The sequence below is a fragment of the Martes martes genome (assembly GCF_963455335.1).
Source record: "Martes martes genome assembly, chromosome: 13".
NCBI classification, from domain to species: domain Eukaryota; kingdom Metazoa; phylum Chordata; class Mammalia; order Carnivora; family Mustelidae; genus Martes; species Martes martes.
Window position 1 is genome coordinate 4533976 of NC_137901.1, and position 144179 is coordinate 4678154.

Consider the following 144179-nt stretch of genomic DNA (forward strand, 5'->3'; position numbering starts at 1 on the left):
CTTCCTTCTCTCCTTGTCCTTTCCTTCACAAAGTTACCAAGTGCCCACGAGTCAGCAGCCAGCCTCGAGTGAAGTCTGGAGCCCCTTTAGGGCCTCTCATTGGACCCCAACTTGCCTTCACACCTTCCCTCCCACAGCGTCTCCTCACCAGCCCCACTTGGGTCCTCCAGGCGCTGTCTGTGCCCAAACAGCCCTGTAAGCTTCCGACACCCTTCCTCAGCCTGTGCCTCAGGTCTCCCCCAACCAGCCCGGGAGGGACACTCGTCCCCAACCCTCCTTGAGCACCACTGTCCGCACCCGCTCACGGGGCACTGCTACGTGTGCTGTGAGGCAAAGCTGTTTTCCCCATGTACACACTCCCTGCAGAAGAGGCCGCGTTTTCCTGGGACTGGGTTACAGGAAACCTGACTCTCGCAGCACTGTCGCCCCAGGAGCGGATGGCCAGGAAGCCCCCGGCTCAGGGTCTCTCCCCTCAACACCACCAGCATCTGGGTGGATGCCTCTGCTGTCAGGGGCTGAGGGAACCGCCTCCACGTCATGCCTCTCCAGGAATTTCCACCACTGCTTTCTTAAAAACACATTCTTTCCTGAATTTCTTCTATATAATCATCTTAGAAGAAATTGTGCAGGCTCCCACGTCTTACCTTGTGCCAATGCAAACTGCCGGATCCACCCAGGGAACAGGTCTGGGCTGCTCAACAGGCCAGTAGAAGCCTCTGGGCTACAAACGCAGACTACAATGAAGAAGTCTGCACTGTGATGTGTGGACAGGGACATTCAGAGCACGACCTTATTGTAGAAGTCCCCTGTGATGATGGATGAGGCCCTGACGACTGTAGACAGTTGCCAACTGCTCTGTCCTAATGTGACAGGAGCAGGGCCAGTGGCCTAAGGACAGACAGTCACTCATGGAGAAGCTGAGCTGTCGCCCTGGCTTGGCAGCCTCATGGGTCATGGAGGTTCCCAATACTCCTTAGGGACACTTGAGAATGTATGACATCTTCTCTCATTAGGGCTGCGGTTGAGTCAGGACTTCTGGAATCCAAAACCAGAGCCTGATGGAGAAGTGAAATAAAATGTGAGGGTTCGAACAGAGCTTTTCAAGATGTCCACAGAAGCACATGTGATCTTCTCAGATGTGGGACGGATGTGGCTAGAAATTTCCAGTTAAGGGATGTGGGTAGACTTCATGGATTTTAAGACCCCCAAGAAGAAATAACCTTCAACAGAGAATAAAAAGTGCCCTCAAGCTGGTCTCCATTAAAGTTGCTGCAGGCAACCGCATGACTTCTTCTTCTTCTTCTTCTTTTTTTTTTTTTTTAAAGATTTTATTTATTTATTTGACAGAGAGAGAGAGATCACAAGTAGGCAGAGAGGCAGGCAGAGAGAGAGGAGGAAGCAGGCTCCCTGCTGAGCAGAGAGCCCGATGCGGGGCTTGATCCCAAGACCCTGAGACCATGACCTGAGCCGAAGGCAGAGGCTTAACCCTCTGAGCCACCCAGGCGCCCCATACCGCATGACTTCTTAAAAGATTTTATTTTATTTATTTGACAGAGAGAGAGATCACAAGTAGGCAGAGAGACAGGCAGAGAGACAGGCAGAGAGAGGGGGAAGCAGGCTCCCCACTGAGCAGAGAGCCCGATGCGGGGCTTGATCCCAGGACCCTGGATCATGACCTGAGCTGAAGGCAGAGGCTTAACCCACTGAGCCACCCAGGCGCCCCTACCGCATGACTTCTTAACCCACTTTATGGCCCCTGTTCTACCCCACTTCCGCTTTCCAAGGACAACATTCTGGATGACAGGAAAACAAAAACCAAACAGCTCCTTTTCTTCCCTTTAAACACTACTACATTGCCTAGGATTGGTGACTTTAAGGACTTAGAGAGAATTTAAACTACCAACTCCATAATTTCTTCACTTAGTTCTATCAATTGCTCCTTTGTTAGGTCACAAGGCAGGGACCTGTACAGTGTCCCCTGAAGACGACTTTGATGTGATCAAAGAGGAACCCATCTCGGCCATGAGTTCTCTATGGAGACCAGTGTCTCAAAACTTAACAGAATTACAGTGTTGTGAGAACTAAGTTGAATAAGCACTTTCCAGGGGCCATTGTGGTTAGAGAAGAGCAGAAGATAGAGGCGTTAGGAGCCTCAGACATCAGTAGGCACCCCGTGCATTCAGAGGATGAATTTGCATTCTAGTTCCTCAGGGCAGGTGAAGCAGAACCCACAATTCCCAGCTCATGTTCCAGCCCAACACCTGACTCTCTTCTTCACTGAACAATAGTAATAAAGGTGATGCCCCTGGGGGAGACCAGCTATCAGGTTATATGTATATACCTTTACTGAAGAGAGAATTGTAATTAAAATTCTAAAGTTCCTGCAACATCTTAAGAGATAGGAGTTGGAACTGGTCTTTAAAGCCGAATGTCTCTTTCTTCTGGGAAGCCACTCCTTATGGGTAGAGACCATCTTCTGGGAAAGAGATGTTTGCAACCCTATGGCTCTGGCTCCAGGGAGGCTAAACTCTGCATAATAATGCAAAGGTTGTAATTATTGTGGTCAGTGTCTCATTTCTGCAGACTGTGATTCTTTAGGGTAATTTTCTTTTCCAAATACGGATTTAGACTACAGTGTGCCAATATTTTCTTGCTTGTTTTTGTGGAATTGGCGCATAGCTCTTCACAGGCATTGTCGAGAAAAAATCCACAGGCTAGAAGACATGCATGCTGGCCTGATCTTCTCTTCACTCCAATGTACTGGAGAGAAATCGCTGAAAAGGAAAAAGACAATGAAGTCAGGCAGGGCAAGATGAGGTCAGATAAAAAAGGGAAGGGAATCAACTGGGCTTGGGGTGGCACAGTACACAGACTATATCCTGGGCTATAAAACAAGCCTCAGAAAATAAATTAAAAATGAATGACCACAGTAACATTAAACTAGAAAACAATGACAGAAAGAGATCTTCAAAAGCCACAAATATTTGGAAATTAAACAATGAGTTTCTAAATAGAATTTGTAAGTATTTTAAGCTGAATGAAGATGAAAACACAATAAGCCAAAATTGTGGGACGCAGCTAAAGCAGGGCTTAGAGGGACTTGCATAGCCCTGAAGGCTTCCACGAGAAGGAGCTGACACCCGTGATCTCAGCTTCCATTATAGCGGTTAACCGCTAAGTCCTGGCAGCTCTACTTTGGGGAGATTTCTTAACCACTTTGTTTCTCCGCATCATGCGACTTCAGTCCCCTACGGGGTCCCCCATCTCCAGTCTCGCCTTCCTCCAGCCTCCAGTCTCTCCTGTCCAGCTGCTCTCACTGCCGTCTGTCTCGTGTTCCAGCCCTGCTGGTCTTCTCTGGCTCCCTGGAGTTCTCGTGCCTTCCTCCGGGCCTTCTCACACAGCTGTTTCTCCACCCCTACCACCGGTACCTCCAGTTTACCCCACTAATTCCCACCCACGGAAATACCCCAACTTGAACTTCCTTTCTTTCGGGAAGCCATGCTCCTGCTTTCGCTCCCGTGATGGCCATAGAGCTTCCTTCGTGGTAGCATTCAATGCATCCTCGAAATGGGTTGCCCTGTCTCTCTTCCCCGTGGATGGGGGGCGGGCAACCAGCCCTTTTATATTTGATATTGCATATCTGGCTTCCAGCATAATGTCTGTGCCTTGTAGGTGCTAAAGAAATATTTGAAAATGAATGAAAGCCTACTTTACTGGAAATACGACCACTATGTTTGTGGTTATAGGTCGAGGAGGTCCAGATTTTGGGGTCACAGCTTGCGGTCCACATCAGGGGTTTCCAGGCATCCACTGGCTCTTCCAGCTTGACCACAGCCCTGAATTCTACTTGGGAATCTGCGTGGTTCCTGGGACCCAGATACTCACCCTGGCTCCAGTAATTCCTTAAATACCATTAAGAAAGCTGATCTGTTTGTGGCTTCGACTGCTTGAAGCCGCAATTTCTCAATTAAATGAGTTATTGGGATTCCCTAAAAGGCTCCAGGGCCCTCCCGTTCCGTCATCTTCCCATCATGAGGTAACCGGGTGATTGCCCAGTGCACTAGAAAGAGCAAAAGCAACAACTTGGCACATGTCGGAATGAAACATGCCTAACACCGTGAGGAGATGCAACAGATAAGAATAAAAAGGGAAAACTAATGTGGAATTCATCTAAATTTAAACAATATCACTCCTTCAATATTTTTGCATGTATCAAGCAAAAGGCAATGGCTGTCTGGCCAAAAGAGAAAATGCTGTGTCCTGCCACATCTATTTTTCAAAGTAACGCGACTTATCTTCTTCCTGATGACACAGATAGTTCATGCTCGTCATAACACTTGGGACATTTTAAAAAGGTATAGAAAAAAGAGAGATCACCCACAACAGGACACAGAGTAACCACCACCAGTAACTCCTTTCAGGAGTTTTTATACATATGATACAGATGTATATTTTCCTTTTCAACATTCAAATGTAGGTTTTTGTATCTCCATGTGTCTGCGTACATGACTCCAAGAAGCAGCCTGTGCAGCCCTCCGTTTTACAGACGTGCTATCACTTATAAGAAACACTTTTCCTATCGTTGAACATGCGGGTGTTCAAGTTTCTGCTGTTGGAAATGACTCGGCGGTGAGCACGCTCAACACTCATCTTCAGGAGCGCGTCTGCTCAAAGCACAGGTTGGCTGGGGCACCTGGGGGGCTCAGTGGGTTAAGCCTCTGCCTTCGGCTCAGGTCATGGTCTCAGGGTCCTAGGATCGAGCCCCGCATCGGGCTCTCTGCTCAGTGGGGAGCCTGCTTCCCCCTCTCTCTCTGCCTGCCTCTCTGCCTACTTGTGATCTCTGTCAAATAAATAAATAAAATATTTTTTAAAAAATCACAGGTTGGCTTTTCCTGGGTTGGATCCTCTCTTCCTTCCCCAAGCAAGGACACTCCTGCCACCTCAGCGTTCCCTGCTTGTGAACGCGTGCCCTCGGCGTGCGAACACTGTCTGGGGACTTCCGTCTTGCATGGAGTCTCTCTCGCCGCACGCGCTCCCCGGCTGCCCGCCCCGGCCCGCTGCAGCCGCTGACCGCTCCGCCTGAATCCGATGCTGGGTTCACCCCCCGCCCTGGGCCTCGCCTCAGTCACCTGCATCTGCTCTGGGCGGCGAGAGCTCCAGCCCTCAGGGAAAACAGCTTTTCCATCTCCGCTTGTCTATGCGTTTCTCTGTCCTCCCTGTCCCTACCTGCGGGCACCTTTCCGCAGCGCGGGCCTTCCCTCCAGAGATGGTCCCGGCTCGCACCACACCAGTGTGTCGGTCCCCTGACTTCCACACCCGTTGCTGGTCTTCTCCTTTGGCTTGTCCAAAACTGCTGGGGGTATCTTAGGGTCAGATCTCCAGCCTCTTCCCTTCTACACCTCGCCTGGGTAATCTTATTCTCTCCCAGGACCTTAACTACCAGTGATACGCTGATGACTGCAAACATGTCTCTCCGGACCAGAACGTTCTCCGGATGCACAGATTAACTGCCCACGTGATACGTGCCCTGGATGTCCGTTAGGCGTCTCAAGCCTAACGCTGCTGAAACAAAAACATGTATTTCCTCCATCTCTCCAAAATACCTCCATCCTTGCCCTCATCTTCTGTGACTCAGGAACTCCCACAATGGGTCACTGGTTTCTCAAAGCAAAAATGTAGGAGTCACGCTGATTTCTCTCTTTTTCTCACCTTCACCTCCAACCCACTGTGAGGTTCCTTGGTCTACCTCCGTAATGTTGTTGAGTTCGGTCTGCCTCTCCACCTCTGCGCGTTCTCTGCTCATCTGGAGCCTTCACTGTGCCTCGCCTGGATGACCTGGCAGGCGCTTCACTGCGCGGAGGCTTTACGTCTGGTCCGCGTGTGACCCGCTCTCCACACGCCTCGCAGCGCGGCCTCCCGACCGGCCTCCCACTGCACCTGCCATCTGGCCTCTGCTCTCTGCTCCGTGTCACCCCCTCCGGCTCTCCCACGGGCTCTCGAGCCACCTGGGCAGTCTTGCTCCTCCTCTCCCATGTGCCCTTTCTCACCCCAGGGCCTTTGTGCTTGTTGTTCCTCCTCCTTGGAACATTCTGCTCCCAACCTCCACATGACTGCTTCCTTCTTATCACTGGGACTCACCTCACATGTCACTTTACAATTGAAAGTTGGCTCTCCTTTCACATACCAATTCCAGAGTCTGAGAAACTTGCCCACATGCAAATCACACACAAAACAAGCGGAAAACAAAGAAAAATGCCAACTGGAAATAATCCAAAGTCCATCAACGGTGGGATGGATAAACTGTGGTATATCCCCACAATGGGATCGTACAGAAGGGAAAGGAATGAACAAGACAAGGGCGCCAGCGTGGTTGGACCTCAAATTGTGACGGTGAACGAGAGAACGAAGTCACGGAAGAATGCACACGTGGTGTGGCGTTCACCAACACGACCTTCAAATACATTGTGTGGGGATATAGCCACGTATGTGGTAAAACTATGAAGAAAAGCAAGAGATTAACAAAGTAGTCCAGCGAAAGTGACTTTCCTCCCATGGGGACAGCAAGGGGCACAGAGGGGAGCCTCTGAAGTTCAGTAAGGTTGTCCCTTAACGTGGAGAGTAGGATAAGATATTTCATTTTTTATCTTTAATTTGCACGTGCATACTTTCTAAGTGCTTTTGAATCCATGACATTTTTTACAATAAAAAGTTTTTTTTTTTTTTAAAGATGGGACTGTAAAGCAACAGAATTACTTTTTCCTTAGCATTATGATCATAATGCAAACAATGCTTACTCTGTGTATCTTGGTTCCCTCACTGCTGAGTTGAAAGAACTGCGCTCCTCAGCCAACATCTCGTTCTGTTCTTACATTCTCTGTGTCGTTCAGCACAGAGCAGGCCGGTTGAAGAGACCTTGAGAGGACATCTGGTGTATCTCCATACTTTCCAGAAGAATTGCCAGTTAATTAAAACCAGTCCAGACAAAAGTGAACAAGTTTGATTCGGAAATCCCACTCTGTCTTCCCGGGAAGAAATTACACAGCCTTGTTATATAATTAAATGTCTGAAAATTCTTTCTTCTGACTTACATAGCTGGTTTACACTTGGAGGCCTCGTTTCAAACAATGGGACAATATATCCAAAGTTGGAAAGTTTGGGGAGACTAAGTCCAGAAGGGGAGCCCATCAGATATGTCATGGCTCCCCACACCCAGAGGGAGCTCTACCCCTGCTCCTAGAGCACGACCTGATGGGCGCACGTGAGGAGACGAGCTCTGGGCACATGTGCTCTCGGGCCAGATAAAATCTCCGTCAAGTGGACGGCACGAACACAATGTTCAGTGACCCCTCCAGGGAGAACCTGCCTGCGTGTGTCAGTGTTCCTATAGGGCAGGGACCGCAGAGCCGTGTGTTCCCACGAACGACTCTCTGACACCGTGAAGAAGCCTGTTTCTCGGAGCCCCCGAGATCGACCCGCACTGGAAACCAGGCTCGCCAGGGCTCAGTTTCATCATCGAGTGACCTGACGGGGTATTTGCCACCTGGCGTATTGAATATCCCACTTTATGTTGTTTTTATTCTCAATTTCATCCATCCGTTTCCTTAGGGGCTGCAGAGCGAGAGCGGGCGGCGAAGTCATGAAATGTGGTAAATGTGGTAAAAGAGAAATGGGGCTAAAAATATACATGCGGCCACTTAAAGAGCGCGGCTGACCGTGGTCTGCGAAGTCCCCAGACCAGAGCCCGCGCGGGGAGGGGCGAGCGGAGGTCGCTGCTGCGGGAGGCGCGGAGCCCGCTGCGTTTCGTGGCCGGAAGTTCCGGTTTGCGGATATGCGGCGACGTGGGGGGCGCGGCCGGGGTGAGGTTGGCGCGGAAACGCGGGGTCGCCGGGGGGACTCTGGAAGCGTCGGTCGTGGCGTCCGAGGGGACAGGCCTTTGCCGGCCACGGAGAGGAGCCCAGGCCGGCTCGTCCCGCGGGGCTCAGCGCCGCGCTGGGCGGCCGTCTGGGTCCTGGACGAGCGTGAGGCCCGGGGAGGCGGGGGAGGGAGGGGGGACTGGCCTCCCGCGCGCCCGGCTCTCTCGAAGCGCTGCTCCTGGCGCCCGAGCTGCACGCGCCGCTCGAGACCCCCGAGTGCGGCGACAAGGGTCTGCGCGCGGGGCTCGCTCGGGAGCGTGAGGCGGAGGGAAGGCGAGAGCTGCTTACCCGAGGAGAGGCGCGGGGGTCGCCGGCACCCACGGCGACGACCGAGACCGTGTCTCCTAAACCCTGCACGCGCCGCGCCCGGACGCCCTTGACGGTCGTGACCGCGCGGCGTAGCAGGACGCGATGGCGCCCTGAGGGCTCCGTTCGCCCCGGCCAGCTGCTCGGGCCCCTGTGCCTCGCGCGGCCCCACGTGGTTCCAAGTCGGGGGCAGGGTGGTCCTCGCGGACGCAGGGAGGGAAGGAGAAGGGACACGACGACGCTCACGGGTCCCCTGAGAGGGAAACGCCGGGAGCCGGGGGGTCCGCAGGCTTCCGCGGGATCCAGGTCCGTGGCAAACACGCGTGGGCGCCAGCCAGGGACAAAGACCTGGCGCTGCCCCCCCCGGCCGGGAGGTCAGGGGTTCCCGAGCCGCAGACGGGGAAACTGGCGTCCCCACGTCCGGGGCACCGGCCCGCCAGCCCCGCGCGAAGGGCCTCCTGCGCAGCCGAGACACGCAGCCAGCCCGACGCGGCCCCGCGCCTGTCCTCCGTCCTCCTGTCCCCGGGGCCCGCCGGGCGCAGCCCCGTCCTTCGCGCCCGATCCCGCACCGGGCCGCGGTACTGGTCGCCCATGGCCGTGTAACACGCCGACCCCGAAGCTCCGCCGCGTGGAGCGACCCTGAGCGTGTCTGTCTGCCTGTCTCTCGTGCTGAGGGCCCGGGCCGCGAGCGGCTTGGCCGCGGAAGAGGCCGCCTGGGCCCGAAGAAGCCGGACCGGAGCGCGGGGAGGCGTCTCGCAGGTTCCGAAGGCCGCTCCCGCAACTCTGCAAGCTGGGCACCCCCCGCCGACTCGCAAGAGTGACAGCAACTCTAAGTCCTGTCCCAAATAATTAGGTTTTTTTGGTTTGGGGTTTTTTGGGGGGCAGGGGTGGGGGCATTTCCCTCCTCTCTTTAAAGTTTCCGTGATGCCTTTGGACTTGGCTGTTCCTTAAGTAACACTTCCTGGGTTCCACAGTACGGTGACTTATACTCGCCTTTCAAGTTAATAAAGGAATGGTTTTCTAATGCACTGTTGTTCTTTGCGTCGAACCCTGAAGCAAATCCATGAAATAAAAAAAATACTACCTTAGACTCATATTGGTCACACGTAGCGGCCACAGGACTTCCCTCCCCGTTTTCCTCAGGACAAGTCCTCAGCAACCTCATTATGTGAATAAGGATTGAATAAAACTAAGCTGGAAGCAGAGATTATAGGGTTTTTTTCCCCCCCAGAACACAGATGAATTGATCTTAAAACTGGGGTCCACAAAGTAAAAACCATGCGATACGACGGTAGACCGAAGGTCAATTCACTCTTTCACACTCACCATTTCTAGTTAAAATTCCTCAAAGCATCTGGCCTGATTCGACCACTTAGTTGCATGCTATAGGGCCGCAGTTCTGTTGCCCTCTGCCCTTAGCACTCAACCCACATGCCTCTGCTGGGACTTTGTTTTGAGCCTAGGGTCCTCCTCCTCTGCTGCTCTCTTGCAACCTGCCGTCCCTCTATCTCCGAAAGTAGCTCACTCTGAGAGTGCGGGGCACACACCAGCCTTCGGAGAATGGTCAGAACGCAGTCCTTACGATCTACAGCCCCACTTGGCTATCTTACGGTCCCAAAGGAAAGCCCCTTCAGTATTCTACACTACGTGAAGATAGTTTTCCATTTTTTTCTTTAAAAAACAAAAAACCCTGTGTAATGTAACACACACATTGAAAAGTACATAAATATATAGCTACAGTTTAATGAATAAGTCAATGTCTGTATAACTACCACCGAGGACAAGAAATAGAACAGATATTGCTAGCATCCCAGAAAAACTGCCCTACCATCTACCTGCCCCAGCCATACTCCCTTCTCTCCCTCATGACGTTACCATTATGCTGGATTTTAAAATAACAATTCCCTTGATTTTCTTTATAATTTTTACATGGTTCTTTGCTTGATCTGACTTGAGTTCACTGCTTTGATGATAGGTTCATTTACTATAAAGTTTGGTAAGAAAACCATATTTTTAAAGCTCCAGTTAAATTGTCAATACATTGCTTTTTCTTTTTTCCCCAAAAGGCATATGTAGAGGCATATGTAGGTCGCAGAAACTTTTATCTTGCTTATGTGATTTTTAAGAATTATACAGTTGTCTGCAGGGAATTAACACTTATATTAGCAAAGATTTCTTTGTCTAATATATTGCAGCCTTTAAACACTGAGAGGAAGAGTAAGATATTAATTATAGCAAAAATCCTTAAACAACATGGATGAATTTTTTCTGTTTTTGAACTTCACATCTCACTTATCATGTAAGATTCATAATGGTCATTTAGATTGCCTTTGAGCCATTATGAACAATAGTAGTATAAAATATTATCTATATATTGGTGTACTGGTATATATACCAGTAGGATGTGTGTGTGTGTGTGTGTGTGTGTGTGTGTGTGTGTGTGTGTGTGTATTTATATATTGGTCTACTGGTCTCTTCTGTTTCAGTGGTTTGTCAATCTGAACACCAGTATCATGTTGTTTTACTTATCATAGCTTTTTATAAATCTTGCTATATGGAGAGCAAGTTCTCTCTCTTCTTGTTTTCTGTTAATAGTCTTTGTTTATTTGTGACTTCTGCATGCCCATATCAATTTTAGAGTAAGCTTATCAAGTTCTAAAAATAAACATGTTGAAGTGTGGCCCAAAATCACAACTGAAGCTTTCCATTATCCAGTTTCCAGTCTATAAACATGGCACAGCCCTCCATTTACTTTGATATTAATACCATTCAAAACCATTTAGTTTTCTCCCTAAAGTTTTTGATATTTCTGGCACTTTTATAGTTCTGATATTATTTTAAATTCTTGGTTTGAGTTTTCTTGGATCACCTTGGTGAATCTGGGGAGAAATCCACTGGGGCCCATGTTTTTCTCCTATTCTTCTCACACTAAGGCAGTGCACCCCCACAGTCTCTGGGGGGTGACAGCTGACAGTACCTTCACCTTGGACAGGGTCTTCAGGGTCCCAGCAAAACATGTCTACTGCGGAGTGAGGTGGGCATCTCCAGCAGGCTCCCCACCTTTGGCAGGCACTCAGCGTTTACATTTCTGTTCCTTCACTCTTCGACATCATCAAAACGCAGCTCCATTTCCAGTCCAGGTTACCAAAAATCTTAAGAGCAGAAGTGATTTTGAATTCTCTGTTTACCTTTCTGGTTTTCTCTTAGCATTTATAGTGGTAATTCCTCCTGTTATTTTGGTTCTTGAATGTTTCTATGAACTTTAAAAAATGTATCCAGTGTTATTGGTTGTTTTCTGTGACAGGTTTAGTTTAAATAATCTAGCATCTAACCTGCCATTATCGAAAACAGGAACTCATCGAGGAAGCTAGTTTTCAAATTCTGACTCAGATGAAAACATGTTCACCATGTCCAAAGCTGAAAGGAGAAAAGAGGGTAGGGGAGGCTCTCTGCTTGATACAAGTCCCATGTTTATTTATCTCAGTATGGCAACACTGGTACGGAGCAAAACTAGGAATGGATTTGGGGAAAAAATTTTTTTTTAATAAAATTTTTAATGGCTTTAACAGTATGTTTATAAAATCCCACTGTGTTACTCATTTTAGTTAAATGATTATGTTAATGATGTTTCCTCGAAGTGTAGATCCAGGATTTTAAGGTAACTTAACTCATCTTTTTTTTTTTTTAAAAGATTTTATTTATTTATTTGACAGACAGAGATCATAAGTAGGCAGAGAGGCAGGCAGAGGGAGAGGAAGGGAAGCAGGCTCCCTGCTGAGCAGAGAGCCCGACGCGGGGCTCGATCCCAGGATCCTGGGATCATGACCTGAGCCGAAGGCAGAGGCTTTAACCCACTGAGCCACCCAGGCGCCCCTAACTTAACTCATCTTTCAGAAATTTAAATATTTTATTCCTACATTTTTTTATTGGTGAGATAAGTAGATATATAATAAACCAATAATGTTTTGCCAAGTTTCTCCTTAATTATAACTGCAGATTTCTACTACTTTTATATAGGAATACAGGCTACCAACTAGAAATAATCCCCATAGATTCTCTGGGAAAAAGCTACTAGAACAAAATTTTTAAATATTATGCACACACTACATGTAATTTCTTTTATGGAAAAACATCAATATCAAAACATTCTTTGAATATTTAAAATCAGAAACTTAATATAATGAATATCTAACAGCAGCCAGGAAGATCTTTGTAGAATACAATAAAATACTGATGCTTTTTAGGTGTGTGTGTGTGACTATGAAAATTTTCTCTGGCAGAAAACAGAATAAAAGATACATGCAATATTAAGAAAATCAATCACGAACATTCCTCTTAAACACAAAGCTAATAAGCAAGATGATCAACTGTTTTTGAACTTCTCTATTATTATTGGCAGCAGGTTCTAAAATTTAAAAAATCATAGAGGAAAAGCTTAAGAGGGAAAAATCCCATCCGATACATTCTCGACAAGTATTTGTTCCTGAAGTGTTTCATCCTCTCGTTCCAGTTCACGAATGTCCCTTCGATCTTGCCGTCCCTTCAAACCACAGTGCACGGTCCTTCCTCCACAGCCAGACCTCCTGCAGGGACCCCAGCACTTGCTTCCCGTGCACCTGACCATCACCCCTTTGAACTGGAGACCACAGCCTGCTCTCTCTCAAGTCTCCTCCTGGCCAGTGCGCTGGTGCTGATCTTACCATCTCCATGCTCTCCGTTCCTTAGCTCTGGGATACCTCACCTCTCTTTCTGACCTTATCTTGACTGCTCTTCTCTGCACCATCTCCCTTTCCCCATTCCTTACACACCAACACTGCGTACTCGAAATGGTCATTCATCTTCTTCTCTTCACTCCCTATGCTCACATGCATCTGCAATAGTTCTATGTGGATGATATCCCAAACTCGATTTCCCTGAGCTTTAATATAGTCGATCTATTCTGTCTTTATGGTGGGTCTTTATCTTCTGCCACTAACTTAGTTTACGATGGACTGAATCCACCATCTTCTGTTAGATGTCCCCCACTATGACTCCATTTTCTGTATTTTTGAAAGGTGACCTTACAGTGGTTCAAGATTGAAAATCCAGCTTCATCTTTGGCCCTACCTCCCCACCCAGTTTCCCTGATGGCCACTTCTGGGTCTGTCAGTATTTCTTATTTTCTATTCTCTGCTGCCTGGACTAGGTTTCTGGAAAAGCCTCCCCATGATTTTACTATCCAGCCTAAAACTCTTCTTTACTGTGGTCTGGTCTGAAGTCATTCTGGTCCCCATGTGAAGTTCACACTAACCACATGAGAACCCATATTCACTGTTTCTAAACATGGGTACCTCTTTGTGCCTTTTCTCATTTGATTTCTCTTTGGATTGCCCTTCCTCCCATTCCTCCTGTGTCCCAAATGTGTCTGGCACAACTATTGTTCAGCCTTCAAAGTCCTTGGGTACCCAGCGCCAGTTGGCAAGAGAAACAGAAAATTTGTGTCCAGAGTTGCAAGATTACGGACACTGTAGGAAAATATGGTTTCAAGAAGGGGAAAATCAAAGGATAATATTGTTAAGGGTGATTAACAACGATTCAGAGAAGTCCACTTATGACATTTCTCGAAAGAGCTGCCTACACTCGTGATTTCCAATTCTCCCTCCTCCTTTCACCCAGTCAGGCTTTTGCCTCCATCACTCCATAGATCTGCTCGTCATCAATGGCCCCCATGTTGTGAAATGCAACAATCAATCCCCAGTCCTGCTCCTTTTCATCTTAAGTGAGATATGATCAAGCCAAACACGCTGGAGTCATCCTCAGCCCCTCTCTTTCTCTCAATCCCTAAGCCAGCATACGGTCCTTCACAACCTGCACAGAATCGACCACTGCTCATCTCTTCCGCAGCTGCCATGGCGGCACACCACTTCCATCTTCACCTGGATGACTGCACAGCCTCTGGGCTGGTCGCCCTTTTTCTTCTCTCATGCTCTCCTCTAGCCTCAGTCTATTCTCAATGCACCAGTCAGAATGAAGCTGTTGATAATCAAGTCAGACCATGTCACCCCTCTGATCCCAACCCATCTCACTCAGTGTGAAAGTAACTGTCTTTGCCTTGGCTAACAGGCCCAACATCATCAGATCTGATCTTCTGGTCTCCCCGCTCTGGCTCTTTTCCTCTAGCCACTCCTTAACATACATAGCCTGTTCCTTATGCCTGGAGAGCTCACCTCCTTCACGTCTTTCTCAAGGAAGCCTACCTTAACCATCTCCTTTTCTTTTCTCTATTTTTCCTTTTCATATACTTGTCATTTTCTAATACATTATATTGTCATGTTCATCATCTGTGTCTCTCAGTGTTCACTGATGTATCCAAGGCTAGTGTTCACTGAGATATCTCAAGCACCTACAATGGTGCTCGGCATGTAGTAGTACTAAATAAATACCTGTTGAGCAAAATGAAGAAACTTTTGAGAACAGAAGTTCTGTGAAGCGGTGATAACCTAACTAGTTTACATGGACCCAGAAGCAAATGCATGTGAAGAAATGGAACCATAAATGTAAAACAGTTTGGAATTTGTCCAAGTCTTTCTATTCCTATATGTAGTCACTCCAGAACATGAAAATACACCTATCTGAATACCTTTATTTTCATATTTAAAATAAGACACTATGTAGGATACAACATGGACATTTTAAACATCAATACATAATGACCACATCTTTAAACAGTTATAAGTACTGACCACTCTTAAATATCAGTAAATATATTGTCAATTCCAGCATAACACCAGATGATGTGCAATTTGAAAAAAAGCAAAAACTGGTGAGTGAACTCATTAGTAATTGACAAACCCATATATTTCACCTATTTGATATGGTAAACAAATACAAAGAAAATAATATATAATAGTGTATAATTTTAGTAAATATAGTAAACAAAAAATACTGTGAAATTGAAAATATAAATAGTACACAAAAAGCATTTTTCTATTTCTATGAAGATGATTCTTAGAGCATTAATTATGACATACTGCCATAGGTTTTTATTTTTATTTATTTATTTATTTATTTATTTTAGATTTTATTTATTTGACTGAGAGATCACAAGTAGGCAGAGAGGCAGGCAGAGAGAGAGGAGGAAGCAGGCTCCCTGCTGAGCAGAGAGCCCGATGCGGGGCTCCATCCTAAGACCCTGAGATCATGACCAAGGCTGAAGGCAGAGGCTTAACCCACTGAGCCATCCAAGGGCCCCTGCCATAGGTTTTTAAATGAAATGGCTAATCTTTTAAGGTTCTGTATATAAGCAAACATAAAATTATTTATGGTTTAAAACTGTAATGGTTCCAAAACTAGCATACAATTGGAATATGTAGAATGATTTTGAGGGCAGGGTGGGGGTGGTGTCCATTTTGTATATAAATCAACAAAAATTTAAAGAAGTGCAATTCCGTTTTCCTTAATTAGATCTGGAATTACCCTGGCTCTCAAAATTATAATCTTTAAGATGAACCAAAATCGTCATTAATATTTTCAGTGAGTCTGAGCATAGCAATTTGGCCTGGAACCTCTTATCTGAACATGAAATAGTAAATAATCAATCTATATGTTCATGTATCTCTATAGAAAATCATATATATACACACACACACATATGTGTGTATATATATATCACATATACATATATATCAAATATACACGTGTTACATATATTTTGTGTTAAGTTTTCCTTAAGATAAATATTATAAGATGAAAAATAAACCGACTTTACACCAGAAAATAGACTGATCCTAATAACATAAGCAGACTTTGCCATGTAGATTAACGTTTATCTAAATGAAATACTATCTTGTAAATTAGTTGTAGACACTAATGGAGTAGAGGAGGAGCTAGTGAGATTATTTATATAAAGAGTTGGAAGATGCTACACACTAAGCAGTAGATTTATCTTTTTAATTATTTTGCTTAGTCTTATAATAAAGTTAAATCTTTTATTACCTAAGGCATGATGACTGCTCAGTAGCAGGAAGGCAGCTAGGAATGCATGGGGCAGAGGGAAAGACTGGTTTCAAGGACATACATACTGTGACGACTGAGTAACCAAATATATCCTTATTCACAGTATTTTCACTGACAAATGTTGTCACCACAGCCTCACAAACAAAATGACATACATTTTTTTTTTTAACCGCAGTCTACTAGTTCTCTACCATACCAGTTTTAGTATGAGCAAGGCCCACTCAAAATGGGCTTTAAACCAGCTGTGTTCCCTCTGAAAATGACAATATCTCAAAATAGAAATAGTCTGGGAAAAAGAAATGCTTACAGTAAAAGACATACAGTAAATTAACCAGGCACAACTTCAAGAGCAAGAATTATATTTACAGGTTTGAAGTAGAGTTTGTATTCACTTTTGCCTTTAATTGCAGTGATTTAGTGAAGTAGCAAAAACAGTGAATCACATTTAAAAAAATCAAAGTTCAACTTACACTCAGCTCTCTGCTGGGTTTTTTAAAAATTTAATGAAGAATTCTTTCAGTAGAATATTAATGAGGATTTTGTATTTCTTTTAAATATCTTTCAAAAATTATATCACATTTTGTAAATTAAACATATAAAATGTTTTTTAAAAGCCAGAATTAGGTGGGAAACTCGATTTCTGTTTCTCCCTTTTTAAAAGCTCAATAATAGGAGCACCTGGGTGGCTCAGTGGGTTAAGCCTCTGCCTTCAGCTCAGGTCATGATCTCAGGGTCGTAGGATGGAGTCCCACATTGGGCTCTCTGCTCGGAAGGGAGCCTGCTTCCTCCTCTCTCTCCCTCTCTGCCTGCCTCTCTGCCTACTTGTGATCTCTCTGTCAAATAAATAAAATCTTAAAAAAAAAAAAAAAAAAGCTCAGTAATTTATTTGTAATATAGACCAAAACGTCATTGTTGGCATTTGCTTCACTGCACATACGCCCCTATGTCCTTGCTAGGAGCCCAGAGTGGGTTGGCTGAAAACTAGACTACACAGCCAATGGCAGTTTTGTTATTTCAGCAGCACAGAGCACATACGTATGGCTGAACAAATAAATCTTCGCGCCACTATTTTTGTTGTATGACTGAAGGCTCTAGCTGTCCTGTGAAACAGGTTTTATGTTTACTGTGGGCTTTCTGTCAGTTTGCATGCTAGACTAAAGTAAAATTTAGTGAGTTAGTAAAGATACTATAAACAGGCCAAAAATGTAATGTATATACATACACATATTCTTTTTTTCTTTAAAATTATGCTATCCCTTGTTTGGTAGAGAGCTATACTGAAGTGTTCATGGGTGAGCTGTCTGATGTACTGAATTTGCTTTCAAATAGTATAGTAAAAAAAAAGTGCATCTGTGAGAAATAGAGGTGAAATGGAGTGGCAAAATATTAATAATTGTTAAAGCTGGGTGATGGCTCCTTAGAGAATCTTTATACTATTGTCTATATCTTCTAAAGCTTGAAATCTTCAATAATAAAAATAATACATTCAAATAAATCTCCATAAAAATAGTAAGGGCAAAATAAAGGTATTTTCAACTAACAAAACTACTATATACTTGGATATTTTTTAAAATGTCTGTTCAAAACCATTTTTTTGTTTTATTTTTAAAATTTTTTCATTTACTTATTTGACACAGACAGAGGGAGAGCACAAGCACAAGCAGGGGGATTGGCAGGCAGCAGAGAATCAGACTCCCAGCTGAGTAAGAAGCACAACATGGGGCTCGATCTAAGCTCCATGTTGTGGGGGATCATGGGGATCATGACCTAAGCTGAAGGCAGCCGCTTAACTGAGCCACCCAAATACCCTGTTCAAAACCGTATGTACAATATTGTTGCCACAGTGAAAAACTGGAAACAACTTAAGTGTCAATCAGTAGTGGCAGTGCATATAATATACCCACAAGCCACGGAATAAATACTAGGCATCCATGAAAACAACAACTGTGAAGGGATAAAGGAGGTTCCACAGCAGGGATGGAGCCTGATTCCATGCTCACAGGTGTGTCTGAATGCCCATCCCTGTTCAGAGTGGTTAACTCTGCAAAGAGAAATTACAGATTTTTTATTTTATTTTATTTTTTTACTTTTCTCCTGAAAGTGTTTTGTATTACTCAATTTTTTTAACAAGGGTATATACTAACATTATATATGACAGAAATTGTTTTCTAAAACAACATCCATAAATTTTCTCATTACGCTATTCTTTCTAGGTGATGGAATGATATAAAAATTATCCTAAGTCTTAAATAAATCAAAATGGGAAAGGGCTGTATTTCTCAAAAAACAAAACAAAATTATGAAATCTGGAATCAATTTTTAAAAATGAAAATGAGAAATTTTAAAGCATTCTAGCACACACTTTTTTCCTTAGCCACCTACTGAGTGCATTAAAATGTAAGTCAAAGACTACATAAAACACAAGATGCTTAAAAAAATAGGAACAGAATTAAGTACCTTTTAGTTAACTGAAATCAGGCTGAAATTCTATTACAGAAAGAAACAGCATTTATAAGAAAAAAGAAAATGTTTTCTAGTTTGTTCACAGGAATTTGAATTGAAAATAATTCAGTAATTCCACACACAAAAAAGTATTTGTTGATATTTTAGTCTCAGAATAAAACAGATGGCAGAATGGAATAAAATGCAATTTCCAGATGCATGGTTTGTGAATTCAGTGCCTTCAACTCAGCATTATCAGCTAAATCTCAAGTTTCACTTTAGCCAGCACTGCAATTTTGTGGAGTAAATTTTAACTTAATGATTAACCTTTGAAACATCTTGGGGAGAAGTCCCAAAGGTACATGTTCTGATGGTTGTGGAATCTTACATCTTTAGGCGGTCTGCTACTGCTATGCCCTCTTTTTAGTCTGTTTAGACCACAGAGCAGTGTGGGAACCAGCCAGCAGTGGGACCTCTCTCCACCTCATCCCTCTGTGGGGGCCTTTACTATATATGCAATTGATTTTGTGTACAGCCCTTATTCAACTGCTGCACTGTTCCCAAGATTTCCTATTTCCTTGCTGATGATAAGGCTTCAAGGAATTTAAAAGTATCTCCTTCTTGCCAAGAGGTCAGAGATCCCTAAACATGGCAATACCAATTCAGATAATGTAACAGAAAATAAATAAAAATGTATCACCTAACTTACCTGGTTGACATTTCTTCCCTTCACATCCATGTTCTAAGCTTTAGGGATGATGACAGATTTCTGAGTTTTTGATTTGTCCACATCAGGTATCTGTATTCAGAATGAAGAATCACACTTGGTTAAACTTAATACTTGCACTTGTGTTAGGGCAGACCCTCTGGGTCTCATTGATTCTAGATGATCTGGGGCAAATCATTTAAATCTTTATTTAGGTGTCTGAAAGGCTACAATATGATAAATACCCCAGATTTTTTTTACCTTGTTCCCAGAGAAACTGGACTGTCCATAATGCAGAGTATTGGAATAAAGTCTTTTTGCAGTTTTTGAAGATTCTTGACACAATTTTCTTTTAGACCTATGGGCTGTTTTGCTTATCAGTTTGTGATCATTTACATTAACTTTTATACTTTGATTTACTGATTGTTGCTGTAGTAGTTGGAGATCTTCCATTTCTGTGTCTGATTCAAAAATGTGTGGTTGTTTCTTCATTTTTTGTGACTTGTGTCCTTCCCCTAAAATTTGTGTTATATATTTGCTTGTTAAATGTTCTTTTCCATTCACTTGGAACTCAACAGCACTGTTTATTACACCTGAACTGTTATCTGACATCTGAAATGCTGAACTATCAGACAGGTATTTACTTTCATTTAAACTCACAGTTGATAATTCTTCATTAAAAGGGGGATATTTTACCATATTTTCACAGGACCCAGTGTTTTTTTCTTGTAGTCTACAAGTATTCTGATTTAAATTTCTAGCATTCATCTGAATATGATGATTAGGTCTTTTTCTAACAGCTGGATCTAAGTTCAGTTTGTCATTTTGCATCATGCTACTTTTAAGTGAAAACAATTTAGATTCTGTAACAACATGCTGTTTTCTTTTCAGGTTGCCAGGTTCTAAGATATTTTTGTTCATTTGTAATGACTGATTTTTGAAAACTGGTGTAAATTTTGGGGCAATATTATTCTGAGAGCTAAAATTTGTGCCTTGAACTCGAATCTTTTCTCCGTTGGGCTTTGGTACTTCCAAGTGTATTCGGGGTGCTTTGTCAGACCGGGATTTCTTTCTGTTCTGGACAGCTTCTTGCTGGAGGTGCGGAGCTGAGGACACCCCTGGCTTCTTCAGACGGCTGCCTGAAAGCTCCACCTTGTGGTGCATGACTACTGAACACGGTAGAAGACGCTCAGCCACAGCAGGTCTTGGGGAAGGGGCCTGAGTCAGAGAGAACCTGAACATCTGTTTAGTGGTCAGATTAGGTGCCTTGACTTTATTTTCCTGAAGGAACAGAGATTAGGAAATTTTTAAAATGTCAAAATGTTCTTAATGGAAAAGAAAAAATATATAAAATATCAAAATAAAAATATAAAGTAACACTACAATATATAATACAGAAAAAGAACACACAAAAACCAATGAGCCTTCCTGAGGAAACATGTACACTTCTAATGGTTTGCGTCCTTGTTGAGATGCAAACCTTTCAAAATATTTTAGATGAAGATATGTTCTACGTTCTATATAAATCCTATGAAAACTACAATTAGCTATCCATTGTCCTTCAAATAGGTCCGTGCTGCTCTCACTCAGAATGTCTGTCCCTTTTCTTTATATTCTTTCCCTCAACTTCCTAAGAATATGCTATCAGGTATTTGTCACCAAAAAAATAGTAGTAAAAGGTGGTGTTCTTACCAGCATGTGTGTTCTACCACCTTATGGAGATACTAGATTCTTTGAGGGTAGGAACTATGATGTATTTATTCTTATATACTTCACATTTTTTAAAAGATTTTATTTATTATAGAGAGAGCTCATGAGTGCACAAGTGGGGGGAGGGGAAGAGGGAGAGGCTTCCAAGCAGACTCCCCGCTGCCCAAGGCAGGGCTCCATCTCATGACCCTGAGATCATGACCTCAGCTGAAACCAAGAGTTGGCTGGTCAACAACTAAGCCACCCAGGCACCCTTATACTTCACATTCTTAAATCGCTCACAATTACTACAAAATGCTTGCTCCAAGAAATTAAATGAATGGAAGAGGTGGTTGCATCTATACCAGGCCTTTAAGAGTAAGTAGGAGTTTGACTATAGGGCACTGGCTGGCTGTGTCTTGATCATCTTGTGTTCTCATAGTCTAAAAAAGTGTTGGTACTTGGTAGCAATTCAAGAAGAATCTGTCAGACTGACTCAAAGAGTCAGACAACTCAAAGACAGCCAAGTGTTTAGTCTTTTTTTTTTTAATTGTGGTAATATAAATAAAACAAAGTTCCAATTTTGACCATTTTTCAGTATACAGTTCAGTGGCATTGAGTAAATTCCTTATTGTACTCCTGTTGTGTAACCATCACCATTATCATTTCTACCACTTTTTTTTTTCATCCCAAACAGAAACTCTATAGTCTTCAACAATTCCAGTTTTCTCTCCTTGCAGAGCCCGGGAACCTCTATTCTACTCTCTAGGTCTATGAATTTGCCCTATCTAGGGCAAGTGGAATTATACAATATTTGTCTTTTTGTGTCTGGCTTATTTCACTCAGCATGTTTTCAAGGTTCATCCATACTGTAGCAAGGGACAAAATTTCCTTTCTATGCCTTAATAATATTTCACTGTATAGAAATCCCACATTTTGTTGATCCATTCACCCACTGATGGAAGTGTTTATAGTCTTGTAAAATACGTATCTATTGAGTCCTAGAGTCTGTAAAAAAGTGACATGGGACAAGTATGTGAAACATGGGATGGAGAGTTCTTTTCTCATCCTCCGACATCAAAAACAGTCACAACTTGAAATACATTTTTAAAATTCCTAGGAATATTGTGCAAACCAGAACAATTGGCTTGTCTCTCTCCACTACGGGAGGTTCAGTTACTGAGCAGAGCTGAGAGGTGCAGTGTGTTCGGAGATATGAGTTGGAAATAGGCAAAGAAACAGTGAGTGAGTGATCCAGTTATTACGCAGAAAAAATCACACTAAAACTTCGTGATTCAAAACAATAATTAGGTCCTCTCTCTCACAATTCTGGGAGATGACTTGGTTTAGTTCAGAGTCTCTCATGGAGCTGTAGTGAGAAGACCCTGGGGCTGACGTCATTTCCTCACTCATGTGTGATGCTAGATGCTGGTTGTAAAGTGGACTAATTTTAGGCAGCCCCTCATGTGGTCTGGGATCCCACAGCATGTGTCCCGAAAAGACAGCTTCCACCTGACCTAGCCATGGAAGTCATGTAGCACCACCACTGTCACAGTCCTGTCCAGACCCAGGAGGAGGCAACACAGACCGTCTACCTCGAAACAGCATGAGTGTCGTCACTGGTCAAAAGGGCATGTAGATGGACAATCTTGAAAAATGGGAGTACATGTCCGAAAGCAGGCTGCCTCTAGCCAGAACTCCCATCATCTCTTACAGTCCTCAAGCCTCCAATGTCACAGTACAGGTGACCTACCAAAGCATTAGTGCACTATGCAATGAAGCTGCACAAAAATCTGATACAGGTTTTAGAGAGACTTGAAGAGAATATATAGTAGGAGATGAAGGAACCACAGTCCAGTTCCTACTCCACACCAGCTAACAAGGTGCCGTAGCAAATCCCCAGGGGTTTGAGTTGTCGTTCAGTCCTCACATAGGCTTCCCAAATGTAAACAAGGCTCTTGCTTCACTTCCACCTTTTCTGATCACGTGCCACTCTAAGCCTGAACTATGCAGAGAAAAGATTTCAGAAAAATAGTCACCATGCAGAACAGTATTCTTTCTCTCACCCTGACCTTTCTCAGGAGACATGGGAAGACTCCAAGAAAAATCCTGGGTGAGTTTTGAGTTGATACTGAAAACAGATGAGAAGGGCTCAATTCTTGTCTGTAGATTTCTTAAGTTGGAGTCTTAGCCATGGCAATAGAGCAAGAAGTCACCTTTCTTTGCTTCCCCATAATTTTCAGAGGGCACAGAAGACCCAGCCAGATTTTATGACCCTGAGTGAAGGAATACAGAGGTTGACTAATGAACAAGAGCTGGCTTCTAACCCCTGGAGATTTGCTAGCCTGAATGAAAAAGTATTCATCGAAAAGGGGTTTGTATTAGTTTAATAGGGCTACTGCAACAAGTATCATAACTGAGGGGCTTAAGCAACAAAAATGTATTGCCTCAAAGTTCTGGAGGCTAAAAGTCCAAAATCAAGATGTTGTTAGGACTGCGGCCATGAAGACAGTATCTGTTTTAAGCATCTCCTCTTGTCCTGTAGATATATGGCCATCTTCATAGTCACATGATGGTATCCTTGCACATGTGTCTGTCTCCAAATTTCCCTTTTATATAACAATACTAGTCATATTGGATTAGAAGCTCACTCTATTCCAGTATGACCTAATCTTAATTAATTATATATGCAATGATCTTATTTCAAACAAGGTAAAATCCTGAGATATTGGGAGTTAAGTCTTCAACACATGGATATGGGGCAAGGAGGACACAATTCAAACCAAAACAGAGATTGACATGTGCTTCTGCAGACAATGAAGAGGGGACGTAGCTGTTCTTCTGAAGACTGTCTGAACAAGGGAGCTTAGAAGAAAACCTTATACATCATCTTCATCAAGATACCACATGAGCAGAGACCACCACCATCAGACCAATCCAGGTCAAGAAATGAATGTCTCTCTCTCTCCCCTGCATTACCCAGCTGTGACAGTGTGATGGATACTGGTGGACTGAAGTTCAACATCCATTCTTTCTCCACCTAGTGTTCCTTCCTAAACTCGTGCCTGGAAATCTAAAATGGACACTTTTCACTTTGCCGTTAGCGTGCAGAATACAGTTTAGGATCAACTAATAAGACACATACATTATTTGGAAGGAAGAAGTAAGGTAAAGCCACACTTCTGCAGTTTCTGCTCAAAAGTTCAATTATGAATGCTTTTGGTTTTTCAGTTGCAGAGTTAGCAGAAGCCAAGTATCCAACTCACTGTCTTTGTACGTGTCCAGAAACAGCTTAAGGCACTCATTCTCCTGGACCAAATTAGGTAAATATACCAAACGCCCTCCCCCGACACAGCCTTTCCCTGCCCACAGATGCAACCATGGGGAGAAGAACAATTCTTAAATTTGAAAGAAATTCTATCTCAAAGAGATGTTTTATCAGAAGTAACTAGGTCATCTTAAAATATTTAGATAGATTTTTTTTTCCATTTGATGAAAAAAGCGTTCAAGAACTAAGCCATTTTTTTTTTACTCCTGCATTTTACAAACTGTAGTAACTTTTAAATAATGTATCTACTACTTGAGATTCCAAAAGGAAAAACTCATTCTAGGTAGATTCACATGAGACTAGAATCACTTGCATTCTGACATAAAACTTATGTAGAATATTGTCTGAAATATGTTTATATTCATACCCTGTTTCATCTTCATCTGTCTCAGAAACATACCTGATGAAAATAACTTCCAAGGGCTTGTTTGGCTCCATAGCCTGTTGATGTATTATTTACTCATTCTTTCAACTGCTAAAATATAGTAAATAGCCTAAAGGGTGACACCTCTAGGTTTATATTCAAAATTTATAAAAAGACTACAAAAAGGACAATGTAAACAGCAGATGAGATCATAAATAATTCATGGAACTTAAAATACTTAAATGGTCAACAAAGCAGAGCTTTATGGAGTCATAACTCAACAAAAATCTTATTTTTTACTGTATTATTACCATTATTCTGCCAGGCCACTGGCAAGAGTGGCTAAGTTGACTTTTACTTTGTAGAACTTTACAAACATCTTACATAACTTGGTACATTAACATAAATTGTAGAGGAAAACTAAAAGTCTTAACATATATTTAGATATGAATGGATGTCATTTAATGGAGTCCTTGAATTAAGGTAATGATTAAATAAAACTTGATGACTGATCAAAATGACTGATCAAATGTGTTTTATCTATTAAAGTCTGGTCCTGTGTATTGCACCACCTGAGTGTTTCTTGATTAAAGTTGAGCCAGAATTCAGTTAAACTTAGATCTAACCACAGGCTTGCAGGAAGTAGGAGGTTTAGAATATGTTAACTGCAAATGACACAACACAGGAAAGCAACAGTCAGACCCAAAATATGGGACATTCTCTAGGGAAAATTGTCTAGTTTTTCCAGCAAATAACAGACATAAATAAAAAAGGGAGGGGGTTGGAATTTTATACAGTAAAAGGGACCTAAAACGTATAACAACTGAATGAAAATATGTGAACCTTGCTTGGATTAGGATTTAAACAAATCCTCTAAAATAAATCTTTGAGATAAACAGGGAATTGGAATATGGACTGGTATTAGATGATACTAAGGAATTATGGTAAATAATTTTTAAAAGTGACTATCAGACATGTATACTAAAGTCTTTACAGATGAAAGAACATTGTATCTTGGGTTTCTTTTAAAAAACTCCAGTTTACTTCCCCCCCAAAAACTGTATCAAAGAAGAGCTAGATGATAGGCATATGAGAGTTCGTTATATGAATTTCTTTTATTTATCTTTGAGAACTTCCAAAAATTAAAAAAGAAAACTACTTTGGTTAAACACTCCTGCTAATTTAATTTTTTTTAAAGTTGGTTAAGCTTTATTAAATAGTCTGATCAATTTGTTTTTCACTTTTTAAACTTATGCTTTTTAGACTGCATGAATCTTAGAGCTAACATGTGGTGTAGCAGTAATAGGAACTAACATTTACTGAGAGCTTAGTACTAGGAACCATTCTGGGTATTATCGAACGCTAAAACAAAAAATAAAACACCCTGTGAAGCACTGTGAAGGACATGGTGACATGCTGCTCAGATCCCCTGCACAAAAAGGTTGCTGTCCCTACTTTTGGGAACTGGCCCTTGCAGAGACACCCTAGTTCCAGAAACTTATCTTACCTAAGGACATGCCTATCCCTGGGTGGCCCAAATCCAATGACAGATGAAGGAGGGGGTATAACGGCCTGGCTATTTGGACAATGCAAAACCACCAGGGTGGGCTGTTTTAGCCTTAGAGCTCCTGGGAAGCTTGGCCAAAGCTACCTAGTACCTGCTTTGCTAATGGCTTCTCCTTTTACCCCATCTTCTTTCATGCTCGCCTTCCGCAGGTATTCCAGATTCAGTTCCCAATAAACATCATGCGAGCTAGACTCCAGAGTCAGCTTCCTACAGAGCCCAATTTGTGACAAATGTTATTACCACCACTACCATACCCTGTTGTACAAGGAAACTGAGGCATAAGGGGATCAAATAACTTGCCTAAGACTATGAACATAGTATGGGTTCCTAGAATCGGAGCTCTTACACACAGATCTAAACTTTTCCTAATTTCATGACTAAGAATCTTCCTCTGGGTTTCAGTTCTAATTTTGCAATGTATTTAACTGTGTGGCTATGGTTAAATTACTTGGCTGCTCTGAGCTTCAATTTCTTCTGCAAAAAGTGGGGAAAAATTCCTTATTCCAAGATGATGAAGATGAAATAATACACATAAAAGAAGCTGGCACCCAGCGGCACTCAGGAAAACTGAGTAAGATAACTTCTTATTGTCAGGAGAAATACAAAGACCAGAACTTCCAATTAAGTGTGATTTTACTTTTTTAAAGATTTTATTAGAGAGAGAGAGAGAGACAGCGAGAGAGGGAACACAAGCAGGAGGAGTGGGAAAGGGAGGCTTCCTGTTGAGCAGGGAGCCTGACATGGGACTCAGTCCCACGACCCTGGGATCATGACCTGAGCCAAAAGCAGATGTTTAGCGACTGAGCTACCCAGGTGCCCCAAGTATTATTTTACTTTTAAGAAGGAAATTTGCGCAAGTGTATTATCCAGATTCACTATTTCTAAAACAGACATGGGCTATAAATAATAAGTATTTGATAAGTATATCCAATAAAAATGCATTATGCAATGATGTATTTACTTCTAAATTCCTCAGATTTGGACTTGGCCAGTAACTACTAAAAATGTTATGTCTGGGCAAAATTTTAGGTTCATTATCATAAGGATATCTATTGGAATTTGTCCACTCACATTTTTTTTTTTTTTTAAGATTCATTTATTCCAGAGAGAGAAAGAGAGAGCTAGCAAGCAAGCAAGGGGGAGTGGCAGAGGGAGAGAGAACCTCAAGCAGGCTCCTTGATGAGTGCCAAGCCTGATGTGGGGCTCAATCTCACAACTCTGAGATCATGACCTGAGCCGAAATCAAGAATCAGATGCTTAGCCAACTGAGCCACCCAGGCACCCCTTGCATTCTCTTCTTAGGAAATGGCCTTGCCTATTGGCCTTGATGTCTATCTAGGCTGCCATGTTTTTATACCATTTAGATGAGGTATCCTTGACTCAAGGATACCAAATCCACATACCAGCTGGTGAGAGACGATAGATAGAGCCTGGCCTGAAAAGATGAATGGGGCCTATCAGATCCTGGCTCTCGTGAATTTTAGTTGAGGATCATAAAGAGAATAAAACAATTAGCATAGAAGCAAATGCTGAAAAAATGCCATGATTCATAGCAAGTCAACACCATGTGAAAGCTGAAATCATTGGAGCAGTGGAAACTACAATAAACAGAGGACCCAGTCAAGAAAAAAGGTTAAGCAGACATAGAAATATTAATATAATTCATATTACAATTCAAACTGCTCAAATTGCTCAAACTTTTGTCTTTCTCTTTTACGAAAACACACAATTGTCATTTATAAGAAAGGTCACTGTTGAAATTTTTAAATTAAATTCCTTATATTTGTTTCTTAAAAACTTCATGTCCAGTTTTATTATCCGTTCACAAAGAAATCTTATTCTAGTGAGTGTGAAGATACGTCAGCATATTTTCCTTGTCAGTATTGCTTAATTGCTCCTACTCCTTTTTTTAGTAAGATTTTACTTAGCATAACATCTTACAAGGAATAATGCTATTGAATTAATTCAGTTTCTATAAATGGAACTATACAAAGGTTTTTTGATCAAGCAGACTCAAATGAAGTGGCAGTTCCAAGTTAACTTGGATTTGTATGAAACAAATGTTCCCAAACTACCCTATAAGATCATTTATTCATTGAAAAAATATAATGAACACCTATTTTGTACCAGGCACTTAGCATAAGAAAATGAATATGATCTGTGCCCTCCAGGAGCTCACGCTAAATTAGAAGAGACTAGTAAACAGCTATAACTATAACTCCATGATAAATACAAAAAAGACAACAAATGGCAATGATAAATGGTCAAGTACAATAACAATTAGCATTAGGGAAACACTGAGCTGAGAGAAAAGAATTCTAGTACAATGGGTTAGATAATCCCTCACAGAAAATAAGAGATCCAAGATAAGTTCATACTATGTCTTAGAGAGCTAAGTAGGGAATGAAATCTCTTACCTGTACATGAGGTTTCATTAGTTCTTGTGTGTAGTAGCATGGTTTAGTTGTCATCTTTATGGGGAAGCCACAGATACGAGGCAGTTTAGATTTTAAGTCTGAAATGAAACTTTTCAACACACCTTCCAAATCTACCCTTGGAAAGAACTGTATGGGTTGACTTCTGATGCAGCTCAGAGGGTATCTGAGAAATGTTAAAGAACAGTAGGACAGTTTTTGTACTCGAGATAGCAATTTCTTTTTTTCTTTTCAAGATTGATTGATTGATTTGAGAGAGAGCATGCGCATACACACACACACACACACGCACACATGAGAGGGAGGAGCATAGGGAGAGAGAATCTCAAGCAGACTCTGAGCTGAGTGTAGAGCCTGACTCTGGGCTTGATCTCATGACTCAGATCATGACCTGAGCTGAAACCAAGAGTCAGATGCTTAACCAACTGCACCATCCAGGTGCCCCCAAGAGATAGCAATTCCTCTGGAATTAAAAAAGTATTGCAATATTAACTGTTAAAAAAGCACACACAAATAAATCCTAACTATTTCATATATTGGTTAATTCATATTTTCCAAAACTTAAAGTGTTTTATCACAGGGATCTTGATTCATTCTATTTTAACACTCAAAATCAAGACTTCTCATTGTGTCCTTATTATAGAGCTTTCTATATAGACTGGCAGACTAAGATATTCCAAAAATGATTTATTTATTTATTTTTAAAGATTTTATTTATTTATTTGACAGACAGAGATCACAAGTAGGCAGAGAGGCAGGCGGAGAGAGAGGAGGAAGCAGGCTCCCCACTGAGCAGAGAGCCTGATGTGGGGCTTGATCCCAGGATCCTGGGATCATGACCTGAGCCGAAGGCAGAGGCTTTAACCCACTGAGCCACCCAGGTGCCCCCCAAAAATGATTTATAAGAAGGACACTACAACCTTTGGAGATTACAAAAATAAGTGTTGATACTAAACAATAAAGAGGTTGCATCTCCAAAAGCTGTAAAAAAAATTAATACAAATAAATAACATATATAGAGTGTATTCAAGCTCCAAAAGCAATTCTTTGAAGAGAACAGTAAATTTTCTGACAAAAAATATTCTGAGAACTTGGAATAATGTCTTTGTATTTAATGAAAAGGGAGTAGTTGATCCCTGTCAGCCTCAATTTTATATTAAGATTTGGGTTAGGAAGTGTAGAATGAAGAAAGAGAACACTATGACTCTTCCTTCTTCCAATCTGAATGAGTTCAGAATACAGAGACAGGAATATAATATCAGTACCAGTTACAATCTAAGGGTTTCAACTGAACACTTTCAATTATCATTAACTTATTTAAAATAATGGTAAGACAGATATTTTCTTAAATCATTGGGGGGCATTAAGTGCAAGTCAGATCCTCTAAATTTTGCCTGTAAAATTAAATAATCTTGCATAGACAAAAATCTTTGTTAAGATTTTTTATATTTTGCCCTTTCAATAATATCCAAAATACCACTGGAGGGAGCCCTTGGCTAAGGAGAATCCTAAGATTTTCTTACTGTCTACTAACAATGATGTGAACATGTTTTTAAAAATATTTTATTTATTTATATGACAGAGAGAGAGAGACAGTGAGAGAAGGAACACAAGCAGGGGGAGTGGGAGAGGGAAAAGCAGGCTTCCCGCTGAGCACAGAGAGGAACAGGGAGCTTGACCCCAGGATCATGGGATCAACAGAACCCTGGGATCAGGATCTGAGCTGAAGGCAGATGATTAAGGACTGAGCCACTCAGGGACCCCAACATTTTTCTGTCTACTCTAAAGTTCCTTTTGTTGCCTAAATTGTTGCAATGATGCTTAAGAGAAAAAAAATAATTATTAAGCTCATTCTCAAAAACAGGAAACGTCTAAGGAAAACAAACATTCAAGCGGAGAAAAAAGAAGTAGGGGGAATGCAGTTTCATTTAGACATTTAGAATGCAGTTCATTTAGACATTAGACATGTTGAAAATGATGACAACATCAAAGCCAGGAGTAAGACTGGAACATGAGGTTGGCAATGGGCTTCTCTTATAAGTGGCATGTAAAAGGATATGTGAAGATCCTTCCTCCTATCATTTTGAAGTAGATGCTGCAGTATATTTTAGTATTTCCACAATCTTCTGGAAGTTTATAGCCATACTAAAAATTAAGAACAAAGCTGAAATTTTCTTAAGAGAAATCTAAACTTAGGTTAAATTATAAAGAGCAAAAATCAAATAGCTTCTAACATAACACACACTTCTTTTCCTTACCAGGTCATCCCAGTGCATCTGGAAATCTTCATATGAGTGAAAAGGACAGTCAGGGGGTGTGGTGTGAAGAATACTTATTATTTGTCCCCTTTTCATACTATAAAAAGTAAGAGTTGATAAAACATTATGATAAAGCCAGCGCTTGGATATAATTTTATTTAACTATGTAATTTAATTTAGAAAATACTCAAAAAGATTAAGCCACGATCAATACATAAGTAATAAACTAATCATTTGCTCCTAGCTCCAAGTACACCATCATATTAAATCTTAACAGCCAGAATTATTAAGAAAAACTAAACTGAATTAATACAATGTGCCAGTAATAAACACAAAATAATGTTTAGTAAATGCTGCCATGTAGAAGCATGCCTAGTAACTCTTAGACTTTAAGGAAAAGTCTGTTAAGAGTTAAATGAATCAGAGTCAAATCTTTGTTCCCTACCTTCCTCTTCCCTGCTTTGATGATTAAATTATTGTGCATATTCTGTTAGTTAATTAAAGCTCTTTTTCCTAAGCAGGTTAAAGTTTCATCCCAATAGTCCTATTTATATTAATAACAAGCCATTTTTCTCCTAAAGACAGTACAATCTTAAAACAGTTCCTAAAAAATGATAATGAATCATTAATTATATGCACAAGTTATAAGGTTTTACTGATACTATTATAATAGTTGTAATTTCATAATGAGATATCTGGAAATTTTACTTTTGTAAAGACTATATTTAACAAAAACGTAAGTGTATAATAAAATTGTTCTAGTAATTTGACACAGGAAATTGATGGCTTTGTATGACATCTTTTTTAAGTTACAAACCACTTTCAAAAATTCAATTTCAAAAATACTTTTATACTTTTCTACACATCATTGCTGAAGCAAAATGAGACAGAATGAACTCTAACTTTGACCCATCTCAGATGACACAAATTGAAATCTCACCTCGGCAAAACATAGCACCAGTTGCTTAAAATGGAATGTCCTTCAATGACAGCATTCTTGTTATTATCAAAATCCTTAATAATACTCTGAGAAATACCAAATTCTCTCAGCTTTCAATAGAAATAAGATGTAATATATAAGTAAGACATCAAAAGAATTTGTCAAACAAAAAGAAACGCATACACAGTCAATTACAAAGTAGTTTTAAAGGCTTAGTTTAAGTTGGAGGTGCATAACACTTTACATTATGTAATCAATGTTTCAGCTTTTCCTATTTCTCTCTGTACAATATAACAAGTATTTCATGCTTTCTTTCATTTTCCAAACCTGAACCGCTCTCATACTTTTCAACTGGTTTTCAACTTTTGGTTATGTTTATAGGAAGCTGAATTCCTATTAAAGGAAGGTATTTACATTTTGTAACAATAGTGCCTTAATTTTTTTTTTTTTTTTTTTTTTACTGGACAATGACTCTGGGAATTGTTCCTCTATTTGCTCTTTGGAAGGGAGAGCACAGAGCCAATATTCCCCTTCTGTATCCCTTTTCCTTCTCATCAAACGCTTTTCCTCTGGTCCTCAGGTGCCCTATCTGCAGGGTACTTAAGCTTATATTTAACAATCCTTTTTCACTTACTGTTTCCTTACCCTGTGGGGCATTTTAATACAGTGAATCAAAGATAAAGAGAGACTTCAAGTGAAGTATTAATGTCCTCCTAAGAAGACACTATGTTATGATCAGAAAGAATGCTTCATAATCCCTCAACCCCTTTTTAACCTATCATCATATGGCTTTTGGGAAATAATGTTCTAACTTCATTCTCTAGTACTGCTTTTCAACAAAACTCCAACTAAGCTGACCATTTTTTTTTTATTGCCTAGACAAGTCATAAATAACAAAACATTTGCTTTAAGCACTACTCTTACTGTGATTTATCTGAGTTCTATCAATAAGGGCCCTACAGGCGTAGAGTTAGACCCATCTCCTCTATGTTCAGTGACTGATGCTTCCCTGAATTCTTACAGCATTTATTGAAACTAATGGAAATGAGGGAGCAAGGCAGAGCAGAAAAACACAAATGCAGAAATAAGAAGATAAGAAATGCTGGCTATGTTGTGAGGTAAGAAAGCTAAGACAGTAAGCGTGAGTAAGGATGCATAACTCCTGTGCACATGAGATAAATCTTGCCCCGTGATATACTGTGCTTAACAGCGAAGTTGTCTAATGTGTGACCTAAGAAAAGGATGGTCATGAAGTGTTGGGTGGCTCAGTCAGTTAAGGGTCTGACTTTGGCTGCAGTCATGATCCCAGGGTCTTGGGATACAGCCCTATCCACGCTGGGCTCTTTGCTCAGTGGGGAGCCTGCTTCTCTCTCTCCCTCTGCCTACAACGCTCCCTGCTTGTGTGCATATGAGCTCTCTCCTCTCTGTCAAATAAAAAAATAAAACCTAAAAAAAGAAAAGGATGGTCAGTGCTGGGATGGCTGTGAATGTCAGGAAAGACTGACTGCAGGTGAATGAATAGACTGAGGGAAAACAGAACCTAAAATTGAATTCAGAGAGGGTAGGTATCATGTCCAAATATTCAGTTTATGGGTTCTCATATACACCCACTTACATAGCTTGAGTTTATATCCTTCTGGCTATTTTCAACACTATTCAGAGGTTCAAAAAAATTGCTGCAGAGATCTTCATCTTAAGTACTAGCACTTAATGTCTATATTGGCTTTTCTCAACATAGATTTTTCTGAAGACTGGCTAACTACCCATATGCCTCAAAAGAAAGTTAACCTCTTACATATATTTACTTAATAAATATTTATAATGTGCCCTTTCTGAACAGACATGCACTAACAAATTACTGAGTAAATATCCCTTCTTCCTTATAATATCAAGCTAAAGAATTTGGACTTTATTTGCTCTAGGCAATTTTGAGATTAACTAGAGATATTTAGGTTGGGTTCATCTGTTTTAGAAAGAGAACTCTGTTGGTACTATGAGGAAGAATTAGAGAAAAAATAAGAGAAAAAAAGAAGACCAATATGAAAACCATTTTAATAGTTCAGGCAACAGAAGAGACTTTAATTAGAGCAGCAGAAATGGAGGGGAGGAAGATATTTCAGAGACAAAGATAGGCTATTAATGGCTGATTGGATAGAGGAGGTGAGATCCAAGGATAACTCTGATATTTGTAGCTAGTTAACTTATTGGTTATTGATGCCAGTAACCAAGAGCAAATACAAAGAAGAACCTAGCTGGTACTACTGAGGGTGACAAACAATTCAGTTTCAGGCATAACCGAGACTGAGCATCATTAGTACATTCATGTGAAAATATCTGAGAAAAGACAAATTGCAACTATATGAGAATATTTGGGAGATAAGTGTATAGGGTTACCACTGGAAGAATTGAACCTGCTAAGGAAAAGAAAGGTGGGCTGAAAATGGGACTCTAGCGAACAGCAACATTTAAAGTACAGTAAGAGAAGAGAGAATCATTACTAAGTGGTAGGAAATTCTTGATAAAGCAGTTTCAGAGAAATCAAAAAAGGATATGATTTCACGAAGGAAAGGGTAGAAAATAATGCCACAGTTTCAAATATGAATTCCCTCAAATATCTCCTTTTTTCCTGAACTCCTAAAGTCATGTAATTCTTATGATACTTAGTTTGGTACTATATTGCCAAACACTGTTATCTGAGTTTTTAAAAATATGTAATAAATATCCTCTCCTGTCAGGCTCTATGGGACATATGAATTTGAGTCAAGACACCTAAGACTAGGTGAAGGAAGTATAATGTAACAGAAAGAACAGAGTCAAAAGAAAAACTCTTAAATCCTAAATCACTTTCTTAATACCTTTATGACCTAGAGCAAGTTACTTAGCCTCTGTCCCAGCTCAGTTACTTAAGGGGAATGAAAGTGTAAAAGATAAACTGGAAGAAGAGGAATGGTGAACATACTCCTCCTCACCTTTATTCCCCTCACCAGACCTATACCCAATACTGGATTTTGATAAAAGAAGACTCAATCCCAATACCTTTTAGTCCATATGGGGAACAAGGATAAATAAGGCAAAACCTAGACTCTCAAAGAGATCACAGCTTAGTAGGAACATAGACATGTATGGAATTAATTTTTACAACTAATTTTAATGGGTCAGAACATGAAAAATGCAATATCAAAAATTTAGGTAAAGTGAGATTTGAAGGAGCTGACAGTCAATTATAATTTAGGCAATCAATTTAAATGAATAGAGTAAGTGTATACTGAGTATATGATGTTGAGTAAAAGAGAGGATTACATCTTTTCCATTTCGGGTGTTTACTTCCATGTTGAGAAAGCTTTAACACATATTCCTGATGTCTCTCTGTCCATTCATTTTTCCCCAGGGCAGATCAGGTGACTTATCTGGTTGATAAAACCGGGACAATTCCTCCTTCTTCCTCTTGGGAACTGGCCTGTTAGCAGAAAGTAGTGTACTGCATTCTGTCATATGGGGAATGGTACCTGATCTCCCAAGGGAGCCTGGGGGTCTCCATTACTCCCACAAGTAGGAGGGGAATCTGCCTAATTCTAGGGTTCAGATAGGACACATTCTCTAATAACTGTTTTTTTTTTCCAATAATAAACAGCGTGACCATATATCTATTAAAATAAATAAAATGGAGACCAAACTTGAAAATTCCTTAAGCAGACAAAACCAGTTAAGCCACATAAAACCTAATCTAGTTCATTCTATAACACAACTGAAATTTAACTTCAATTATTTCTTGTAAATGCCTCTAAAAATCATAAATAAAACTTAAATTGTTTTCCAAAACAGAGTAAGATAATCACTTTTAACCAATCCCCTGTCATTTGGAAAACACCATTACTATAACCAATCATTATGAAGATAAAATAACTTCTACATTTTCATTGTAGAAGCTATCCTGCAACAACACCCTTCTGAGTCTCATTACACTGTTAGTTTGAAGACTCTTGGTTCACAAACTATTATGTATTATTAACTCCATAAATTTAATTTTAGTTGCTTTGATTTTATTTTTAACATACCCCAATTCATATATGTTGGACCAGTATCTCCTTAGGTTAGTGTCCCTTTCACTCTCAAAAGTATCCATTTGGGACCATAAATTACATTCTCATCCTAGTAATAAAGACAGTATTCTGATCTCTATATGTTTTATTCTTCTTTTCAATCTCTAATTGATTCAAAACTCAGATATACAAAGCACAAGTCTCATCTGTAGAAAACTCAAAGGGCAGTAAGACATGATATTAGTCTTTAAGAAGCTTATTATGAAGTAAATTGGGGATATAAAATGAGTATAATTCTAAACATACAATGTTTTATGTTGTATGTGAGCATGGTGCAGAATAGAAGGAAGGTTCAGAAGAGGCTGGGAGGTCACAGTGGGTCCAAGCCTTGGAAAGGTTCCTCATCAGTACAAGATATTCATGTCATGTGGCCCATTCCACTTATTTTTATGCAGGTCATTTTCCCTACTGGCTTACACAATTCCTGAGGGCCAGACAGTAGATCCTATTTATTTTTGACTTGTCTCTTGCCTCAACATAGCAGGTAATCAAAGAATTAAAGCTAAAGAGAAATATGAATGGAATAGCATTGGAGCTGGCCCTTAAAGGATGGGCAGGATGAATAGCTAATAAAAGGGTCATCTGCCTCATATGGACACTACTGAAATGTGGGGCTGGAAACTCTTTGCTGGGGTGGAGATGGGGTTGCTGTCCTGTGCACTGTAGGATTTTAGCAACATCCCTAGCCTCAAACCATTAAATGCCCCTCTCCCTTTGTCAAACCAAATTTTTCTTCAGACATTACCAAATGGCTCATGGGGAACAAAGTCATTCATTTCCTTCTCTACCCCTCTCCACTGAGAACCATGTCACAGAAGAAGGAAAACAATATTTATTGAGTTACTATTGATGTGTAAGTTTCTATGCTGGTGCTATGGGAATTAGTAAAATAAAAGACATATCCTTCTAAGAAGGCAAAGAGTGTTACATATATTTTTTTTACAAGTATAAAGAATGCTAGCAGAATGCTAATGAGGGGATATTACATTTAGTATGAACTGAAACAGTGTTTTTAATATTTGGAGATGAGAAAAGAGGCAAGAAGTGAGTGCTAAGGCAGCACAGGGTTGTGGAGAGTCTCCACCGCCATCTAAAAAGATTTTTGAGCAAGAGAATGATATGATTAAATCTGTGTCAGGGGCCCTGGGTAGCTCAGTTGGCTAAGTATCTGCCTTCGGCTCAGGTCATGATCTTGGGGTCCTGCGATGGAGCTCAGAGTCAGGCTCCCTGCTCAGTGGGGAGTCTGCTTCTCCCTCTCCCTCTGCCCCTCCCCTCTGTTCATGCTCTGTCTCTTTCAAATAAATACAATCTTTTAAAAAAATTTTTTAAAAATCTATGTTAAACTGACAGAATGATGTTTTCTTTGAGTAAACAGATTTAGAACAATTTCAACATATCAAGCATTTAATAATATGGATTTTGATAATAAAAAACTCTTATCACTCATTAAAAATTAAAACCTACTAGTATGTTGGTAATAAAGCATATAGTAAATATAGCAAAGTTAATTCTAGAAATAAAAATACATGGTACCTCAGGTAATGGCAGTCTGATTGTGTAAGCTTCTATACTTAGACAAACTTGAGTTTCGGTTACATTGATGTCTAATACTGAAAATAAAATATTTAACTGTGAATTTTCTGGAATTATTACTCCATTTTATTAAGTTAAATATTTCAATAAAAAGTAACTTTAAGTTAACTTATTCACATTAGAAACTCAATTAAGAATATGTAATTTTTCCTCACATGGTAAAATCCAAAAAAAATCACCAAGTAATGTTTGAGAGTCTGCAGATGAGGAAGAGGACTAAAACAAAATGGAAATATGGGCATGTATGTGTTGGGGAGGTCACAGGGCAGGGTTACGATAAGAACAATGAGACATCCCACAGTTAGAAAAATTCAGCAAGTAATTTTACAAGCCTGATTTCTATTACATGTGAAAAATGGACATTGTCTTCTTAAATTGGGAGAGCTGCCATGCCCAGCTCCTAACTTTATAGTCTTTTCCTAACATGCCCATCAATAAACCAGTAGATACAATACAGATCTCATAGAGCGCCAAGGCTCCTACCTTGCTTTCTCATAATTAGAATTACTTATATAAGTCAGATAGTGGTCATCTTGGGAAAAGGTAGTACCTGAAAGAAAGTATGAGGGGATTCCTGGGGTACTAGTAATGTTCTTCTTGATTTGAGAACTGGTTATGAGGATATGTTTAGTCTGTGAAAATCCAATGAACTATATACACTTATAGTTTATCAATTCTGCTATAGAATATTCTATTTGGTAAAACTAAAAGAAAAATTCTAACACAAGAGTGAAGAATTTTGCTCTTCTCAACTTTTATCTTTAACCTCTGACATCTATAGTCTCTTGACAGTGTCTGAGGATGAAACTGAATTTCTGTAATGAGCCCACTTGCCGAGAGCAAGAGCACAGTGACTGTCATGTCCAGTTTAAACATAAAACTAGAGGAACGAGGGCAAATAAGCTTCAGCCTGAAAGTCAACTCAAATTAAATAGTTGTGGATTATAGGTGGTAGCTCAGGATTTAAGGCTATGCCCAAATTGTGGTGAAAGCTAGCATGATTGATTAATGTCTACTGGGGCTTAGGATTTTTACCTGTCTGCTATCCGTGGACTATTGTTTAGGAACAGGTCTACTTGAACAGCCATGCTTATCAATGAAAGAATTAGACCATACTATAAAGTGTGTATTTTAGATCATCTTTGTCTCTTTAGACAATCTTTTTTTCTCTTTTTAAGGAAAAGAAAAACTATGTTCTCATAAGAAATACATCTTTTACTTACAACAGTACTAAAGAATTTTCAATGATATGACTCTGGAACCTATACATTACAAATGCTTGCAGAATTTAACTTCTTCAGAGTAATAATTTGAATTAAGTAGAGATAATAAAAATATAGATTTTATTCCAATTAAGAGAAGTGATTTTTTTCTTTTATAAATAAGAACATATACTGTGGCCCAGAGAGGATGTCCTGGATAAAATTGTGATTATAATAATACATGATTATATTCTGATAATCATCAGAATTGGAACAACCCACCAATCTGTAACATTGTTTTCTTTAACGACTGTTAACCATATTAATGTTTTATCTATTTACTTACGCATTTTTACTTACCAACAGCACTTTGCTTTCCCATCTGAGAAAGAAATTCTCTTCCTTAAAAAATTCATAAGGTATTCCATATTATTATAACTTATAAATCATGCTTAATAAATACAACCTTTTATGTTTAATTATCAAAGCCAACGAAAATACCTTAAAATGCAGTTTTACACAAAGGAATAACCTAAAGACAGTTCAGAGAAAAAATATAACCACTCAAAAATTATCTTTTCAATTAAAAGGACAAATACCCAATTCTTCCTTCTAACATTTATTTCCTGGCATCAAATTCTTAGAAAATGGTCAGACCTCAACACAAAATCCAGAATAGCCTTTTGGTTCCAACAGTTTTTGGTAATCTGTATTCGTTGTATTATAATGCACCTTAAGTTATATTTATTCCTTTCTAAATACCAAGTATTACATAATGTTAAAAAATTCTTTGAAAAAACATCAGCAGGCCTCTCGATATCATCCTAGGTAAGCAGATGACATTTATGTTGTTGTGGACTTGCCTGAGAAGGCTTAGCAGTGGCTATGCTTTAAAAACTATTCCCTAAAAATAATATATCCTGAAATTTAAAGCAGATGCACAGAATAGAAGTAAACTCATTCAGAAACCCCCAATGACTGAAAGAAACAAAGTCACCTTGCACCAAGAGATGGCCAGTTTTATTCCAGGCTGGAGCAAGTCTAGCTGTGAGTGAATATGAAAGGCAGTTTTGAAGAATTACAGGAATTACTCTTTGTGGAGCCTCTACCTAAACATATTAAAGAACAAAACATAGGCAAATTTATAGCAGTTGGTATGTCCTATAAACTCAAGGAAAATGTGTATTTAGATCACCATCCAAAAATATGGGTTTTTTTAGATATGAGTTATAGTCATCACTACAGCTAATCTTTTCTGGTTCTAAAGTTAATTAGCGTTAAAACATAGTCGCTTTGAAACCATGAAGGCTATCATGCTACAATGGCAGTATTCTTCCTCCTTATTCTGGCCCAATAAGCCTAAAGTTTCAGAGCTCCTGTGCTAGGACCCTACACTATACTTCGTATTCAGCTCTGCAAAGAACTGTATTACAGCTTTCATTGTTGTTCACTCTAGTTCAACATCAGAAAACAATTACTTACATGAGCACACGTGAAACCAGCAGACTATCTCTACCTGTAGAGTATTTTTTAAAATCAAGACTTTAACTTCTGACTAATAAAAAGTAATAGGATCCAGATTTATCCTCCCACTTAGGTAACTAAGCAATAACTGAGCAAGTTACATGAAACAGTGGTTCACAAGACACTGGACATCTAGCAAGAAGTAAGAGCAATCCTTAAGAGATGGAGAACCTATAATTAGACCCCAATATATCAATTAAAGAGGGTTTTTAGGCTGTGGTGCAGGGAGGCAGAACCCTGGAAAACCCAGTGGGCTTCCTTAGTTGACAGGATAGTTGAGAGTCCAGGAGGACTAGGGAGCTAGTTTTGGGGGCAAAACATTATAGAGGGGAGAGAGCTGCACAGAGAGCAAACTCTGAGATCAGTAGAGTCCCTCTTGAGTCATCAGCTGAGTACGGATTAGCTGCACACATATAAAAAAATATACAGAACTAGGAAAAGAACCAAGGTTTTCTTCTTTTTTTTTTTTATTAAGATTTTATTTATTTATTTGACAGATCACAAGTAGGCAGAGAGGCAGGCAGAGAGAGAAGGGAGGAAGCAGGCTCCCTGCTGAGCAGAGCGTCCTGGGATCATGACCTGAGCCGAAGGCAGCGGCTTTAACCCACTGAGCCACCCAGGCGCCCCCCAAGGTTTTCTTCTATACAAATATCCTTGTAAATACAGTCCAAAAGAAAATGCAGCCATTGCCACTCTTAGTAATATGTGGAGAAAAAATGAGAGAGCCAAGGAGAACTGTTTCCCAATATCATTCACCCCTCATTTTTGTACTATTTTAGTTTCTGGTGAATTTTCCCAGGATAACTACTTTGTTGGCAGTGAAGAAGACAAATCTGTTCAATCTGTTTCATAGATATTTTAATTAAGGATGCTATCTATCAATAGGATTTCAGGCAGCAGGATGAAGCCAACCTGTAACACTAACCTCAAACATGAACCCAAGGTCTCAGGCCTAAATGGCTGAACAAACCCCATAAACTATCAGGATCTTTCTTAGAAAGCCAAATAGCTTTCTTCTTGATTCTGTACTGACCTTTCTGCTTGGACGGAGGTATTAACCCAGATACAGTAGAATATATCAACATGCATTCAGCCTTGGTGTACAAGGAAGAAATGTAGGGCAATTCCATCATCAATAACTCCTGATTCATGACCTGGAGGCCTTTCAGGACAAAGATGGCGTCATTGACCACTGCAGCTAAAGTCAGTGCCAAATTTTGTACCATGTTTTCTCAATAATTTATACAACAGGCAGAAAATAAGAAAAATATAGTAGCTTAATAACACTATCAACCGCTGTGATCCAATTAACATTTCCAGACTACCTGACACAGCAGCAGAATACACATTGTTTTTAAGTAGACAAGGAATATTTACTAAGGAAGACCATATTCTGGGCCATAAAACAAGTCTCATAAATCTTAACAAGTTCAAGCTATATAAAACATGTTCTCTAGTCACAATCAAATTAGAAAACAATAGAAGGCTCCTTGGAAAATCCCTGGACATGTGGAAAGTACATAATACACTCCTAACTAACCCACAGTTCAAAGAGGAAATCAAAGGGGAATTAGAAAGCATTTTGAACTGAAGAAAATCAAAACAAAACACATACGTAGGAGGAAATTCAGAGCACTAAATGTCTCTGTATTAGAAAGGAATATTCTCTAATCAATGACCTCAGTTTCTACCTTAAGAAACTAAAAAAAGAAGAGCAAAATAAACCCAAAGTAAGCATAAGTAAATAATAAAAATGAAAATGAAAATAGTAAGACAACAGAGAAAATCTACCAAACCAAAATCTTGTTTTTTGCAATCAGTAAGCTTGCTAAGCCTCTAGTAAGACTGATTAGGGAGGAAAAAAAAAGACAAGATATATTACCAATATCAGGAATGAGACAGGTGACATAACTACAGACTCTACAGCAAAGGAAATTAAGGGGGTATTATAAGCAATACATTTATGTCAATAAATATAACAAGTTAGGTGAAATGGACACATTCCTTGAAAGATAATTTTAATAGTACTATAATCTATTAAAGACATTGAAATTGTAGTCAAAAACCTTCCCACAAGGAAAATGCCAGGCCCAGATAATTTGACTAGTGAATTTTACTAAGTTTTTATGGAAGAAATAAAAATTCTATACAAACTCTAAAAACTAAAAAGGTGGTTCTTTCACAGAAAGCAATATCATATGAGAAAGACATTTTAATTTTTGTTTGCCGACAAAAAATTGAATACATAATCAATATAAATAGTATTTAGAATTATTAAACTTCTAAAAACTTACTTTAGCTCCATATTTTTCAATATAGGCATTAAGTTTCCCAGCTTTATAAAATGGTATCTATAACAACAAAACAACAAAAAATCGCCATTTATAAAAATTACTTAACACAAATACATTGTTAAATAATGCAATACATAAAGAATTTAAACATTTTACAGCAGCTGACCCATCATCAGGCTATCATCCTAACAGCTTGTATGCCTTGGAGAAGCAAGTAATAATTGTTCTCTCCCTAAAAAAGAACATGTGGGTACATTCTCGAAATGAGGAAAAGCCTATCTGAAAGTGACATGAACCTAGAAAAAGGAAAAGGCTAATAAATTTCATATAATATCTAACACCTTTCTTAATAAGTTTCTAGGCATGGATAAGGAAAATGGACACAAATGTGAACTCAAAAGAGAGTTCAAAAGGCCAAAGTGTTTCAACTAACCAATGAAAGAAATAGAAATCAAAGAAGGTATTATTTTTAACCTAACAGATTGGCAGATGTGTAAAGGTTGTTAATATCTAGTGTTTATGAGAATGTGGAAATACTGTCTCTCTCAATATACTATTAAGATGCCATCTGGTACAAGCTTTTCAGAGAATAGCATTACTTAGATTTTAGTTTAAAATGTACTGCAATTGCACTTCTAGAAATTTAACCCACAGAAACTACCAAATAAAAACTATATAACTTCAATGATGTTTTCTGAAGTGTTGTAGAAGTACCACTAGAAACTCAGATGTGCATTAGAAAATATTAACTAAATTATTATACACCCATACAATGAAATATTAGACAGCTTTAACAATGGATAAGATGTATGTTCTGAAACAGAACAACATCCACAAGAGGACGTTCAAGGAGAAATGAAAGGCAAGTTTCAAAATAGTATGTATAAAAATCTAATTTTCTACTTTAAATATTTTCAAAAAACTTATGGTATGTAATATCTTTTTAAGACAGCAAAACACATTTTTAGATGGCTACTTTTCATTTAATATTCTTGCTAAGATTAGGATGCTTGAATTTACAAGAACTCTGAAAGAATGTTCCCCCTGTTCCATAAAGATTTGCAGGTAGAGAAGAACACAAGTAAGAGGTAGTAGTGTTTACTTGTCCATCAACAACTAATCTTTCTTAAAAATGATATCAAAAATGAGAAAATAAAAGATGAATATGTAATGATGTAACTTAGAAGAAAAATAAAGGAACTGAAGATTTTTTGATGGCTTGTTAGTATTAATAAATGTTCATTTCCCTGGATTCTGAAGAACTAAAATCTCAGAATATAAGGATTTTCAGAAAGATTTTTCATAAAAATCTGAGGATAATATAATTTTTATAAAGATTTTTGGCTTTTCATTATCATTTCCCATGACATACAGCACTGGTAAATAGGTTTCTTACTGTAGTTTTATTATGTGTAAATTTTAAAATTTTTTTAAAGACTATTTATTTGTCAGAAACAGAAAGCACATGCAGGGGCAGGAAGAGCAGCGGGCAACTGGAGAAGCAGGTTCCCTGCTGAGCAAGGAGCCCAGTGTGGGACTGGGATTCCAGGACCCTAGAATCATGACCTGGACCCAAAGGTAGAGGCTTAACTGACTGAGCCAGCCATCCCTAAAAATTTTGTTTTAAATAAAATTTCCAAATTAAAAATAAAAACTGTTGGGGAGTCTGGGTGGTTCAGTCAGTTAAGCATTGCCTTCAGTTCAGATCATGATCCCAGAGTTCCAGAATCAAGCTCCATGTTGGGCTGTTTGCTTGGTAAGGAGTCTGCTTCACCTTTTCCCTCTGTATGTGCGTGCAAGCATGAGCACAATCTCTCTCTCTTAAATAGATAAACAAATATTGGGGGGAAAAAAGAAGAAATATCAAGTTTAATGTAAATAAATAAATAAACTGTTCATCTAAGTTCTTTAAAACAATTGGAGATGTACTGGAATAGGAAATTTCTTCCTTTATATTAAGTAGAATTCTAAAGAATAAAATTTTAAAAAAAGATTAAGGCCATGCTCTTAAAATTATGTTATATTTTATCCATTAATAGTTTTTATCTTAGCACTTGTGACAAACTAAATATTAAATTAGAACCACAAAAATGAATTTTAAACATCAGGTATACCAAAGTTAAAGTCTATAAATGGTTCAATCAAACTGTAACACGGTAATTTGGTTTCATAAACCAACTTCAATTTGAGCTAAAATTAATACCTGAATTATTGCTTATCAATATTGCTCCCAGTAATTAGTAATAAGACTTCATAAAATTTTAAAATACTAACCGCCATCACTACCCAAATTTGGTTTAATGTTCCAGGCACGGGTGATGTAAGAATATCTTGATGCAAAAACAGCAATTGCCTGTAGAGATGAAACATACAATTTTAAGTGGACTTGCCTTCTGTCTGATTTTACTTTATCAGAACATTTTGAAAATTGCTTAGTTCAAAAGTTTACATTTTTCCTAGGGAAGGATTGTGTTATAAAGACTTCTGTATCTCTCCCCACACTTAACAAGGTAACTTGGACATTTAACCACTCAGCCAAGATTTAAGAATGTTACAAGCTTTCAGATATTGATATGAATATTGTACTTGCATCTGATTTTCCCAATCTCTTTCATCTGTGAACCTAGATTTCTCATTTAAAACTCCATTTGTGTCCAAAGAGAGACTTGAAGATATCTTAATGTTGTTAAGAATTCAGCTCTTCTAACTCCTGTTTTCCTTTTTTAAAGTGGTAGTCAGGAGGCAAGAGTCTAAGGATTTATTTATCAGTGAAATTATCAACTACTTCAATGTTAGAACTACTAACTAGATGCTTTTCCTTCAAAAAAGAAATTTTTTTCAAGCCTAAATGAGGTAGGTAGTAGTTTCATTTTAGTATTCAACAGCCAAATGAACCCACAACAAAAATCACAATTCAAATTATCATCAAGAATTTTGTTTCAAAGATCAAGGAAAAGGTGGATAAAATACACGAAAAATTTCAAAATTAGTATCAAGGAAACAAACTTTAAAAAAATAAGAGTGTGTAGTGGAGAGGGGTTACCTCAAAAAGTTAGATGGGCACGTCTGTTTCTGTTAAGACCCCTGGTGCAGAACCAGATGCAGCAGATACTTGGTTTTGCAAGGCCTGCCTTTGTTTGACATAGCTAAGCCTACAATGCCTACAATGAATCAAGACACCTCACTCTGTGGGCATGGCCACCTTCAATTTGAGGGTAAACAGGAGAAAATCTCAGGTTTCCCACCCATTTGTTTCCCAAAGGAGTCACAGGTAAATGTCCAGTAAGTATCAGATTATACCTTAGCACAAAGGGTACAGGTTCCTGGATGTACTTTACTGGGAAACTATACAATGGGGAGAAGAAAACTTTTGTAAATGAGAGCAAAATGGGAGGACACCCCCAAGAGCATCTTCTTTATTTCTGACTCCTAGCAATCTTGTGTTTGTTCCTCTCCAAGAAATTCAGTTACAGATATTATCTGTATTCTAAGAGTCCTTCTTTGACTGACTCAAACAATTTAAGGGACTAATAAATGGTGGGTTCTTAGCAATCATGGAGTTACACTCCAGGCTTCAATCAATCTTGGGTCAGTCATTTCAAAATAGTTCTTGGAGAAATACTCTACAGAAATTATTTTATGTTGACCTGCAAATTAAGAAACTGCATTAATCTAAAATGCTTATAGTATCTCCTAAAGTGTTCATAAACACCAGGCACTCTGTAAATATTTATTTATTAATTTCTACCTCTAAGTTTTTGAGAATCTAATTTATCAACATCCATTAAAAATTCAAAAAGATCACAGGAGAAGTCACAAATATAAAAATTCATTAATGTGACACTTAATCACAGATATTTTAAGCCCTTCCCTAAATGTAATCCAATATATCCGGTCAGAACAAAACTGAATTCCTTTATTTAAAGTTATGTACACAGATTAAATAAAAGAGTATTTTGTTTTAAAGGAGATACTTCTGAAACAGCTCTAATAGGTCTCAAAAAATTTAGAAAGCCTTACTTATAAAATGGATTTTTTTACCTGCACATCTTCATTTGTGTACTTCTAATCTCAGTATCAACCATTTCATTACTCAATATTATCCTGACAGCACAGAGTTTCTGTAAATCTGGAGATGTGATGAAGAACAGTGATTGCTGCCTAGAATCATTCATATTTTCCTGTTGACTGAATGTCTCAGCTCTGTCAGGCCTTTGAAAATAAACAAACAGCAATAAAATAGCAGTGAACTATCTTATCAAAGGGTTTTAATATGAACCCATTACAGAATATTTGATGTATTGGAATAAGGCAATAAAAACAAATTAACAGATTTTAGCATTTAAATATCATTACCATTTTACCCTTAAGAATTGTTTATCCTGGGTGGCTCAGCTGGTTGAGCAACTGCCTCTTAATTTTGGCTCAGATCATGATCTCAGGGTTGTGAGACTGAGCTCAAGCCTGGCTCCACTCAGTGGGGCATCTGCTTGAGGTGCTCTCTCCCTCTGCCCCTCTCCCCCACGCACGCACACACTCTCTTTCTCAATAAATAAAATCTTTAACCTGCTAGAACTTGTTACAAACATCATTAAGATGTAATACAAATAACCTCCAATTCACCTTTTTATATTATCAATTTCAATGGTTTTTAGTACCACAGTTATGCAACCATCACAGTACATACTGGAAATTTTTCATCATTCCAAAATGATAATGTAGAATTATAAGGCTGAAGTTCTACACCATAAGTAAAATAATTTAAGTATAATAACACAAAAATGAGCTACTGTTTATTAAATGCCTACTCTGATCTAGATACCAGATATATTTCTATCCCATTGTCTTCATTTAAGAAACTTAAAGTTCCTGGCTATTCTTAAGTTTCATTTTGTTTTCAGAAAAAAAAAGTGTCTCCTACGACAGTAATAATTTTTTAAAAATCTAAATGTATAGTAAAGTCTTCTGTTGCTTCAGGTTATCTCTAAAGCATTTCAAGTTTGAATATATTTTTCATCTTTTTGCATGAAAAGAAGTATTTACTAAGATGTCTAATTTTTGTTATCTAGTCTCCTTTTCCACAATTACTTAGCTTTAAAACTTCTATTTGGGACAAGTTTCACAGTTGGTAATGCACAGAGCATACCTTCGAAGTCTGTCGTGGGCATTAGAGAAAACTGGCGTGTGCAAGTGGCGGAGTTAAGCTCGGCTTCTCTCACATGCACACACACAGCAGGGGAAGGTAACTGCGATTCTAACAGTTCCGATTTTTAAACAGCAACACATTTTCTCCCTTTAAGAAGAGACGTAATCACGTATCAGCCCAGGAATCGGGAATACCACCGGTCGTACGCGTGATCTCAGGAACCACCTGTGTTGCGGTCTAAGGCGATGGCGGACAGTGCCCTCCTGGCTGGCTCCCATGCAGCTTCCTCATTCAAGAAGGAGTGTTTCAGGGAACCTGGGTGGCTCAGTGGGTTAAAGCCTCTGCTTTCGGCTCAGGTCATGATCCCAGCATCCTGGGATCGAGTCCCGCATCGGGCTCTCTGCTAAGCAGGGAGCCTGCTTCCTCCTCTCTCTCTGCCTGCCTCTCTGCCTACTTGTGATCTCTGTCTGTCAAATAAAGAAATAAAAAAATCTTTAAAAAAAAAAAAAAAAGGAGTGTTTCAGAGTTTCGTCTCTAGAGGGGCACGTGGTTCTTTTACGGGAACTACTCGTAGAAAGGTTAACACAAATTCCCACACGTCGTTAATGACCTCATCAATGGGATTTCTGATAGCCTTAAAAGTAAAAACAGTCCTTCCTTCTGCCTTCCTGCTCTATTTTAATGTTTACTGTTATGAAAAGGTTTTTTTAAAAGTACAAGTTCCAAGGCAAAGACAACCTCCTTCGCAGTTTCGCCTAAAACCCACTTTCTCTGAAGCGCTGTGATGAAGGGCATCGAAGCGCGCCGGGCAGAGCATAAAGCGAACAGCTCACGACGGCGCGGCCGGGCCCACGCTGCGCGCGCCTGGAAGAACCCAGGTCAGAGCCGCAGGCCCGCGTCCGCGGCCCAGTTTCACGTCTGACCCACTTCCCCCTAAGATGACTCTCGCGGATTTGAACACCTTTCCGCGTTGGAGGCACCGCGAAGTTGCCGCCGGCCTTCGGCGGCCGGTCAGAGAGCCGCGCGGGAGCACCAGGGCCCCGCTGAGGAGCACTCCGGCAGCGGTTCCCGTTCTTCGGCGCTACCGCGGGCGCGTTCTGAGTTCTGGAGCGGTAAACCGGCCGCGCTCAGAGCACGTCCCCCTTCCCCGGGTTGCCCCGGAAGCCGCGCAGAGCGCTGCACGCCTCAGCCTCAGCCCCGGGTGACCGCACGTGTCAGCGAGCCGCAGGGGCCCGCAGGGGCCACGTAACCTGCCCCGCCCCCCGCGGGCCTCGTGTTCTCCGGGCAGGGACGGGCCGCGCAGGAAGCCCCTTCCAGGTCTTTCTTCAGCTTGACGACGCTGTCTGAGCGCGGCCTCCAGGAGCGAGCCCGGCGCACTGGAGTCCGCGCTGCTTCCCACCCTACGCGCCGGCAGCACCGCCCCCAGAGATGCGCTGCGCTTCTCGGGGCGCTGGGACGGGACCCCCCGCCGACGCTCCCTGACGGTCAGAGAGAGCCAGCAGCGCCTTCAGAGCCGTCGCCTCGTGAGGCGAACCCACAGGCCTTCACACCGGCGTGAGGATGGGGTGCGGCGGACGGCAGGGCCCGCAAGGGCCTCCGTTCTGCCTCTCTGCATCCTTCACCCTGACACCTCCCCAGGGACGTTCGCCCTTTGCTCTGAGGGGTCGCACTCCTCCTCACCTGCCGCCTCCGTGATCTCCTCGTGGCTCTTGGCGGTCCTCCCAGCACGCCCCGCGCGCCCTCCCGGCAGGCCATGCGCCCCAGCACGCCCCGCGCGCCCCGTGCTCCCATCATGCTACGCGCTCCTCAGGCGCCCTCCGGCACACCCATGTTCCTCAGCCGCCTCCTTTGCGCTCTCCCGGCAGCTCTTGGCGGTGCTCCCAGCACGCCCCATGCACCCTCCCGGCAGGCCCATGCACCCCCAGCAATGCCCTGTGCGCCACGTGCTCCCAGCGTGCCCCGCGCGCCTCATGTGCCCTCTTGGGCTACCCATGCTCCTCAGCCGCCTCCCTTGCACTCCCTTCGCTGTTGTTGGCGCCGCTTCCTGCAAGCCCCACGCACGTGCGGCACGTGTGCTCTCCCAGCATGCCCCACATACCCCACCCCCGACTCGCCCCGTGGGCCTTGTGCTTCCCCGGCATGCCTTGCGCGCCTCAGCTCTTTCCGCCAACGCTGGTGACGCAGGCTCGCGTCCGTTTAGAGAAGAGCTGGGGTTGGCCCCGGCGGGAAAGCGGGATCCCGGGCGCGGGAGGCCTTCTGGCTGTGGAGGGAGAGGACGGTGTGTCTGCTGGGGAGCTGTAGGCGTCACTCCTGACGCTGGCCCGCTTTCAGGGCTCACCTGGGCAAGTGCGCCCTTTGCCTCCCATGAAGGGCCCGTGGAGGCCGAACCGTCCCTGACTGGAAGGTTGTGCAGCGCTCGGTGGAGCCGCCGCTGGGGGCAAGCCCATCGCGAGCACCTCCTTCATTTGACAGGTATTCGTGAGGCGCCTGCTGTGTGCCTGGAGCTTTTCTAGGAGTGCTGCTAATGCTGTTAAATGATGTTTAAACTGTCTGAGCACACAAAGATTGGACCATATTTTGTGGTTAGGCAGGTACCACGTTAAAATGAAGGTTATTTCTGAGAAAGATTACCTGGGAAAGAGTCAAATCTTTATTCAGAGCTGGAACCAGGATGCTGAGCCCCAGGTGGGGACTGAGGCTGTGTTCAGCATGCACCCCGACCTGGAATGTGAAGAGTCTGGATGTCTAAGAGTGTGTTTGTCGTAGAGCATAATCAGCTGTCCTCAAACAGAGAGAGGGAGACTGGGACCCTGTTTGATTTGTCCCTAGTAAGGGTTCCCACTGGGTGTGTGCCTCATGGTCACCGGAGAATTGACAATCTCATGAACTGATTCAGTTGACATCGCTGCTTCATTTATTAAAGATGAATCGACTCTCTCAGGTTCTAGCATCATTGTATGTGGTGGAAAATTGTTTTTGCTGCCTTTAGCAAAGTTCTTTTGAATATTCTGGCCCTGCTGTAAGAAAGCAAAGAGAGAGCTATTTCTTCATACTTAAGCCAGAGTGCCAAGGAGGAGAGTACGGTGGTGGTGGGTGGCAGGCAGTGTTATCAGTAATCAGTAAGAGAATTAGGGAAGTAAAGATATCCAGAGACGAATATTTACTTCTTTGTAGCATCAGCTTTAGAGGTCCGAAGTGATATTTTTATTCAGGTAAGTAATTGTTTCCGACATGGCGCTTCCGGCTTGCAAGAACTCCACTGCCCTCTTCATCACTCACATTGTACACTTATGCAGATGCATTGAGCACTTTGGATTGCTCCTAGGTGTGCACATTGTTCATTTTAAACTATTTTCATGCTATTGCTGCATTTAGCCTCTCTTTTTTTGTGTGTCCTAGCCTGGGAAAGAAAGAAAACAGCTTTATCTTTAGCATATGTCTTGGGGAAAGTTAGAAAACTTGGCTAGTCCTCTTGCTAGTGACAGATAAATTAATCCACATTTTTCAGTATGGTTAAAGTAAAATTGTGACATTTCCAAGTACTTACATGCAATCTTCTATGTAAGTTTATACCCGTATTCATCCAAAAACATTTATTGAGCACACACTGAGTTCTGAGCACTCTGCTGAAGACACAGCTGTGACCAATTATCCCTGCCCTTGAGGAACTCTTGGCCCAGTGAGAAGGGCAGATGTGTAGACTGATGACTTAGTGAGTGTGTGATAATCAAAGAATCAAGGAATATTGAGTGGGCATTAGTGGGAAGGGAAGAGTGTGATCAGCTCGTGCCTCCTCCAGTGTTGACTACTAAGGTGAGTCAAAAAGTGCCCTGAGTTCTAGGGCAAGAAAAAGGAAGTGGGAGAAAGGAATGAAGAGAGTCCTCTGGCGAAAGGGGACTTGAACAAGGGTATGGAAGTAAGGATAGGATGCTGTGTCTCCAGCGACAGATCTCACTGTCGCTAGGCTAGGCTGTAGGTTTGAGCTGGAAATGACAAAAGATAGAGCTGGAATGAGGCAGATTTTGAATGATCTTGGATGCTCTGGTAAGGAATGGGAAGTTTAGTTACTGGGAGACCTTGGAAAGTCTTAGGCAAGTAGTGATGTGATCAGATTTTAATTTAGATTCATTATTCTATGGAAGATGGACCTGAGGAATTGAAGACTAGAAGGAGAACCTGTCAAGGTATTGTAAGCAGGTAGGCAGGTAATCATGAAAGGCAGATCTGGCAGAATGGTACTAGGGATAAAAGAGGAGAACACTCATTAGATATTTAAGAGGGAAAATCTCTGGGACTCGGTGATGGAATCAATTCTGAGGATGACTTGGATAATTTGCAAGCTTCTGACTTGGGGAATACACCATCAACTGTTTCATAGAACTGTCCGGAACCCTAAACCCTTTACAAAGTTAAATAGGATACCTGGAATTTTCGTTATGTATACCATTTTGCTCTTGTTCTATTTATTTGTGCTAGAGACAAAAAGATTTAAAAATAAATATAATATTGCAGCCATGTCCTACTATCAAACATTCTCCTTATTTGCCTGCTTCTAAAGAAGGACATACAAGGAAAATGTGCCTAAGAATGTATTTACAATAAGATATATAATTGTTGTTGTTTGAACTTAGGAAAATTGCCCTACTTCAGCAATGAACTTCAGATATTTGATGAGCTTTGTGATCAGATAATTCCCATTGCTCTCTCCTCCTCATTTCTGCTTCTGCAGTCCAATTGAACAGAGATTCCTTTTTTTAAAAAAATATTTTATTTATTTGACAAAGAGAAATCACAACTAGGCAGAGAGGCAGGCAGAGAGAGAGGAGGAAGCAGGCTCCCTGCAGAGCAGAGAGCCCGATGCAGGGCTCGATCCCAGGACCTTGAGATCATGACCTGAGCCGAAGGCAGAGGCTTCAACCCACTGAGCCACCCAGGCACCCCTTGAACAGAGATTCTCAACTGACATTTGGTATTATACATGGATAGAAACAATCTCAAGCCATACGTACTTTATTTGAAAATGAATAAAAATGTAAAATTTTTAGAAAATTTTGGAAATTATTGCTAATAGGAAATTATTTAGAAATCAACAAAATAGGCTATATAGATGAGAAATTTAGATATTTTTTGAAGGAGAAAGTTAAATTTTGCTAATATGGTATTTAAAAGGCCTGGATATAATGCAAATTATCTGTAGATATTTGAATTGGGAGTCCCATTTTTGTTGAAGGGCCCATTTGTTTGAGGGAACCAGTTCTCTATGGTTCTACCTGTATAATGGAGAATTTAACTATCAATGGGCAGGGAAAGGCTGTTCAAGCACATCTTGTGCATGATTGACAGAAGTAGAAAATGAATAAAAAATGTAATTATGTTTGCTTATTTTTGGCTTATAGTGGAAAAGAGACAGTGCTTTTTACAGTACATTTTTACCTGAGGAACTTTAGAAGTGGTGTTGGTTTTCCAAATGTTTATAAAAATGTCTTTGTTGGAGGGGAAGTCAGGAGTTTATAAGTATTTGTTTTCTTTAATCTCTCAGGTTTGTTTCCAAATTTGCCTAGATTTACTTCACCTTGGAGCACCTGCCATATAGGATGTTTCCTCATACCTGTGTTTTAGAAAAAGGAAGCCTTGTAGAATAATAGTAGCAGCACTAGCTGAAATCTATTGAATGCTGTCTATGTGCCAGACCTTGTCCTAAGCATATTATAAGTGATATGCCTAGAATAGGTAACTGATAAGCTCATAGCTATGCATCTCTGAATAAATCATCACTAAACCAAGGGCAGGATCCAGATCACTAGTGCCAAAGTTTTGTTTTTAACCACTTCTGGATTTGGAACTGAGACTGAAATCTGGAACAATATTGATGGTGGATTATAGATATAGCCATGATCTTAAGAGACTCAGTGCTCTGCTAGAAGTCATGGGAAGATTTAGCTGTTCTAAGAAATGTTTAGGGAAGTAGAATAATCTGGTTTACTATTTTTAAAATATATAGGAGCATTATAACACGAAATGTAAACATTTGAAAACAGAAAAAGTGTCAAGTCAATAATTTAAACTTCTGCTTGGAGCAACTAGAAAAAAGAAAAGAAAAATAAACATAAGGTAAACAGATGGAACTAATACAGAAATTAATGAAGTTGAAAAAAAATAGAGAAAAACAAAAAGAAATCTGGCTCTTTGAAGAGATCAGTAAAACTGACAAACCTCTAGCAATGCTGACAACCAAAAAATGAGAGAAGTCACAAATTACTAATATCAGGAATTAAACATGGGATATCAATATAAACCCTACAGACATCAAAAGGTTAATAAAGAAGTATTATGAATGGATGAAATGGATCAATTCCTCAAAGAGTATGAAGTACCACAACTCTCCCAGTATGAAACAGATAATTTGAATAGTCCTGTATCTGTTATGGAGATTAAATTCATGGTTTAAAACTTCCTGAAAAAGAAATCTGCAAGCCCGTATGGCTTCTTTGGAGAACTCTACCTATTCTACTTTTAAAGAATAATAAAACCAATTCTATGAACCTCTTCAGAAAAATAGAGAATACATTCCAATTCATTCTCTGAAGCCAATGTTACTCTGATACACAAATCAGATAAATACCATGCGTGAAAGAAAACCGCACACCAATTTCTCCCACAAACAGATAAAAAAAAATTCTTTAACAAAATATAATTTAGCAATAAACAAGTGGGGTGTATTCAGAAATGCAAGGCTGGTTCAATATATGAAGACCAATGTATTTAGAAAGCTTGGAAAAATGTTTCCTTCTCCATGGCCATGCATTCCTATGGAGGAGGTAAGCAGTGGGGAAGGGAACTAACATTTGTGAAGCTTCTAACATGGACGAGCTGTGTTGAGTCTCTAGGAGGATGACCTACATGTGTAACCTGCTGCGTAGGTCCTTTTAGAATTCACTGCCATTGGTGAAAAGGACCTTAACAGACGACTTGATAATATGCTGGGATTTCTCCTCCCCCGCACCCCCCCCCGCAAACATTTGTAAATCTTCCTATGAGTGCTCCCTAAGCTGGGGAGTTGCTGTTCTGGAGTCCTAGTGCTGTTGATCCTTTGGGATTTATGTAAACAATACACCGTTGAGAAGAGACAGAGGGGACACTAAAGCGAGTACTCGCCCAGTCAGTGTCAACAGCGAAGTGCTTCAGAGCTTGAGGAGTAACTAGGACCTTTTTCTTTGTACCGCACAAATAATTTCCCTGGGTTTTCTTCCTGTGAGAATTGGATACGCCTGGGGAGGGGAATGTCGAGCACAATTCCTGAGTGACGATTCTGGGCAGCACACTGTCTCTGAAGCGGAGTGATGGCACTGCGTGTTTTAAGTCCGCGAGGCTCGGGACTCTCCCATCACGTTAACAGATTCGCAGCGGAGCGACTTGGTTACACAATGACATCCAGGGCTGGCTGGTCTGACCTGATTGCGAAACCGAGGCGAGGGTGGCGTGCGATCGCTGGCCCCTGCGGACCACCCTTGGACCGCCGCCTCACGCAGATACCCGACGTTGGGTGCCCGTCGGCCCCAGCCCCGCAGCCTTCTGCGCAGACGCAACGGAAGCCCCGCCCCAGCTCGCCACGCCCTCCGCGCGCACGAACCACCGAGTTCCTGAAGGGAACATTCGCAGCCAGTGCACGCCCGCGCGCTGGGCGGGGGCGCACTCGGGTTGGCTGATGGTGTCGGCCGAGGGCGGGCCCCTTGAGTGACACGCGTTCTGTCCACTCATCGGAGGCCGTGCGCCACCGCCCCCTCCGCGGCGCGGGCCGCCCTGCTCTGGGCGCCGAGCCGGGGCCCGGGAATGTCCCGGGCCCAGCTAGCTGAGACGCGCGCTCTGCTCCTCCCGACTCGGCTGGTGTCTACACGGCCCGAGGCTCTCCGAGTTCCGAAATGGCCGAGCAGTCGGACCAGACTGTCAAGTACTACACCCTGGAAGAGATCCAGAAGCACAACCACAGCAAGAGCACCTGGTTGATTCTGCACCACAAGGTGTACGATTTGACCAAGTTCTTGGAGGAGGTGAGTTGGAGAGACGTGACGCTGGCTGGGTTTGGGGTTTCCGTGCGGCGAACTTGTGTCGCTCGCAGCGTGGCGCGGTTGAGGTGTGTGGCTGCGTGGAACGCGTTCGCCCGTGCGTGCACACCTGAGCGCGTTCCTCCCGTCTGCACCTGTGCGTGCACACCTGTGCTCACACACGTGGGGGCGCCCCCTGAGTCCGGACACCTGAGTGGCACCCGCCTCTGCACGCCTGGGAGCGGCCGCGGGGTCTGCACACCTGGGCGCGCACCCTCGGGAGTGTCCCGCCGCGCGTCTGCCGGCGTCGCTGCCGGGCGAGCCATCTTGGCAGCGGCGGGTGCGGGCAGAAGCTGCCTCCCTCCGCGCGCGCGGGAGAGCACCGCTTAGAGCTGGGTGGGAAGCACGATCGCGTCCGGAGCTGCCTTCCTGGGAGGGGGCGCTGCTGCGGAAGGATTTTGAAAGATCCCTTTATGAGTTTACGTAGGCGGGTGGGGGGCTCCATCAGCGACCAGGATCCTCGAACTTCTGTTATTCCGGGAGTGGATTCCCAGTAGAAGCCGGTTGGAGACCACCCGCCCCGAGAACTGTGAGATCCCACAAGAGAGGAGCCCGAGTCCCGTGGTCTAGGTGTAGTCCGCACCCGCTGTCCCCGGCACCCGCTGTCCCCGGCATCCGCAGGCCCACCCCGACCATCCACGCGCACCCTGTTCGCCGGGAAGGAGTGCGGTGATTGTTAACCGCATCCAGTAAGGACAGCGCGGCGAGCTACGGTTCTGGACTCTCGGGACCAGGAAATCAGCCCCGCCTGTGTGAGGCTCTGATGCAGAAGGAAGCATGGGTGGTGAGAACCGCCAGTGGGACTTGAGCTTTAGCTTTGGGAGTTGTAGACTAACTTTGCCTGATTTAAAGGAAAACATTGCTTTGATGAGGTTCTTTGCATTAGGTTACAATGTTTGCAGTAAATTCTAGGGTTTTTTTCTTTGCTGCCTCTGGATTTGTTTTATCACTGTGGGTGTGCTTGAACCATAAATCCGAATGCAGCACTTACCCTCCTTCGCCGCCCCCCACCCCTGCGCCTCCCCCCCAAACAAAGAATGTTTAGTGATCTAATTGTTTTTACATAGTTGGAGGGGAAATGGAAGTAAAAGCCTAGTCTTGGCTGAATCACAATTTACATCAAGGGACTTTTGCTGAGAACTTTTTTTAAAGCTGTGTTTAAAAAAAGCTGAAAGTGATGTTTATTAATAAGATATTTTACTCCTAAATTGCCATTTGGTGGTGTGCCAGAAGATAAAATAGTGTTCCGATTGAGGAGGAGTGGTTTATAGTAGGGAGGCACACCTGATCTGTCCCTCCTACCTAGTCACAGGCCATAACGCATCAGGAGTTCATAACCTGGCACCCTTATATCAGGGCTAACTGATGCCAAAGGTCTACTTTCACCTGTTCCTTTTTCCTCTCCCATGGTATGTGTAATTCTAGAATTTTAAGATTCAGCATGTGCTTTCTTTGTTTCTATCTGTAGAAAAGAATAGCATTTATGAAATAGTAATAGGATACTTTTTGGAAAAAAAGAATTTTTTTCCCTCTTTTGTGGGTTCTATTCTGTCCATTGTGTTGTACAGGCGTCTGCCCTGGCCTCTACCCCCACCAGATGTCAGCACTCCCTCCCTGATTGTGACAGTCACAATGTTTCCAGATACTGCCAAGTGTTCAAAAATCACTCCTAGTGGAGAATCACTGTCCTAAAAATGTATTTTGCATAACTTTTAAAGGTAAATTTCTCAGAAGGAGATAACAAGGAAGAGAAGATTACTAAACTTTAAGCCACTTACATTTCATTTTTATGAGGCAGGAAAGAGAATTGCACAGAATTTTCTGAGTAAAATTGTAAAAGGTGCGAACAAGCTGTTGGGTGGGTAAATTAGCTGAGGACCAGTTCTTTTGTTTAATCGTTTTCAGTACTCTGAAAGTAGCTTGAGAAGAATGTGTTAGGTGCTAGGTAAAATGCAGTGAAATGAGCTTCTCACTAATATTTGGTAACCAACACAGTGAGATAACTAAAAACTATTTATAGTGAGATAAATAAAAACGAGTTTAAGGTGGTTCCCGTTTCCTTTTCTCAACTGGTACTTGGTCACATGTTCCCCATTATAGCCTGCCTGTGACTTGAGTTTGGGGCACCACTACTGTCTGGTCGTTGTGCCCTTCCTTTTGATCAGTAAGTTCAGTATCTTCTGAACTCTTTCCAGTGTGTCTCCCTCAGGAGATTATGACCCGAGAGGAAGATGCATCATTTCTGTTCCCAGAAGCTTCTGTTGGAGGAAGCAGGACTAGCACAGGAAACAGTGCTGTGCTGGGGTCCACTGAGTTTAGTCGATTAGGGGGCAGACCCAGGAGGGCAGTGTGAAGCCTCGGGCCTGAGCTCTGTAAAGAGGCCCTGAAGTCCACAGTGACAGGGTGGAAAGGACAACGCAGGTGCACAGAGGGGGGACTGGATTAAGGTAACAGAGCAAAGTGGCTGACATTTTGCAGTTGGACCCACTGGCAGGAGTGGAGGCCTCTCTGGAATGATACACCATCGTAGGATCCCTGCCTGTGGCTTCCTACATCTTAAACACAAATCTTCTCCGCTTCTGCAGGCCACTCTGCCAGGTGTAAAATTCTTCCTAGATCTGTCCTGTTTCCATTACTTTATTCTGCCAGTACTGTTTATCTCTTCTTTTGAAACAGAGAAAGGGGCCCAGGTTATCTGTCTCTTCCTTCCTCCCCTGCTGATTTCTTCCATCATTTTAAAAGCTCCAGGATTTCATGAAACCTTTCTGTGTTAACTAAAGAATGTTCTGCTTTCCCTAATTTACCTAAGTATGAAAGGTTTTTCTTTTTTCTTTTGGAGTGAGGGACTTCCTACCTCTAAAGTGAACTTTCAGTCATTATGGGCTCTAGATCTCCCTCTACTATGAGTTCACCCATCTGTATGGACAATAAATACTCATGGTAGTATTTTTTCCTGCATTCATGTTGAGAAAATGTATAGTGTGATGGGTGGAAGGGGGTACTCCTCTGCTACCTACACTCTCCGTGTCTCAGATGCCTTATTTTAACGTAAGGTGGAGGATGGTAGTAGTGTCTACGTCACAGGGTTATTATAAGAATTAAAATAATGCTGGTTAAACACATGACACAATACCAGACACGTGGATAAACGAAGACCCCTGTTCTAGTTTGGCGCAGGGTGGGCTGGTGGCTCGTTTTCTGTAGTATCTTATGTAGCTGAGTGTTAATGGGAGATTTTAGGTAAAGGTGTAAATCTGGCAGGTGATGTTGAAATGAAAAAGGATTATAAAAATTATATGCTTCCAGTCAGGAGCACAGGTGAAGTTTCTAAGTTGTGCAACGAGCTCTATCTCTTGAAATAATAGCCTTAAAAAACTGGTTTGTTGTTCAAGAGGACGGTAGATACCTGAGAGGGCAGGCTGGCTCATTGTTAATGGCAAGCTAAGTACCAGCAGGTGTTTAGTTACTATCTATGTTGACCTACAGGATTTTATTGCTTGCATTTTTTAGAGTAGATTTTCTTTTTTTCAGTCCTCAGTTCTACTTTTTAAATTTATTTTCATGAAGTTTGGTTTTGTCTCATCTGATGATATTATTAGCGGGACTAATGACTATAGAGCTTTGAGGGACAGTTACTTGAAATGAAAACGTAGGCCTTTGGGGCCAGGAGGAAAAAAAAAATGGTTTGCTTTTCCCTTTCTGTGATTTAGGCAGCAGTGTGTATTCAGTTTTTAAGACCTGTGGGAGGCAAGAAGAAAGCATTTTATAACTGATGAAGTTATATTAACTTGCTTTCAGTTCCAGTCAATAGATGTTTGATTTATAAAATTGGTATCTTCCTAAAAAATGTGGTAGAGGAGAATGCCTTTGTGTCAAGTTGGTGTCTCCTTGTTTCTGTAGCACATTTTTTTGTCATCCTGGATTTCCTTTAACAGCATTCTGCTTCACAGAACTGTTGGCTCCTGGTTCATTTTTGCTTTCAGAGACTGTGTTCATAATAGCAAGTTTTGATGTAGGGATTTATTTTTTGTTATTTTCCTTGAACATGGTTGCCTACTTTTCAGAAACCAGTGGTTCCTATCCTGGGGGACCTCAGTTCTCCTGGACCCAGGAAGAAAGCGGTGCTTAAAACTTAAGCCCTTAATTCTGAAAAACACGAGGACAGTATAGCTTGATAGGGGGTGACGTATTTAGGGCTAAATCCTAAGTGCCTTTGCTTTTTTCGAGGAAGATTGATAACACTCTGAACCTGATAGTACTAAAGAGCTATGGTTGCAAATATGTCTTTGATGACTATAAAGTAGGAATGTTATTATTCCACATTCGTAGTTTGGTAAATAAAACTTTAGAAAATAATGAAGCCCATAGGACGAAAATATAAAGGGGTTCTTAAGGGTAAACGTGGCACGGGTGTCTTGGGTAAACAGGCGGCAGAGCCACAAGGCTACTTGGGGAATGTGAGCCTGTGGGCAGGGTCTTTTATATTTCTGCATTTTTTCCCCCCTTGGTAAGTTTTTGCTACTTGTGAGAGGAGGTTTCAAGAGTGCTTGTGAGCTACTACTCTGTTTTGAAACATTAAAAACTTAACAATGAAAAGCAACACTTGAAATTGTTAACTTTTGACTTTTGTTTATCTTTAAGGTGGATGGAAATTCCAAAGGAAGGGAGAGTAGATTATGCAGGCCAGTTTGGCTAAATCAAGGAGTAAATAATACTTCTTTCTTTCTTTCTTTCTTTTTTTTTTTAGAGATTTTATTTATTTATTTGACAGAAAGAGATCACAAGTAGGCAGAGAGAGAGGAGGAAGCAGGCTCCCTGCCGAGCAGAGAGCCCAATGTGGGACTCGATCCCAGGACCCTGAGATCATGACCTGAGCTGAAGGCAGAGGCTTAACCCACTGAGCCACCCAGGCGCCCAATGCTTATTTCTATTGAATGCAGGTATCTTTATTCCAAAAGTCCTCCAGAACCATAGAAGACAAGCAATGGGTACCTTTTTATTTTTCTTTTTTAAGATTTTATTTATTTGAGAGAGAGAGAGAGAGAGGGAGAGAGAGAGAATATGTGCACATGCACGAGCTGGGGGAGGAACAGAGGGAGAGGTACAAGCTGACTTCCTGCTGAGTGATAGCCTGACAGGACAAGGGCGGGAGCACTCCATCCCATGACCCTGCTTTTTTTTTTTTTTTTTTTTTTTTTTAAGATTTTATTTATTTATTTGACAGCAATCACAAGTAGGCAGAGAGGCAGGCGCGGGGGGGGGGGAGCAGGCATGAGCAGAGAGCCCGATGTGGGGCTTGATCCCAGGACCCTGAGATCATGACCTGAGCCAAAGGCAAGAGGCTTAATCCACGGAGCCACCCAGGCACCGCTGACCCTGCGATCTTGACCTGAGTGGAAATCACGAATTGGAGGCTTAACCCACTGAACCACCCAGGTGCCCTGCAGTGGGTGCCTTTTAATATAATGAAGTTTGTACAAGCGAGTTCCTGCTAGACATTCTAAGTGTTGGATGGGGGTTAAGAAAACTGTGTCTCATCTTAGACCCATTTTGAGGTGAGTCAGGTAAAATCTCTAGATCGTTTTCTTCATTCTTAATGGGGACTATTCTGTCCCCTGTATCAAGTTTGTGAACATTAGAAAAATATGTGTGTAAGCACTTGGAAAATATATAAATATTTTGATTAAGATAAAGTTTTCTTCCCAAGTAAGTTAAAATTTGTTGTATGTAAGGTTCAATATTTATTTAGTAGGAACACACACCAAATTATAATGTTAAAAGCAAAAATGGTTCAAAATACAAATACTCACTTGAAATATAATTTTTGAGGAATATGTGCTGTGTGTTATCGATATCCTCTCTTTTCTGGCGCCTTTAAAAATACAACTTTAATTTTTTCTAAAAACATTTTTATTTATTTTAGAGAAAGAGAGAGCATGAGTAGGGGTAGAGACAAGGGGAGAAGCAGACTCCCCAGTGGGCAGAGGGTCTGACGCAGCCCAATGTGGGGCTCGATCCCAGGACCCCTGAGATCGTGACCTGAGCTGAAGGCAGACACTTAACTGAGACCTGAGCCACCCAGGTGCCCTAAAAATACAACTTTATTGCTGTGGGGGAAGGAGTACGTGTTACTGTAAGGAACTGGACGGTGTGGGAAAGAACAAGGGAAAAGTCAAAACTCGCAGAGTTCCACTGCCCAAGGTGACCACCATGAATGTCTCGATGAACACCTTCCCAGAGCTTTACACACATCCACCCTTGTACAGGGGTTTGCTGTACATAAATGATAAAATACTCTGCTTGCTATTTGGTAACCTGTCTCGTCCCCCTATATGTGGAGGACACCATTCTGTGTCAGTAGATTGTATTCTTCTGGCTGCTTGCTTATTGCGTAGATGTGTCATGATTTATGTAACCAAACCTCCTTTTTTTTTTTTTTTTTTTTTGCACATTTCATTGTGCTGTTTGCCACCAGTGATGTCTCCCTAGGTGAGTCTTTGTAAACTGGATTGCTGGGTGGGAAGTTACATGTGTTTTGCATTTTGTCGCATATTCCCAGAGTGCCCATGGTGATCACAGGAGTGGCCACAACCTGGGCTTACACGCTAGTGAGACTTTGGTCTCCCAGACCTTTGTTTTCTTTAGTAACTGAGAGAATTGATTACCTTCTTTCTCTCTGGAATTATTTGGATGTGTATTTTTCTCAGCAGGGGCAACGTATGAAACATTTTTTTCTCCTTTAGCATATACATTTTCTTAAAAATGCAGCTGTAGCAAGTAACACCTTTTTTATCCTAAAACTTCCAGGGCTGGTCCAGTTTGGAGCACTCAGGAAAAGTGGCCTGAGGTAGCAATAGAACGATGAGGTTGGACGTAGCAGTGGCTCAGGGCTCTTCTCTGTGCCTTGATGAAGTGTGAGGCTTTTTCCTATTATCTTTGAACCTGGGTTTCTTGGGAACTCCTATTTATGTGTACATATTTATTAACTGGCTGCTTGTGTCTTAGACCAGACCAGGAGAGTGAATTGAAGATGTGGGACTCAGTTCACTCTGGGTGAGTAGAATTTGGTATGAGCGGCCTGATGGTAAGTGATCTCCGGTCAGGGGGAGCTGACGGCTCGTGAATGACAGCGAGCTGTCACGTTCTTGCGTGCCGAGTTGTGTCTCTAGTCAGGCCCATGAGGTCTCCGTGTCCAGCAGGATGGCCCTGAGCCAGCACTGCAGCTGGGAAGGAGCAGGACGCTGGGTGGCTGTGGGAGAGCCAGCGAGGGAGGCATTCATGGCCCCAGGCCCGTCAAGGGCGTCCTGTGCTGGCTTTCTAGGGGTGGCAACCTGTTGCTCCTTGGCAGCGAATGTCTAGAGTGTGTCCTTTTCCACCTGTTTCTTGCAGTTCCTGCCGTTGGTTCAGTGAGTTTTGCACAGCCGTGTTGAAAATTCCCCGGGACACAAAATATACCCAGCCTGCTTCCCTTTCTTCTGTCTTCAGAAAGTGTTAACTAAATGTCACGTGTCCTCCCTCCCTTGGTGGAGATCCCCAGTGGATTAATGGTAAAAGTGATAGTAGGGGACACTCACTGAACATTGATTGGCGTTGAAAATGTGCCAGATGGTATGCTGAGTGCTTTTTGTGCACAAAGCCTCCTTTGCATTTATACTTTTAATCCGCAAAATGATCCTCCTTCGTTGGAGTTGGTATTCTTCTCTAAAACGTAAGAGAAATGTGGCCGGGAAGGTCAGGGACTTGCTCTAGTCACACGGCCAGTGAGGACGAAGCCAGGATTTAAGTCCATGTTGCAGGACTCCCAGCCCTTGTTCTTCCGCTTACACTGTGGCCAGGGCGTGAGACCTGGGATAACCGGGAGAGCTTTAGAAGACAAGAGCCATCCGTTTGGTACATAGTTGATGTTACTTGCTTTGAGTTTTCCACCCCATGTCCAGAGGTCACTGCAAGAACCAGGGAGAAAGCAAAGGGAAGTTGAGAATGGAAGCATTTGAACAAAAAGAAAACCCTTAGAAGGTCAAAGAGCAAAAATGTGCCTGCCTTTCTGTCTGTTGTTATTTTACTGTGTCGCATTACAGGAGGTGAAGGATATGACCAGCCGCTCCAGGTTCTCACAGGAGGTTTTTCACGCAGTGTCTTGGTGGAGTCTTCGAGGACTCTGTTCCCAACACAAGTGACACCTGGGTGGTCTTAAGAATCAGTGTCCTGTTGTTTAAGGAAAAGATTGTGTACATAAATGTTAGGTTTGTGTGAAGAGTTAAATGCTGTTCTGGACAGGCTTCTTAAGTGTGTGCCCTGGGAGGGCTTGTTCTGAATGGAAATCTGAGGAGGTTACTGCTCCGATTAGCTCAGCTAATCCCCACCTGCCCCTTCCCCCCTCACGGATGGTGGGTCCTCATCCCTGGCGCTGTGCATGACACCCTGCCTTGCCTTATCTGCCTGTGCCACCATTCCACTTAACATTGCAGCCTCAGGAGCCCCCCGGGAGGTCTCCCCCTTTCTTGCTGCTTTCCCTTCTGTCTTCTTCCTGCTCTGTGAGTGTATCTGCCACGCCCTTGCGGTACTCTGTCCTGTGTTCTCAGAGCAGGACCTCACCCAGTCTCCAGGATTTCACGGGTTCCGCCAAATTGGTGGCTGCTTTGAGTTTTCAGTTTGAGGAATGTATGTTGTTATTCTAGTAGAGAATGGAACTTCTTGAAGAAAATCAAAGAACTTCATTTTGTGGAAACAGATTGCCATTTCCCTGCTTAATTCTTTTCAATGACTTTCTGTTGCGTCTATAATGAATTCCCATCTCTGTGTCCTGGTTTAATAAGATCTGCATGATCTGGCCCCCACTGCAGGCAGTAATACTATCCCCCTGTCCTCCACCCCTCACTCAGGCCCTTTCTGTTTCTCAGACATGTCCGGCTTGTTTCTGCCATAAACCTTTGTACTGGTTCCCGCTTTGCATGGTGTGTGTTCCCTGATCACTACCCTCTTGAGCTCCCAGCTCAGGATCTTTTCCCAGGACGGGGATCTTCTGTCCCATCGTCCTGCTTTGCTTCTCTGTTAATACGTCATTCAGTACCTGCTGTTTTTCCTATTCGCCTGTTTGCGGCCTTCCCACCAGGCAGTGGGGCCCCTGTCCGTCCTACTCACTGCTCTATATCCTGGCACGTAGTAAGTGCTCAGTAAATGTGTCTCCCTGATGGAGGGACACAGATACATTTTCTATACTGTCTTATGTCTTTTTTTTTTCTCTTTCTACACAAATGTTAACTTCTAGTTTTATTATGACATGATACTTTCTTAGTCTGTAGATGTTTGCATGGAATTCCATCCCAGAGACTTAACACTTAGAAACCGGAGAGACTTTATTAGGAGAGTTCAGATTATGGCATAGCCTCAGAGTGTGGACTGGAAGAATGAAGCCGAGCCAGGCTCCCAGGAAGTGAGGAGAAGGAAGTGGAGAGTCAAAGGCAGGGGTTTCCAGTACATTCTGCCAAAAGCCAGTGATCCCCCTTCCTTCTGCTCACCCAGAGTCCCTTCATCCTGCTGCATCAGCAAGCCCCCCCTCAGCCCTCACCTCACTGGGTCGTTCTTGCTCATGTTCAAGCGCGCTGTTACTGGTGCTGTCCTCAAACGTACTCACATGTAGCCCCTCCTTACTTCCCCCACTCCTGGTGCTGGTTTTCTGCTCCCTTATGTAGTAAAATCCTCGAGAAGGTTGTTAAGCCTCCTGCCTTCAGTCTATCTTTGCTGTTCTTTTACCCAAACCATTCTTGCTAAGGTCTGCAGTAATGCCACTGCTCCATTCTCAAGTCTCCTCTGTTTGATTTTCCTGCACCCCGTGACCTAATGTTCCCCTCTCTTGGAGACACTTTTTGCGTGTGGCTCCCAGTGCCCTTCTCTCCTGCCTCCCGGGTCTTGCTCTGTCTCCCTTCTAATCTCAGCAGGGGAGTGCCCTCCAGCCCTGTGCTTCGTACTTTGCCTGGGTCATCTCTTTCAATGTCCTGACTTTGAATATGCTGGCAGCTTCTGAATTTTTATCTCCAGGGCGAAAAGACTTCTTCTCTAGCCTTGGGACTATTGTATCCACGGTCTGCTTCACATCCCTACTTGAGTGTCTGCTAGGTCCCTTACATATAACATATTAAAAACTGAGCTGACCTTCCCTTGTAAAACTGGCCCCATTGTCGCACTTACCCACTTCAGTTGATGACAGTTCTGTCCATTGGCTCAGGTCAAGAACCTTGAGGTCGTATCTGACCCTTCTCTTACCTCTCAGTCCACATGAATCCAGGAGGACATTCTGTGGTCTCCACTTTTATAATAGAGTCAGATTCTGACTAATTTTTCCCACCTTTCCTGCTGTCTCCTTGGTCTGATCAACATTGTTCCTCACCTAGTGTCCATTGCCTGGGACAGCAGATTCTCACTACAGTAGTGTAGTCTTTTAAAAGGTACATCAGAATGCTTCGCTTTCCTGTAAACTTTTTTATGACTAATTACACCACCTAATTTAAGATTTGGGTGATGGCTATAGCAATCAAGAAAAGTGTGTTCCTTGGCAGAGAAACATACACATAGTTCAGTGGAACAGAGTAGAGAACCCAGAGGTAGACCCATGCAAATGCTTCCAACTGGTTTTTGACAAAGATGCAGAAGCAATTTGATCAAGGAAGGGCAGCCTTTTGAACAAATGGTTCAGGAACAATTGGACATTAGTAGTTGAAAAATAAATCCTGAACTAAACCGCACAGTTGATTAAAAAAAAAAAAAAAGTAACCCAACTATAGGTCATAGATATAAATATAAAATGCAAAATATTTTGAAGAGACTTAGGCAGAATTCTTAGACATGACAGTGCAAGTGTGGTCCATATAAAAGCAAATGGATAAATTAGACTTCCTAAAAATGAAAAACATTTGCTTTTTAAAAGACCCTCTTCAAGGAATGAAATGACAAGCCACTGACCAGCAGAAAATTTGTTTCTAGTCTCATATCTGACAAAGGACTTATGTCCAAAATATGTAAAGAATTCTCTAAATTCAACGAGGACACAATCCCAGTAGAAAATGGGCAAAAGACTTGAATACACATTTCTTTCAAAAAGATACATGGATAACATATAAACACATGGAAGGATGTCCAGCATTAGCCACTAGGGAAATACAAGTTAAAGCCACAGTGAGATACCACTACAAACCTCTTAGAAAGGCTGTGAAGGGGGTGCCTTAGTGGTTCTGTTGGTTAAGTGTCTGATTTAGGCTCAGGTCATGATGTCAGGGTCATGGGATCAGCCATGTGGCCCATGTGGGGCTCCGCGTTCAGTAGGGAATCTGCTTGAGATTCTTCTGTCTCCCTCGTCCTTATCCACCCCCACCCCCCGCTTGTGCATGCGCTCTCGTGTTCTTTTTTCTCTCTGACTTAAATAAATAAATCTTTTTTAAAAAGGGGGGCTGTGATTAAAAAAACAAACAAACTGGTAACCCAAATGCTGGCAAGGATGTGGAAATACTAACTCTGGCACGCATTGCTGGTGAGAATGCAGAAAGGTACAGACGCTCTAGAAATCAACCTGCTTTTAAAAAGTTAAACATACATTACCGTATGAGCTAGAAATCATACCCCTAGCCATTTGTCCTAGAGAGATGATAAATGTGGCATATGAAAGCCTGTTACACAAGTGCCAGCGACTGGAACAATGCTGGTGCAGAGAGAGGACTCAGTATTTATTGGCTGAGCAATGAAGAGTTTGTAATTGTGAAATGTTAGAGAATCCATACAAAACAGCTGTTGGCTAGTAGCTTTATGTATCATATCCCTGAACTGCAAACAGCTGAAGTGTTCTTCAGGGCATCCATAGTTAGGCTGGGAAGTGCTCAGAGCAGAGCAACCTGAACGAGCGTCGGGAGCATTACGCCCGGTGTAAGAAGAGAATCTCACAGGATTGCATGCAGTGTGATTCCATTTATGGGACCTTCTCAAAATGGCGAGAGGACAGTGAGGAGCAGATGAGAGGTTATGAGGGTGAATAAACAGGCAGTGGGGAGCCCTTTGTGGTGATAGAACTGTGGTGTATGACGTACACGCGGATGCTGCAGGCCGGGACGCACCAGACAGACACTGCGCGCGCCCACAGCAGCTCCCTGAGAAAGTCATCCTGCCTTATGCCAGGGTAATGCTCTGTACTGCTCTTAAGATGTCATCTGTTGAGGAAGTCTGGTGCATGGTATCTGTCTGTACTATTTCTACAACTTCTTGTGAGTAACTATGTCAATATAATTAAAACAGAAAAGACCTTCAGTGGCTCACTCTCTCTTTGTGCTTCAAGCCAGAGTCTCATGGCTATGGGGTCCCATGTCGCTTGGTACCAGGTTCCATCTCTGATATTCCATTCTGCCACTTTCTTCCTGTGATGTCCCGCTTCAGACATACTGATGCCCTCATTCTTGCCAGGACCTCTCCCACCTTAAGTACTTTGTAATGGAATTTATTCCCCCAAATACCTGCGTAGCTTTCCTGTTCATCTTCTCAGTAAGGCTTGCCCTGCCCCCTGCCCCCTGTTTTAAAGGGGGAAGTTCTCCCAACCCCATGCATCCCAACTTCATTACCTTGCTCTGTTTCTTCTTTTTTCTATAGCACGCCACCTTCTAACATGCTGTGTAATTTACTTACTATACTTAGTGCTCGTCTGTCTCCCTCCGCGAGCACAGGAGCTTACATTTTCTAGCATATGGGAGGATCTATTTCCTCCTTTATTCCCTGATGTTTCCCAGCAACCAGAACAATGCTGGCACATAGAAAGGACTCAACAAGTATTTGCTGGATGAAAAATGAAAAGTTTTTAAGTGTAAAGTATCAGAAAATTGATTCAGAATGGCTACTGGGCTAGGTTGAATAATTTCCCGGCAGCTTATTTTATTTCTGTCTTGCCCTTGGATACCAGGTTTGAGCCAAATTTATTATTCTCAACACTTAATATAAAAGGAAAAATAGGCCGAAGGTTAGAGGGGAAAAGTGAGAAAAGACAGACCAGTGCCACCATCAATCCTCTTTCCTTCCCCCTTCATTGTCAACACAGGTTGTCCTGTCGTCTCCTCATTTGGCCATTCTGACCCATGGTGGGACTGACAGTGCCTCATGGATCACCGCCTGCCTGTCGCTGGGTCTTCAAGTTTGGTGGCTTTGCTTATTCTCCTGAGAAACACTGTGTTGAGCTGCATCACAAGGCATATAGTGTGTCTTCCCGCTCCTCTCCTGGCGACTGTGTGCCCTGCGCTTTTCCCTAGAAGCAGGCCTGTCCCTGTCCCTTCCCTCTGCCTGAAGTCTCTTCTTCTTACTTCAGAATTGGGACTTATGCTCATTTCAGAGATCAGAGGAGTAGTTCTGTCCGTAATTAGCACACTTGCTTTATCGTATCTACTGAGAGGTGGTTAGTATCAGTTGAATTAATAGTATTGGCCAAGGCATACTCACTAAAAGCAAAATTACCTTTGATTCATGGCACATTTTAAGCCAAACATTTACTATCTCAACCCTAAAAATAACCAGGAAAATTTTGCTTCTCTCTTTTCAAGGAGAGAAAATCTTAACAGCATTCCTCAGGATAATCACCAGCTCACAGCTGCATCACGTTATCTGTTCTCATCCCACATGACCTTCAAGAATCTCTCATGTAGGCAACGTGTGTGTCGTCCTTGCAAACTTTTTGCAGTTTCTGTTCTCGTCATTGGGTTCTGTGGCTTTGTACAATCAGGCTTAGTAATGTGATTGAATCCACAGAAATCTCTTGAAGGGCAGGGTAGAAAGAAGTGGGGGGTCTTTTGGCTTTGGTGCTGGACTTGGCCTTCAGCAGTTCATGGGGGCCAGTGCTGTTTAACTTCTGGTCAGGTTCTCTGTGGCAACAGCAGATGCGGGTGTTGGAGAAAGGGAGCTAAACCGATGTTACTGGAGTACCTGTTACAGGCCAGGCATTCTGTTGTGGTGTTTGCTGTCTTCGGCAGGCATTTATGATGTGGAAATGGAAGCTCAGAAAGATCTGGCACCTTCCTGGGTCACCTCACTAAGATGTGGCAGAGCTGGACCTTGTTCAGCTTAAAAAGTACTGCCGACACACGGATGCTGGCACAGCCGGCGTACAGGTTGCAGCTTCTGGAATAACCATGACACAGGGACCTGAGGAGTGTAAGAAGGTAGAGGTGTTAGAGCCCACTGCAGTGGTCAGGGAGAGGTCACAAAGGTTAAGGGGCTTGAAGTGACTAATGAGGGGTCTGATACCACACTTTGATCACTGACAATGGAAAGGGTTATCTATAAAGCTGGTGGGAGGTGAGATGTGCTTAATTCTTCTTTCTAATTGCCTCCCCCAGTCCAGTAACAAAAGCAGGTGAAAAAAACTGTTCCTGCAATGCATCTTCATACCTGTGAAATCAGGTTATGGATAGTGCCTGAGGGTCCTCCAGGATGCCCTTGTGTTTCCTTTGCATAGACGGTCTCTCCCTTGTTCACATGGGGAATGGCTGGTGAACCTTTCATGCCACAGTTCCGGCATCTCCCCTTAGTGCCATTCCCTGGCCCCGCTTGGCCTCCAGCTCCGGGGAGTTGATCCCGTCACCTGCTGTGCTGGAGCTCTTGTACCTGCGGCTTATGTGCGTGGCCATTGTCTGTCTCCGTCTCTTTGCTCACTAGACGGTAGCTCCCGGAGGATGGGGGCCAGTACTTAGCCATCTTGCAAACAGAAGAGCTTGGCTTGGGACTTAGCAGATGTGTGAGTGAGTGGATGGCTCTCAGGCCATCGCAGAGAATGCATAGGTAGCCCTTGTTTTAAGTTTCTTCCTGTGATGTTCAAGGGAAACAGGGAGAAGTAATTCAGATGATGCTGGTGAGCCTCTGGTCCCTGAGCTTTGAGGATACAGTGAGACAGGGTGCATGCAAAGCCGTAGGCAGTGCAGAAAAACCGTCTCTGGAAATTATAAGAAAACGTTTGGTTGGGCCTCTCATTATTTTTTTCTAAATCTTGTGTAAATTGTTTATGTTCCACACTCCTTTGAATTGTTTTCATTTTTGGCTTAACTATTGTAGATAATCTCTTTAAATAAATTTTTTTGCTTAGTCATTGTTTATGGACAATATGTTTACTTGACCCTTTTTTTGGCAGTGTTAAGTGTTTGGATTGAAAGATCCTATTTAAACCTTTGGAACTGGTGGACTTTGGGTCCATGTAACATTACATTTAAGTGGAAAGGGGTTTTTTGTTGTCCTTTGTTTGGCTTGCTTAAATAGTCCCTTGGAAGGAATGACTTCGACCTGACATGTTGTGATACTATAGTATAGTTTAGCGTACCCTTCTGGGTTTTTAATAGGGATAACCTGGTAGCCAGATAAAACCCTGTAATAGAAGTGTGTGTGTGTGTGTGTGTGTGTGTGTTTCTCCTAAGAATCTTTCTTAGTTGGCAAGACCCCCCAAACTTATGGAGGAACTTTATTTTTAGGGCATCTTATCCAAGGTTACTCATCAAGAGAAACATAAACATGGTCATTTAATTTGTCTGTTCAAATAGGGGAAGCTGAACTATAAGTTGGACCCCAGGATTCTGGTCCTGCCTCCTCCATGAACTATCAGTGTGCCCTTGAGCTTAGTTTCTCCGGGTTCCAGTCCTTCCGTTTGTGACCTTGAGGATGTTGAGTCTCTGAAGGTTCTTTCAGACTCTGCCATTCCGGGATTTTTAACCTTCAGCCTACTTTTTGGAGTCAGGATCATCAGCTCAGTTTGATGCTTTTGGTGCCAGCCTCACGAATGGGGTGGAAGACAGCAGGACTTTGAGGAAGCTGAGAGTGGTTTATGATTAAGGCTGGAGCCTATGATGGATTGGGGGGAAGTGGGAGGCTGGAAAGGCTCAAGTCTGAGGGCCCGAGATAAGATGACATGTCCCAGGCCAGTCAGTGAGGCGAGAGAAGGGGGCACGTTCCTCCTTCCTCTGTGTTTTGTTCTCCTCAAGCCCTCCATGGATTGGAGGGAAGGCAGTCTGCTCTGCTGAGTCTGCTGGTGTGAATTCTCATCTGACGCAGAAACACCCCAAAATAGTGTTTACTCTGGGCATCCCTGGACCCAGTCAGGCCGACACATAAAGTGACCATCACACAGTCTTACTTGTTGTGCTTTATTCAAGCTTACGTCTTCATTAACCCCAAGCACTCCTGCACGTTTCGGTCAGTAAGCCTTCCTCGGGGCTCGGCGTCTTCTTGAGCCTGTTCATCTGTATCTGCTGTTTCCCCAAATTCTAGCTCTCCTGAGGGGACCTAGCCCCTGCCTTTCTAGACTTCTCTGTTCAGTCAGCAATTAATATTGTTAATCCTTTAATATTGCTCTAGTTGTTTAATGTGTGTGAAGACCATTGTCCTAATACGGTTTTAAGTGTCCTGACCCTGGGAATAATGTTTATTCACATCTTTTAAATGCTTTAGGACTTTAGTGCCCGGCGCACGGTATTGATAAAATGATGGATGCAGTGATTAGAATTAACCTCAGAAGAACTCCAGATAACTGTGCTTAAATAAGTTTCCTTGTCTGTCGTAAAGAAACAAGCCAGGTAGCCCAGGCCTGGTGTGCTGGCTGCGTTCCCCCAGACGTCAGAGAGCTATACTTCTGGCTTCCATGCCATCCCTAGGGTCTGGTCCTCATCCCCCTGTTCAGGGGCAGCATCTCCATTCCAGGAAGCAGGATGAAGAGAAAGGGGAAAAGGGGCTTACCATTCTAAAGAAAAGACTTCTAGAAGGTTTGTCTGACTCTTCACTTCTATTCTGTTAGCCAGAATTTAATCACATGACTGAAAGGGAGGCTGGGAAAATCTCTATTCTAGGTAGCTGTTTCCTAGCTAAAAGTTTAAGTGTTGTGGTGGGTAAGGGGAAGAGAGCACAGTGAGCCGTGAGCAGCCTTTGCCACTACTGACCTGCTTGGGCCGCGGAGGCCGTCCCCTGGGCTGTGCAGTTGTTGAGGCTTTCTTTGTCAAGATACTCAGGAGACATTTGATTGGCTTGCAGAAGTTCACCACTGTCCATTTTTGAGTGGGATACACTAAACAGTCAATATTTAAGGATGAACATTCTAGCAGCAATTCAGAAGACGAATAAGAATGGGAGAGGAGTTGGGGAGAAGAGGACCAGTTGGGTGGCTGGAGCCATGAACTCCGTGAGAAGGCCTCTCTGGTCTTATTTACAAGAGGGCAAGGCTTTCCTGTCAGGTGAACAACACCTAATGCTTGACTCGGAAATTTTACCATTTGTTTTTCCAGTGTCACTAAAATGTCGAAATTCTAGGAGTTAAGATCAAAGACTAAGCAAAAATGTTATTCTGTATCAAACCTAAGACTGTCTCATTTGTGAAATTGTTTACATTAAAGGGGAGGATAACTATAACTAGCACACAGAATTTCAAAAATATAATTTGTACCCATCTTTATTTTCTGGCTAGAGAATCCGAGGAACTGTAGCAGTCACAGACGCAAACAGCAGGGATGCAGAGTGGAGCGACCTGGAAAGTATTTTCGCTCAGTGATTAGTTTTGGAATTAATAGTAGTTGCACCATTTGAATCTAGAGTGACTTGGATTTTACATTTTCTCTCTCATTAAGATTATTGCCTTCCTAGGGGAGGTGGGCAGGGCACGGGTTAAATAGGTGATAAGGACCAAGGGAGGACACTTGTGATGAGCACTGGTGTGTGGAAATGTCAATCACTGTATTGTACTCCTGAAACTAATATTACACTGTATGCTAACTAACTAGAACTTAAATATAAACTAAAAACATAAAAAAGAGAATTTCACAAATCATGTTATGGCATAGTAAGGATATAACAGAATCTCTGTAGCTTCATGGTGTTTAACAACAAAAGGATAACTCATAATTAGTCATTTGAAAAATACCGAGCTATTTCTAAAAATGTTTCTATTGCATGTGATAAAAGTGGGAATTCAAATTTTAAAAAAGTACTCTTGAGGAAAAACAAAGAAAAATTTTAAAATAAAAAAGATTATTGCACTCCTAAAAAGAATTTCTTGCTTATTGAAAACATCTGTATCAGGGGAGGCATCTAAGTTTATCTTTTTTATCTTGCCAGTTTTTACAGATCCACTTTTTACTGTATTATTAGCGTTATTTATTGTTATTTAGTATACTAAATATGAAGTAGAATTTTATTGCCATTTAAAAAATCCTGTTATTATGCATTTATTCCTTTACTTATTAGCATTTCTCTTTGGCCTCATTCGAAAAAGGATTTGAGGCCTCACCTTCATTATGTTGATGTTATTATTCTTGACCTCTTCACACACAAAAATAATCCAAGACTTTGCCTTCATTGACTGTACTTGTTCTGTACCTGATCCCCTGATATGTTTGCACTGTTGCGCTCTGGTAAAGCGCCTTGTAGTTTATTCTCATACTCATTTTTTTTTTCTGTGTATGGGAAATTGGACTTATTTCCATTTGAAAAAAGTTACATGTTGTATGTGGCATTGCATGTTCTATGTGGTGTCTCTTGCTACTGGTTATTACTGAAGCAGAGACTATCTGGGGTCAGGGCATGAGCTCTAAAAAGCAGCTCTCCTGGGACTGGCCTTCACCCTTTAGGCAGTGCTGCTGTGACATCAGCGGACTTGCAGAGTCTTGCCATCAGGTTCGGTCATGTGCTTTTTTGTAATGCTCTGGGGTGGAAACCATTGAGCTCCTTAGTGTTAAACAGAAGACACACGTCTTCTCAGTGAGATTAGATTTTGGTTATAAATGAAGCTTATCATCTGGTTCCTGAATGGAGGCTGTGAGTGTGGGGTTAACCCTGATAACACTGGTATCCTCCCGGACCCAGCAATCCCAAGAGCACCTGAGCGCCACCTCTCCTGAGTGTTTTTCAGATTAAAGCAAATTCTTACCAGGAGGATGTATTTGGGTAGGATGATGACTAGGCTGGTTCTGTAGGGGAAGAGTGACAAGCTGGTTGTTGGTTTTAAGCGTGTGGATTTTTCTCTTTCCTTCTTTTTTTTTTTAAAGTAAACTTTACCTCCAGTGTTAGGCTCAGACTCACACCCTCAGGAACAAGAGTTGTGTGCTCTGTGGACTGAGCCATCCAGGCACCCCAAAGCGTGTGGATTTTTCACAACACGTAACTCATCAGTGTTTACCTCATAATCCAAGCATGATTTAAGATGAAGTGAAAATCTGAGTTTGTTTCTATTTCAGTATTGTCCAGAGGACTGGTACTGGTGAATTCATTATGGATATTTGATGCCCAGGAAAGAAATATTGATCAAGTTCATAATATTTTTTCTTTCTTTCTTTCTTTCTTTCTTTCTTTCTTTCTTTATTTTTTTTGAGCTCTTAATTATTTAGAAAGCAGGTTATATACCTATTAGATCATTGAGTACCATACAGACTCAGTGAGTGCCATCAACGAGGTAGGGGTGATCTCACCCTCCCTGTCCGTCATTCGGCATGTGGAGGGTGCCGTTGTTGCCTGTCCTCCATCTGGAATGACCTAATTCTTTCCTTGCATTTTGATAGCATTTCTTATTTTCTACCTTATTAGTATTACTCTCATTTTTGTATGTATTTGTGAGTCCCTTGGCTTTGATAAATCCTCAAATTCACAAGTACAATTACAACTGCACTGCTCACATTAAGTAGAGTGTAACTGAAAAGCCTAAGAGACCACTTCAGACCTGTAGTGATTGAAAAAGGGCTATAGCCATAAAGTAATAATTTGTCAATTTAGTATGAATGAACTGCTCTGTCTTTATTGCATTGTCATTATGTATTACGAGGACTTCAACAGCCTTACCCTGTAATGCCTTAGGGTTGGTAAAACAAGTCAGGCTTGATCCTGCTCTTGCCATAACCACGGAGAAGAGTCGTTTGGCCCTTGGCCATCACCAGCTTTTATCTTGGCCTCTCCTTCTTGGATTAGTTAGTTGACAAAAGCTTTTTTTTTCCCAAGGCAGTTTGGTTCGTGCTGAGCCTGTCTAGCTGTTAGCCCCTGTCTGTCAGTCTCCTCACCTTGTGAGGCAGTGCACTACCAAAGCTGTGGGGTTGCCTGTGTTGTGTGGGGTCTCTCTCTTTCACACACACACAATATACATATCTTTCAGTGCAAATGAAATGCTTTTTTCAGTTTTCATCTAGGTTGTCTATAGGTCTTGAAAAAGGTTTGTGTTCTCTATAGCCACAGTATCCAGTGTGGTAGCTAATGGGTGTACATGGCTTATTTACATTTAAATAAATAAAATAAAGTCAGTTTCTCACCCCCACTTCAAGTGTTCCGTAGCTGTTTGTGACTAGTGGCTGCTATCTTGGACAGTTTAGATATAAACTTGGACAGTTTAGATATAAGAGTATCCATCATTACAGAAAGTTCTGTTGGACTGTACTGGACTAGACACTCACTAAAGCAGCTTTAGGAGCCACTTGGTTTCCGTGTAGATAGAGTATTTGGTGGAACCATTTGTATCACAATTTGAAGCCATTTTTGAATTCACACGTTGCTCCAAACCCCATTTTTGATGTCTGGCAACAAAACCATTGCTTTAGTATATTTCTTGGTTTTTCTCTTCACTTCCATCAGCATTATTAGCAGGTGACTTTTTTCCAGAGCCATCTGTCACAAGAAAGTTTTTATCACACAAGTCACAGTATTGAAAATAAGTTGAGAATCATTGAATTGCACTGTGCTATGGATGCTGGCGGTAGTTACCTGCCTCATTTGCTCCTGACTCTCAGGGAGAGGGATTCAAATCCATGCTCAGCAGTGTTGCACATGACTACATGTTTAGGACCTGTCGGGTCATTCATGATAAGGCATAACTGTGAGGCTGTATCAGTGAAGGCCCAGGGGTTTTTCTCTGTTATTTAACCTCAGTGTAAGCACATGGTTCTTCAGGATTGAGCCATGCTGAATTTTTCATGAACTTTTGTGTGTCCCACACAATGTCTTGCTCAGAGTAGACAGTAAATATTTTGATTAAATAAATTAGACAGCAGTTAAACATGAAATTATATGGTTTCTGAATGGTAAGAACTATTATAGTTCCGGAAAGGAGAGTGGTATGAGCTAGAATAGTTGAAATGAGAAAGTTGTCATCAGCCACATAACTGGTTAGATGTTATGGTTCCAAAGGCAGTGCACAGTGACCTGTGTTTATCTCCTTTATTTATCCAATAATTACTTTTAAATATTTCTTCATCCCTACCATGTGCCAGGCATTGAACTAGGTATTGGGGCAGTAGTGATGAGTAGGACAAACAAAAAAGTCTCTGTCCTCATGACTCTTACAAACAAATTGATATAAATATCGGTAGTAATGAGTGCTGTGAGGGCAAACAAAACAGGAAGTGGGTAGGGAACCTGTAGGTGGGGAAATTCTCGAAGGGCTCTGAAAGGCCAACCTGAGTGTGAATGAAGGGTAGACGGGATCACAGAAACGTCGGGAGAGGAACATTCCGAGCAGAAGCAGATGGGAGGGATGTGACGTAGAGAACAAGTTCGGCAGGACTGAGGACTTGCCCCACTGGCTGGAACGGAGCAAGGGAGGGTTCACTTTGCCCTCTTAGAAAGCTGGAATATTGGATGTTTGCAAGTGTGGGTGGAGTCCACGGGCGCGTCTGTTTCCCTTTTCTGCTTCCCTTTTACCTCTTCTCCCTCCGCTGTGACCAGCCGCCCTGGACGAGACTAACATTAGCCCTTCCCTAGATTACCTTAATCATCTTCTAAAGGTCCCCATTATGTGACGATGTGAGGCTGCTAAGAGGAAGCAGACCGGTTAGAGGAGACCGTTGTGGTCGTGTGTGCTTGGTGTTGGTAGCTTGGTCTAGGGTGACTGTTGAAAGTGGGGAGAGGCAGTTGGATTCCGAGTATATTTTGAGGGTAGTCACCTGGATTTGCTGGTGGGTTGGAGTGGGAGGGAGAGAGGAATAAAGTTTGACTTCTGGTTTTGGACCATAGCAACTGGGTATGTGGTGGCACTGTTTCCTGAGAATGGAAATTCTGGAAAGCAGTGCCTTTTTTTTTTTTTTTTTTTTAAGATTTCTTTCTTTATTTTAGAGGTGGAGTGTGATCAGGAGAGGCAGAGGGAGAAGAGAGAGAATCTCAAGCAGACTCCTCACTGAGCACAGAGCCTAACATGGGGCTGGATCCCATGACCCTGAGATCCTGACCTGAGCTGAAATCAAGAGTTGGATGCTCGGGCGCCCTTGGAAAGCAGTGCATTTTGAAGGAAATAAAACATTTGGTTTTGGTTACGTTATGTTGTGCTTGGGACACTCATTAGATGCTGAGTGAACGTGTGAGGTCAGCTGCTGCAGGTGGGAGGACTCGCACTCAGGGGAGGTTGGGTATTACTCACCTGCACTCACTAGGGAGCAGTGATTTTCTGGGTCGGAGGCCAGGTGAAATCATTGGGAGAGCTGGTGTAAGTAGAGTATGGGAGAATGCCAGGGACTGAGCCCTGGGGTGCTCCTGTGTTAAGACTTTGTGATGAACAGATTAGAAAGTAGTGGCCAGTGAGGTTGAAGGGAAACCAGAAGGGTCCGCTGTCCCAGCAGCTGTGAGAGGCCAGCATTTCAAGAAGAGATCTGCTGTTGCAAGGTTGCTGAGAACTTTTATGCTGCGAAAGTCAGCTGTAATTTCAGGCCCTGGTGGCTGGCATTACTGTTGATACCACAGAATTCACCGTGTCTTCCTGAAAGTGTCCTTAGGAGTAGGGCTGTGGCAGTTCAGGTCTTCTGAGTTATGGACTGTGCTAATCTTTTCTCTTACAAATATATTTTCCTACAAATAACCCTTAACTATGGATGTCAAGAGTGAAAGCTATTTCCAGTTATTTTATTGGTATTCCCTTGTTTGTACCTGGGGGTTCTCATGCGGTGTCAGAGCAGGGTGTGTTTGGAAGCCTCGTGGAATGGAGAAACTGCAGAGGCAGACAGAGGGAACCATGGATCAGCAGGTGTGTGGACGCAGTGAGCGTGCAGAGGCGCTGCTGGAGCCAGTCTGCCCGCCAAACCTGGTCTGCTTCAGGGATTCCCATTCCCAGCTTCGATTGGGCAGGCCGTAAGCCTGTGTCCTCGTGTTGCGTCTTGTCTGTCGTCCACCGTCCTCACACAGTCACGACGTCCTTCCGCTCTTGCCTTTTGTCTTCAGCTTCAGCTTCTTCATCTCCGTGGCCGCCAGCAGCCTGCCTTGGGCTCTTTGGCCTTAGTGAATTGTCTCCCGGGATCTTTTCCCGTCCTTTTATCTGTTGTTCACTGGGAAGACTATGTTTTTAAAACTAAGTCTGCTTTCATCACCTTCCCTTCTTAGATCTTCTCAAAGGCTTCTCATCACTTCCAGGAGAAAGCTCAAAATCCTTGAAGGGGCCTAGAGCCCTTTGTGGCCCGTCCGGACTTCTGCGGCCTGCCCCAGCCTCTCCCTGCCCCGTGGGACATTCATCCCCTCTTTCTCTGCCCCTTGACCCTGACTCCTTCCCGCTTTGTACCTCAGCCCAGCGAGGCCCCTCCTGAGTCCTTTGTGTCGTAGCCTACATGGCACTGTGCTTTTTTGTTTCAGAACATTGGTTCTCACTGGCAGTTAGTTGCACAATTACAGATTCTTCCTATAGGATCCCTATTAGTTTGTCAGTCCCCTAGGGCAGGAGCTGGGACCTACTCTGTTCTGTGTGTCTGGCACACCTTGGTGTCTGGCACACCTTGGTGTCTTGCACATGGAGACACTTGGTATGTGTTTCTTGTGTGAATTGACTTTAAGACATAATAACACAAATGGAAAACAAAATTTTCCTTTGGAAAAATGGGAGACTTAATGTTAGAAGGACAAGTATAGTGGAAATGGCTAGTTTTCCCACAGCTGCACCCACTTCTGTCCTTCCTGGGTCCTCCTTACTGTCACCCCTGCCATTTCTTCCCATCTCTCTTTCTTTGGGCTTTAGAGCTGCTGACTGCTGCCTCATGGTGGGATGAGTGGGGGCCCTCGAGAGTGCTGCTTTATGAGGACAGAATTCTGTTACAGCTTCACCAGGGCTTGGCTTGGACTCTTGAGGAGAGTCTCCCCTCTTTTGTTACCTCTGATCTCGCCTGTGTGTGACTAGGCACTTTGGTCTTTTCCTTAAATCTTTCAGAAAATCTCCAGATAATCTTAGTCACCTGTTACTCTACTGCTTTCCTCTTGCCTTGCCTTTTCTTTGTCTCAAATTCTAGAAGCTGCCCAACAGATAGTAAGTTTTCTCAGAGTTTCTGGGCATAAACTGTAGACCTACACCATCTCTGGGAGTAACCAAGATGGCGCCAATACCAGTGTGCCTGTCTCTTTAAGAGAGATAGGTAAGAAAAAGTTTCCTTCAGGCTGAAAATGAGATGTGTGCATACTAAGATGACAGCATGAATCTGCTCACAAGAGTGAAGAGAGTGACAAGGTGAACCACCAAGTTTCAAACCATCATGATTAGACTTGATTTACTTCACAAAGTGTATGTCTCTATCTCTCCCCACATCATATATATTTCAAGGAAAATACCTGGTATTATAATAAGCTCGTCCCATATCTTTTGCTGTCTTACCAAGATTTGAGTTATTTTATTCTGGGAAAAAGAAACAAACTTTTAGTTTGTTTATTCGTTTGGGTTTTTTTGTTTTTGTTTTACTGTTTAAAAAAATCCCTAGAGTGGGGCAAAGCTATTTTAGTGTCAATTCGTTCTTTTTTTTTTTTAATTTTACTTATTTATTTATTTGACAGATCACAAGTAGGCTGAGAGGCAGGCAAAGAGAGAGAGAAGAGGAAGCAGGCTCCCTGCTGAGCAGAGAGCCCGATGCGGGACTCGATCCCAGGGCCCTGGGATCATGACCTGAGCCGAAGGCAGAGGCTTTAACCCACTGAGCCACCCAGGCGCCCCGTCAATTCGTTCATTTTTATAATTTTTCTTAAATAGCAGTCAGTGGAACCAGTGGAAGCCAAGATGTCTTTCCTTTTTTTCCCCTGAAAAAAACTGTCTCACAGAGATGGTTTAGGCAAAGTCTAAATCATAGCTAGATACACGCATACGTACATGTAGAGACATACTCTCCTGTTTTCCTTCCTTGGTCAAAAATTAAGTTGGGAAGTTGCCATTTTGTTTCAGGTTAAGACTGTTGTGTTATTCTCTGTGAAGCAGAATGTTTACCTTGTATGTTTTAGCATTTTTAAAAAATCAAAATTCTCTATTTTAAAAACTTGTCTAGTTTTATGATGCTTTATGAAATGCAAGTCTATGTTTTTAACCTTATTTGAAAATTTCCTTTGAAGATAGACTATAACCGGAAACTAATGATTTGCTGTGAGAGATTTTGTCTATATTCACATATCCTTAATAGGAACCAGAAGTTAAAAGGAACACATGAGTTCAGCCACCCACACGAAAGGAAAACAGTCTGAGTGTTAAGTCATAATTTCTGAGTGTTAAGTAATTTCTGAGTGTTAAGTAAGTTGTCATTTTATATCTCTTGTGTTTTGCTTCGGTTCTCCTCGGTCCATGCCCAACAGTAAATAGACTGTTCCAGAATCAACAAATCATGGTTTCCATTGCCATAGCCTTGGGGGTGCATCAGGACGCTTCAGATTGGCTTTCAGAGTGAGCCACTCAACCACTTACACCACTGGTGTGGCTTCTCATGTTTGTCTAAAGTGGACTTCCGATTTTCTGTGCCCCCAGTAGAAGACATCTAAATAAGTTTGGAAATTCCTGCAGTATGCCGCATTAGGTGGCTGCTTAAAAAGTCATGCTGAGGAAAGATGCTTTATGACATTGGGAAATATTTAATGAAAATGCTGGACAGTGTTTATCGGTCATTATGTTATTTGTCAGACACCTATATTAACACATTTAGTCTTAAAAAATTATATGAGATAAATGCCATTATTTTCCTGAGTTCACATAGTAGTAGTAAGTAACACTAGGCAGTACTGTCTCTGTATCATGTATTATAACCTGCTTTTAATCTAACAAAACCATATGCATAAGATAATGATCTCCGTTTTCTTTAAAAAATGACTGACGTGGGTACATGTGTGTATATCCAGCGCCATTGAGATGTCAGGACCATAGCTGATTTCGGTGATTTTTATTTTCTTCTTTGTGTTTTCCATTTTTAATGTAGATGGATAACTTTTACAGTAGTAGAGGGAAAAAACAAGTAGATTTCTATAGCAGTAGATATATTTAAACAAAGTAGGAGGAGAAATGGATTTCAAAACGGAAATTGTCCACCGTTCCCTGTTAGGTGCCTTTGTGTTTTCCATCACTGGGAGCAATTCAGAACAGAGCGCTGTGAGTTTTGCAGACCAGGACTGTTTTGTTTAGTTACTGGATTCATGCTTACAGGGGCTTTGCTCAAGGGCAGGGTAAATCTGATCTAAGGAAATAGTGAGGCTCAATTTAAGAAGGTTTCTCTCTCCCATAAAAGTGTTCAGGGTGATATAGCCAAGCACTTACTCTTTTTACTTGACTGAGACAGCCTTTCCTTGCCTGAGGATCTCTCGACTTCATCTGTGTCTGTGTCTGGGCCACCTTGTCAGTCCCTCCCGGCACTGTGACAATCTGTTGTTTCACTAACTGAAGCAGCTAAGCAGCGGCTGAGATCTCCAAAATACTTGGGTTGCACAAGGCCTTCCCTCCAGCCCCAGTGGAGTGGTGCTCTTCCTTTGCCTCCCTTGTCCCCATCAGTAATTTGTCCGTACGGCAGCAGCGCGGACAAGTTCCTGCTGCACCTGCTTGCTTTCCTTTTTCTTCCTACTAGAAAGTGAGTTCTGCTAGAAGCAGGAGACATGCTTACCTGCCCAGCAGGCTCTACACTTCCTGTACTTGGCCAACGGGCCGGGTGCTTTTCAAAGATGAGTTATCGCACAGCTACTATCTAAGGTGTAATAGTATGAGTCCACACCTAGATCAAAGGAGTCAAAGGTGAGGGTATAGGACTCCAGAAAAAATAGATTGGGTAAAGGTCAAGAAGAACAATTTGGAGAGCTTTACGGAAAAGCAAAGAGGACATTCCCAAAGGATTAAAAATGTGTGTCTAAAGGTTTTGTAGCTGTAAGAGTAATCTGGGGAAATGAACATCTTGACTACTGGAGAAAAATTCTAATGAATTTTCAAGAGGGAAATTAAATACAGAAAAGTATGCTCTTTTCGTCCACATTTTGGATGAATCGTACTCACACATTGACATCTGTGACTTCTAGAGTAGCCTGTTTGGTTAAGGAAACTGGCCACTTCCTTTTAACTTATTTACCTGGAAAAAACATATTTATTTTTTGTATCTGTCCTTCAAACAGCATCCTGGTGGGGAAGAAGTGTTAAGGGAACAAGCTGGAGGGGATGCTACTGAGAGTTTTGAGGACGTGGGACACTCTACAGACGCTAGAGAACTGTCCCAAACATACATCATTGGGGAGCTCCATCCGGTGAGTACCTTATTGGGGACCCCACTTCTCTTGAAGGCTGTGGCTTGACCTCTCTCAAAACTGTAGACTTGCATCTTACGAAACTGAAGAAGAAATAAAGCAAAAACAATTCCTCCTGATTATATAATTCCATTCTCGTCATAAATAATCGACCAGAAATTTCTTTGTATTTCCCTGATTGCAGTTTTCACTGTCACTTAGAGTCAGGACCCTCTAACCTAAGGCTAAGGGCCAGTGCCTCTCAGACTATGAAGTGTCATGGAGCAACATATTTTAGAAGGTGGGGGTCATTGACCCTGCACGGTTTCTTTCTTTCTTTTTTTTTCTTTTGTAACTAAAATATTTTAAGAAATTTTTCTTTTTTTCTGTTTTTTTTTTTAAAGATTTTATTTATTTGACAGAGACACAGCAAGAAAGGGAACACAAGCAGGGGGTGGGAGAGGGAGAAGCAGGCTTCCTGCTGAGCAGGGAGCCCAATTCGGGGCTTGATCCCAAGACCCTGAGATCATGACCAGAGCCAAAGGCAGGCATTTAACAGCTGAGCCAATCAGGCGCCCCTTAAGAAATATTTCTTAAGAAACTCCCTTCTACTGTCATAATTTGAGAATATTTCAGTTCTAAAAAAATGATTAACACATTCTCCTCACTCTTCCCACTTGACCCCAGATCTTTGAAAACATCAACTTTGGTGCCAGTCCCTGAACTGACTTTGGGAAAATGCTGTCTATATAAACCCGGGGCTGTAATATGAATTTAGGCCCTTCTGTGACAATTTTGAATGACCTTATGAAACTTTGCTAATCTGTCAACCGAAGTTATCTGGAATGTAGCTGAACTCTTGGGAAGAGGTGGCGGAGTTCTCTAAGCAGATAGTGAATCCCATGCCTGACATTCAGCTGTTCTTACCCCTAGAGAGCACCTGGGTCCCTCCGCACGGTGACGTGGTCTCCTCTCTGCTTCCCTGCTCATGCTGCTTCACCCGGAGCCGGCCAGAGGCGGGTGGAGGTGCTGTTAGAAAGAGGCTAATGAGGGCATGTGTCCTTAGCCCAAGTACGCATGCAGAGAAGCCACTGAAAAGCAAAACCCATAGGAAAAGTTTTGTCATTATAATAAAACTCACATATAATTGCCAGATATACTTGCCAATAATTCTAATGTTGTCATTTATTATAAAATATTTGTAAATACAAATCAATAGGTGTGTCATATAAAATATTAATCAAATAAGCTCCCATATACCAATTAGCAAGCTAAGAAATTTAACATTGCTTCCCTGCAAAGAAAAATTTTGTTTCTTGCAATATCCATGAAGGAAGGAAAGCTTACGGGCTCTTTATGGAAGGTCTGAAAGTAGGAAATCTGTTCTAGAGCAATTTCCCTTGAATGGGGAGGTGGGTTTTTTGTTTGTTTGTTTGGTGGTAGGAGGGGAAAGAGTACCCCCTAAGGAAAGAATGAGCTTTCCTTAGCTGGAGAGTTTATTCACCCACATATTTTCATCTTCATCTTCATACTTTACCAAAGTTGAGGTAGTTTTATGGTAACCAGAGGGGGTGTCCTTCAAAATGTTTGATTCTATCCTTATTCTTCCCTTTCTAAACTTGCGGGTGGAGAGGAGGTGGGTTTTCAGGCGATGACTCCAGCGTTTCTGCCCCGTCTGCCTACTGTGATCCCCTGTAGTCACCTCTAGGTGACCTTAGTTTGGACTACCTCAACCAGGGGTTTAAGAAAAGTATAATCCTGCAGGTGGGAGAGTGCAGAGATTCACTGAGGATGCCGCACCCCTTTGCACGCACAGGTACACACACACCTGCGCTCATTTCTGAGGGTAGTGGGGGAGGATCCAATTCGGTCTGCCCCCGAATGGAAGATCAAAATCCAAGTCTAGTAAGTGCGTATGTGCGCAAGGGCATAAATGTGATTATCACGGGTGATGTTCTAAACTCGGAACTCTAGACTGAAAATTAATCACTTAATCAGCTATTAATTTTTGCAGTCAAGTCAGATGGATCAGACTTCATAATGAACAATCTAGATAGATGAACCTAAAGTGCTAGTTAGTGAATAGCAATTTTTTTTTTTTTAAATCTCAATAAAAGTGACTTTTAGACATGGTACTTTTGTAAATGTCCTTTCATTTTACAACGTGCCCTTTTTTTTTTTTTTTTTATTGCAGGATGACAGAGCAAAGTTAGCCAAGCCTTCGGTAAGTGTGTCATCTCCAGTGTCTCCGTGGCTGTGCCTATCTTCATTGTATTTCATACCTGTCAAACTGCAGGACAAGCATCTTTTAGCTATCTGAATGAGGCCAGCATAGGTCTCTCTAGGTTAGATGAACATGTAACCTGTTGACTTAGCAAAATACTTTGTGCATAGACCAGCCATCCTGTTTCATTAGGACAGCTTGTGTATTCTCTTTGTAAGACTCTCAGCACACCATTTTTTCATCTAAGTATCAGTAGATACCGCTTGAAGAGCTACTTTTATAAGTAAGCACTGTGCTTCTGATCTCAAAAATTTGACACAAGCCATATTTTCAGAGAACTTAAAATCTGAGCAGAGGTCTTAATACTTGAGCCTTGGAGGACACTACCCATGCTTTCTTCATCTCCTTGTCCCTGGGACGTAATAGGTGTTAAATAAGTATTTACTGGATGAATTTAATGTTAATCAAATGAAATAATAACTTTTTGATGCATTTTTCCTTAGGAAAGGAACATATATTCTAGGGGATATTAATTTTATGCCCTGGTTCACTAGCCCTTCTCTCTGAGCTGGTCTTCTCACTTAACGTTTGAAGATAAATCCATAGTAAGAATTGATGACAACAACCAGAGTCCCTGACAAGTACAAGCAGACAGAATAGTTGTTGGCCTGTAATTAAAGGACCATGGAGGAACATTTTGTTTAAACCACAGAATGAGAGAATAATTTTTCTTTTTTGGTTCCTGTTCTTCCTGTTATTAGAGCCCAACAGTGGGACTCCACAGGGCCTGTATGAAGAACTGGTGAACTCATTTACTGGCTGCTGTTGACAAGACGTTGTCTTTAATCTACAGCAAAATCAGAGCAGTAAATCCAATAGAGCATAAAGGCCATATTTACCTTCATACCCCAGATGGTACAGTATAAGTCTTGATTAATGCTATTTCCTACAAAGCAATTTCATTTATATTCTCTCTTTTCCCTATTCAACAAGTTCAGTGTTGGTGATCTGCGTACTTTGGGAAGATAAACAATGGACTTCAGAGTTTGAATTGTCTGTAGCAGCTGCTGAGTCCTTGCTGTTGGGTCATATAACATTAGCACCTTTTTTGAGGCTACTTTTGGGGTAACTGAAATCCCGTGATGTGGGTAGATTTTGCTTTTTCTCCACAGTCAGGTCAGGGAAAAAGTATGTATTTTTTTCCTGTTAGGTGTTCAGCATGTTAATAATCTTAGTGCAAATCCTTTAGCTATAATAAAACAAAGATTTGATCAGGCTCATTACATTAACTTAGATTTAATGTAGATCTAGTCATATCCCAAACGATGATGCCTACAAACAGAAATTAGAGCTGAGCTGGTAAGCAGGTCTCCTCCCATGCTGCTGTATTTCTTAAAGACAGACTCTTTCCTCTTTTCGAACACATGTGACTTTGCTTGATCAGCAGAAGTAGGACAAGAACTTGCTGTCTTTTTTAGAGGACATAAGCAAATACAATGAAAAAAAAAATACATGACCACTTTTTGGGGTTTATCTTTCTTATACTTCTGGTTTGCCAGAAGAGTGTGTCCTTAGGTATTTCTTTTGTGTGTGTGTCTCTGTATAACCATCTGTCTATCTCCAAGGCTGATACATGTAAGCTGTGGTCTGAATTTGTTCATTGCTGCCCCTGAAAATATATAGTTGAACTATGAAATAAGAAGCAACAAAGATTATTAGCTTGACCCTGCCCAAAAGAAAACATGGTGTTTACTTGCCAAAATAAGGTATTTTGTGGAGCTAGAAGTGATGCATTTTTAAACAAATTTATATCTATTAAATTTGCTTACATGGAGGATATCAGTAGTATCAATACCTTTTTTTGGTTGTGGTTTTCAAATCATTGCAGTTTAAGTGACTTTATTTGGGCCTAATGATATCCCTGGGGGATCCATAGACCTTCCAGGGAAGGTAAAAACAGTGAAGCTCAGATCTTCTTGTAAGCTTTGACCTTGTTCAGAGTCACTCTGCAGCACCATGGCTAGCACCCACTCCAGGTGCGGTCGGGGCAGTCTCTTGAGCTTCTTCCGTAGGCTCCGTACTCTAAGGGGTCAGTGTCCCTGATATTTTTAGGAACGCCTTCCAATTAAGGAATAGGCTGAAGTAGATGAATGTATAAATGAGATGATTTTGCTTTACAAAAACTTGATGAACTTTGCATGATTTTATATATGGCTTCTCATGTACTGATGGAATTATTAGTTTTTGCTATGTGAAATTGAGCCCCTCAAGGTCATAGAGTGAACAAGTGGCAGAGCCTATAATAAAAGAAACATGGTCTTTTCTGCCTGTTGGTTGTTGACATATTTGTTAGTTACACACAGAGGCCCAGCTTGGGCCCCTCAAACCATTGGATGGGCAGGACAGTTTCAGTTTCCTTTTTCATCAGTGTGGTAAGTGGTAATTCAAACTTGCTTTAACTCTCAGGCATCTCTGGGTTAAGAGCCTAACAGATAATAAACACTCAGAAATGTATACAATCTTTGTTGTTGCTGGCAGTGATGGTGCCCTAACAGTTTTAGCATTAACACTAAGGGCAGTGATGGAAGGGGGAGGAAGGATAGGCCAGCCTAGTTTCCATAGAGTTGTCAGCATGTTTGGTAAAATGCATGTGCTTGGTATAACAAAATAACAGATCTGTGTTTGCGTTGTTTACTATTCTGGGCTTAACTTTCTATTGTGACAATAATGTTTCACTTTCAGTGAGCCTTTGTGCTCCGGTTTCAGAACTTACTACGTCTTCTGGTAGCTGAGTAATCATTTTGTGTCGTCCGGTGACTTCTGGTAATCCTTGTTACTGTTATTCATATACACAAAATTTGAAAAATAATCTTGCAGTAGCTATGAATACTTTTGTAGTCACTAAGATTTAACATTGCTTATAAAGATAATAAATGTGTGAAGTTTTCTTTTTAAATGACTTATTTTTCCCCCCTACTGTGTCAGGAATCTTAAAGGCCATATTTCCAGGTTTGTGGGTCTCCTAACTGATTTGCTTGCTCTTCCCTAACAATTTTGTGCCTTTTCATGGGGTTTCTCTAACGCGCTGGCTCGCTGTGTATCGCTTTGCCTCACTGCGGAGTGTGGGTTGTTTTGCTAATGGCTTATCTTGTGCTTTGGGAAACTGCAGAGACGAACTCTCAGATGAAGCTACCTTACTGACGGCTACCTTCCTCTGAGGCACTAATACTTTTTGCTGGTGTGAAATTTCTAAAGAATGCTTCTTAGCTTTCAAGCCCAGAAAAGTGTATTTTCCCTCAGGCCTTAGTTATTCATCTGTTTGGGGAAGTGTGTATTTTTTTAGAGCCAAAATTAGTTCACTTTTATGGTACTGACAGAACTTCTCTCAGAAAGTTCTGGAAGGCAAAATAGGCCAACTGTGAAAGACCCCAGGACACACACACAAAGGCCGTCCTTATTTGGAGGTTTCTTGGCCGGTGACCCTGTGAGGTCAGTTCCTGAGGCCTCCACTTTTTAGAGCTGTCTGGTCAGAGTTAGAGAAGGCCAGGAAAGGTGGTGGTCCACAGTGTGGTGATTTAAATGACAGTTCTTATTTTTCTCTTTTTGGTTGACACGCCTTTTAATACAACTTGGGTACATTTTTACTTCATATAAAATTTGAATGAAATAACTGATTTTACTAAAGGTTTCATTCATGCTTTTAAAGAATTAAACTTCTCTTACTCAAGGTAGTCGTGGGGTTATGTGCCCATGTATATGATATCTATTTTCAATTTTACATTATTCAGATGTGTACTGTGTAGAAGAGATTTTATGTCGCCTATTTTTAACATTTTTTTCAAATTATCTAGGTTATGTTTGTAAGTAATTTAAATACACATGATTCTTAAATCTTTTTCTTCTAAAAATGGTGAAATGAGGCATTCTAGTGAAAAGTTTGTTATAATTTTCCCTTCCAGTGTGTTTTGAAGAATGTACTGAGTATTGTGATCTTATTTTAAAAGAAGTTCTTAGTCAGTTGAATAAATGTTCAGATGTTCCCTTTAAGTTCACATTTTCTCTTGTGTTTCAGGAAACTCTCATTACTACTGTTGATTCTAATTCCAGGTATGTCGTAGTTTTCTCTTAAACTGATCAGAAGGCCAGTGGAATCAGGGTATGATTAGGGCTCCTCCCCACCTGAGGACTCAGGGTCCCACTGCACCCCCTCTCAGTGGACAGCCCAGGGTCTTTTCCACTTGGCTCCCAGATGACTTAGGACATCCCCTCCTCAACTGTCAGAGAGCTCAGCCTCTGGACACTCTTCAGAACAACCCCAAATCTCTCCCTCCAGCTGCAGACTGAACAGATTAGGTCTCCTTTCCTCCAGCGTCGTCCTCTGGCCTACACAGTCTTTTACTGTCCAGACAAACGTGCTCTCTCATTCAGTATATGGTCCGTTTCTTAAATTGTAGTGATTATTTCTCCCTGAGCCTTGGCTCAGTGTTCCTTTAAGTGTAACATGAACACTTGGTCTAGGGACTGGATTTCTGTGTCACAGTCCAAGATCCTTTTAACATTTGTGGCAGCTCTACCATATCATCTCGCATAACCGCATATATCTCTCTGGTGGACAGAGAGATTTGGCCCCAAGCTCAAAACCACACATTTGTGCCGATTTTATTTCACCCTGTCAGATGTAACTGCACCAGTCTGCTGGGGTTCTGGTACGTTCCCTGCATTCAGGCAGTAGTCGTTCACCATATGTTTGTTGGCAAGTCAGTTTCCTTCTAAGTGGAAACTGAAAACCCCAACAAGATGAAAGTGATATTTGTAATCCTTTTGCAGTTTAGATCTTTTTATTGAACTCAGTCTTTGTAGGGATTGATATTTGAAGAGTATTAGAGGATAGTAAGTTTATGACCGAAAATATATTTATAGGCATGATCTGGCTTAATTCACATTCTATAGCCTGTATTATTTTGTTTTCTAAGAAACTATAAGTTCATATCTAAATTGAAGATCATTGTAGTTTTGTCTCTGGTTTCATCTGTGATCTGTCATTTATAGTCAATCAAAAATTCTAGGCACCAGGACTGAAACAGTGTGTAAGTTAGGGATTTTTCTGTTTACATCTGTTTACATCTATGACCCACAGGTTAAGTAGTTTGGGCACGCGGTTTCTTAATTTGGTAAATCTACTGTGCGTGGGTAAAGATTAGATTTTCAAAACAGAATCACGGAACATAGCGCTGTGGTGCTCATAGCAACCTTATTAATCCTACGACTCAAACTTCTTAACTTCACAGTCCGGGAGATGTGCTTTTTCTCTTGGTTGTAGAGCTTGCTGATGGCTCTCCCAAGATGAGAACCTTGATTTTCTTGTTCTCAGTTTAGCTATTTTAAATTCTTAACGTATGTAAGTAGAATAAAACCTGTAAGGAATATTTGCTTTTGTGAACCTATGATACATAACCCAGAGTTGGTGTCCTTAGGTAAGTTGCTATTTGTAGGTAGCATCTGTTGGGGGAGCGATTGATAGCTCTTTGTGTAAGTTTAGAGAAATAGATTTAAGTGGCCTGGGGATGGGGATCATTAATTTTCTTACAAAGCTAGAGCCCTTGCTGTTATGCTAGGGCATGTGTTGCGCTCACGTTGCTTTTAGCAACTCGAGTTGACGTTTCGTCCAGGCAGGTTACAGAGATAAAACAGACATGCCACAGTGATTTGCATGGTAATTAGAAGGAGCAAAGGTCTTGAGTCCTGTGTGTTGAACATCATGCAAGCATCATTGCCGTTTCTTTCCAGCTGGTGGACCAACTGGGTGATCCCAGCCATCTCGGCGCTTGTGGTGGCTCTCATGTATCACCTCTATACAGCGGAAGATTAAACACATTCTCAGAAGCCAAGGAAAGAAGAGACTGCTTTGGACCAGGGAGAATGAAGCCAATGTTAACTGCTTCAACTGACAGAAACCTTCACCTGAAAAATAATTTTAACATACCTGTTTCCCTTTTCTCCTACTTTGAACCAAACCAAAAAGAACTCTTCTGTTCTTTCTACTCCTGAACTCTTAGAATGTGCCTTTTGTTCATCAACTTTTTTTGATGTTCCATCACTACATAATTTACTTATTGTAAGCATGATCTTTTAAAAAATATATCTGGCTTTTAAAATATACCACGATGTTTGCCTATTTGGTATATAACTGTTCCAACATTTAGAATCTCATTATTTAGCAGACCCATTTAATGTGCTGATCATTCAGACTCAAGTAGTCTCTATGAAGTGAGATGGACAGTGTCCTTAGATCTCTCCTTGGGCGGCTTCCGTCTCCCTCAACAAGCCAGTACTGCCTGCTCCAGCATAGTTTCCTTTCCCAGGGAATTAAGAAAAGCTCAGAAATGAAGATTTCTAATTATTCTACTTGAAATAGATGATAAAATGAGAAGGTGACCTATAGGACCTATGAAAAAGACTCTCATTTCTTCTTTGATTAAAAACTACAGTCAATGTAAAAGGAAACCTGTGAACCGTGAGAGGACATTTTAACTATTCCCTCTCACAGACTAAAAATTTACTGAAGAGATTCTCAGTCATATAGGTTCTAAAGTTAAAAAAAAATTCCTCATTCAGAGGCAAAAACTTTATATACTCATTAAGGAAATGTTGATTTCCTACTTCACAAAAACAAAATTTGAAAGAGATTATGGGACATTTGGAATCTGATTTTTGAAGAAATGTAGCTGGTGGCGGTGAGCCCAGAGGAAGTCTGGTACGGCTCCATTCATTTTCTCTTTGGAGTTCCAGTAGACTAATTCTGTCATCTTTATTCTCTTCCCCATGCCTTTTTCCCTCTTAAATGCGGAAGCTTAAGGGATAAATTAGATTCTAAGTACTTTGTAGTTATGTATGACTGTGCAAGTTTCTGTTGGCATACTAACCAACTGATAAGCACTGGAGTTCTTCAGAAGTAACTGAAACACCTTAGAAAGGAATTTTTAAATTACAGAGTATTGTTTAAAAAGAGGCAACAGGCCCCAAATTGAGTCACTTGTGCTAAACCCATGTCACCACACCAAGACTTGATACCTAAACTGTTGGGCAGTTTCAGCCTCTCTCAGGAGTAGCATCTTAGGCCAGCTGGTCTGGAATTAATCTGGTCAGCGCTAGCAAGATAATCCCCGGTGGACACCCACCCCCATGCGCTGACCCCTCAAACTCAGGTGACTGTGCTTGAAACAGTCAGCTCTGCTCAGTCTCTCTCTGCCCATGAACGTCTTGCATTTGGTACAGCTCCTGAAGTTTCTTTCTGTTTGCCAGACAGGATATTGCCCGTTTGATGAATTATTGAATAAAGCTAATAAGATTTTTATGTTTTATTCAGATGAATTTTGGATTTTAACAGATTGGGTGGCAGTGATGGGATCTGAAGGGCACTTCTGACAGCTTCCGGGGGCCACGAGAAACACAGGCATGGCACCTACAAACCACATTCTCTTTCTTATTGTTCCCAAGGGCTGGGGGCAAGTTCCTCTCCGTTCTGAGCTCTACTTTCTTTGTGTCAAGCTCCTGACCTAACTGGCTTCCCAAGCTCACATTAGATGACGGTCACTGACTTCATGTTGAAAACTGCTGGCAGTCCGGTCCGAAGTCCCATCGGATCAGGATCCTCAGCCCTTGGTTAAATCTCCGATTCCGTGTTGCTGGTGGTTCACGCCACAGTTCTCCGTTTGTTTGGGATCTGCTGGTTTAGTCCTGTCCCCAGACCCATGCCAACTGGGGTCAGACTGGTGTGACATAAGCTGGCCTGGATCCAGTGTGTTTTGTGTAGTTAAAGGCTATTGCTAATGGGAATCTTGAACGCCCAAAGCTGCATGATTGGTGGGCATGGGCTGAGCATCTAATAGCTGTTGGAACGCTTGCCACCCAACTTCACCCAGAAGTTGGTCACGGAACAGGTTAGATTGACACTAGGTTACCCGCCAACCTCAGGAAGGTCTCCACGTGGTGAGATACACTAGAGGACACCACACAGTCCCCACCTCAACAACACATCCCTTTGGATATTACTTTGGCTCCAGAAGACCCAAAGCCTTAGTTCCGAGAGTTGAGCACACCACCTTTTTGGCACAACTTCTTATTTGTTGTCTAAGAACTGTGGTCCAGAAGCTGTGGATATTTACAACAATGACAAGGTTTTACTGAGTACAACCTAGAATTACGATGGCCATAATGAGGAATGTTCCCATTAGGCAAGATTTTGAAGGCCAGGGCTCCCGAACCAAATGAACAGAATGGGTTCCCCCAGGTTGCAGGAGATCCTCCTCAGATATCTTAAACTCCTTGGTCAAAGACTGAACTAAGGGGCCATAGTCAAAGAATTTTCTCAGACCAGGGAGGATTCCCAAAAGTTTCCTGAAGAATTCAGAGTCATTAGCGGGTCCAGGGACCCAGGTTTCCAGATCTCTGTGGGCTTATGTGCATGCTGGTTAGCCCCGAGGAAGCCCCGAAATGGATGCATGAAGCAGATTGGTATAAACCTGAAGACATTTAGGGTTCTCGCTCTTAATTGCAGTTCCCTCACGGCCCAGAAAATGCTTGCAAAAATGGTGATTGACCTTTTAAAAGCCATTGTTGGAAGGAGTTTCCCTGCCTGCCCCATTTGGTTTATTCAAATAAGCAAACAAACAAGATGAACCTTGGCCAACTTTCCAGCCTGTCTGGAAGCTCTTCCTATGGTACCCCGGTTGCATATGATAAACGAGTCACTCAACCTTGCTCTTGCTGCCCTGTTTGTAAATGGACCAATTCCTGAGACTAGTAGACTAGTTAAAAAAAAGCAAACCAGGATGGAACTGAGCTCCCATCACTCTGATAGAGCTCATGACCTCAGCTGAGTACTTTGAAAGGAACTGAGGAACAAGACTACAAACAAAGTTTGCTAAGCTGGTGTGGCCTTATGGATGCCTCCGTATCTACTCTCGAAGGAGAACTCCCATCTGGGCCCCTCCCAGAGTTGATGGGACTTCAGGGGTTTTTTGGTAAATGAGTGTTATTCCCTTAAACTGCCAAGGGAAACTGAAAATGAACGGAAAACCTTGCCAGATTCTGGTGGACACTGAAGCTGCACTAAGTCCACTTGGAGCCTACGGGTGAGGTCTTGGGAAAGCTGGCAGAGGCGGGCTAAGGGTGAGGGTCCTTACCAGAGCCAGCTCTCCTGGATCTCTGTCTGCAGTGCCCAGTCAAGAGGGGAAAATAAAATTTCTTGAGTTATCTCTTCCTTTCCAAAACCCATTGGCTATCGACTCACTCTCCCCGCGGGGATAGGTCTTGCCCTTTCGCTTGTCTCATTTTGTGTCCTAAGAACTTGGCTTGGCTTTCTGCCTGCCTTGGACAATGACAGTTGTCACTTCTTTGTTTTGGCTGTCTTTGGGAGTTACTCCCTGGATCTTGGGAAGGTAGTCATCTTTGTATCTCTTTGCGGGGGACCCCTCTTACATCCAAGTGGGGATGTTCACTCCTGCCAAAAATATTTATTGTTTGTCCCAGCTAAAAACGAACAAAATATTTAAAAGATTTTTGTAAAGTAGCTCTGTGGTCAAAAGATGGCCAGTCTGGAAGCTGATATTCAGTGCCTAATCGTCATTTTATTGTAGGCCTTCTCCCCTAAGCTAAAATGAAACTGTGCATCCAGAAGGAAAGAAAAACCTTCTGAAGGCTTTGTAGAAAGGATTTACTTAAAACTTCCCAAAGACAAGAAGGTCTAAATACAGAATATAGAAATCTTTGATTTTCATCTTAGCTGGAAATCTCCCTGAAACGTAACAAATCAAAGATAATGTGGTTAGATGGACAAATCAACCCTTTGCAACCCTTCGTAACCCTTTGCAACTCTGGGATCAATTCAAAGTTCATCTATTGTTACCAATCCTAAAACCACCTCTTCTGATCTCAAATGGCTGGTCAGTGTTATAAAAATTCTTGTCTTAGGAAACAAAGTTTCTTCTGGGAGGAACTTATGTGCCCCCCCCACCCCCACCCCCTTGCCTTTGGGATGTAAGTGCTCTACCTGGTCTTTTCCCCACACCCTTAGCTATGCCCTGTCTTTGAATACACACTTCAGGGAGGTCATTCTTACCAGAAGAAAAATAAAAGGGGGAAAGGGTTATATGAAACTTGGGCAATTGAAAAATCCTAAGTGTCTTCTCCTCCACAAATACCAGTAAAAAGCTTTAGTCACCTGAGCAGGTAACATTTACTTATTTCGTCTTTCAGACATACAATTTGGATGCAGGTAGTAAGTTCTGCATTATCCTACCTGTCTCATGGCTAAAGTTTTAAAACAAAAGCTATAAGGTCTCTGTTGACTTCTGTCTATGTGTATAGGTGTTTATACGTACATATTATACTTGTGGGGTATTTTCCACCTCCATATGGCTTGCCAAAGTTTGTAAAAGAGCTCTATCCAGTTGACTTAAAGAAAATTTGGTGTTGAAATGAATTAAGTGTTCATAAAATTCTCACAAATAGCATAAAGGCCTAAATGCTTTTCAGGTTCATGTGATCTGGGAAAATACTCAGTATTAAAGCTATTTAGAATTTGTTGGTTTAATTGAAATAGACATGTCTATAGAATTATCAGCATTAAGTATGCACACTTATATCTTTTATTCTGCCTGGATTTATTAGCCGAATAAGCTCATGTTTCGGTTTATAAAATTTGTCATCAGGAAAAATAACCTGGTATGATGGAATTTTCATAAGTAAATTGTTGAGAGAATGAGTAACTAGATATAAGTGGGTCAGAAGTTTTTAACTTTTTTTTTTTTTTTTTTAGTTTTTAACTTTTTAAATAGTTTCCCAAATGCTTTTGTAACCTGAAACCTCTAAGTTTTGTTAAGTTGCCTAGGAATACCTAGGCCATTTCTGAATAAAATACTGAAACATTGATTACTGAGTATGGATAGGTTTATCTACTTTCTGGCTTCTCTTTACAGAGCAGCTAAAGCTATTTGAGTCTATGACTGAGCAGGTGTTGTGCCATACTGAGAAAGCATGTGTTCGAGGAAATATAATATGTATTTATGAATTTGCCAAGCCAGAGGATTCAAAAGTAAAAGCTCACAATTGTTAACGTCCTTATTTTCTCAGAAATTAAGATATTTGAAGCATTAAAAATTAGAACCTGGTGTAAGGTACTAGAAATAATAAGGGAAAGATTTGCAAGGAAAGTAAGATGCGTGTTTTTGGTAAGAGAAGGTGTGAGGAATGAAGATACATTTTTGTTGAGAGAAAAGAGTGATTTTGTTCTAAAGTGAGACTGGTTATTTCAGAATGGGAAAGAGGAAAACCAGGGCAAAAAATTTGAAGGGATATTTAAAAAGTTGTAGAAGTTTGTGGAAAAGGAATCTTTGCAAAAGAATTTTGTGTATGGTCAAGCTGGCTTAGAACAAATTTAAGATTTTTTTTCAATGAATAAATTTAATGTCAAAAGTAATCTGCAGGGGCATCTGGGTGGCTCAGTTGGTTAAGCGTCTGACTCTTGATTTCAGCTCAGGTCATGATCTCAAGGTTATGAATTCAAGCTCTGAGTTGTCTCCATGCTGGGCTCTGTGCTGGGTGTGGAAGCTGCTTAAGATTCTCTTTCCTTGGGAAGCCTGGGTGGCACAGTCAGTGAAGTGTTGGACTATTGGTTTCGGCTCAGGTCATGATCTCAGGGTCATGAGATCAAGCCCCACCTTGGGCTCTGTGCTCAGTCCATAGTCTGCTTAAGACTCTCTCACCATCTGTCTTCCCTGTCCCCCCCCCCCCCCCACCACCAAATAAATAGATAAAATCTTTAAGAAATGGTTTTCTCCCTCTGTATCCCCATCCATGTGTGAATGATCTCTTAAAAAAAAAAAAAAGAAAGAAAGAAAGAAAGAAAAAAGTAATCTGCAAAATGAGATTTGACTGTTCTCTCTTTTAAAAGGGCAAAGTGTTCTTGGACTTTTGGTCTGCTTTTGATAAGAGGTTGTGAAAAGGTTGTCCTTAACTTTTTAAGTAATCTAGAAACCAAAGATTCTGTGTTTGCCTAGAGGTCATGGTCAGGTCATGATTTCAGGGTTCTGGGATTGAGCCCCATGTCAGGCTCCCTGCTTAGCAGGGAGTCTGTTTCTCCCTCTCCCTCTCCCCCTCCTCCCTGCTCATGTATACGCTTTCTCTCAAGTAAATAAAATCTTAAAAAATATAATAATTTCCTGGTTTCATAATTTGTTTATCATGGCTTTAATTGCTAAAGAAAACTGAGTCTTCTCTGTTGATAGAGCTAAGTTTTTACGCAACTGTTTAACTGTCTGCATTTGCCAAAGTCTTTGTCATTATGATTAAATGGAGAACTAAGTATTGTTTCACAGTGACCTGTGATCCTATTTGACCAGGTGCTTTAAAACCTTGTGACATTTTTTATAAACTTCCCCGAAACCAAATTCTAATTGATGTCTTTTTGAGCTGGAGATAACTTTGGGATTTTCCAGAAACCCTACTGCATCTCAGAAGATTTGTAAAATCATCTTATCTTTTTAGAAAGATGTTAAACTAATTAGCCTTATTCGATATGTTAGGTTACATGGGAAGTATTGTCAAATAAGTCATACTAAGCCTTTGTTGTGTTGTGTAAGTATATGTTGCAAGTATTCTAAAAATTGTATAAAATTCCTAGAAATCTGATAGGTCCTACTATAATGTTCTTTCTTTTTTTTTATTAACATATAATGTATTATTTGTTTCAGGGGTACAGGTCTCTGATTCATCAGGCTTACACAATTCACAGCACTCCCCGTAGCACATACCCTCCCCAGTGTCCATCACCCAGCTACCCTATCCCTCCCACTCCCCTACTCTCCTCCCCTTCACTAACCCTCAGTTTGTTTCCCGAGATTAAGAGTCTCTTATGGTTTGTCTCCCTCTCTGGTTTCATCTTGTTTCATTTTTCCCTCCCTTCCCGTATGATCTTCTATCTTGTTTCTCAAATTCCTCATATCAGTGAGATCATATGATAACTGTCTTTCTCTGATTGACTTATTTCACTTAGCATAATACGCTCTAGTTGATGGCTGCATAGTATTCCATTGTGTATCTATACCACATCTTCTTTATCCATTCATCTGTTGATGGACATCTAAGCTCTTTTCATAGTTTGACTATTGTAGACATTGCTGCTATAAATACCGGGGCACAGGTGCCCCTTCGGATCGCTACATTTGTATCTTTGGGGTAAATACCCAGTAGTGCAATTGCTGGGTGGTAGGGTAGCTCTATTTTCAACTTTTTGAGGAACCTCCATGCTGTTTTCCAGAGTGGCTGCACCAGCTTGCATTCCCACCAACAGTGTAGGAGTGTTCCCCTTTCTCCGCATCCTCGCCAGCATCTGTCATTTCCTGACTAGTTAATTTTAGCCATTCTGACTGGTATGAGGTGGTATTTCACTGTGCTTTTGATTTATGTTTCCCTGATTACAAGTGATGTTGAGCACTTTTTCATGTGTCTGTTGGCCATTTGGATGTCTTCTTTGCAGAAATGTCTGTTCATGTCTTCTGCCTATTTCTTGATTGGATTATTTGTTCTTTGGGTGTTGAGTTTGAGGAGTTCTTTATAGATTTTGGATACCAGCCGTTTATCTGATATGTCATTTGCAAATATCTTCTCCCATTCTGTCAGTTGTCTTTTGGTTTTGTTGACTGTTTCCTTTGCTGTGAAAAAGGAATGGATCTTGATGAAGTCCCAAGTAGTTCATTTTTGCCCTTGCTTCCCTTGCCTTTGGCGATGTTTCTAGGAAGAAGCGGCTGTGGCTGCAGCCAAGCTAGAAGAGGTTGCCACCTGTGTTCTCCTCAAGGACCTGCTATAATGTTCTTAGTAATAATTTCAGTTACTAAAGTGTTGTGTATCACAGAAATAACTACATTTCCTTTTTAAATGAACTCTCATCAGATTTAACAGTGGACATTTTACAATCTTTTATCATTTAGAGACAGTTACCGTTTTACTCTGATGCTTTTCCAAAAGTGAGACTGATGGAAAGGACCCAGTAAGAATTCTTGATCACTGACACTGCTGCCAAATGACAGTGTCAATCCTTGGGCGCATGCATCACAACTGAAGAAGGTGCCACCAGTCATCTGGTCCCCTACAAACACCAGACACCTCAAAATCAAACTGACAAAATAATCAACATCAGAGCAGACTGCTTTCACACAAGATGCCAGATCAGACTTCATACTTTACCTAGCCATGAATCTCTCTCCTCTCTCCCCTTCACTGTGACATTTTCCTGGAAAGATGACACCACCATCTGTCTTTCTCAGGCCATTGCTAAGGTGGGGGGTGGAGGAGGTAACCTTTCAGACTATTGGATTTGTCATCAAAAACTGATCTGTCCATGATGCTGGAGACCCCTGGTCTTCCCTAGACCAATTTCTCTTCCATTCCCAATGCCACTGTAAATCGCAGTTGGACTCCCCTCAGAAGTCACAGACTCTGACTTTCATGGCCAGAACATCCAGTGCCTTGTTTTTGCCTCTTTCGGTTATAACTGTACTTGCACAATGAGACACAAATATCTACTCATCCCCACGTTCTCATAATTATCTAAATCTGATCTGCCCAGTCATGAAAAGATCGTACCAGCAGTGTCCATCGTTGCCAGGAATTTAGAATGACTCTCTATTTCAGACCAGGAGATTTACTTTCCAAATGTGCTGAAATGACCCCTGGCTTGAATGGGCAAATGTGACAGTCCTCGGGAATGAATCCATTAACAGTCCTGCCTTAGCAGGAATGGTTTGTACCCTGACAGGATTTACCTTTGTCTGTGGTGGTTATCGTCATCCTTGGGTCTATGAATGTGGACGTGGCTGGCACATCACCAGGGCTGGGGCTGGTTCTCCTCGTGCTGCCACCTTCTGCAGTAGAACTTGGAGGAATCTGAAAGTCCTAAATTCAAACCTAGTATTTTAGGCCATTAGCTAGTAGATGTTAGTAAATTTGAAAATACTCAGACCTACTATGTGTGTTTCCTCTGTTTGTACTACCCCACCACATACATGTGAGTGGACTCTGGTCTTGTGAGGATCAGAATGAAATGATTGGGGCCCCTGGGTGGCTCAGTCAGTTAAGTGCCTGAATCTTGGCTTTGGGTCAGATCATGATCCCAGGGTTGTGAGATCAACCCCTCCGTTGGGCTCTGCACTCAGTGTGGAGTCTGCTTGAAATTCCCTCTCCCTTTCCCTGTGCCCTTCCCACTCATGTGCTTGCACACACACTCTCTCTCTCTCAAATAAAATTTCTTTTTTTTTTTAAAAGATTTTATTTATTTATTTGACAGAGAGATCTCACAAGTAGGCAGAGAGGCAGGCAGAGAGAGAGAGGGAAGCAGGCTCCCCGCTGAGCAGAGAGCCCGATGTGGGGCTCGATCCCAGGACCCTGGGATCATGACCTGAGCTGAAAGCAGAGGCTTTAACCCACTGAGCCACCCAGGTGCCCCTCAAATAAAATCTTTTAAAAAAGAGAATCAAGCTTGTACCCCTTTGCCTGGTGCACATGTGTTTGAATGTTTGCACTTCCCCCATCTCCATCGCTTTAGAGGAAAGATTGCTTTTAGTTAGGATGAGGTACTTGGTATGCAAAATTCCAGCAAAACAAACTGTAATTGTGATGCTTACAGCACACAGACACATCACATCCACATACAGAGTCTGTGAGGCTGGGCTGAGATCCAGTGTCTAAACTCCTCTCTGTGCTCCTCTCTGACTGCATTTGTGTTCACTCTCTGGAGGTGCAGTTTGGTTTGGCCCCAGGGTGGGGAACTCTCGTACTTTCCAGAGTAGTAGAGTCCCCCTTGAGAGATCAGGATCCACTCCTGTGGCATCATCGTTTGCAACACAGGCTTGTATATAAGGGGATTGAGATGGTTCCTGTTCTCGGCAAACTTTGCGGTCCTCCAGTGAGGAGTGAAGACATGATGGCAGGCTCTGGCCTAGACTTCCACATGTGCTGTGTTCAGCTGCTCAGAAGCAGGGACAGACTGAGGGAGGGGCAACAACAGGTGAGGAAGATGTTTCATGCAGGAAACCTGGGTATCAAACTCCAGAACAATAAGAAAGGATACAAAGTGTTTCCATCATGATGGTTGAGGAGGGGAGGGTTCTATCAAAAGGTATGTCCTGCAGTCAATCAACAAATGTTTGAGAATTTGAGAGACAAAATCATTACATAAATTTTGAAATCTAAATCCACTTGTTTTTTGATTGTCAAACGTGAACATTTCCATTGAGATCGAAAACAAATGCCAAGTTGTTGGTGGGAACGATGCATCTGTCAAGGAAAGTCCTAAAAATGGAGAAAGGCAAGTCTTGTTTTTCTGCTTCTCTACTCTTGCCTCAGCCTGGTATCTTCCTGGTCACAGTCCTTTTTTTCCTACTGAGGCTGGTGACGCAAAGAATCCAATGAGTCATGAAATTCAGTATGAACCAAAGCCTACACGAGGTGTAGCATTTCTGACACATTGAAGGAGTTGCTTTAAGGAGGGTGAGTGCACAGCAGGTCTTTCTGATTCTTCAGCTGGTCTCTGCATCTGAGGGCATTTGGAGTCTCTCCAGAACCAGGCTGAAGTTTGCTAGAAGCACTCATGTCCTGATGTGAGGTGGTTGTATACTCCATCACCACTTAAAGAAGCAAGTGAAACAAATTTGCTTGTGTCGACAGCTTAGGTCCCTCAGAAAAACAACTCAAAATATGCAATTGCAAGCATTTCACCTTCAGTCCACATAATATAAGGAACCACTCAAATGGTACGTTGTCACTTTTAGATGATGAAATTTGATTTAATAGTCTTGAAGCCATGGAGGATTCTGGAAGTAACTGAACAATTAAAAGTTCTCGTAGAAAGAATTCACAATTCCCATCATTTTAAGTGACATGTATCCTGTGGTAAACACTCAATAATTTTGAAAACTCTTGTTTCGTTATCCTAATATTATTCTGAGCTGAATTTCAGTTTCATGATTATGCTTTTCATGTCAATAGCTCTTTAGGGACTAAAGCAATTAGCAATTGATTTAGGAAGAAATCAATTGAGAATGGACAAATGGAAAAAAATTAATATTGTAACAAAGAGGAGTAGCATTACCTTCACATTCATTGCTTAGTTCACTAGTTCAAGAGCACAGTAAAAGATCCATAATTATCTTGGAAGAAAACATAAGCCTAATTCTTCATGATTTTGGATTAATCAGTGGTTTCTTTTTTTTTTTTTTAAAGATTTTATTTATTTGATAGAGAGAGATCACAAGTAGGCAAAGAGGCAGGCAGAAAGAGTGAGAGGGAAGCAGGCTCCCTGCTGAGCAGAGAGCCCGATGCGGGACTCAATCCCAGGACCCTGAGATCATGACCTGAGCCGAAGGCAGTGGCTTAACCCATTGAGCCACCCAGGCGCCCCTAATCAGTGGTTTCTTAATCATACCGGAAGACCATGCTACAAAAGAATAGATAAATTGAACTTTACCAAAATTAACCACTTTTGTACTTAAAGGACACAATCAAGTAAGTGAAAAGACAGCACACAGAATGAAAGTATTTGCAAATCATACATTTAATAAGAGACCTGTAAAGAACTCTTATAATGCAATAAAACATACTGAAAAATGGGCAAAAGATCTGATTATACACTTCCCCAAAGAAGACCTACAAATGGCCAATGAGCCCATGAATTGATATTCAATATCATTAGTTATTAGGGAAATGCAAATCGAAACCACAAGATACCACTCCACACCCACTAGGAAGGTCAAATGGTAATTGTTGGCAAAGAAGTGAAGACATTGGAACCCCTGTGCCCTCTTGGTTGGAATATAAAGTTGTGTAGCGGCTATGGAAAACAGTATGGCAGGTCCTTAAAGAGTTAAACATAGTATTATGTAGGACCCAACAATCCCACTGATAGATACATGCTTAAGAAAATTGAAAACAGGTGTTCAGAAACTTGCGCATGAATCTTCACAGCATTCACAATCACCAACAGTGGAAACAACCCAAATATCCATCAAATGGATGGCCTACCAAGATATCTTGATGGACTGACTCTCGCAGTGGAATATCATTTAACAAGAAGTGCTCTGTGTGTTACAACGTGGCTGACCCTTGACAACAGGATGGTGGCTAAAAGAAGCCAGTCACCAAAGGCCACATATTGTACGATTCCATTGGTAGGAAGTGTTCAGAATAGGCAAATCTATAAGGACAGAAAGCGGTTGGCTAGGTCTAGGAAGAGGGTTGAGGGTAAATGGGGAGTCATGGCTAATGTGTGCTGGGTCTATTTTTGGTGTGATGAAAACATCCTAAAGTTGCCTGGGGTGACGGTTGCACGTGTCTGAACATACTAACGCCCCGTGGAATTGTGCAGCTTAGGCGGGTGAACTGTATTGTATGGGAATTACATTTCAACCCAGCTGTTATTTAAGAAATTCAGGATCCAAGCACGCTCATCCTTTAAGAAATAGTTCTCTGGTTTGTTATCTCAGAATTGTCTGCCCAGGTCACACCAGAAATGGGGGGTGACATCCTGCTCTCCCTTAGCGTCCCTTCCTAAAATCAGCCATCTGTTAAAAGTGGTCTCCTGTGATGTGTGGGGTGTGAAGCCAGAGGAGGCTCTTTATATTTTGTCCTTATTTATATAGAGTTTGAATGAAAATGTTTGGCTTTTGCAATCAATAGTAAGAAACAGCTGGGAGGGGGGCGCCTGGGTGGCTCAGTGGGTTAAGCCTCTGCCTTCGGCTCAGGTCATGGTCTCAGGGTCCTGGGATCGAGCCCCGCATCGGGCTCTCTGCTCAGCAGGGAGCCTGCTTCCCTCTCTCTCTCTCTGCCTGCCTCTCTGCCTACTTGTGATCTCTCTCTGTCAAATAAATAAATAAAATCTTTAAAAAAAAAAAAAAAAAAAAAAAAAAAAGAAAAAAAAAAAAAAAAAAAAAAAGAAACAGCTGGGAGGAGGATGGGCTCTAAAACCCATCTCTTTTCTCCACCTCCCGTGTCACTGCCTTAGTGCACACGTTCAGCTCTTCTCCTCTGGACTGTGGCTGCCAGCACCCCCGGCTCCTCCCACCCGGATCTGGCCATGCCATGATGTTGTCCCATGCCGTGTCCTTGAGCCTCGTCCAACTCCTGGAGCATGGGAGGTGTTTGTTGACTGAATAACTAAACGAATGATGAAGTCCCATAGCTGCTCCCCCAGGCCCAACGCGACCCCTAACGCGGAATCCCCACCACCGTCAGACGGTTCACAAAAAGACACCACTTCCGTGTCACTGTCGCCCTGACGCCTCGGTGGCGTCAGTCCGAGGCGGTGCTGAAGGCACCTGACAAAGTCCTCCTCAGCCTTCGAAGGTAGTGGTTGTAAGAACTGCGGCCCGGAGAAGGCGTGTTGCGCACTGGAGCGAGGGTGCGGACGCCAGTTCTCGCGCGGCCTGAGGCGGACTAAGTGTTAGCGGACAGAGCTCGGACCCTCCACCGGCCGGATCCTGTCGGCGGGCGAAACCCTCCGAAAGGCTACGTGGGAGCCTCGGCCTCGGAGCCCGTCCAGGAGATGGGGGACGGGGAGGGAGGAAGCTTATCAGCCGCGAGCAGGAGGGCGGGCCAGGTCGGCGGCGCGTCCGAGGTCAGGGCAGCTCTGTGCTCTCGGCGCGTTGGATTAACTCCTGCTGAAGCGCCCTTATCTCCGCCCCAGGCGCTATCTCGGGCTCCAGACTGGCCCGACGGCCCAGTCTGCGGACCCTCCGGGCCGGCGCGGTTCGCTTCGCAGCCAGCCGGGTACCTGCGAGCCGCCTTTCCCCGGCGGCCACCGGTGCGGCCCGAGCGGCGCGCGGCTCCTCGGAAACCGGTGCCTTCCGCTTCCCAGACGGAGCTGCGAGGCTCGGCCGTAGCCACGGGAGCATTTTCCCTTTCCTGTCGGGGGGAGCCGGTCACGGACCCCCCTTTCCTGTCGGGGGGAGCCGGTCACGGACCCCCTTTCCTCTGGGGGGAGCCGGTCACGGACCCCCTTTCCTGTCGGGGGGAGCCGGTCACGGACCCCCCTTTCCTGTCGGGGGGAGCCGGTCACGGACCCCCTTTCCTCTGGGAGGGAGCCGGTCACGGACCCCCTTTCCTGTCGGGGGGAGCCGGTCACGGACCCCCTTTCCTCTGGGGGGAGCCGGTCACGGACCCCCCTTTCCTGTCGGGGGGAGCCGGTCACGGACCCCCTTTCCTCTGGGAGGGAGCCGGTCACGGACCCCCTTTCCTGTCGGGGGGAGCCGGTCACGGACCCCCTTTCCTCTGGGGGGAGCCGGTCACGGACCCCCCTTTCCTGTCGGGGGGAGCCGGTCACGGACCCCCTTTCCTCTGGGAGGGAGCCGGTCACGGACCCCCTTTCCTGTCGGGGGGAGCCGGTCACAGACCCCCCTTTCCTGTCGGGGGGTGCCGGTCACAGACCCCCCTTTCCTCTTGGGGTGAGCCGGTCACGGACCCCCCCTTTCCTCTTGGGGTGAGCCGATCACGGACCCCCCCTTTCCTGTCGGGGGGAGCTCGGTCACGGACCCCCCTTCCTGTCGGGGGGAGCCGGTCACGGACCCCCCTTTCCTGTCGGGGGGAGCCGGTCACAGACCCCCCTTTCCTGTCGGGGGGTGCCGGTCACAGACCCCCCTTTCCTCTTGGGGTGAGCCGGTCACGGACCCCCCCTTTCCTCTTGGGGTGAGCCGATCACGGACCCCCCCTTTCCTGTCGGGGGGAGCTCGGTCACGGACCCCCCTTCCTGTCGGGGGGAGCCGGTCACGGACCCCCCTTTCCTGTCGGGGGGAGCCGGTCACGGACCCCCCTTTCCTCTCGGGGGGAGCCGGTCATGGACCCCCAGACCCTGAATACCCGTTCAAGCGACTCCCGGGCTTGGCTGACGCGCTCGTGGGCTCGAGGAACCCTTCAGGGCGGCCGCGGGGCAGGTCTTCGCTCTTGCGCCCAGCGGCCCCGCGAGCGCCCTTCCGGGGTCAGCCCGGCTGAGCACGCGCCCCTGCTCGGCCGCTTCCCGGGGCGTGTCGGGGGGGAGCGGAGCCCGCAGCCCGTCTCGCGTCTGTTCTGCTCGTGTCCGCGCTCTGCGCCCCCTGCAGGGCCGGGCCCCCTCCCTCGGGTTCCCGAAGGCCCGCGGCGGCCGAACACGCGGGGCTCCTGCGCGTGAATCCGCTCGCGCCCGCGGGTTTGTCGGGCTGCGGGGTCGCTGCCTTCCTGCTTTCCCGACGCAGCCGAGGCCGCCTGAACGGCGCGTTTGGGCGGCGGTTACTCGGAGTCGGGGACGGGGGAAACCGTTGTATTCAACGTGTTCTCGCGTGCTCGGGCGTTCGTCTCCGCGGCCGCAGCCGCGAGGGGGGCGTCCCGGATGGCGTCAGGCGCGTCGTCCGGAGGCCCTTGCTGTCGCCGAGAGCCCCGACTTCGGGGCCGCGGCCCTGCTGGGCCTTTAGCCCTCCGCGTGGCCTCTGTCGTGTCCCGCTGGCTCGTGACCAGCCCCGTGTGACCAGCCCCTTGACCAGAGCCTCCCCCCGCGTCCGGCTTCCTCTGCGGCCCTCCCACGACCCTCTCGTCCTCGGCGCCGCGCTCGTCGCAGCTGCCGGACGCGCAGGCCGACGGCAGGACGCGCCTGCGGACACGGCCCGCGGCGGTGCTGAGCGCGGCGGGGACGGCCGGAGCCGGTCCGCGCTGCCCCGGGTGGACCCGGGAAGGCGGCCCCTCAGGGGAGCGCGGGTGTCACGGCCCTCAGAGACGCCGAGGGAGACAGCGGATCCCGCGACGAGACGAAGCGGGGCGGACGGCGGAGCTCCGGCGGCGGTTGGTCGTGCGGACGCCGCGCTGCCGACCGGTCCTCTCCCGCCGCGAGCTCGCGCTGTGAGGGGGAAGGTCTCCTTTGTGCTGTGCTCGCGCCGCCTCTCGCTGACCACCTCTCGGTCGGACACACCCGAGGGAAAGATCGTTCCGGTCACTTCCTCGCAAATTAGGCTCGGAAGACGGACGCCCGTGGTTTAGGGCAGTGGATTTCAGCTTCGTGAAGCCGCTCCAGAAGGTCCTCTGAGCCCCAGAAACTACGTGGAACATTTCGTTCATGCAGGTTGTTCTGGGACAGGTATGAGGAACTTCCCTTCAATTCTGAGGGGGCCTGTTATTCCCTAAAGATCAAGGACCACTAATGTCAGTGTAAGAAAGAAGGAAAAATCATCCCTCTTCAGGTCACAACCGTTCCCAAAATTTACCCTCCAACTGTGCATTGAGTTAGGAACCATCTTGGCCTGAGGCCACAGGTCTAAACAGCCCCTACCCTCCGGAAGCTACATCCACGGGACCTGCAAATAAGACACATGCGTGGAACACCAGTCAGTGAGTGGTGTGATGAAGTGGAGGGAGAGGAAGTGTCCAGGGCAGGGGCTGTGATTCTAGGGGGATTAGGAAATCCTCCACGATTTCCTGCACCCAGGGAGACCTTTGGGTGCAGATCGGCATGAAGTAAGGGAACCAGTCATGCAGGTGTCTGTTGGAAAGCATGCCCTGAGCCAGACAGCAAGTGCAAAGGACCTGTGGCAGCAGTGTGCCAGGCGTATTTGAAGAGGATCAAGGAGGCAAGCCTGGCTTCAACAGCCATCACGCAGTTTGCATGTAGAAGGAGCTCTCTGCAGATTAGAGACTACGGGTGGCCAAGAGCAGGAACACAAGCCTAGGAATGAGTACGTGTCTTTATAAATACGTTTTCATGTATTTAGACTTCTCAAAGTGGGAATTTTTAAGTTACAGTTATCACCTTTGTACATATTTATAGAAAAAACAAGACCTATAAATCAGAAATATATGAAAATAAAATTTAAATTGGTGACCACCTAAAAATAACTACAATTAGCCTCTCAATATATATATTCTTCCAGAACTGCTTCTCAAGTTCCTTTAGAAAAGTGGAATCGCATTGGAAAGATAGTTTTTCACTTTATAACGAAGAGCAGGAATCTGTCTAGATCAAAATGCAAAAGGCTGCATCTTTACTGAATGTAGTCCGTTAGGTACTGTTACTGCATTTATTGTAGTAAAATTCATGAACTCACTTTTAAAGGCAGTCCACAAGGCCTCCACCCAGCCTACCCCACGTCCGTTGTGAAGCCCAGCAGCAGCCGTGAGTTCATTAAACGAAGGATATCGGCCCACCGCAGCAGGGTTACTCTGGAGGAATACCCCTGAATGGGTTGTCCCCTGAGGCTCTGTCTGCACTCCTCTATTCATCCGACCTGGAGGAAGGCAACTGTTGTCATGACCTCAAGTATGACCTTGTCACTCCACACTCCCCTTCTGAATCCCTTGACCAGAGACCTTCCATCCACCCATTCAGCCCAGTGAGAAGTTTCCATATGTCAGTTTTTGTAGAAAGCCCTGGAGGTACAAACCCACCAAGACATGAGCAAGCTGGAGAAGGTTCCAGGAGACTGGCTTGGGCATCTGGGAGTTGGTGGTGCCCTGGAGGCTGGAGACAAAAGCCGTCAGCTCTCCATCTAGGGGACAGAGAGGCCTGGGAGGAGGCTGAGCACAGAGGTCGCAGGGAGGCCAGGGGCGTGCGGGACTCTGAGCCCGAGGGAGAGGCTGCCAGGAGAGATGTCCCTGGGGGGACAGAGAAGAGCAGGTGCCGGCCCACAGCCCTGGCAGCTTTGCCACGGGCCAGGCACACTTTGGAGGGTGTCACGTTAGGACCTCACCCAATCCTCACACGCACAGGAGGTAGGAACCTGCTGTAATCTCCGTGTTAAAGATGAAGCCGCAAAGGCCGAGAGAGAACTCCACCAAGGTCACCAGCAAGTGACAGCTGGGACCCTATTCCTGTCAGGCTGGCTCTGAAGCCACATGCCAGGATTGAGACTGCAATCATGCCCTAGGAGAGCGGCAGGACAGTCCTGGCCGGCCTTCTTGGGGGAGACTGCTTTGTCCAGAAAGCTGGTATGATGGGGCTAGAGGGTGTGGGAGAATGGGGCTGCCTCGGGGCCACAGGTCCCTGGGCTGGAAGGGCCAAGGAGGCCAGAATGTTCCAGAAGAGTCAGAAAGAGGAGAAGGGGAAAAGGGAATCCATGCCTCTCATCTTCCGTGAGGGGAGGTGGCGGAGGACAGAATGAGGAGTGCCGTGCAGAAGGGACGGGGGGTTGCCCAGGGAGCACCTAGATGCCAGCTGGGTCAGAGACCATGCACGTGGCGGGGTTTGGTGTCCCCAGCTGGGTTCAAATGCACTGTACAGTGTCCTCTCAAAGTGAGGCCCCACATGGCCCCACAGGCAGGAAGTAAGGTCCCTTGGCCCCATGGCCTTCCTCCCACGAGGTGGCTGCTACCACTTAGGGCGCTTACTGAGTGTAAAGGCTTGTTCTGGTCACACTCACCGAAATGGTAGCAACCTGCCCTGGGCATCTCCTCTCTGCCACCAGTGTCCGTTCCCACTTACTCGCAGCACCCCGATTTGACTGGCAGGAGATCACCTTCCCTTGCTCTCAGCTCTGTGTTGTGGGTAGGATTGACCAGCCTCCTACCTCCAGGGTGAGCCGTGATGAGCTTGAGCTAAAAACATCCCATCTCCTGACCGTAGTGAAAAAGTACTTCACTCTGTCAGAACCAAGGAGGTGGAGGAGCTGTTTGCCAGTGTTTGTGGGAAGGTGGTGCCTCTTCCCTCTGTGTGTGCTTCTGAAGAGGCCGTTTCTCCTCTCCTGGGTGACAGGGTGTAGGGATATATGACTTGGCATGTTGCAGCCATTTTGACATCATGAGATACTTTGGGTCCTGCTGGGGTGAGGACTCATGAGGTCTGAGATGAGCCTGTCCCTATGGAAGGCAGACTAGAAAGATGGGGAAATCTGAGTCCTTGGAGACACTAAGCTGCTGGATCATGCCTGTCCTGAAGCTAGCATGATCTATCATGGGGCTTTTTATAACACTGGAAGCATAGTACACTGCTGACCATTTGACAACTATTGCCCTACAAGAATGCCAGTTTCTGTCAGTTCAACCTGAGAGTTGAAATTCATAAATCCCCTTGCTTGTCTAAGCCAGTTTTAGATTGTTTTTGTAACTTGCTCCTCAAAAGACGGGCAGTGAACACAAGCTGGACCTTAGAACCATGCCCCAAGGAGGGGGAAGCTCCCGCACTGAACCCCCGGGGCTGATGGCCCCAAACCACCTCTGTGCTGCTCTTGCTGCGTCCCAGCTGGTAGCAGAGATGCGTTTGCGCCTGTGGCCATCCCGCAGGTGGCCAGCCCACGGGAGACAGGTGTGGGCACTCTTGGCCTCCCCGACCACCACGTCCATCAGTCCCAGCCTGGAAGAGTTATGATTCAGAGCAAATCCGAGGTCAGGTCAGCAAAAGGAAGCAGGTCAGCGCTGAGGAGCCCCCTTCACGTGGGCGCCAGCGGCAGTCAGGGGGTCGGGGACGGGCGCTTTTCTTTGGAGGGCACTCTCCATCCCTGTCATGCATGTTCCCTCAAACACTGGCTTGGCCCCAAATAAGAGCCTTCCCATAAATACTGAGAATGCATCGAGGGGCCCTCAGGGCACACATGATTGTTTGAATTTTTGAACTTGGAGTGAATATTTGGAAACGGCCAGAGGGATTTGTGTGTGGTGGGGTAAGTCAGACCCGCGCCCGTTCACGGGCTGCAGGCAGTGCTTCTGGGTTAGAACATGTGCTCTGTGGCTTGCCGAGCTTTCCTGCGAACACTGATGTCGCTCGGATGGCCCTCAGGCTCAACTGGGAGCCATAATTCATTACCACTGAGTCATGGAGTTTCATCAGGTAACAGGCACTGGCTTATGTGGGGAGAGAGAAATCGTAAGTCCGACTGCACATGTGTGGGTCTAACTGAACTGTGTTTATCAGTGAAACATGCCCCTCCTTCCTCCCGCCCCCGATTTGTCAGTTCTAAACCCTGTCCCCAGAGAGAAGGGGACGTGCCCCTTCCTGAGCCCAAACGTTTGCAGGATACCCCCGTGGTTGCTAAGGCTAGCGAGGTCTTCGCTTCCACTGCCAGGATTGATGGTTAAAGAGCTATTAAAACCCATACACCTGGGGCGCCTGGATGGCTCAGTGGGTTAAAGCCTCTGCCTTCAGCTCGGGTCATGATCTCAGGGTCCTGGGATCGAGCCACACATCGGGCTTTCTGCTTGGCAGGGAGCCTGCTTCCTCCTCTCTCTGCCTGCCTCTCTGCCTACTTGTGATCTCTGTCTGTCAAATAAATAAATAAAATCTTTAAAAAAAACCATACACCTTCTTTCTAAGGGGTGTAAAGTGAAGGATTACACAAGATATTAAAAGGGAAAGTCAGATTCCGAGCATCTCTTGGCTCTTGCCTTTGTGGTGTGGGGATGTGTCCCCATGGTTGTGCAGGGGTGTGCTATTTGGGTGAGGAAAGTATTCTCATTGTAACTGCTTCCCCATAGAGGCTAAAGGCTGCACCAGGGCCTTGACTCACACGGCCCCCGCTGCCTTGAACTCTTGTGTGGACAGGAAAAAAGAAAGAAGATATGTTTAATATCTTCTGTGTCTGCCTGCATTTAAGTATTGGTCTTAAGTTTAGCCCAACAATGAAATGATAGACAAGATTCATGTTCTCATTTTGCATGTGGTGCATCAAAGCATTACTATATTTTCATGTGACCTAAACTTCTTGGCTTTTACTTTCAGGAAATAATTGAGTTCTCTTTGGAGAAAGCATGCCAAGGAGCCCTTCTGGAAACCCTTTCTAAGATCATGAAAGCTAGACTAGCAAACTGGCAACTAATTTCCTAACCACCATGAGTCAATTATCACCATATGTTTTATTATATTTGTATCAATTATATATAATTGATAATCTAATCGATGGGCTAATCGGTAACAAAACCCGTGCTATAAACCAAGAGTTCAGAGGTAGGTTATCTGGGGGCAGATCCCAGGCTGACTCACCTGGCAGTTAACTCTCCTGGAAAAGTCCAGGAGCGGAGGATGCGGATGAGGGAAGCATCTCCCGTTGTCCTGATTGACTTGGGCACAACTAGTTAGTTGGCAACTAGTCTGTCACATTGGTTTTTCTGGGTCATAGTAGGAGGTGGGTGTTTCGAACACTACAACTTTTTCTTTTTTAAAGATTTATTTATTTGAGAGAGAGTAGGGGGAAGGGGCAGAGGGCCAGAGAAACAAACTTAAGCAGATTCTGCACTGAGCTCAGAGCCCCACGGGGGGCTCGATCTCACTACCCTGAGATCAGGACCTGAGCTGAAACCAACAGTCAGACGCTCCACCTACTGAGCCCCCCAGGTGCCCCTGTTTATAGTCCAGCTTCTACTGGACCTCTTCTTCATCATTTCTGCTCAAAATGTACCACATGGGCCTCCTGGAAATGCCAGGGATGTTCCTGAGAAAGAATCAGGTTTTGATGAACAGAGCCCACACAGGGAGTTTCTGATAGACAACACATTTCTATTCTTTGTAAATAAAACTGTAACTGTTGGGCCCATTGTTTAATTCATTAGCTTGTAAAGCAGAAAAATACTATGCAAGCAATCAGTGGGCCCACCTCCTTGGTGGAAAGGAAAACATGAACAGTGAAGGAGACCCAGATCCAGACCAACATTTTTATTCTGGAAAAATGGTGTCATGACCCCTATCCAGTGCTCCTGGAAACTTCGGCGGCCTGGACAGTGTCTGTGGAGCTCCTTGGGCCCCAGCTGGGTCTAGCTGTCCCCACAAGCCCAGGCGAGCGAGAGCAAGGCTGGCAGGAAGGAAAAGCATGTCGAACAGGCCCTGCTGGGATGAAGAACTCAGCCGCCCCGCACGCTCCGCAAATCCAAGGGCCGCTGGACGGGGCGGAGCCGAGCCCAGAACAAAGTCCCACCTGTCCGCGTTGACAAATCTGTTCGTTGCAGGCACTCGGAGAACGGGTGGTTTCACTGCCCACTGTTCCTTCTGGGTTGAAAACCTGCCCCGCCTGGCAGTGCCCATGCCAATGACTCAGCACCTAGCTGGGAGTGGAGCTTTGTCAGAAGGTGCCGTGAGGCTGATGGGTGGAAGCAAGCCAGGCCTTCCCGGGGCACCTTCTGCCCTGTGCACGTGTGGGTGCGTGTCAAGGTCACTAGGAGTCGTCGGAGTTCAGATTTCCAGTCTTCAGCTGGGAGGAAGGGGCATTTGCTGCATATTTTTGCCTGAAGCTCTGTATTGAATTTGTGACTGGTGAAGAACTAAAAATTACACCTCCTCACAGCTACTGCTCATGTCCCTGGTAGCATCACGTTTCCTGCCAACAATGGGATAGAATTTCTATTAGCTTAAAAAAAAATAAAAAGCCTCATTAAAACTTCCTGTTCACTGCATTATTAGGACCGTGTTCGTTTTCAGGCACAAAGTTGGGTTAGAGCATCTTAAAACAAAGGCAGGGCAGTGTGAGGTGCTCAGGGATGACATTGAACCTGGAACCCCACACAGTCGGAGCCATCCCCGGGGCTGAGTGTCCGCCTCGTTCTCTGCCATATTCTCTTCCTTCCAACGTCACTTCCCCAGTGAGTCTGCTTTGTTTTTTCTTCCTTTACTTCTGGCTGGCCATATGTTCTGCGTCTTCTGGCGTACACACAGGGAGGGGCTGGCTTTCCAGCCCGGCAGAGGATCGCCAGAGCCTTTGGCACCCCACGGATGGGTCCCCTGGGCTCGGGGATCTCTGTGGTGCAGCCAGTGACCCTGGTCACAGAGCACAGCCCCAGGGCTTCTCGGGGCGGATGGTCCTGTGGGGAATTTGGAAATGTGCGGAGACCTTTTTGTCTTCTGTCGTAACTGTACGCACCAAGCACTTACAGATTAAAATAAATATTAACTATGGGTTCCTTTCATCTTATTTTCTTTCTATGAGACTTTGGTCATTATGATTATTCTTTCTCAATGTATGTAGAAGTTACATCATCTAGGAGCCGTCAGGTGAAGATGGCATCTCCAAATACCGGTGCCGCGCGGGTCGCTAGGGGCTCTGACAGGTCGAGAACCTGGAAATGCCGGGTCTTGTATATACGGACATGAGTTGCTTTCTTCCAAGGAATGACTACATCTTTTCTCACATTTCAGATGTTGATCCCTCACTTTTTAAAAACTTCCAGAATTTGGGGCAGGCGGCAATACCCACCACTTCCTGAGCAGTGCCCCGTCGTGGAACCTGCTCCCTCTCCGAAGGAGGGCGCTGGCAGCTGGCCACCCGCCACGCTCGGGACCGCACAAGCCCGCCCAGTGGTGCATGTGGGCACGGTGGGCCCGTGAGTCTCCGAGTCTCACAGTTCTGCTCTGGGTCTTGGCCCTGCTTCTTGCACTCGTTTTCCCCTCGGATGCCAGCATTTCGTGCTCCCACCTGTCCCGCCCGACTGATGGGAGGTCCTGAATTATTCTGCACCCGCAACTGAAGGGTGATGGGCTACTTTGTTTTAGTGACATCACACACAGCCTCGAGGTATTGGTGGCCTATAGAATTTCCTCTGTCAGTTTAGATAAGACAGATTATTTTACTTTGAGGAAGGCTGGGACACATGGATACCCCATTCAGTTGAGCATCCGACTCTTGATTTCGGCTCAGGTCATGATCTCAGGGTCGTGAGATCGAGCCTCATGTCCGGCTCTACACTCAGCAAGGAGGCTGCTTGAGACCCTTTTCTCTCTCCCTCTGCACCCCCGCCCTACTCGTTCGCTCTAAAATAAATTAATTAATCTTTAAGCTGAGGGGAGGTTGGTAGTCGGTACTTTATTGAGAGCTCCACATGTACGCTTAAGTACGCTGAACTCGTGTGTGGGAGAGGAATGTCAAGGGTTGAATGATGTCTCCCCCAAAAGCCACGTAGAAGTCCAAGTCTCTGGTCGCCGAGGATGGGGTTGTTCAGAAATAGGGCTGTTACAGATGTAATTTGTTATGATGAGGTCCAGTGGAGTGGGGCGGACCCCTGGTTCAGTCGGTCCGCATGAGCAGATGGCTGTGTGAGGACAGGGACACACGCAGAGATGGCCACGATAAAGGGTGAGAGACGAGTGATCCAGCTAGAAGCCCAGGAACGGCTCGAACTGCCCACAGCCAGCAGAAGCTGGCAGAGGCAGGAAGGCTCCCCAGCCCCGCAGGTTTCCGAAGGAGCACAGCCTCATCCACACCTGGATTTTGCATTTCTGGCCCCCAGCACTGTGAGAGAATAGGTTGCTGTTGTCTGCTGTGGACTCTTGTTATGGAGGCCCCAGCAAACAAGTCCAGGAAGAAGAGGGGGTGTGTCCCATTTGGGACAGTGGGCCCGGGGGAGCTGAACAGCCAGCATTTTCCTGCGTGATAACCAGTGCTGCATCTCTCTGTACCCCCTGGATCTTGACCTCCTAACACAAACAGATATTTAAACAAACAAAAAAAAGATCAAGGTCAAGTTGTCAAGTAAGTAAAAATAAACATAAAAAGATAAGCGATTTCGAGGAATGTTTTGTTTATTTTGGAGAACTGTGAGATGCCATGAGATGGGTTTTTGGTTTTCATGTGAAAGATGCTCACGGGGTGCCTTCCGGTGGTAGGAACCCCAGTGCATCAGCCACGAGGGCTGGCAGCGCACGCAGAAGCCTTGGGTGGGTTTGGCGACCTCCTTCCAGAACTCTGAAAGGGAAGACTGCTTTTCCTGTGATCCCCGCGCACCAGCTTCTGGGTGTGGGAACACCAGCTCCCCGCGGGGCCAGCTTCTTCTGGCTGATCTGTGTCGTAATTCCCAGAGGGGCTCCCTTAGTGAGCGAAGCCGTCTGCCTTGTCTCTTTCTGTCTCTTCAAACCGTTGTCACCCCCTCAGTGGCACCCGGGGGACGTGCCCTTTGCTCTCTTCTTAGCACCTTGTCACCCACCAGGTCTGCCTCTCCCTGGGTCCCCTGGATCATTTCTCTTCATATATTAAGGGCTGACTTGACACTCAGCCACACCCAGGACATGGGAAATTCTTTCAGAACTTCCGAGTCTTCAACCAGTAAGTGGCATTAAAAAGAGGAGGAAGCTCTTCAGAGCGAAATCCGTGGCGTAAAGGGTGTCGGCCTCGTTGGCTTAGATCCTCATTTAAACACAGTGTAACGGGACATTGTGGAGAGAACTGGGGGGGGGGGGCGCCTGGACTGGGGCTGCCTCCGCCATGATACGGGGTAAGCAGGTTATTACTGTAGGTTTTGCTGGAGATGATAATGGTATTGTCCTTAACCGTGAGAGAGGCGGACTCGAGTTTGTTTACAATTTGCTCTCATATTTTCTTGCCAAAAGCTACGGCGGCGCTGGGGTGTGGCGATGAATAAGAAGACAGGGCGAGGCCTCACGGGCTCTTTCCTGTTTGTGCATGTTGTAGACTTTTCACAATACGACGTTTAAAGAAGAAAGAGTACGTGGGCTGTGAGCTCTCCGGGGCCAGTGCTGTCCCCAGATTCGTGATTAGGTCCCCAAGGAATTCATTTATTATTTATTTCTTTAAGGTTTATGTATTTGAGAGAGAGCGCTTGGGGAGGGGCAGAGAGGAGAGAGGGAATCCTCTAGCAGACTCTCCGCAGCGCACGGAGAGCTGACGCGGGACCCGATCCCAGGGCCCTGAGATCACGACCTGAACCGAAATCAGGAGTCGGCTGCTTAACCGACTGAGCCACCCAGGCACCCCCTCACTGAATTCATTTCATCACCACGATGACAAAGGACGAATTCAAGCCATGCCCCCATGGGTTTCCACGGGCGTCCCAGCGAGGGCACTGCTCCGTTTTCTAGTTTCCACAGCCTGTCAGCTTTCTGTCCAGAACCGCGAAGATGAACATGCAGGTGACCAGTGGCAGAGGGCAGATCGTGGGACCCCTGTCCCGCGGGGGTGGCTTCCCTGGTGGGGCAGCCCCCAGCAGTACCCGTCTGCTCTGTCGGGGTGTCTGTGTTGTTTGCCTGCTCGTAGCCTGAGCTCTGGGACTCTTTGTTCCGGAGAGAACAGAGGGAGAGTCTTGTTGCGTCCTGCCGGTTCAGGTAAAAACCGCCTCTTGGAAAGGACACCGCTGCCACAGAAGCTAGCACACTTGCCCAGACCTTTGTCAAGGACTCTCCCCTCAGAAGGAGCCAGGGCTCCTCAGGGAAACGGCTGATGTCAGGGCCAGGAAACCCTGTGTGGGTCCGTGAGCCTGGGGTGCCTTATGCCACAAAATACAGAGTGACCTTAAAAGACAGGACTAGGGGCACCTGTGTGGCTCAGTCCTCAAGCGTTCGCCTTTGGCTCGGGTCATGATCCCAGGGTCCTGGGACGGAGCCCCGCATCGGGCTCTCTGCTCGGCGGGAAGCCTGCTTCCTCCTCTCCCACTCCCCCTGCTTGTGTTCCCTCTCACTGTGTCTCTCTTTGTCAAATAAATAAATAAAATCTTTAAAAAAAATAAAAATAAAAGAGGGGACTGGTCAGAAGGACCCAGGAGCCACCTCGGCAGGGCTCCCTTTAGCCAATCCAGCCAGACCTGGGCAGGCACGCAGGTGTGTACAGTAATGGCTTACAAACCACTGCAAAAAATAGGGATCAGTGAGTCTGTAATGATAATGAAAGAATGAATAAATGGGAGGGAAAGGAGGCCTTTCATGGGACATAGGGTTCAGCAATTTCTTGACTGACTGGACAAATCAGTGCGTTTCTATCATGGAGGTGTCCTTCCCAAGGGTGAGTTTTTATCTGGACCAGCATTATGAAAACACCTCTGCTGGGTGGTGACTGTGATGCGGGGGACAGTCTGCAGTCCTCACGGGGAACGCTGGTTCGGGCGAGAATCACCACGGATGCCAAGTCTAAGCGGGATATTTCGTGAGGGTCAGCGTCTGTGCTGGCCATCGTGTGTCCCCTCTTGGACCGGGTGCTCATCGCAAGGGAAGCCATAGTAACTGCGGGATAGGAAGCTGGTGATGCCTCGATGGGGTGCTCGTTTGCATTCCTAGTGAGAGGCTGATGGACAGGGCATTCCTCCAGGCAGGATGCCCGGATTGGGACCCAGCATTGCGTACGTGGGTCACTGGCCAGGAATGCATCAAACCCTAAATGAGGACAGTGCCACTGGGAGGGAGAGGAGACTGTTCTTCAGAAATGTTATGTCCTGGGGCGCCTGGGTGGCTCAGTGGGTTAAAGCCTCTGCCTTCGGCTCAGGTCATGATCCCAGGGTCCTGGGATTGAGCCCCACATCGGGCTCTCTGCTCAGCAGGGAGCCTGCTTCCCCCTCTCTCTCTGCCTCTCTGCCTACTTGTGATCTCTGTCAAATAAATAAATAAAATATTTTTTAAAAAATTTAAAAAAATTAAAAAAAAAAAAAAAAGAAATGTAATGTCCTAAGAGGTAAAGACAAGCTGTAGGAACATTCCAGAGTGAACATGACTACAGATGTGACGAAGGGAGGCAGATGCTGGGCGGTGTGCTGAGCTGGAGGAAAAAGTACTACACGGAGTATCGGTGGGCCAGTCGGCAGAATTGGAATATAGATGGGACCCTCGCCAGGTAGGGTGATGGAAAGGGACCGGGGTGGGGGCCCCATGGCTGCCGTGTGTCCCTCGAGCCCCAGGCAGCGCAGGGTGGGCTGGACTGCGTTCAGTGTGGCTGCTCCCTGTGTTTCTAGGAGCCGCCCCTCAGGAACGAGGACACACCCACCCTGGCAGTTCTGCCCGAGACGCTCGTCGCTCTCGCCCTTCCTCCTGCCTCTCTTCTTTCTCACCCGAGCACAGGCCAGGCCTTCTCTGCTCCGTCTAAGATTCCCTAAAGTGCCAGAAGGTGCAAACTGCTCATTCTTCCTTTGTAGGTGGGCTGCCAATTGGTGAGCTAAAAGATATATTCAACATTTTTTAAGCAAGTAGTTAATGAATAGCTTCTTTGTTTTTTTAAGAGTGAGCCTCTTAAGTGGAGAGGGGAGCCTCCTCCACTGTTGGTGGGAATGCAAGCCGGTGCAGCCACTCTGGAAAACTGTGTGGAGGCTCCTCAGAAAGTTAATAATAGAGCTACCTACGACCCAGCAGTCGCACTACTGGGTATTTATCCAAAGGATACAAATGTAGTGAACCCGTGCCCCAATGTTTATAGTAGCAATGTCCATAATAAGCAAAATATGGAAAAAAAACAAGATATCCATCACCAAATGAATGGATAAAGAAGATGTGGTGTGTACACACACACACACACACACACACACACACACACAGGAATATTACTCAGCCATCAAAAAGAATGAAATCTTACCAATGACGTGGATGGAACTAGAGGGTATTATGCTAAGTGAAATAAGTCAATCAGAGAAAGACAATTATATGATCTCACTCATGTGGAGTTTAAGGAGCAAAACAGAGGATCACAGGGGAAGGGAGGGAAAAATGAAACAAGATGAAACCAGTGAGGGAGACACACCATAAGAGACTCTTAATCTCAGGAAACAAACTGAAGGCTGCTGGAGGGGTGAGGGGTGGAGGGATGGGGTAACTGGGGGGTGGGCATTCAGGAGGGCACGTGATGGGATGCGCATGGGGTGTTACACGCAACTGATGACTGACTGAAGTCTGCCTCTGAAATTAAAAGAATGAAAGGAAGAAGAAAGGAAAGAAAAGAAAGGGAAAGAGAAGATAACAAAGGAGAAAAAAGAAAGGAAGAAAGTCTTAATGAGTCAAAGAAAAAAAAAAGTGAGCGTCTTCTGGTGTCTTGGGTTCTCGATATATTCGTTTCTGAAGTGGCATTTCTGGTGAAGAAGCGCATACAGCTGGAACGCGTGGCTCTCGTTCATGAACGTGTGGTATTCCCAAACCACGTCATTACGGGATCCTGGCACACCTCACCCCGCCTTGGTGCTTCTCTGGGCTCTGGAACGCGACCCAGTGCCGCTGCAGGCTTTCACCTGTCGGGAGGGCTCGATGGTACCTAAGCAGGCGCGCCGGGAGGCCCAAGCCTCACTCTCTGCGGCAGCTCTCGCGGGGCCACAGGCTTCCTGTGTCTCTGCCTGAGGCGTTCTCCGGCTCTGCTGGGGACCATGGCTGGCTGGCTAGTGGGCAGGCGTGATGTGCTAGGGAGGTAATGTCCCGGGAGTGACTCAGTTAGTGGGCACAGCCATGGGTGGGTGGTGGATAGCTGGCTTCCTCTCCTCTCTGGGGGTAATGTAGAGACAGACTCCTTGCCCTCTCTGGATCCCCACTGGGCTGCGGCCCCCACTGCCTGTGACTGTATCCCTACCACGACCTTCCTTGTGTCTCCTCCCTTCCCTGTGTCACTCCCACACTTCGGGGTCACCTCTCCCATGAACTCTTTGAACTTGTAGGCTTGTCTTAGGGTCAACTATCAGGGGACACCCATCTGAGACATACAGGCTTTTCATCTTTATTGCTGTAGAAATTGGCTATTTCCAGAAAGCGTGATGATTGGTCACTGCCTCTTACTCATTGGTCATTGCACTCATTTCTTGAGTCCTACAGTGTGCTAGAATCCTTATAGAGACACAGACCTGTGGGCACCAACTGGGCAGATGGCAATGGCCTGGAGGAAGCCACGCGGGAGGGCATGTGCTGGGACAGAGGTAGGGAAAGCCCAGAAGGACAGGCAGACAAAATATAAAGCAAATGTGCTTGAAAGGTACTCTTAGAAGTAGAAAGAGCTTTTTTCCCAAATGAGCATTGGAGATGTGCCAAGTCTGGCTTTCTCACAAACAAAATTGGCCTTTGCAGTACAATCTGTTGCAATTTGAATTGATATTTCCAGCCATGTTGCAACGCAGGTTGGGTCGGTACAATCGTGGCAGCACTGGCTGACCTGACCGTTTTGAAAGGCAGCTCCCTGTTGCCCCATCTCAGTTCCCTGCGCCACGAGTGAGCGAACGATCCTCGAGCTTCACGGGGCCTCTGGCCGAAATAGAAGGAGCGCAGAGCTGGGAGCTGGGAGAGGTGGGTCTGAAGTTCACGTGTTGACTTTAAAGGACTGTGACCTCGGGCAACAAGTCCTGCAACCTCTTTGAGTCCAGATTCCTTGTAAATTATAAACTATAAAATTGCGAAACAATGGGCCGGGAACGAGGAGGGTTTTGGCTGCAGAAGCCAGGTGAGGAAGCACATGGTGGACGGTTCCATTTAAACACGAGAGCAGGGTAACTTGGAGGCTCAGGAGTCCGCAAGCCTGTGTCTGCCTTTGTGTGTAGTGTTCGTGATCTCTTCTTCCTGAAAGGAGATAGCGTGCTGCCCCCGGTGTCCTCGAAGACCCCTTGTGGCTTAGAGGCTTGGTGATCACTGTTTGAGCCTCAGGTAATAGCTGGGGTTTAATCTGAGATCTTTTGAGATACCTGATATGTCTTGAAAACGATATGTACAGGGTTATAAAAGAGATGTTTTTCTAAAGAGTTTATTTGAGGGAGAGCGAGAGGGAGACGGAAAGAACACACACAAGGGGGTGGGGAGGGGAGGACCAGAGGGAGAGGGAGGAGCAGGCTTCCCGCTGAGCAGGGAGCCCGATGCAGAACTCGATCCCAGAACCCTGGGATCGTGACCTGAGCCTAAAGCAGACGCTTCACTGACTGAGCCACCCAGGTGCCCCGAAAGAGGTGTTTTTAAACTGTGATCTGTGTGTACCTTTGTACAATTCTGAATACACCTGTGAGCTTGGAGATGTCTCGGGAAGGCGTGAGGTGCCATTCTCCCGGCCCCTGTTCCAAGTACACAGAGAAGTGATGCTCGTCTCCATTATGTCTTACAGGGATCCACTGTGCCCGTGACATCCCAGTGGGAGTGATGAACTCCTTATCAGATGGAAATATTTGCTTGTTTGACTTTTCCTACATCATACTTTCTTTCCTCTGGTTGTTTATTCCCAGTCAGTTCTATTTATAAGTCACGAGAGTTCACTCAAAAGCATCGCTCCAAGTCCCAAGGACCCATGCACACCAGAGGACACCTGTTTTTTTTTTTTTAAGATTGATTTATTAATTTTGAGAGATACAGAGAGAGAGAGCACAAGGAGTGGGAGGGCGGAGGGAGAGGCAGAGAATTCCAAGCAGACTCCCCGCTGAGCACAGAGTTCAACTCAGGGCTCAGTCTCCCCACCCAAGGATCACGACCTGAGCCAAAACCAAGAGTCGGGGTTTCACTGACCACGCCACCCACCTGAGAGCTCACTGTTTGGAGCACAACCTGCTTTAGGAATGTCAGTTCTAGTCGTTCCAAGTCTGCCACGCAGGGTGCTGGTCCCCAACAATTATGCATGCGAATCTATCCCTCCCTGCCCCCTGCCTGGCCCGCGCCGTTTCAGAAGAGCACCCTTGCTGCCTGTGCCTCCCTGGCTCCTGAGGCCCTGGCCCCGGGTGGGCTCCGCCGTTAGCAGCAGCACCAGGCAGCCGGCAGGGGAGGAGCAGCGCGTGTGGCCTCCGTTCTGCCTCACCAAGGACTGCAGGGCTGTAACTCTGCTGACGAGGCCTTCCATCATCCCTGGGAGGCCTATGACCACCGCCCTTTCCCGTGTCCCTCTGTCCTTCCCTCTGCCGGAGGGCACGCTCTGCCTTACCTCCATGAGCCCCGTGTGGCTTCTTCGTTCTTGAATCAGCAGCTTAGCAAATGCAGCAGCACGGAGTTGGATCTCAGACCCTTGGAATGGTTTCTGTTCTCCTGATCAGATCCTGACTGATGCCCAGGGGATGATGGCTTCATTCCACACTGGAAGAAACAAAGGTAGAGATCACAGAGCTAGTTAAGGTGCAAAGAAGGTCAGTCCCAGGCCTTCAAACCACACTGCTGGGGATAGCCTGTAGACCAGACCACCTTAAGTCCAAAAGGCCTGAAAGCTGGACAGGAACCATTCGATGTCACACTGTCCCATGATATTAGAGCTCCAAATGTATTGGTTTAGACACCCAGAATGATCCTTTTAAAGTCAAAGAGAAGCAGAAAGCACATTGTTTTAGATACATAGTTGATACTTCTCATTCTCAGCAAAAGCTAGCTTTGAATGTGTATTTCTGAAAAGATCACGAGGGATGATGAAATGTGTATGGGCTGTGACATATAGTTCCTGAGGCAGAAATGTAACTTTTGAGCATTTCCTCTCATCCCGTCCTCCATTCTGGGGGCAAGGCCTTGATTACCAACCCCCACACCCAACCTTGGGAGCTTCCTGTCCAGGGCTGGGCTGTCCCGCATCTGGTGGCCAGTATTTTTGAAAATTATCCTTTCTTCACGGACTAGGACTTTCAGCAATACCGCTAGCAAGAACCAAGGTGCTCCTTTGCAATGTTTTGTTTTTCTTTTTGCTCACTATTTGATCAAGATACTAGACAGCAGGGCAGCTGGCTGGCTTAGTTGGATGAGTGTGCGACTCTTAATCTTGGGGTTGTGAATTCAAACCCCACATGAGGTGTAGAAATGACTTAAATTAAAAAAATTTTAAAAAGAAAAGAGAAAGGTACTAAAAATCAATTTAAATGGCCAAAGAGTATTTGTAAGTCAAGTATTAAAAATTGCATCACTCTCGGGGCACCTGGGTGGCTCAGAGGGTTAAGCCTCTGCCTTCGGCTCAGGTCATGATCTCAGGGTCCTGGGATCCAGCCCCACATGGGGCTCTCTGCTCAGCAGGGAGCCTGCTTCCCTCTCTCTGCCTGCCTCTCTGCCTACTTGTGATATCTGTCTGTCAAATAAATAAAATCTTTAAAAAAAATTGCATCACTCTCTATGTAAAGAGAAAAGAGTTCTATCAAATGAAAGTTTCAGAGCAAGAGATCGAGAGTGGACCCAGGAGAGGGAGTTTCATTTTGGTGTGTGTGTCTGTGTGTGCGTGTGCTTTAAATACAGTCTGTAGAAGGAGGAAGAAGACCAGTGTCTGGTCAGATTCTGCAGACCAGAAAGTTGATTTTGTGCTCTGTGTTTGTCGTATTGACAGCCTTCCGGATTGGCAGTGGAGGAGTTTCTGTGTGCGTGGATGAGATTACAGAAGCATTCGATGTGTTCTGAAGGTCAGGGCTTGTTAGTTCACTCCGTTGTTTTTAGAAACCTTTTATTTTATAAGGCAGTATTTCACATTTTGTTTTTGGCAACTAAGAAGCTTCGAAGTTGGGGTGATGCTACGTTTTGACCACTGAGGGGGAAAGGTTGAAGTTAGGTAACCTATTACTAAATCTTAGCATGAGAAGATTTGAAGTTGGAAGAAAACTATAATTTGGTACAGAGGCTGGACATTTAGGGCAGAAGGGTTTTTTTTTTTTAATTAATTTCAGTTGTTTTATGTTACGATTTTGAAAGAGGCTCAGACTAGTTAGGGATCTCTCTAGTGGTTAAACAGGGGCCTAGCCCAGTAGCCTTTGTAGAAAGTTTTCACCCCTCACAGAGACAAGCAGCAGGACCATGTGAATGACCCCATCTCCAGGGAGAAGACCGCATGGATGACTTCTCGAATCACTCTCTGGGGTCCGGGAAAGGGAGGGAGCCGCCCTGCTTCCATCCTCCAGGCCCCACGAGAGCGTTTGGTGGGGACACATGACAGCTGGAGGCCCTCCGATCCAGGCCACCTGTGGAAGGGCCCCTGTGACCCCTGCCATCAGCGGTCCTTGCTCCATGTTGCCTCCAGAGCCCCAAGTCTGAACTGCCCCCTGCAGGGTTATTCCACCCCCCGAAGGAAGGAAGTCCATGGAGTTCCCAGAGCTGTTCCGTTTGTTAGTGAAGGCAGTGCTGGGAGGGATCCCCAGCCGTCCTGCGGGACAACCCCAATGTCTTACCGCTGCTCTATTCTAGGGCCTCTGATTCTGACTTCCAGGTCAGCATCTTTCCATAGCATGTTTATGGAGCTTTGAAAGGGAGGATGGTGGTTCAGGGATGTGACCAGAGGTCCCTGGAGGGGCCTCCGCATGGGCTCAGATTGGGTGATGGAGCAAGTTAGGCGCTGGCATCCGATTCCGTCCTCGCCTGGCCTGGCACCCAGTCTGCTCTTGGAGCCGTACTGCCTGAGCTCAGATGCCGGCCCATCCCCCACCAACAGGGCGAATTTTGGCAATTTGTACAAAGTCTTGGTGTCTTCGTTTCCTCTTTCATGTAAGAAAGTCACGGCACCTACATTGTAAGATCATTGTGAGAAATCAGTGTGTGTGTGAAAAGTGTTTATAGCATTTGATGGTGTTTAGTAAGTGTTCAATAAATGCTAGCTCTTCTCGGGGATTTGATAGGACGTCCAGGAGCACATGCTGTGCTAGAATTTTAACATATTTATACTGTAAAACCTGAATAATGAGCCGCGGCTTTGGGGACCCTCCTAGAAGGCGTCCAAGCCGTATCTGCAATTGTACATGCCTCATGCTGTTGTCAAACGGCTTTATTGAGATAGTTCACGTACCCATACGTGCTCTATTTTGAGAGTGGAAAATATTCTAAATCTGGAATTCTGGCCAAGACTGAAATAATATGACCATTATTGGACATGCAAATCTAAAAATAGGATTTCTTTTATGTATTATTTCCCACAGCTAGAACTGTGTCTGGTTATCTTGACACAGAATTGCATTTTTTAAGCAATATGAATTACATAGCTCAAATTAAACATTTTGTAATAATTCTGTTACTTTGGCTTAAGTCTCTTCTATGCAGATCTTGAATTCTGAATGTATACAGCGTGATGCAATTATACCACCTTACTGATGAATGTCTACAAGGAACTAAGTAAGATCGTGGGGAAGCATCCAGCATTTTTATTATCAAATGTGGGTGTTCATTTTCATAAGCTGCTTTGGTTTCTAGCACTGGCTTGAACTGAGCAGGCATGAACAGAAGCAATTCTGTGGCCCCTGTTTACTGAATCAACAGATGGGCCTTGTCTCTTCCAGACTTTGACATTTCTACATTTGACATGGTATTCTCTTTTGATTATGTGTCATGGGCTTAGAAATAATATTTCCACATCACGCACATAGTAAGCTTTATCTGAAAAATGCCATTTCTCATTCTTCCATGCTGATTTATTTTTGGTTGATAGCCCTCAAGATCTTCAAGCATTTGCTCTTTGGAAGAGAACTAAATGTCTCACAACTCGACACTCGCGTGTATTGCCCTGGTGTAAATGTCTGCACACAACACCGCAGTCAGCTGCATTCTACTCCCACCCCCATCGTTGCTGCCCTATATGCGGTAGAATTCTCTAGAAGGGATTCCTGAGTGCTCAGGCATAGTCAACGAAAGGTGAAATTCCTACTAATTTCATGGTTCTGAAAGTGAGTTGCTCACTCCCAGGTCACATAAGTATGTCAGCTTTTCATCTCTAAGAAATTCAAAAAATGCTCTAGAAACCTGAGAACCATGACCAATTACCTCTTATTAAGTTTTGACTAAAAAATAACATATGAATAAGATCATTGCAATACCTCATTGCACCTCATACGGAGTTTCTTATACATGAATGATATTATCCACATTAAAAAAACTTGACAATATTTTAAATCTTATTTAAAACTCTCATTTCTTTAACTTTGTTTCCAAAAGGCTTAATTTTTCTTATCTTGCTATTTTTACTAGAAGCCTCTAATTATTCAAAATGCTTGAGGCATGGGATTTTTGATTAACTATTAACCAGTTTAATTAGAACTGAGACTGGCCCAAATCATCAAACATATTTCAAATGTTGCTTGAATGGATAACAACTATTATTATTATAAACTTAATATGGTAGAAAACTGATGGTAAACAATATTTCCCATAATTGGGTTTCTGAAATGAGAATAAATCAGAGTAATACCTTTCACATCAGAAAGTTAATAGACCATGATGAATCTTGGATGTTCTAGAGTGTGATAGGTGCTATCCGGTGGGTCTCCTTACAGCTGTGGGGACGGTAGGTGTTCATTATCTCAGTTATTCTGATGACCAGACTCAGGTTCTCAGAAGGCTCCCAAGGAAGGATCAGGTCCCTCTGATCACTGGGACCTCAGCACGTGTCACAGCACCTGAAGTAAAGCTAGGCGCGCCTGTCAGCAGCCGTCGAGGGAAAGGTGCTTCTGCGTGGCTGATGTCAAGCGAGAGCACTCTAGATTAAACTGCAAGGAAGACTGAGGTATGTATGTTCTGACCCCAGGATGTTGTCTTAAAAAAACACACACCTCCGCAATCTGCTTACTTGGCATCTGGATACCGGCTGGATGCTGACTCGACACCGAGTTTCTCGTACTTCTGGTGCTGGAGTGAAATGGGGAGGACTCGATCCCGTTTTGGTCATAATGCGACAGGCAAGACTCAGAGCTGTTGCTGACAGACTTGGTGTGAAGACTCCTCGACATTTTAGCCTAGTCCAGGGTCTAAAGTTGTAGGACTTAAGGCTTCGCTAACTGGCTCCTGGGAGCTGATCGCCCCTTGGGGAGGTGACTCCCGCCACCGGCTCCGGCTGTGACGGATGTCTGCGTGTTGCTTGGTGAGAACCATGTCACCTCCTCTTGGCCCCCCCACCCGCTGACTTGCCCCTGACGTCGGGCATGGCTCCCCCTGGCCCTGGCAATCCTGACTCCCATCGCAGGGCTCTGGGGTGACACTGGATTTCTGCTCAGACCCCAGCGGATGGTCTGGGGGTGGTTATCTCCAGGGACTTTCTGCGGTCGAGCTGAGGGGAGCCCGGCCCTGAGCGCAGAGGCCGTGGGCTGAGACGCCAGAGCGCTGCTGCCGTTTCTGAGAAGGGAAGGGAGCCAGCTGCTTCGAGAGAACAGAGAGAAGCGACAGAGGGAAGATCGCTGCAGGTGTCCAGGCCGCCTCTGCGCATTCTTGCGGCCCAGCTGCATCTGTGGCCTTCCTCACATTTGGCTCTTGAAACCTCTTTTGGATTCCAGGGACAGTTATTTATTTGTTTTTTTTACGTTTAAACTTGACTTCTGACGTTGGATGCTCAGTAAAAGGTCTGACCCACACGAGATTAATTTCTCAAGTACAAGGTCGGTTTATTCCTGAATAGCATCCTGACTTAGCCGATAGAAGGTGAGTAGGGGGCGCGAGAAGGGAGGGGAGCAGCCAAGCTTCTAAGATGAGTCCTTTGGGAGCCGTGCCCCTCACGCCTGCAGGGCCCGGACCACAGAGCCTGACCTCCTGGTTCTCCTTCCTCTTGGATCCGTGCAGCTCACTATCTCCCCGCCCTGACACGTCTCCTAGTGTAAAAAATCCTTCTTCATGTAGATGAAGAACATTTTAAAAAGAACTTTTTTCAACTTCAGCTATATTGAGGTAAAAATCGACATGTAAAATTCTGAGATGTTTGAAGTGTGCATTGTGGTGATTTGATGTACACACACATTGTGAAAGGGGCCCCATCTGGCTGGCCTTCCCGCGTGTATCTTCTGTGTTTCTGCAGAGAACATTGAAGTCCCACCCTCTTAGCAAATTTCAATCATGCAGTACCACGTTATCAACTACAGTCGCCGCGTTGTACATGAGATCCTCAGGCCTTCTCCATCTTGTGGGGGTAAGTTTGGACCTCCCCCCCCCCACATTGCCCCTTTTCTGCCCTCTGTTCCTTTAAGTCTAACTTTTTTGTAGATTCCACAGATAAGTGACGCTCTACGGCATTTGTCTCTCTCCGTCCGACTTAGTCCACTCAGCAGAATACGCTCAATGTCCACCCACATTGTTGTCGACACAAGACAGGAAAAGATGCCCAGCGTCACTCGCCATCAGCGAAACGCACCTCAGAACCACCGCGAGTCATCACCTCGCGCCTGTCACAGCGGCCAAACTCAAAAACGCAAGAAGCCACCAGCGTCGGTGAGGGATGTGGAGAAAAGAGAAGGCTTGTGCCCCGTGGGTGGGAACGTAAATTGGTGCAGCTGCTATGGAAAACAGTATGGGGTTTCCTCAAACAATTAAAAATTAGAAATACGGTGTGATCCAGCAATCCTGCTTCTGGTATATACGCGAAGGAAATGAAATCAGGGTGTGGAAGGATCATCCGTGCCCCCCCGCGCGCCGTGTTCATGCAGCTGTACTCACTGTGGTCAAGACACGGAAATATCCTAATGTCCATCAGCGGGTGAGTAGATAAGGAAAATGGAGTAACTGTGCGGTGGAGAGTTATTCAGCCATGAGAAAGAAGGAAATCCTGCCATTGGCAGAAAACTTTATTTCCATATTCATCAACTATCCAATTACATTTTAAGATACACTGTTTTCTGAAGATACATAAGGAGTTTAAACTTCTCCTTCTTGAATCTGTCACTTTCAGAAATATTCTCAGAATGTACTTGATTTTTTTCCTGGTACGTAGATTGATGCTAACATTCCTCTCAGGCTGATATTTGTTTAAACCATTTCAAAGCTTAGAGAGACCTGAGGCATGTGGCTGGCTCCGTCAGAAAAGCATGCAACTCTTGATCTCAGGGTTGTGAGTTCAAGCCCCACATTGGGTATAGAGCCTACTTTAAAAAAAAAAAAAAAGTATATCAGTTTTTCAAAGCTTAGAGGGACATAGACATCCAAGTCATTTTGGTGTATTCTTTATTTTTTTAATAAAAACTCGATATGAGAACTCTTTCCCCTCAGCAGTGCATGGAGTCCAGAAAGCAAAGGCATCCTCTGCAGGGACGGGTCTGTTGCCCGAATCTCAGTGACTGAATTGTGCAACTCTCATGACTTGTTCATGAGAGAAACTTTTTGGGAGCATTTCACCATTTTAAGTGATTTAATGGTTCAGTGACAACAAACTACAATTATTTCCTGATACATGAGTTGATTTCACTAGTACCTTCTACATTCGGGTATGTTTGCATTTGAACATAAGTTGGGCACTTTTCTCTTCAGCCCTCGGGAGTCAGTGCAGATGGTCCTTGAGCATCCTGTCATCAAATGACTGACGTTCGTGTCATCATATTGACTTCACATTGCGTTCTTGAAGCAAAGCTTGCAGTGGGGAGCTCTCCCTGCTCCCCACATTTGCCCCGCTGCCCCAGCCATGGCAGTCCGCTCCTCTTGGGGCTCTGGCCCCTCTTTTCACACAGGGCCACTCCCTTCCGCGGACTCAGACACCCGCCCCGCAGGTTGCAGGGCTCCCACGCAGGGCTCCCCTGCGCCCTTGGCTTTCCCTGTTGGAGGGGGGCGTGGGGAACGCACCGTGCCTGGCCAGGCACGGGGACTCGGCACTGCGGCGGCCGGCTCTTGCTTTCTTAGGCCGATCACCCTGCGGATCCCCTCCACGGCTGCTGGAGCCCCCAAGCTTGGCTTTGCCGCAGAGACCATGGCTCTGTGTGGCTCTTGTGGGGACTTGATGGAGAAGTCCGGGCCTCCTCCAGCCCCACCGAAGTGAGGGTGGCCGAGTCTGCAGATCGCTGGCTGCCCTGTCTGCCACTCTCCTGTCTTCCCGGCGGCCCCGCGGGGCTGGATCTCCTGCTCCGTGGCTGGGATGACCCCGCAGCGGCTTTCTGGTGTCACTGGGCTGCGGGATCTCAGACTGCGCAGCTCAAACCACGGTTATCTCTTCTTTGCCAGTCCGGGAGGCCAGAGCTGCGAGAGAAAGGGGTCCGCATGACTGGTTCCTTCCAAGCATGGGGGGCAGGGGTGGGCATGGCTCTGTCCCCGGGCTCTTCCCAGCCTCAGGGCTTTCCTGACAGTCTCTGCGGCTCCTCAGTTCCAGCATCTCCCCAATCTCGGCCTCCGTGTTCACATGCATTCTCCCTGGTGTGTGCATGGGCTTGTGTCCAAATGTCTCCTTTTTATGAGGACACTCATGTTGAATTACGGGCCACCCCACTGCAGCGTGACCGCACCTTAGTTCATTACATCCACACCAACCAGATTTCTAACTACAGTCACATTCTGGGTCCCCCCACATGAATTTGGGGGACATACAATTCAAGCCCTAACAGGTTTCCTGGCCCTGGGACTGCACCTGAGGTCAGAGGAGGGCTACAAATCTGTGCTTCTCTCCACAGTGACCCGTCAACTTTGGGCTGATTTCACTGCCTCTGCCCTTCCCTCTCAGAGGACGGGCTTCTGTGCCCCCTCCAGCCAGATCCCCCTCCGGGTCAGGGCTGTGCTCCCCTGGGCTCTCCGCTGGAGTGACACGGACAGGTCACCACCCCTTGTCTTGTAGTGCCGCGGGAAGGCACATGGACGTTCTGGAAGGCCTTCCCTCTCCGTCTTCTCAGGCCTCGGCTTTGTTCCTGGGACCGGAGCTTTGCTGAACCCACGACAAACAGTGTAAATGATCTTCGGCAGATGCAGAGCTCTTGCAAGCACAGAGGGTTCACTAGAATGAGGTGTCAAATATTAACCTGATTGCGAGAAGTTTTTGTGGGAACAACACAACCCTTGAGCTGCTAGCACCTTGGGGCTGGGCTTTTGGGGTTCTGGGACCCCACGTCATGGAATTTAGGACGACAGAGCTCAGAGGGTGCTTGGAGATCGTCTGGCCGGTGTGAGTCACCGGAGGGCTGGGGGGAGGCTGGCCGCAGGTCCCTCTGCCATCCCTGATGGGGACACTCAGCTGGGGCCACCTCCTTGTGCTCCTGCCCAGACTTCAGGGCCATGCTGGCCGGGACTTGGGCCGGTAGAAGCATCCAGTTCCCAGCCCAGACGTAGACTCTTCCCCGTAAGGCAAGGCCCAGGGGAGAAGTAGGCTGCACCCTGCGAATTGGGCGGTGCATCGAAAAGCCGACTGAGCAACAATCCCAGTACCACTCCCCCTTGGGTTCTCAGATGACAGCACGGCCCTCAAGCTCCTTCCTGAACGCACTGACGCTGCCACTCCCCGGGGAGAGGAAGGAAGGGGACGGACGATATCCAACACGTAATAAACATTTTCTTACATAATCTCACTCAATCCCTGTGACCAGCTCGCGAACCAGGATACACTACTGAAGGGTTTCTCAGGGCCACCGTCACAAAGTGTCCCAGATGGGTGTGTAAGCAGCAGACGCTCATTCACCGTTCCCGAGGACACAGTCCCCACATCAGGGTGTTAGCAGGGAAGGCTGGGGGGGCGCGGGTCCTCCCTTGTTTCTTCCAGCTCCCGGTGTTGCTGGAGTCTCTGAGTGTTCCTTGCCATGTGGACACAGCCCTCCCACCTCAACCTCTCTGCGTCCTCTCCTCACCGGGCACAAGTCCCACGAACCCCGCGTGCCTGTCTTGCTTTACATACGGATCCACCTGCAAGGACTCTGCGTCCAAATGACACCACAACCGCGTGTCCCTCGCGGGGACAGAACTAACGCCCAACAGCGACCAGCATCTTACAAATGCGGAAACCGTGGAGTCAGGCTTCAGGTTTGAGCTCGCGAGGCGACAGAAGCAGGACGCCAAGCCGGTGGGGCCCGTCCGAGCAGGTGTCCTCCCGCCGCCCCAGGTGGAGGCTGGCGCCTCCGCCCGCGCCCCCCCCCCTCCGCCTCCCTGCGTGCGGGGCCGCGCGGTGCTCCAGGACAGACGCAGGACGGCGGCCGCGGCCTTTGGGGCAGGGCAGACGCCCCTACATCCTCCCCGGCGAGCCGAGCCCACGGGCGCCTCCCAGGATCACTGGCTGGTGAGGGCCGCCTGCCCCGCCGTGCCCAGGCCACGAGGGCGAAGCACGATCCCGGAGGGGAGAGGGAGCCCCGGCCCCGGCAGGCTCGCGGGCCACGGAGTCCGCGGGGCCGAAGTCCCGGCCCCCGTCACCCCGCCCGGCGCTCCAGTGACCACCCGGGCGGATTCTAGATTCTTGGAACAGAAAGAGAAATGGTGCGAGGGTTAGGAGAACCAAGGGAGACTTAAATCCAAGAGCCTCTTACGCTGTGTCCGCGCTGCTTAGCCCATGGGGGGGACAGGAGGACGCGCCGTCCATCGGACTCGCTCAGCAAACCTCTGACCTCCTGGCCCCCGTGGCCTGCCGCATGGGTTTCGTTCTAAACGACAGAAGTGGGGATTTTTTCCTGATGAACTTCCCATTCCCCTTCCCTGTTCCCCGTGTCAGTAACCTGGATAATGCATCAACCCCAAATTTTAATTTTTTCTTTTCCCACAGATACTAAAAATAAAGTCCCCCCTCCCCATAGACTTTGGCTAAACCAAGTGCCCCCTAACAGCAGGCACTCCAGGAGGAAACAGGGAGATCCGTGCTTTGAATTTTGTTGACAGAGATAGTAGCGGCACTTTCCACCCCTGCCCGCCCCCAGGGAAGACCACGCAAGCTTCATGCTTCCCCCGTGGGGAGCAGGTGGCGGGTGGCCCGTGTGGTGCAGGTGTGGCTGCTGGGCCGAGTGCAGAAGGCGGCAGCCGGGCGGAGCCCCACCCCGACCACCGAGTGCCCCCCACATCTGTGAGCCCCCTCCTTGCTCCGGTCCTGCAGGGCAGGCAGGACCCGCTTCTTTCCGATCTTCTTCCCACACCAGGGGCTTGTGCCCTGAGCCCACGTACCAGTGACACAAGGCGTGATGGTCGTGGAAGAAGACTATTGTCCCGAAACAGGCCTTTCTCACCTAGTGATGCTGATTGTTGCAAAGTCACTTCTTAGTTGCACCTAGCACGCGACTGGTTGGGTCTCACTTCTCTTCCCAGGGAGCAGATAATAATCACAGTCGTCAGCCTTCGGGCAGCTCTGTCCGTCTGCGGGGCACCTGGAGTCCGGTGTGTCTCGCCCCTCATCTTTATCCTTCCCAGGAGACTTTGAGGATCTGGGGAAGGCGCCGCCGGGACCCCCGGCTTACAGGCCGGCAGCGGAGCGAGCCGGGGATCGGGGAGCTCACTCCGGGGCTCACGGCCGAGAACTGCAGGGTTCGTGCTCCCCACGGCCACGAGGCTGCGCACGGACAAAGCTCTTGGCGGACCAAACACGAGGCCACATCTGTTTCCTTCTCCTCGTCCAAGCTAAATACTCACAGTGGAATCTTCAGGTTTCTGCAACTCCGGGTTGTCTGACGCCTCCAGACCCGCCGGCCGGCCGCCCCCTCTGCTTGGACCTCGGGATTCCCTCTCCCGACCGTAAAACCTTCACTCACAGACGGAAAGGAGCGGCGTAGAGAAAGGATGACTGGCTCCTCTCCCTCGTCATTCGGACCTTCCAGAGGCCCCTTGTCGATGGCTCACCGGCTGTGACATCGGTGGTGGCCGTCACTTTGCGCCTGGTGTGCAGAGCGCGGGGCACCGACACTCCGAAGCGAGAGCTCCGCGTCCTGCTTTTGTCAGTTACGGACCTTCGCCTCCACGACAGACCGGCGATCCCCGAGCTCCACACACAGAAGGCTGTTCCGGTTCTGCCGTGTCCTTCTTAATATCTGAAATATTTTTGGAGGTTGTGAGCCTCTTCTTGGGACTTGACCGCACCAAAATGTAGACAAAGAGATGAAATTCAAAATTAAAGAGAAAAATAGCCCAGGAGAAAAGATCTCACCTTTAGAAGAATAAGGACGCTATTCTTTTTTTTTTCAAGATTTTATTTGTCAGAGAGAGAGAAGGAGCGAGAGCGAGAGCACAAGCAGGGGGAGCGGCAGGGCAGGGGGAGGCAGGCCCCCCGCTGAGCAAGGAGCGGGACTCGGTCCCTGGGATCATGACCTCAGCCAATGGCAGAAGATTCACCGGCTGAGCCACCCGGGCGCCCCAGGGATGCTGTTTTTAACCTCTCGTTGCGAGCACCAAGTTTTCCTTGCTGGCAGCCCTTTGCTTCCCCTCTCGTAGGACGCCCGTCAAATATTAGCCAAGTCTCAGCCGCCGTGAACGTGGCCGGAGGTGGGCGAGCCAAACTCAGCTTTCTGCAGCCCAGCTTCCCTCTGTCAAGAGCAGGGTAGTGTTTACACGCCAAGGTTAAAAACAGCATCCCTGGGGCGCCCGGGTGGCTCAGCCGGTGAATCTTCTGCCATTGGCTGAGGTCATGATCCCAGGGACCGAGTCCCGCTCCTTGCTCAGCGGGGGGCCTGCCTCCCCCTGCCCTGCCCTGCCGCTCCCCCTGCTTGTGCTCTCGCTCTCGCTCCTTCTCTCTCTCTGACAAATAAAATCTTGAAAAAAAAAAGAGCAGGGTAGAGGCGTAAGCGCGATTTCAACGACGTCTCTAAGCACGGAGGTGACAGACTGCCTGTTTGCAGAGCCCTGCACGTGTGAGACGTGTCGTTCCCAGCTGGTGTGCGGCTCACCGGCCGTGCCTGTGGGCTCAGCAGCTCAAGCCCCGGCTCTCCCGGGATGGAGCCTCAGCGTAGACCTGTCCAGCCGGCGGGGCTGCAGCCGATGTGTGCTGGGCGGGCACGCACCATCTTCAAGCCTTTTACTCCGTCACGTTGGCTGCTTTCCGAGCCCCCCACCTTCCGTCGCTTCCAGATTGAGCTCTTCTGTGACAGCTGGCCCCGTGTCATCCAGGTTTGCAAACCTGCAGCCATTTGCAGATCTGCTTCCACCTTACCTGTCCCGGTCATTTGAAGCCGCAGCCCACCGATGTTACTCCTGGGACATGTCTTCTCTCGGGGCCGGATGTCCAGGCTGTGGCCTTAGTTCGGCCCCTGCTCCTCACCTGGACCTTGGCCGCCTTGTCCCAGCCAGCATCCTGCCCCAGCCCCGCCCGGAGCACGGCGTCCCTTTCCCCTTGGCACCAGGCCCTGCGCTGACTGTGGAAGGTCAGAGGGACACACCGGGCTCATGTGGGGACAGCCGCTAAGGGACTTACGGTGTCAGCTCATCCTTCAAGCGGTGGGCGGAGAACTCTCCCTACGATGAGTCGGCTGGGCCTCGCTCCCCCTCTTCCTGCCCCCTGGCCCCCTCTTGGGGACTCCAGCTCCCATCAGAACACCTGTCATTCTGTCCGCAAGCCCCAGCGGCCACGGAGAGTCTCAGAGACAGTCTGGGGTACCGCAGGGGAACCAGCTGTTGACTTCCTTTCTGGGGCCTCCCCTCTTGACAGGGTCTGTGGGCAGGAGGCCACGTGCGGCCCCAGCGCCTGCTCAGGTGCCCCGTCCCGCCAGGCCCGTGTCTCCACCGTCGGAGGCAGGGGGAGGAGGCCACGGCCTCTGAGCCTGTGCCCCGCAGCTGGGCCGGGTTCCCACGGGGTGGGGGTGCGTCCACGTCCCTGTCACTGCGGTTATCTGAGCACGAGAGCTGCCCTGCTCATCTGTGTGAGTGAACACGCTCCCCCAGGCCTGGCTCCCAGAGACCCTGGGTCTGGGCCTCACCACAAGGGCTGGAGGCGGCCCACGGAGCCACTTGGGTCCTCCAAGCTGCCTTCCTTTTGTGGGGGGCCCTCGTCCCTGTCTCCTCTCTCATCCTCCTCATCCTCTTCCGCGTGCCCTTCCACGGGTACCTCCTGCTCCGATCACGGGCCCTTCCCGCCCGAGTGCTGAGCCCCAGAGCGCAGCCCCGCTCAGAGTACTGACTGCAGGGTGCCCCCGCGCCGTCTGGCCCCCCACACTCCTGTTCCCACTTGGCTTCGTCAGCCTTTCCTAAGCATGACGCCCACTGTCCCCCTCTGGGCCTGGCTTTTCTCCTCTACCTCTGCTGGGGGTCCATGTTGTCCCAGGCAAGGGGTTTGGAGCTGCGGTGTGTCCCCTGTCATGTCCACCGCCTCAGCCCCTCCACTCCGACAGGTGACAGCGAGTGTCAGCGGGTGTCAGACATTTGTCTTCAGGTGGATGGCTACATCCAGTGGATTTCTGCCCGGTTTGCGATCTGGGGAGCTCCTGGGGACCGAGTGGCTTGCCCATGGGGCTCAGATGTCCCTGGACTGCTTGCTCTTTGCTCAGAGCTGGCTCAGAGTCCAGGGCCAGGTGAGTGGGACAAAGGGTAGTGTTCAGACCTTTGGACTGGCAGGAACTTTCAGGCTCACACTCTGCCCTTATTTGGTGACTCCTTCAGGTCCCTGTTGTACAGAACAGAAAAGACAGACCCTGCTTCACCAGGCAGGAGGAGCCCCAGGGCCACACCTCCTCAAAGCAGGAGGCCAGGAGTGTTCCCCGACCAGGCGACACAGCATGGCTTTTGGAGAAGACAGATTTTTTTCACTCTTCCTAAAATTAAAAATATCTTTAAAGGGGTGCCAGGGTGGCTCAGTAGGTTAAGTGTCTGCCTTCGGCCCAGGTCATGATCTCAGGGTCCTGGGATTGAGCCCCACATTGGGCTCCCTGCTCAGCGGGAAATTGCTTCTCCCTCTGCTTGTTGCTCCCCTGATTTGTGCTCTCTCTCCCACTCTATCAAATAAATAAATAAATAAAATCTTTTAAAAAATATCTTTTAAAGGTTCCTTGGGGGAGAAACATCACGGTGACCTTTGGCAGGTAACTTTAGATTTCAAAGGTGGTCAGGTTTGGGGGGTTCCCCCTGTTTCTTTGTTTTCTCTGATCAATCCAACAGTGAACACAATCTTCTCTTTAGGAGAGTGTGGGACTGATTCTGGACTTCCTAGATCTCAAGCCATAAAAGCCTGAGGGGATAGAGATCGCGTCACTTGTCATATTGAACGCTGCGTGTCCCAGTCATTGTCCCCCGTGCTCCTTGCCTTCAGCTGAACCCTTTGATCCCCGAAATGCTGACTAGACCCTGGCCAGCACCCCTTTGTCCTGGGCAAGGCTCTGCTCTGACACCACCCAGTACTGTCACGAACTAGCCGCGCTTCGAATTTGTCGGTTCTCGAAGACAAGGATCGCATCTTTGTCAGTGGTGGCCTCGCTGTCAAGGACAGATTCCTATGGAACAGAATGTTGGCTGAAACAGTTAAATATCGTTCCATCTATGAAAGCCACATCAGCAGTTTTTTACCTTAAATTTCATTGGACTTACTAGGTGATCTTGAAATTCAAATTAATCCTATACAAGTGAATACTAAAGAAATGGCTATCTTTAAAAGACTAACCCGAAGAATCTGTCTTAAAAGAATTTTTGTAAATGATTACCAATTTATCACATTTCTGGAGCCTGAAATTCCTTACAGTGGGTGTCCGTGGCCCTCTAGTGGCCCCAAAGGGTTAAAGCGTTATTTTAAGGCTCAGTAAATACTGAGCTTTTCCCAAGACGACCATCGGCTTACCTGGGACAATGGTAGTCCGCCGGGGCGAAACCACCCGGGGAAGGGCCAGAATGCGAAAGACAGGTGCTTCGAGCCTCAGTGGTGTGACCAACTCAGTGAGTTGGCCTTTTATTATATAAATCCTTAAAACTGTTCCTCTATTTACAAAACAAGAAACAAACCCCCAAAGCCAGAGGTGCTGGGGAAACAGAGCTAAAAACCCTAGAGCTCCCCCTTCTGACCCAGTGAGGTTCTGAACGTCTTTGGTGACATTTCCTGAAAAGGCAGAGGCGCTGCCGCTTTCATTAGGAAAAGAATGGGTCTGTCTTCTCCATCTTCTCTCTCCTCAGGATCAATGGAAAAGACAAAGATAAGATTTATTGCTCGGTGTGTTTTAGAATATTATGAGCAGCTTTGGTTCCCTTCCCTCACTTTCTTTCGTATGGAATCATTTTGTGATTTTAAGCAACGTTTGCATCTGGATCTGGGAAAGGGTTTGTAAACACAGGTTCCCATAAAGGGCAATCAGCCCTGTGCTCTTTTCTGTCCGAGCCCCGGGGAAGAGAGTGAGGCCCTCACCTCCGGCATACGCTGTAGGGGGGCTAAAAACATGGTGATCGAGATAACATTTCTTTCTTTTTTTTTTTTTTTCCGAGATAACATTTCTATGAAAAATTTTTAGAAATCAAAATTAATTAAAAACATCCATAATAAATCAAATATCACCATTTTAAGGAAAGGCAGTACTGGTAGACTGATTTTTCCCCCCACTTTCCCACTGTCTCCACGTGACATTGTTTTCTCTTTGTCCCAAGTGAATTTTGTTACAGAAGCATTATCTTGGAGTAGTTAAGGGCCCAGCCTCAGTAGCTGAAATACCTGGGTTTCAACCCAGATGTTCCTACTTATGAGATGCCTGACACTGGGCGATGTTCATCACACGAGTCCTTGAAAGTGGAGAAGCCTTCCCAGCTGGGTCAGACCGAGATGTTGGAAGAAGGAGTTGAGACTCAAAGGGAGAGAGGGTCTAACCCACATTGCTGGCTTTGAGGACGGAGGCGGGGATCCAAGGAATGAGAACGACTCCAGGAAGCTGGGAATGGCCCCCGAATGATAGCCAGCAAGGGTACAGTGACCTTGGTCCTGTAACTGCAAGGAACTGAATTTGCCTACTTCCCAAGTGAGCAGGGCCTCGGCAGTCAGACAACAAAAAGAAACGAAAGGCCTCCAAATCAATAAGGAAGAAGTCAAATTTTCCCTGTGATACTCTATATAGAAAACTTGAAAGACTCCACCAAAAAAGCCTGTTAGAACTGATACATGAATTCAGTAAAGTCGCAGGATACAAAATCAACGTACAGAAATCTGTTGCATTTCTATACACCAGTCACGAAGCAGCAGAAAGAGAAATCAAGGAATGAATCCCATTTACAATTGCTTCGAAAACCGTAAGATCAAACCAAAGAGGTAAAAAAGATCTGTACCCTGAAAACTTTGGAACACTTATGAAAGAAAATGAAGATGCCACAAAGAAATTGGAAAATGTCCCACGCTCATGGATTGGAAGAACGAATACTGTTAAAATGTCTGTAGGACCCAAAGCACTCTACACATTCGGCGCGCTCCCTGTCCAATGAGCAGGGTTACAGATCACCCCCTCGAGTCCACAGATAGGATTGCAGGGCCGCTAACACCTTGATTTGAACCTGGTGAGACCCATGTTGGGCTAATGATGTATACAGAACTATAAGGTAAGAGATTTGTGTTGTTTTAAGCCATTAAGTTTGTAGTGATTTGTTATGGCAGGCATAGAAAACACTTAGGGTTTCCAAATGGCAGAAGCTGGGGGGCGGGGGGGTGTGCTCGGAAACTGTGAAACTGTGACCGAGGCTTGCCAATATCCACAGGTGCTGGCAGTTAATACCAGGTAACGGCACTAACTTGGTGGGAGTGAGTGGATATGGGCAGACACCAATGTTGTCTGCCCAGTGTTCTCAGTGAAAATAGGAGTGCACGCGCATGTGCATGCACGAAGTGTGAAGGGACAAGACGGCAGCAATCAGATATGGTCTTCATTTTGGAAACCAACTAGGTTTCATTCCAGGATTCGCTAGGGAATAACATAAAATGGACTTCTTGGCTAAACCCCAGGATGTGTTAGGAGGGCTGTTTCAGGAGCAGATGGAAATGGGTTGTCTTAGGGACACAGTCTTACACTTTTGTTTGTACCAAATTTCAAATAGTCACTGATAAAGGACGTGTATGTGGACGGTAACTGATTTCATAATGGTTTCTTCCTTTCTGTCTTTAGTTGGGGAGTTGGATCTCTTGTAAAGAGTTAAATGAAACTGATGAAAGAAGAGAAAAACGTTCTCACAAACACGAGACAGGTGATGCCAGACTGTCTCCTTGGAAGGGAAACTTCTATTAGGACAGGCAGGGCGAGCAGGTGCTTCCTGAATCCAGAAAGAAGCTTCAAATCGTTAAGGATCTCGTGCTCTTTATTTATAGACCTCCTTATCCCTTTCTTTTTGATCTTTTTCCCGTTTTCATTCTACCATTTCCCTTGATAGTCTGAGCCACTCCCATGACCTTCATACTTGTTCGCCTTTTTCAAATCTTCACCTGATTTTGATATTCTTTTTATTCAGTAGCGCATAGTTATCTCAAAACTTTGCACATCCAAAAGAGACTTCATTATCTCCCACCCGAAAATGCTGTTGCACTGAGCTCTCATTCTCTCTCACACACTCCGTCTCTCCTTTCCATCCTGTGATGAAGGACTTGAGTCAGTTTATAAAAATACATGACAATATCCAAGATCAAAATAAACCCTTGAATGTGGTCTGGCCAAAGGAGAAGCTAGCAGGTAAGAGGAGCCCAGAAACAAATGCTAATTGGACCTTCACGATGGTAGGTGGGGGTCAGATTTCGCTCTAAGCTTCCTAGGGGCCAGAGAGAATGTGGAACCACGTTCAGCTACAAGACCCATAAAACGTACAAGATTGCAACGAACTCACCTTCCGACAGTTTCCTGCTCAGCCAGACTGGTTTCACCACACCAAGTCGAGCTTTCTGTACCGCGGCTAATACTGTGTGTGACCCTCATTTATTAAAACGTTCGATTTCCTAGACTCTTGCAACACGAGTGACTGTCTGCTGCTGGTTACTATGTTAGAGATAGATACAGGGTAATGAGATACAGGCAGAAAGCCCTGTCGAAGGCTTTGTTTCCAAATAAAAAGACAATGTTGTCTGAGGAGAAGGCACTGCTGCGTTCGCCTGGCTCCGTGCCCTGTCGCGCCTCATGGTTAAGGTGATGGAGCCGGAAGATAGGAGGACCCTAGGTCTGCAAGGGCGACTGGAAACACTGTGATTGTCCCTGATTGTTGATTTTAAACCTCCTTATTGCATATGGAAATAACCTTGTTTAAGCCACATCCCCTCCCCCAACCAAGTTTTCATTTAAATTCAAATAAGTTAATGTATAGTGTCCTATTGGTTCAGGAGTAGAATTTAGTGATTCATCCCTTACATACAACACCCAGTGTGCATCAGGACCGGTGCCCTCCTTAGTGCCCATCCCCCATCTAGCCCATCCCCCTGCCTGCTCCCTCCCAGCGACCCTCAGTTTTTTCTCTATAGTTCAGAGTCTCTTATGGTTTGCTTCTCTCTGATTTTATCTTTTTTAATTTTTCCTTCCTTTCCCCTATGTTCATCTGTTTTATTTCTTAAATTCCACGTATGAGCGAAATCGTATGATAATAGTTTTTCTCTGACTACTTTCGCTTAGCATAATACCCTCTAGTTCCATCCACGTCATTGAAAATGACAAGACTTCATCCTTTCTGATGGCTGAGTAACAGTCCGTTGTGTATATAGACCACATCTTCTTTCTCCATTCATCAATCAGTGGACATCTGGGCTCTTTCTATAGTTGTAAGCCACATTTTTTAAGGGTTTCTAGTCCTTGCAGCTGAACATAATCCGAATTGATAAAATATCCCCATGATAAACATTGTATTAGTTTCCCAGGTCTACCATAACAAACCACCACAACCTTGGTGGCTTAAGACAATAGATAATTGTTCTCGCACGGTTCTGGAGGCAAGAAGTCTGAGGCCAAGGCATTGGCAGGCCACGCTTCTTCCGCTGAAGGCTCGGCGGAGAATCCTTCCTTGCCTCGTCCAGCTCCTGGTCGTGCTAGGCTTTCCTTGGTGTTCCTTGGCCTGTAGCTCCTTAACTCCTATCCCTGGCTCCATGTTTACCTGGCCTTCTCTCTCGCTGGGTCAGGAGTCCTCTTCCCTTCCTGCAAGGACACCAGTCGCATTTGGTTTAGTACCCACCCTAAACCAGTATGACCTCATCTTCGTTCATTATATCTGCAAAAACCTTATTTCCAAATCAGATCACATGCTGAGGTTCTGGGTGGACACAAATTTTTGGAGGACACCCACTGCAAATACCACATCAAACTTTTTGACGGTTGCCTACAAGGCAGGATAGAAGACTGTAGACCCTACGTACCCTCTATTTCCAGCATTCAGAGGAAGCATAACTAGAGAAGAAAAATGGCAAACTGCATTCGCCTCACCGAGTTCCACTTCACCCTCCCCGGGACTGGGTGACCATGTTGTCTGAGCTCCTGCAGACCCGTTCTCAGCTCTAGCTTTGAGCGCCAGTCACACAGGGATGGGCACAGGAAGCAGTGAGAATCTCTCCCTAATGCCTTCCCCAGGGCCACAGGGATCAGGAGGGTGGATGATCTGAATGGGGCTGTGGGAGTGCAGCTTGGAGGTTTAGGGAAAGAGCTGTGCTTTATCCGTCTGCCTGTAAATGAGGAGAGAGGTGGCTCTGGGACTCATGGCAGATGTCTTCCAGGCTGGAGAAGATCAAACGTGGGATCAGTTTGGAGGCCAAGGGAAGAGACTGGATAATACTGGGTCTCTGTTGATGCTGCACTCTTGGATTCCAACCCACCTGCCCCCCGATCTACCCCCGGGGTCTTCTGTTGTGTGAGCCAAGAATTTCCCTTTAGTAAGCCAGTTTGATTCAGACTTTAAGTTACTTACAATAAAAAGTATCCTAGCAGACATGCTGCCCAAGCAAATTTGGGGGGATTTTATGGTCCCCAAACTGGGACTCTGGTCTATGACAGACTAGATTTCCCACTCTGAGGACCGATGACCTCCCTAACATAAATGTAATCATGCATTTCCTCTGCTATCAAGTCCTCCATTTCCCAGAGGACAAAATCTAGACCTTACCCTGGGAGGTAAGGGCATCCACCAGCTGTCTTCAGTGCAAGCTCTGCCAAGCGGGCTCCCCCCTCCTCTCTAGATCCTGCCTCACTGAATTCCTCCCTGTTCTTAGAACCTCTGGGGATGGTCCATGGAGGAGGGGGTGTGTCCCTGGAATAGGGTTTTCGTTCTAGTCACACAGGACATTGTCACTTCTTATGTTCTGTTCCTAGTCTGCTCCCGTGGGGGTTCCTGCCCTGTTGGACTGTGAGGTGTTTCTCAGAAAAATGATATTCTTTTTTTTTTAAAAAGATTTTATTTATTTATTTAACAGAGAGAGATGAAAAATGATATTCTTGAGAACGGTCTCCCTCTTCCTCTCTTCCATTCTTCGCATGTGTAGTCTACTCTCTGTGTGTGGTTTGTGCCCCACGTTCGTCTGAGT

The 144179-nt window shown here is 44.8% G+C and overlaps 2 protein-coding genes and 1 long non-coding RNA gene across 3 annotated transcripts; 2 read left to right on the forward strand and 1 right to left on the reverse strand.

Annotated features, from left to right (window-relative positions):
• Window positions 1-19398: 19398 nt before the first annotated feature.
• LOC308354399 (uncharacterized protein C18orf63) lies at window positions 19399-46852 on the reverse strand (the record flags this gene model as incomplete). The annotated part of the gene is made up of 12 exons (XM_080821823.1): window positions 46698-46852; window positions 44931-45009; window positions 42657-42713; window positions 39836-39947; window positions 39199-39240; window positions 37577-37653; window positions 31944-32053; window positions 31004-31100; window positions 30805-30890; window positions 28728-28911; window positions 19624-20643; window positions 19399-19455 (listed from the first exon to the last, which is right to left on the reverse strand). Exons 1-12 carry the CDS (start codon window positions 46829-46831, stop codon window positions 19399-19401), a joined length of 2055 nt encoding a protein of 684 aa, XP_080677949.1. The 5' UTR covers window positions 46832-46852.
• An 8570-nt stretch (window positions 46853-55422) lies between these two features.
• Window positions 55423-91725, forward strand: CYB5A (cytochrome b5 type A). The gene is made up of 5 exons (XM_080821287.1): window positions 55423-55850; window positions 83235-83363; window positions 85537-85566; window positions 89639-89673; window positions 91354-91725. Exons 1-5 carry the CDS (start codon window positions 55722-55724, stop codon window positions 91433-91435), a joined length of 405 nt encoding a protein of 134 aa, XP_080677413.1. The 5' UTR covers window positions 55423-55721; the 3' UTR covers window positions 91436-91725.
• Window positions 91726-122123: 30398 nt separating this feature from the next.
• Window positions 122124-129449, forward strand: LOC308354038. Its single transcript, XR_013967842.1, has 2 exons — window positions 122124-129020; window positions 129095-129449. It is a non-coding gene; the product is annotated as an uncharacterized lncRNA (long non-coding RNA).
• Window positions 129450-144179: the final 14730 nt, after the last annotated feature.

Coding starts and splice junctions, on each gene's coding strand:
- CYB5A (XM_080821287.1), top strand. CDS start 55,722: ATGGCCGAGCAGTCGGACCAGACTGTCAAGTACTACACCCTGGAAGAG. Junction 83,364..85,536: donor TCATTGGGGAGCTCCATCCG/GTGAGTACCTTA, acceptor TTTTTATTGCAG/GATGACAGAGCAAAGTTAGC. Junction 85,567..89,638: donor CAAAGTTAGCCAAGCCTTCG/GTAAGTGTGTCA, acceptor CTTGTGTTTCAG/GAAACTCTCATTACTACTGT.